At 47.6% G+C, this 144,179-nt stretch overlaps 1 protein-coding gene across 1 annotated transcript; it reads right to left on the minus strand.

The window, feature by feature from the left end:
* Positions 1-26,426: 26,426 nt before the first annotated feature.
* On the minus strand, positions 26,427-104,706 carry SIAH3 (siah E3 ubiquitin protein ligase family member 3). Its single transcript, XM_002712954.6, has 2 exons — positions 104,378-104,706; positions 26,427-32,599 (listed from the first exon to the last, which is right to left on the minus strand). Exons 1-2 carry the CDS (start codon positions 104,510-104,512, stop codon positions 31,934-31,936), a joined length of 801 nt encoding a protein of 266 aa, XP_002713000.4. The 5' UTR covers positions 104,513-104,706; the 3' UTR covers positions 26,427-31,933.
* Positions 104,707-144,179: the final 39,473 nt, after the last annotated feature.

Consider the following 144,179-nt stretch of genomic DNA (forward strand, 5'->3'; position numbering starts at 1 on the left):
GCTGGCAGAAGTAACACAATGCTCAGAGGAAGTCTTTTTTTTTTTGACAGATAGAGATAGATGGTAAGAGAGACAGAGAGAAAGAGAGAGAAAGGTCTTCCTTCCATTGGTTCATGCTACGGCCGGTGTGTTGCATCGATCTGAAGCCAGGAGCCAGGTGCTTTTCCTGGTCTCCCACATGGGTGCAGGCACCCATGCACTTGGGCCATCCTCCACTGCCTTTCTGGGCCTCAGCAGAGGGCTGGCCTGGAAGAGGAGCAACCAGGACTAGAACCCGGTGCCCATATGGGATGCCGGTGCCACAGGTGGAGGATTAACCAAGTGAGCCACGGCGCCGGCCCCCAGAGGAAGTCTTGTTAGCATCTAGTCCTCAGACCTATTGACTGAAAACCACTTAATGCAGCCTGGGAGAAGTGGTCCAGGAGTCCAGATGCTTACAAGTTCCTGAAACACCCATGTTTGGAAATCCATCAATTTACTGTCCGTGACTTACATTATTTCTAAGGTCCTTCACTACTGAAGAGAAGCATCACATCTGGGAAGGTTGAGGAAACTCAGAGGTGGATTGTTCTAGAGCTAGACTGTAGGTGCAGAGCCTCCTGAAAGCCAAGCAGGTAGCTAATTCTTGAATTTTATGCACAAATCCTCAATAAGCATTCTGAGCAAGAAGTCGAATGCTGGGGATTTTCTTCCTTTAATTTACATTAGGTCATTGATTTTTCATGGATTTTTGCTTAAATTTTCACAGGGTTCCATCTTTCCTCTCTAAGTCTAGCTACCTCTTGGCTATGTCTATGAATTCACTGATTAAGAGTGCAGCTCGATTTCAGTTCAGCTGGGGATTTAAAGATCCCCTGGAGGGGGGCCAGCACTGTGGCTCAGCCAGTTAAAGCCGCAGCCTGAAGCGCTGGCATCCCATATGGGCGCCAGTTAATGTCCCTGAGAAAGCAGTGGAGGACAGCCCAAGTGTTTGGACTCTTGCACCCAAGTGGGAGACCTGGAAGAAGCTCCCGGCTCCTGCCTCTGGCCTGGCACAGCCCCAGCCATTGTGGTCATTTGGGGAGTGGAAGATTCTCTCTGTCTCTGTCTCTTTCTCCTTTTCTCTCTCTGTAACTCTGCCTTTCAAATAAATAAGTGAATATTCTTTTCAAGGGGCCAGTGTTGTGATATAGTAGGTTAAGCCTCCGTCTGCAGTGCTGGCACCCCATATGGGTGTCTGTTTGAGCCCTGGCTGCTCCACTTCTGATCCAGCTCTCTGCTATGGTCTTGGAAAGCAGTAGAAGATGGCCCAAGTCCTTGGGCCCCTGCACCTTCGTGGGAGACCCAGAGGAGACTCCTGGCTCCTGGCTTCAAATCAGCTTGGCTCTGGCTGTTGTAGCCATTTGGGGAGTGAACCAGTGGATTGAAGATCTCTCTCTGTCTCTCCCTCTCCCTCTAGCTCTCTGTAACTCTGCCTCTCAAATAAATCTTTAAAAAATAAAATAAAATAAAATAAATAAAATAAAAAGATACCCTGGAGGAGATCTCTGTGACTGAGTCTCCTGCTCCAGCCTCCTTGTGCCTGTGGTTGTGCTGTCAGAAGGCAGGTGCCCAGAAAACACACTCAGATCGGCGTGTTGATCCTTGCCTCACTAGCTTGTCTTGATGAGTGCCTTTTTCGGGAAAGCTACCCAGTCACTCGTGACGCCAACACCATCTCTCTGCCTGCTTGGCATTGCCACTTGAGTGCCTCGCCGACCTCTACAAGTGAACACGATGCAAACAGAACTCCTCACCTTCTACCCCACCTGCAGCCTTCTCCATCTGGGGCGATGACAACTACAAGTCAACACTGGGGTGTAGCCACTGATGCCACTGTTCCTCCACTATCTCATATCTCGTCTGCAATGCATTCTGTTCACTCTGTCTTCAAAATCTATCGAGAATCAGACTGCGTCTCTGCAACTGGCCCTGGTATTGCCCGGTCTTGGGCACCTTCACCTCACCCCTGCATCTCTGTAATGACCTTCACCCTTGTCTCACTATCATTTTTCTCTATGCTAGGACAATCCTCTAAAACCCGTCAGTTTATGTCTCCATGCTGCTAAAATGCCTTCTAATTCATTCTCCTCCTTATTTCTCCCAAAGTAAAAGCCAAAATACACCACTGGGCCCTCCCATAATCCTGTGGCCTTATTTTCAAGAGTTCTTTTTAGTCAATCTGCCCTGGTGACATTGGCCTCTTTGCTTTGCCCAGGCACCCTCTCCCTGGGAGGGGCTGTTCTCTGTGCCTGAAAGCATCTTTCTTTCTTTCTTCCTCTCTTTCTTTCTTTATAAAGATCTATTTATTTATTTGAAAAATCAAAGTTACACAGAAGGAGAGGCAGAGAGAGAGAGAGAGGTCTTCCATCTACTGGTTCACTCCCCAGTAGGCTGCAATGGCCAGAGATGCACTGATTCGAAACCAGGAGCCAGGAGCTTCTTCTGGGTCTTCCATGCAGGTGCAGGGGCCGAAGGAATTGGGCCATCTTCTAATGCTTTCCCAGGATCAGAAGTGGAGCAGCCAGGACTTGAACCAGTGTGCATGTGGGATGCCGGCACTGCAGGCAGCGGCTTTACCCACTATGCCACAGTGCCGGCCCCTGAAAGCATCTTTCTTAAAGAACTCCATGAACCACTCTCTTGCTCCCCTCACACCTTTGCTCAGATGCCATCTTCACAGTGATTCCCTTCCTTACCACTCAGTTTTAAACTTTGCAACCCCCTCCCCCCAGCACTTATAATCTTCTTACCCAGTCCCAATTTTCCCAAGCATGGGTACACTTGCATATACTGTGTACATTATTTGTTTATTATACTTATTGGCCTTACCTTTTCCTAACCAGAAGAAAAGCTGGGCAGGGACTGTTTCTTGTCTGTTTTGTTCACTGATGTTCCCTTAGTGCCTACCAGGGTAGGGGACATCTGTCCCATGGGCCATGTAAGACCCACAAAATCACTTGGTTTGACCCTGCCAAGGCAACCGCAGGCAGAACTTGAAATTCAAGAAATCTGTGGCAGGCTATTTTTTAAGCTGGTAATTTTGGATGGCCTATGAATGATATGATGAATGCCCAAAATGACCCTTACAGAAAACAGGTTCCCTACCTCTGGCCCTGGACTGTCATGTATATATTAGGGAAAAGCAAGGAAAGAATAAAGGGAGGGAGAGAGGAAAGGAAAGAAGGAAGTCAGACTTCCATTTGTTGGAAGCCCTAAATATTAGAGCAGAGGTTGTTAAACCAAAATCAACATAAATGCACACTGAGTGTAGGGAAGAGCGCCTCATTTGGGGGAACTAGTGCAGGAGGCATTGCTCATACGCTGATCACTTCTGATTGAACTGTCTATGAGTGGTCAGCTGTGCCTGCTCACATTGATTAAGTGGCCTCCTGCCTAATCAATTCTCCACCAGTGATTATCCCTGTTCTCACTTGTCAGCCACACTGAATGGTGAAGGGCTTCCTCTGTCCCCTAGTCACGCTTTTAGAATTACAAGGTTTGCAAGACGCGGTTCAAAGAAGGGTGGAAGGAGATGCCAACCTAAGTGCCGACTGAGAGGGCCTCCTTCCTGGACACCAAGTGTCCCCACTGAAGGAGTCCTGCGGAACCAAGGCCTTCTTGGAGGTACTGTCTTATGTGAGTCGGAGGTGGAAGCTCCATGCCTCATTTCATGATCTGCAGGTTCCCTGAAGCAAGGAGATAAATCCAAGGATGATGCGGATGGTTTAAAAGTGATTTCTGTCCTTCAACAATATCCTCTGCATCAGCATTCAACCGCAGTGCTGGGTGTTAATGGGGGGGGGGGGGTCTGGGGTCAGTGGTGGTTTCATGATTTTGCTGTGAACATGGCCCTCCTACAGGGTGGATTAGAGTTGAGCTCATCCAGCCACTCAGTAGCTCACGATCTTGGATGGGGTCCTAGGAGACCTGTGTTGTACTATTTGATGTCCTCATTTCCATGGGCTGAATTATTCAAGGGCTCCTGTGTGGTTCCAGGAGGCAAGGGCTCCCTGTGAGATTGGTTCTTCAAGGTGGAAGTGACGGTGGTGGTTTTAAAATGTGGTCACAATTTCTTGGGCACATCTCTCTCCAAAAGATAGGGTGTATGCCCCATCCTTGTAGCTGGGAGTGCTCTGTGACCACTGCTGTACCAATAGACAAGGTGAAGTGACACAATGTGACTTCTAGGATAGGACATTAAGTACCCCAAGTCTTCTGTCTTATTCTTGGGAAAACTCACTCTTGGATCTCCTGAGTTTGCATGTGAAGTGTGACTTTCTGGGAGCTCCACACTGGGCAGGTATTCCCAGTTGAACCCAGTTGAACGCAGTTGAACAGACTCATTCTAAAGCTTTTCCAACCCAGGCACCAGCCTGCTGAGAGAAGACGCCCCCTTGGAAGCAGATGCACCAGCCTCAACTGTCAGAGCTCAGCCCTCTTAGTGCCATCCCAGCCAAGGTCCCAGACCTCGTGCAGCAGAGAACCTTCCCCACTGTGGCTTTTCCGAATTCCTGAACAATAGAATCCCTGAGCATAATAAAATGGGTGTGGCTGTATGGTGCTAAGTTTTGACATAGTTTTTCAGCAATAGACTGTTGGGTCAGTGCTGTATGGTGAAAATACCAGTTTTGTGATCAGTTAGAGACATCAACTCCCTGGTGAGCTCTGGGACCTTGGACAGGGTCTGATAAAGCCTTAAAGTGGAGGTAATAATATAGTCACATTACTTGATGTGAGGATTAAATGAGATAATGCAGGTACAAGGTCTATCAAGTCGTAGGAGTTTGCAGAACACACTCCTTTGTTTCCATTTTCCTTTTTTTCTTTTCCAACTAAGGGAGAATGGAACAAGCACCCAGCTATGCATGTGTTGGAAATGCAAGCAAGCATTTCTGATGCGTGTGGTGATCTCAGGGTGGGCCACACCATTTGAGAGTTGTGGGTTCAGCTGACCTCTGCCCTGCTCATGGTTCTACACCTGTGAGCACTGCCCAGCAAGGCCTGCTTAGAGCTCAGTCCAGGCTAGCTCGGAGAAGTTACTTGATAAATGCTGTCAAAGACACAAGTTCAAGAACTGTCTACAAGCAGAGAGCTGGAGCTCCACATAAGACTTCATGGTAGGATAGGGGAATATGAAGGATTGTATCCATAGGAATTAAACCTGGTGTTCTAAAGTCAACTTTTTAAAAAAATATTTATTTATTTATTTTGAGAGACAGAGTTACAGACAGAGAGAAGGAGACACAGAGAGAGAGGTCTTCCATCTGCTGGCTCACTCCCCAATTGACTAAAATGGCCAGAGCTACACTGATCTGAAGCCAGGAGCCAGGAGCTTCTTCCAGGTCTCCCATGTGGGTGCAGGGCCCTAAAGACTTGGGCCATCTTCTATTGCTTTCCCAGGCCACAGCAGAGAGCTGGATCAGAAGTGGAGCGGCTGGGACTTGAACTGGCGCCCATATGGGATGCCAGCACTGCAGGTGGCAGCCTTATCCACTACACCACAGCGCCAGCTCCTAAAGTCAACTATTAAAGGCGTCCAGACTCTGGTACCTGAATTCCTGTAGTCAAATTCTGGCTTTATTTTTTACCCATAGGCAAATTGCTAACCTCTCTGTGTCTACCTTTCTCTATCTGCAAGAGATGAGAGAAGTTAAGGTCCCTAACTAGGAGGTTTGTTGTGATGAGCAATCACTATGCATGCAAATGCTGCACCTGGTAACACTATACAACATTGCACCTCCAAATAGGGTTCATGAGCCAGAAGCATCTGCATCATCCATGAAGCAAGCACAGGTCCTGACCCACGTGGGCCAACTCAGAGCCTGCATTTTACAAGATCTCCAGGATATTCAGACACCTATTAGAACTGGAGAAAGATTTTTCTAGAAAGTCTTAGCTGTTATTTTGATGTGGAAGAGAATTGTCATTCACTTGGCAAAACATCTTCCTAAAAAAAATATGTGGGACCCCACGATGCAGGGTTTCACACAGCGGCATGGCCTTGGGTATTAGGCCAAATAGAAGACAACGCCAAAGGCTACAACCAGTCCATGGGATCCCCTTCTTCCCCCCTTCCTATTGTATACCATCCATCAGCCTTCCCTCTCTTGGGGCTTACAGGCTAGCATACATCTTCCCAGGGTTATTCCTGGACCTGCACACTCTGCAGGTTCCAGTATTCATTGCCCAGGGCTTATTCCAGATAAAAGAAAATGACATCTCTCTGTGCGGTGCCATGGAAAACGGCTTTGCACTTGTCAGAGGTGTCCCCTTTGCTACACCTGCAAGTGAACTCCTGATTTTATCCCAAACCAGAAACACATTAAGAAAAGAAAAATTCTTTCCTTTGTGTAAAGTCTCAGACAACTTTGCTACTTCATGCCTCTGCCACTCTTATGCAAAAACAACCATGCGGGTCTAGTTGTGGACTGATTTTCTTATTAATACCCACAAATACTGCATGCATCACTCTGGTGACTATTACTTGGATGACTGTGGAATGAAGATAATCATTACTTGTAAAATTACTGCAAGTTGACTTCTCATTTAAATTTCATTAATCCCTTTCCTGAGTGTGTTAAATCTGATACTTTTGTAGCATATCGCTTTTATATTTCCACTAATCTTGTCCACTATTTTAATAGCCTTGGAACATTGTGACACCTTTGCACCATTATTGCAAGCAAAAGCAATGCAGAACCACTGAACTGGAATACACATCCCGACACGAGTAGTATTTTGCACATCCCCGTCCCATTCTCACACGTCACTAACTATTGAAATCAGCACTGAAAGCAGGAGAGACTTAGAGAAAACTGTGTGACACCATCAGTTAGGAAATCAATAGATTCTGCAAAGGACTCTTTGTGTCCCTGTGTTGTCGTGGGACAGGTAAGAACCACTCAGGGCTGGGAGTGCACAGCCTCGCTTTCCCTTCCTGCACTTCCCTTTGGTGGCAGAGAGGTGGTGGGTGGCAGCAGACGGCCACACGGCCTCGGAACATTGTGACGGGCTGGGATGCCTGGACAGCACCAGACTTGGGCTGTACAGCATCTATTCTGCCTGGAGACGAGCCCACCCCTCCCACCTCGGTGGCCTCCGCCTGCCCTGCTCTGCCTCACACGGCGATAGCCTCTTAAGACAGTGCAGATGCCAGACGTGAAATGGTTTGGAACAAAAGGGAAGAAGAAGCGACAGGCTCCCCAAAGCACTGTGCTCCTGCTGCCTCTTCCGCCCGCTGTGGTTTAATGATTTCAGTTGTGGGCAAAGAACGCTTCATGTCCTTATGTCCCCAAAGGGAGTCGTTCCAATTTGCAATTCCTCTCTCGGAGCCCACAGGAGTCCAGAGGTTTTCTGGACCAAATGATCTCCCTCCATGCAGATGTTATTGTTTTAATATAATGAAAAATGCAGAGACATCACCGGCTACAATAGCCCTCATCATTCATCCCTGCCAGCCAGGCGAGTCTATTTAGTAAACGAACAGAGCGATCAGGGAGCAGACGGCTCTATTATTCAGCTTATTATGGAATTGGCCATGTTTACTTTCTTATTATAGTTTTCCAATTAGCGGGAGAGCAATGGCAGTAGCCCAGCGTGGGGTCCCTAGGGAGATGCCTGAAATTTTACAAGCAACTTAAAGAGCTAGAAGGAGTTGTCAGGGCAGGGCGGCTTCTCGTGCTAAGCTTCCCTTTGCACCCAGGGATTAGGCGAGGAGCAGTGGCTTTGCAGTTTTAATCAGAGCTGTGGCTGGAACTTTCATCACAGCCTTTGAATTCCCTCCGAGACTCCTTCCACCCAGTGACGGAGCAGGCCACCGGATCCTTCTTAGAGGATTTGGAATCCCTGTGGCTTTCTGGAATTGGCAAGCCATGTGGTCAGCCACTTAGAGCCCATTGAGCACTTTGCTGGGTTCCTGTGCCTGTCTGGCCCTCGGCTCCAGCCAGCCTGGCCACCCCTGTCTTCCTGACAAGCTCTCCCCTCCTCCCTCTAGAGCTGCAGTACTTGGCCAGCTCTTCCACTTCCAAGGACCGTATCCTGCACGCGTCTCCTTCCACTCAGGGTTAGAGTGCGTGAGTAGTTTATAAAGGGGCCCTTCCCTTGCTTCTTAAAATGTACGGTATGTTAAAGTCTGATCACAGGCATGATTTGTTTTAGAAACTGTTGACTAAACTATTTTGCTTTTTTACATCTTTTATATTTTTTAAAGATTTATTTTATTTATTTGAAAGGCAGAATTACAGAGGGAGAAAGGAAAACACAGAGATTGGAAGTCTTCCATCTGCTGGTTCACTTCCCAAATGGCTGTGACAGCCAGAGCTGGGCTGATCAGAAATCAAGAGCCAGGAGCTTCTTACAGGTTCCCATTGTGGGTGCAAGGTCCCAAGTACCTTGTCCATCTCCTACTGCTTTCCCAGGTGCATTAGCAGGGAGCTGTATTGGAAGTGGAGCGGCCAGCATTCAAATTAGCACCCATATAGGATGCCAGCACTGTGGGCGGTGGCTTCACCAGCTACACCACAGTGCCAACCCCAACAGGGTACATATTTTGCAAGGTTTTGATCAAATCTGCAGCTTCCTTTGGCCCAGTAAGCAATTGCATTCTCGTGACCCAGGCTTGGTTCGCTCAGGCTAAATCTCCAAGTGTCTGAATGATGGGAACCACATTTCCTCTTTTTGCCCCTGCACTGTACATCAAGGGCCAAGTCTCTTGTCCGTACCTGGCTAATCAAGGGAGCGAGGGACTCTCAGCATTGTGTGACATGCAGGTTCAGATTGGCTTGTCATTTAAATTTCATTTACTTTTTTAAATCACAAATTTTGGGGGCATCAATTTGGATTGTTAAATTTGGATTGTTAAAGCTATTGTGTCTTAGTCCATTCAGACTACTGTAATAAAATAGCTTAGACTGAGAGGTTTATAAACAACAGTAATTTATTTCTCAGAGTTCTGAGGCTGCAACCTCAAGAAGAAAGCTCTGTGTGTTTAGGGTCTGGCGAAGTTGCTTCCTTGTGGACTGCCATCTCATCACAGCACCCTCACAGGCAGCAGGGCACAAAGGAGCTCTCTTGGTCTCTTTCATAAGGCCCCTAGTCCCTCCATGAGGGTTCTGCCCTCATGGTCTAATCACCTCCAAAGGTCTCACCTTCTGATGCCATCACCTGTGGAGGTTAGGGTTATATGAATGTGGAAGAGACAACGTGAGTCCATTGCATTTGGCATTAAAGTCTTACTTATCTTGATGACTGAGTTTTTTGGATTCCCGTTGAATTTTGCACCTGAAGCAAATGTCTCACACCCTCCCAATGTATTCCTGGGGTCCATGTTGCAGAGGGCCTTTCTAGTTCTCGGCCAGTGATCCAGGGTCTTGTCTGCATTTTCCTGCACGAGCTGACCACGCACCAAGCAGTCAGTCCATGTCTCTCTGGCCCTTTCCGCAGCAGGAAGTGCATCCCAATCCCCACAGCTGCATGTGTGATGACGACTTGGAAGTCTCAGCTTCTGCCCCACACCTTGCTTCCTGTGGGTGTCGGATGCTTTGGGCAGTGGAACCACTACTTCAGGGCAAGGGACTGGGGTTGGTGCTTCCCGATCTGGGGCTTTGCAGGGGCAGAGGTCACATTCTGGCCAGGAGGTTGAGTCACATCCCAACAATCTTCCCTTCTTCCTGCTGCTTCTTTCTAAATCTCGCAGGCATCGGCATGCGTCAGTAACTTGAAATTCTCATTTAATGATAACAATAATAGACACTGTTCCTGAACACTTCCTGTATGCTCCAAGAGAACACAGTTAGGAAGTCATGGGGTTTCTCATTTCAACTCCAGTCTCCTGGCCATGGCAGAGGGGTTACAACCCATAGTCGCTGGTGTTGCCTACTGTATTTAAATTCTGATTTGGCATTTTCCTTTTTTTTTTTTTTTCTGGGCATGTGGCTGTACCAACTAAAGACTGCCTTGGCCAGCACACCTGAGTCAGTGGGGTCACTCCAGTTCCAATCCTTCAGTGAGTCAAAGCTTTGATTCTAGAGCAGAAGTGCCTGAGGCCAAGCAGCGCGGGTATCACCTGGGGGCTGTCAGAGTGCAGAATCTGAGATTCTACCCAAACACGGCATCACAATCTTCCTTTTAATCGAATCCCCAGATGATTGCAGGTGCTCTGAGGCTTGAGGAGCACTGACCCGGCCTCATTTTCCCCTCTTCCTCTCCCAACTTCACTCCCTCCCATCTCTCCCATTGCACCCGATCTCCTCCGAGTGCTGCCAGCTGGCATTTCTTCTCCTTTGTTTTTTTTTTTTTTTTCTCTCTGACACTACCATGGGGCAGAAAAATGAGACAAATTTATTCCACAATTTTGAAAAGTTGCTCAACCTTTAATTAGGTTCTCAGGATGTTCCTGGTGTGCCTCACATTCTGGATAACCGCAGCCCATCAGGTTCGGCTCTGATGTGGAGGATAGGAATAGTGACAGTTCATAGGGAACCATACCTGTCGGCTTCTGAGGTGGCTGCAACACTCCCAGGCTGCATGGGTAGAGATGTGTTCCCAGTGAGCTTTGGAGAATGCCGTTATCAACATTGGTTATGGGTGTGGGTTAGGCGTGGAGAGGAGACCTGGTGAACCAAAAAGCTCGGATGGCAGAATGGACCTGAGACCCATGTCATACCAGCCAAACATCAAATCTGATGGGGATCAAGTAGAGGTCTTTTCTGATAAAAGATCAAGAAGCAAATCATGTGGAATTATGTTTTCAGAGCTTGCAAAACTCAATTTTCTCTTTGCTCTATTTTTTTTCTGTGCTTGACCTTAAAATTCAGCCTTATCAAAAGTAGCAAATGTTTATTGGGTTCCTACTATACGCTAGGCTGTGCAGAGTTGAAGAAGTGATGGCCCCTGCCTTCCGATGCATAAGTGGAGATGGAGACATTTGTAAATAACTGGAACCCAGAAAGACCCAAGATGGAGCTGTGAAATTGACCAGAGGTGATGGGAGGAGAGATGGATCCAGCATGGGGGAAAGGTAGCGGACACCCTCGCTGTCAACCCAAAGGCCATTCGTCAGGCTTCTTCATCCTAATTCTGCTCCAGCATCAGGTGATCGTGGAATTTGGATCTTGTATCACTCTGGCAATCGGATCTGATTAGTGAAGAAACAGTGGATTTTAACTTTTTCAAAAGCATCATTATTGGAAGTAATTGTATTCCTTTCTTCATCTGTTTATGTCTTTTTAAAATCTGCCTCCTCTCTTTGGAATGTAAAACCATTGACAGCAGGGATGATGTCTGGTGTACAATAAACTGTCACATGAAAATTTCAGACCAACCAAGTCAGGCAACTCATTTCAAGTCAGGCAACTCATTTCAATTCAGAAAACGGTTATTGTTTTTCTATTTTGTGCTGGAGCCTGTGCTGGACACCAGGGATACTACGGTGAACAGACACAGATTCAGGAAGGCAAACAAAGCAGTTTGCTATGGCAGCTTCTGGGTAGATGAACACACTGAGGTGCTGGGAGGGGGTGTGTCCAGATGGCACTCCCATCCCCAAATCTTGCCCCATGCATCTTCAACTCAGCTATGGTGAGTACTGAGGAAGAAAACCTCATCACGCTTGTTACCTGTATGTTCATTTTAATCAGTTCTACGTAGGTAATTTTTTTTCCAGCTACTATTTCTTTTCTGGGATTTTACTATTCCTAAGTAAATGTCTTCATTTATATTTTATTTGAAAAGTTTTAAAGCTATGCATAACCTCAAGAGTATTAAAATGACCTTAAAGGTTGATGGAGACACCAGTAGATAGAAAATTTGCAATGAGACCACTGTATTTTCTTTTTTCTTTCTTTCTTTCCTTCTTTCTTTCTTTCTTTCTTTCTTTGACAGGTAGAGTGGACAGTGAGAGAGAGAGACAGAGAGAAAGGTCTTCCTTTTACCATTGGTTCACCCTCCAATGGCCGCCACGGCTGGTGCACCGTGCTGATCCGATGGCAGGAGCCAGGTACTTATCTTGGTCTCCCATGGGGTGCAGGGCCCAAGCACTTGGGCCATCCTCCACTGCACTCCCTGGCCACAGCAGAGAGCTGGCCTGGAAGAGAGGCAACCGGGACAGAATCCGGTGCCCCGACCGGGACTAGAACCCAGTGTGCCAGTGCCGCAAGGCGGAGGATTAGCCTAGTGGCCGCGGCGCTGGCCTGTATTTTCACTACCAGAGCAAATAATCTTTCAAAACTAACTTGTAAATATGTTTTAATTGTTGTGGTTTTTTTTCAGGCCCATTTTTATTTGGACAACAATCAATGATGATTTAAATTTTATAGGGGCACTCAGAATTCACTGAAGCAGCAGATTACATAGCAAAAATGCAAAATAGAAGAGAATGTACAATGTCTAGCTTTTCTACTGTAAAGAGAATAAAGAATGACTCAAATCAAGTCACATGCAAAACTGGATTGACAGTGAACCATTTATTATCATGTGGTGCGACATTTTTTCAAAAAAGATTTATTTATTTATTTGAAAGTCAGAGTTACAGAGAAAGAGGAAGAGAGAGAGAGAGGGAGAGAGAGATTGTCCATCTGACGATTTACTCCCCAGGCCAAAGCCAGCAGCCAGGAGTTCCATCTGAGTCTCCCACATAGGTGCAGGGGCCCAAAGACTTGGGCCATCTTCTATTGCTTTTCTCAGGCCATTATCAGGGAACTGGGGCATGAGCCAGCACTCATATTGGATGCCAGTGTCACATAGAGTGGCTTTGCCTGCTACACCACAATTCCTGCCCCATTGGGCAACTGTTTTTAAGGAATATGATGTATTTCATTCATAAGGCAAAAGCTGCAGGAATTTGCCATCTGCATCTTATGCATCACAATTATCTTGAGTCATTTTTTGTGTAATAATTGCCGTCAAGTGTCTTAGTCCTTTTTTTTGTTGCTATAAAAACATACCTGAGGCTGGGTACTTTATCAAGGAAAGAGGTTTATTCGTCTTGTGATTCTGGTGGCTGGAGGGTCTGGCATCCTGGTGAGGGCCCCTGACTGCATCAAAACATAATTGAGGAATGGAAAAGGAAATGGGTGGCATTCAGAAGGGGCCAAGCTCATGGGCTGGACTTGCTTTATCACAAACCTTTCTCAGGGGAACTCACTCACTCCGAGAGACCAACATTAATCTCTTCTGCGGGCAGTGCCCTCATGACCTTGCCACCTCCCCTTGGGCCTCACCCCTGAACGCTTCTGCCACCCCAACACTACCACACTGGGGACCAAGTTCCAGCATGTGAGGCTTCGTGGGCACACTCAAACCAAGTCCAGGTGTGAGCACCAAGTAAATCTCCAGTGAAGTTAGGCCATGCCCAAACAAATAACCAAAAACCCTGCAGGAAGCAAGACAGGGTACCACGTGCTGAGAACCATGTGGTGACGGGATGCTGGGAGCTTCCAGCAGAGGGATTTGACTTCACCTGAGCTTTGGATTTGGAGGTGTCAGGAAAGGCCTCCCAAGGCAGGAAGAAGATGGTAGTTAACCATCTGGGTGGGCAGAAGGAAGAGCCTTGCAAATGGAGGAAACAGCATGGAGCCCCTGAAGAGAGGATGCTGGGAAAGTCTCAGGGCCTGGAAGATGATCAGAGTTGCAGGAGGCCAGGGAGTAGGAGGAAGTTGGGGAAAATGAGGATAAAGAGAAAGCAACATCTAAGAGCGCCAGGTGGAGAGAGCCAACAGAGAGGGGCAAGAGGAGACATGGACTAGGAATGCGCACTTTGAGACCACGTGGAGTCAGACCACTGTGGAGGCCCACAGTGGCTTCAAGGGCAGGGATGAGTTCTGGGCACTGCGGATCTCCATGTATCATTACTGGTCACACCTGCCTGCAGGGAGTGTTCCCCTGACGAGCATCCTGCCCCAAGCCCACCACTGAGTGAGTGGTGTGAGCTCCACTCTTAGCTGGAAGAACACTTGCAGCAGAATCATTGTGACTCCGATGGTACCACTGAGAGGAGCTTCTAAGATAGAAATGTGGTGGTGGACAGAGGAGGGGAGCTTTGGAGCAGAGTTCTGCAAGTTGAGTTGGCATTTGCAGTCCTGTCTTTTTAGAAAGGGATGCATTTATTTCTCATGATTTTATGGATGTGTGCTTTTAATTTCAATTAAAATAACAGCACCGAAATGTCTGAGACATTTCCTGGGGGAGCTCTAAGTCCTGAATTTAGCTCAGCTAATAGGGCAATGGAGACAGCAGCTCTGAGTTCCCTCCCCTCAATCTCACCAACGGATCTTTCTCCAGAAACTATTTTAAAAGCTATTTATTTATTTACTTATTTGAGAAACAGGGAGACAGGAAGAAAGACAGAAATATCTTATCAGCTGATTCACTTCCCCAGTTCCCACAACAACCCAGGATAGGTCAGCCCAACACACCAGAAACACAGAACTCAATCCAGGTCTCCTATATGGGTAGCCAGAAACCAACTACTGGGGCTGGTGCCATGGTGCAGTAGGTTAATTCTCCGCCTGCAGTGCCAGCATCCCATATGCACGCTGGTTCTAGTCTCAGCTGCTCCTCTTCTGATTCAGTTCTCTGCTGTGGCCTGGGAAAGCAGTAGAAGATGGCCCAAATCCCTGGGCCCCTGCACCCACGTGGGAGACCAGGAAGAAGCTCCTGGCTTCATATTGGTGCAACTCTGGCCATTGCGGCCATCTGGGGAGTGAACCAATAGAAGGAAGACCTTTCTCTCTACCTCTCCCTCTCACTGTCTGTAGCTCTACTTCTCAAATAAATAAATAAAATCTTAAAAAAAAAAAAAAGAAACCAACTACTTAAACTATCATTGATGCCTCCGAGTGTCCACAATGGCAGGGAGATGGAATTAGGATCCAGAGCCAGGGATTGAGCCCAGATACTCTGAGGTGGGCGGAATGTATCCTAACAAGTAAGAAGTCAGTAGGCAAAAACACCAACTCCTCCAGAATCCCTTTGAGCTCAGTTCAACTGGCATTTCTTGAGCATTCAATCGTGTTTCAAGGGAAGAGCGGGCCAGTAGAGAAAGTTTGTGGGCCCCTGCAGGGATAGCAAAGGGAAGTTTATGAAAGCATGTTCCAAGGCAGGAACAAATGATTCTATAGAGCATGTGGCCCCTTCAGAACTGGGCCCCTTGTAGGGAGAGGCTCCAAGGGAGGAGTGGGCTAGTTGAGTGAGCACATGGTCACTCTTTCTTCCTGGTTTGGGGTTTCTTCCCTAACATATGAGGGGCATTGACGGGTGATCCAGCTGTGACACTCATGATTGGCATTTGTGATTGACATCAGGGATTGTATACCTTTGAGTTTGCTGCACATGCAGCTACAGATTAGGCCTTCCTAGTTTGTCTAAGCTCCCATTTTATCAAGATACTTTAACTGTAGGTCAAATTGCAGAGGTGGGTGGTCTTGGGTGGGTCCCAGCTGAGAGCAGCCACCTTGGATTCACCCCTGGAGGAGGTCTTGTGGTCCCTTCCTAGTCATTGGTGTTTAATTATCTGCCTGACAACAAGACAGAGGTAAAGGACCTTTAGTCTCAACAGGCAGCACATTGTGGGAAGGCAGTGACTGGCAGATAAAGGCTAGTTAGTCAAGCCAGTTAAGGTGGATTCCTCCCATATCATGCTCAGGTCCCTGAGGCTCCAGAGTTGTCTTCCATGGCTGACCTTTGTTCTTCCTGGTAGAAATGGGTGGGTGGGTAGGAACGATCATTTTTGTCTTTGTTAATCTGTCTGGTGTCAGCCCAACAGAGGGGGCACAGAAGACTATCCTGAATCCGCTGCTTCTCCGTAGCCTTCAGTGTGACAATCCTCTGTACTTGGGGGTGGCAGATTCTGTTCTCCCATGGGTGTTGGTGCACGCTGGAGAGATGTTCCATGAGAGTCAGTAGGACCCTACTGTGATGACTTGGGTGCCACATCTAGAAGTTAGAATTGCACCATGAGGCAGTGGGGTGCCATTGAAGAGTTTGTAGGAGAGGAGCAATGTGCTCTGTGTTGTATAACAATAATTTTTCTGGCAGTACAAAGGGAAGGTTTGGAGAGCAAGAAATTCAAAATACAAGGATAAGGATGGAGGTGCTGAAGATAGCTTTAGTGCCCTGGCAAGAATTCGGGAAGCAGCAGTGGACTTGGAAAGAAAAAGTAAGCACAAGCTATAAGATGGAGCAGGTTTTATCAACCCCAGCTGAAATGAGCTTTGTAAGGAAGCTAGCCAACCTATTCTCACAACATTAGAAATTACGATGTACTAAGTATGATACAAAGGAGAAAGACATGCATTACAATATGCATTTTAATATGAAGTAGTCAGATATTTTCACCCATACTCAAATCACTGTGGCGGTGGCAGTTGTAAATACAACCTGATACCATGTAGGGTATTTTATATAGCAATCTCAAGTCCTTGAGTGATACTGCAATTAGCGATGTGATTTTTCTGAAAGGGAGGATGTGTTTTGGAGAAGGTGAGCCATAGAGGAAGAACAGAGGGGTGCCAGGTGCCCTGGAGAAACACGATGAGGAGAAGGGAGGGTTTAAGATGCCCTCGGGGTTTCCAGTCCATCACTGAGAGTGGAGTGAGCCGAAGGTTGGGTTGGGGAGCTCCGAAGCAGGTGAGAGGATGCAGGTGTTGATTTGGGGTGTGTTCATTTTGAGAGGTCTCCTGGGTCACTCTGTGGGGTGCTCTGGGATTTCCTGGAAATCCATGGCATCAAAGAGATGGGGCAGGGGGTTGGGGTAAAACAAAGACTGAGTAGAGGCCATTGAATTTAGCAGTAAGGCAACTGTGACTTTGAAAGAGATTTGATAGAGCCCAGTTCTATACTGAGGTCTCTTTTCTCCTGGAGGCAATGGTTTCAGAGTAAAATCTATTTTTACCAGTTTAACTGCTGTTGGGTTCTGGTTTTCTTTAATAGTTGTAGGGATGGGAAGTGGAAAATGAGTGTGGACACAGTGTGTGTGTTTGTGTGTGTGAAGAGGTCAGTTAGGAAATGGGTAGGGTAGCTTAGGATGAACTATGATCCATTTGCCATGAGTTCTATTTACAAAATCTCTTGAATGGAGAAAAAGCACTATCAAGATTTGGTTTTTCTTAACAACTTAAAAGGCACCTAGCCCAGCCTTCCTGGAACACATCCTGGGCCCGTCATTACTGCTGATGGAATGAGATGCTGGTTGGCCTCCCAGTAAGATGGGCAGTAACTTTGATAGAGAATGCTGTTTTCCAATGACCAGGCCAGATCACCCGCGGTCCTTTGGAGGTTTCTGTTGGGCTGCGATTCCCTGAGATGCAATGGGCAGATCACAAGACATGTCTCCACCGGGGTGTGGGCAAAGGAAAAGATGGTTTCTGTGAGTCACCTGCTCAGCACCGGGGTGGAAACCTATGTAGGTGCAGTGGTGGGGTTGAAGTAGGCAGGCATACAGGTTAAAATTGGTCAGATTTGTGAACTGGAAGACCACGCCCCTGTGTGGCCTCATTCCCCTACCTGGTCACACCAGGGTGCCCACCAGTCAATCAGGTAAATTAACCATGCCCCTTTGGAGTGGGTTAAAAGCCTAGGGCACAGTGTTCCCTGGGCCTGCTCTTCTTCCCTGGCTTCTTGCCAGGACAGGGCTTGCTGTAGCCCTGCGCCTCCAGGGCGCATGGCCTTTGGGCCATGTGCTCTAGGCTTCCTGGCCTAGATGCTCATCCACGTGGCTGGTTCCTGGTGCTTGGTATGAACCCCTATTCACCTCTCTCCCCTAAATAAAGTTCTCACTCTTATGCACCTTTCTTATGAAATAAAAGCTTAAAACGTACCATGCTGCCTTGTTTATCTGTGCCGGTATTTAGAATTCTTCTCTAAATACTAGGCAAGAACCCTCTCGGGCTTATTAATATTGGGGATTTGGTAATAAGCCTGTGGTGAAATCGTAAGGCACCCCAAATTCTGGTAGCGCAGGTGGCACCCCGATAGCATTTCTAGGGAACTTTAAGGGGCCACATTTCAGGGTAAATTTTAGGGGGTCTTTTCCGATTTCAGGGTGAGGATGCCGAACATACTAGGCTTGTCTGCCAAGCCCACTCTGAGGCGCCTGAGCACCTGCTCCTAGCGTGCGACAGACAAATCCACCTGATTCCATCTTACCTCGCTAACCTGTCGCTTATTGCCTTCACTTCCTCCCAATCACGCAGTTGTTGAGTACAACCAAATCAAGTGAGGTTCTTGTAACAAACTCCAGGGTTTTCAAAAGTGGAATCTCTGTCTCCCTGAGGCTGTTTTCGCTGACACTTAGAGTGGCTGGGGCTCTTTCATATCCCCTGCGTGGGGCGGAGACTCAGAGGTGCTTCTGAGCCCGACCTTGTGCAAGAGAGTATCCCATTGTATGCTCTTTCAGGCCCTCTCCTGCCACAGCTCAGGAAGCTTAAAGGGGGGTGGGGGATGGGGCGTGTGTCCAATGGAAACGTTTTGTTGTTTCAAAGCAACCAAACAAAACAGATGTTACAAAAGGGTTTCATTTTCTGTGGCCACAGAATTTTGCTAGCAACATCTCCTCCTCTTCTGTAGCCTTTCACATCACTTTGTCTGTAGCTGAAAATAGGATTTCTCACCTGCAGACGGTGAGAAGAGCTAGTCTCAATGTTAGGTAGAAATTACTTGTCAAGTTTGATCAAGTCAGAGAAAACCCAAATCCCATTTGAAAATGCACAGTTGATACTTGGAGATTAGCAGGGATATCCTCACGGATCCATTGTTTGGCTAAATTGTCTGCATATGCAGCGCATTTACTAAATGAATGATACATTTGCATCTAAATGGTCCATACATAATTTGATTCTGCTCCAGACAGTGCAATAAACAAGCCTCCTCCTCCTGGTGGACTTGGGAGATGGGTGAGTGTGGACTCCTCTGTTGTTGCTTTGTGCTGTTATTTGACAAGGCGCTGGGGAAGGAGTACATGAATCCATTAATGAAGACCAATCTCCATTAGATGCTGAGATTTGAGTGAGCAGGCAGAGAAATCTTTCATAATGTGCAGCCTTCGGCCTGCAGCTCTCTGGGAAAAATGAAAAAATAAAATGAAAGAGACATAAGAAATAAGAGGGAGAGCTTGGATGGGAAGCCCAACCCCTCTCTCCAAACTGCTGTTGCTTTGCATATTGCATACTGCGGGCAGAAGGTGTGAAGTGTTAATTACCATCTGCGTGCTGCTTTTTATGACAGTATTGATGACCTCTCCCTCCCATCCAGCGCCAGGGCCAGTATTTACAGCGCACAGGTGGACTCGAGGAGGGCCTGAGATCCACGGTCAAGTTGATACTCCAAGGGCGTTAGGTACTAAGCGGCATGCCCAGGTCCTAGGAGCCCACAGCTCTCTCCTTCCATGTCCAAACTGATGAGTTCCGGCTCTTCACTGGGGAGGCAGGAAGTTGAACAACGGCTCTGACAGCTACCAGTTTCCATTTGCGGTTCTGTTAAGCCTGTTACGTCACAGCAGTGACTTTTTCTGGCCTCTGTGAGATTTCTGACGTTCCGTTCTTTTGAAAGGCTCCAGTGGGGTGATATACCTTGATTTAAGAGAGTTCAATATATTAAATCCAGTTTCACATGAAAAAAATGGAGAGGGATGGTGACTCACTTTGGGAAAGGATTCACACTGGGATTCTTGAGGCGGTAAATATTATACGCGGCACTTAGCATGTGATTTACTTCATGGTTTCAGGATTGTGTCTGCCGGTTAAGTGCTGTCTCCTTAAAGGGCTTTGGTGCCTCTTACCCAGCCTGTGCTCTCCATCCCACACTGGCACTCGAACATTCTAGAAACCCAGGGATTATTCCACTGGCAGTGACTTCTCTTCAGTCATGTCCTTGGAACTCCAAGTCTCTCATTCTTCACTAGGGCAGAGAGAGTCAACTGGCTCACTTAATCCAGATGCCAAACCCTTTTTAGTTTACTTGTTAAAGTCTTAACAAAAAGATTCTAACAGGAGTCTCATTCCATGCTTATGGTTGGGAAAAAACTCAGACTGCCTATAGAATTAATAGTTACCCTATCAAATCCCTGGGTACTTCTGGAATTTGAGAGGGCCCTCGTACTGACCTGATGAAGTATTTTCTCTATTGCTTCCTGTGACAAAGCCTGTGAGGCCTGGTTAAGTCTCTACCCCACCCTAACATTGTTTCTTTCTCTTTTTCAAAAAAATTATTTATTTATTTGAAATGCAGAGTGACAGAGAAAAAGGGAGAGACAGAGAGGGAGAATGAGAGAGAGAGAGTGAGAGAGATCTTCCATCTGCTGGTTTACTTCTCAAATGCCTACAATAGCAGGGGCAGGGCCAAGTTGTTTCAACCTAGAATAAGGAGTCAGAAATTCCATCTGGGTTTCCCACATGTGTGTCAGGAACGCAATTACTTGGGCCATCATCTGCTGCCTTCCTAGGCATGTTTGCAGGAAGCTAACAGGCTGCCTTGTAGTCAGACGTTCCCCCTGGCTAACCAGCCAGGACCAGCAGGACCAAATATGGCTGCCTGAGTAACTTTCAAAGAACTCAAACATCATTACAACCTAATTTCCATGCAACAAAACAAAACAAAACCTACTCCCACCAGTGCCAGGACAGTTGACAATTGCCATGGAAGAGACCACAAAAAGACAAAAAGAAGGTAGCTCCTTGATTCTGAGAATGATACCACCCCTTTTCCAGAAAAACCATGAATATTCTTCCCACTGATTAGCATATCCCGCCCCCTCATTTCTGTTGCCTCCTGTCTGTGACTCCTCGGTCCCAACAGGTGGAGAAGTTCATTTGCAAACTGTGCTCATGCCTCTCTGGTCTTTGGCACCTGAAGAAAACTTGTGCTATTGATGATCAGCTTTGGTTTCATTATTGGCTTCATGACACCAATCAAAGGACTCCCTTTCTGGGGCCCCAGAGAGGACAATAACTATTATTCTCTTCATCATTCAGTGCTTTTCCATGTAACCCTTTTTCCTTTTAAATTCTTTCTGTTGTTTCCAACAATTGATCATCCTGCTGGATCTGTTTGGATGTGAGTTTTTGTGTGTTCTAGGACAGCAATTGACAAACTATAGCCCATGGGACAAATCCAGTCTACCACCTATTTTTGTAGATAAAGTTTTATTAGAACCCATTCATTTACATATTGCTTAAGGCTGCTTTCAAACTACAGTGGTAAAACTGAAGAGTTGTAATACACATAGAGGCTATGAAGTCTGCACAACCTAAAATATTTATTATCTGGCCCATTATAGGAAAAAATTTGCTGACTCTTTTTCTTATAAAGAAAGTGGGCTGTTAATCATGGCCATCATTTACAAGTTTGTGTAGGAGAAGCTCATATTCTTCTTTGATAAAGCATTCTTTAACAATAATTCTACCATCAAGCTCCTCCTCAACCACACCAGTTAAAATCCCAATCACTCTATTAACTTTTTGTTACACAAGGTTGTATATTGCTGTTGGGGGACAGTTGTCCATGAATCTCTCATATCTCTACATGTCTTGGCAAGAACACTCCAGAGCCATCTTTTCAGGAATGTTTGCGTTAAGTACAGAAAGAGCGATTCCCTCTGGAGTAAAGGTATTTGTGTTCCTAGATAGTAAATGCACAAGTGCTTCCTCTAGAGATTCTCTTATGTTCCAGGGTAATAAAAATTTCTCTCTCCGGAAGTGGGGATGGAGGAGGGTGGGAAATGGGCAGGTTTGCTTGTAGCCCCGTGTAAGATCAGAGTTCCTCTGCTAACTTCAGGGCTTTTCTCCTACCATGCATATCCACTGTGCGTACAGGCAACACCTGGCCCTTGTTATGGTGTCCTACTGGAACTGGGATTCAGGAAACCTGCACCAGGGTATCCCCATTGCTGCAGATAATAAGCCATCTAACTACATCTGGGTTCATTATCTTGTTGTTGGCCAGATCCACCCCAACAGCTGCTATTTAGGGATTGCTACTCCACGCACTAGTTCCTTGATGCAGGTGTAAGAGCATTTGTTTTCTGTGCTGCGAAGTTCTTTGAGGGCACAGACTAGATATTCCCTTCCTATTGGACTCTCCAGCATGCCAAACACACAGTAGTGCTATCTTGAATGGTGCACAAAGGCTTGGGTATGTTCTATTTGCCATGGCTTCGCTTTGCTCAAGTGTGCATATTTAATAAGACTTTGGGAACTAAAGCCATCCTGGTGACAAATTCCATGCCACCAATGTCCATTCAGAAAATAGGCCTATGTCTTCACAGCCTTGTGGCCAAAGGTATCTGGCTACACACTTGGCTCCCCAAATTATGGGCAAATTTAGCAAGGGGTGGTGGTGGTGGAATTCTCCTTCTTTTTTTTTTAAGATTTATTTATACATTTGAAAGTCAGAGTTACACAGGGAGAGGAGAGGCAGAAAGAGAGAGAGAGAGAGGTCTTCCATCCAATGGTTCACTCCCCAGTTGGCTGCAATGGCCAGAACTGCGCTGATCCAAAGCCAGGAGCCAGGTGCTTCTTCCAGGTCTCTCACATGGGTGCAGAGGCCCAAGGACTTGGACCATCTTCTACTGCTATTCCAGGCCACAGCAGAGAGCTGGATCGGAAGAGGAACAGCCGGGACTAGAACCTGCGCCCATATGGGATGCCAGCGCTTCAGGCCAGGGTGTTAACCCACTGAGCCACAGTGCCAGCCCCCAGAATTCTCCTTCTTGAATGCTTGCTTTGGACAGCAACCCTCAATGAATTCATTTTGTGGACTTTTCCCTCTTAGGTTTGTCAGATTCAACAAATAAAATACAGGACACCCAGTGAAGTTTGAATTTCAGGCAGACATTAATACTTTTTCAGTGTAAATGTGTCCTTAATATTGCGTGGTATCAGAGCTGGTGCTGTGGTACAGTGGGTTAAAGCCCCGACCTGCAGTGCCAGCAACCCATATGGGCACCAGTTTGAATCCCGGCTGCACCATTTCATATTCAGCTCCCTGCTAATGCACCAAGGAAAGCAGCAGAGGATGGCCAAATCCTTGGGACCCCGCACCCATGTGGGAGACCCATAAGAAGCTCTTGGCTCCTGGCTTCGGATGGGCTCAGTTCCGGCCATTGTGGCCATTTGAGGAGTAAACCAGTGGGTGGAAGACCTCTCTCTCTTTCTCTCTACCTCTCTCTGTAACTCTGCCTTTCAAATAAATAGAATAAATCTTTAAAAAAAATTATATGGTCTCTGGGAATAGTTACACTAAATGTTGTTGTTATTTATCTAAAATTCAAATTTAATTGGGTGAATTCTATTTTATGAGGTAGGCTTATTCTCTGCCCTCCCCGCTCTAAAGCCTATTCAGCTGAACCTTATTCTTGGACTATGGCCACTTCTCTAAGCTATCTTCAGTAGCTTGCTTGCTTTTAAAGTATTCTTTTCTATAGAGCACACTTCTGGGATTGGGAGAGATGCAGAGGGGTGTTTGGGGAATGCACACAGCCATTTTCCTGGTGGGCCCAGATTGTGTCAATGTTTTCAGGAAGCAGAATGATGAGGTGGTTGATGGGCTTGCCTTTGAGTGACCTGGAAGCAGTTAAATGCTTTGGGGCATTTGATTTCTTATTGTGCTTTGTTTTCACTGAAATTAATTAGATATTTATTTTATTTGAAAGGCAGTGGGGGTTAGGGAAATCTCCCATCTACTTGTTCACTCCCTCAAATGCCTGCAACATCCAGGACTTGGCCAGGCCAAAGCTAGAAGCCAGAAACTCAAACTGGGTCTCCCATATGGGTGGCAGGGACCCAAATACTTGAGCTTGCTGCTTCCCAGGGTGCACATTAGCAGGAAGCTAGAATGCAGAGCAGAGCCAGAATTGGAGCCCAGGCACTCCAATATGGGATGTGGGTATCCCAAGTGACATTGATAGTCCAGATGCCCACCCATGTTTTATTTTTAAAATCTATAGCTCCCAGAATTGCCCCGAATGGAAGAAAATGAAGTGGCTAAGGTTTCCTACGGTGGAGTTGGAGATTACGAGAAGATTGCCCTCACGCCTGCTCAAGTTCAAGCCACAGAATGTGCAATAGACTTGTCTAAAGAACTGAAGTCAGTAGCGCTGACCTTCAACATCTCTCAGCTGGGAGTATCCTAATTAACCAACAAGTCAGAACAGGTTTGTGATTTAGGATTTCTGCCCAGCCAATGAACTGCCTCTGACAGCAGCTTGTGTGGAAATTTCCTACCAAAAAAAAAAAATCTCTCTTGTGTTTGCTTTGCACGACACTGTTCAGGGCTGTCCTGATTCAATTATTTGTTTCCCAAATAAAAGCTGCTTCCTTTTACCTCCATGTCAATCTTATTTTAAGTCAACACTGTAAAGTCAGATCTAAAAATCAAGAAATATCCACCTGCTGTGTATTACTGAAAGCTGAATTGGCATCCAGAAGGAGGGTAGAGAATGGAAGATCCAATTACCTCTTAGATAGGCGGCTGTCAAAGCCCCTGGTTTTAATCCGTAATGGATGCTTTTCCCATTGACCCCTTGTGTGCAGGGACTATCTTGTCTACCTCTGTGCTGAAAAGGAGCTGATACAGGGATTCCTTGACACTCAACCTGGAGGCAAGGTTTACATGAGGCTTAGCTCTGAGCTGCAGGGAAAGAAGTCTAATTCCCATTCCCCATGGAAGACCAGGAAATGGTGACCTCTGCTCAGGCAGCTGGGTAGCTTTGCAGGATGAATAAACACTTTTCTAGGGATTTGCCAGGTCTGTTCAGGCTGGGGGCAGAGATTTAAATATGAATTCCCTTCCCACTGAGGTAGGGACTTACAGGATGAGCCCCTCCGTAGGTCGCTTCAGGCTGTGGGGTTGACCTGTCCACACTGGCCTCCTCTGCTGGCTCCAGTTCAACAGGTGCAGCCAACAAGCTTCTTCACCTGGCTCCACCCACACAACCTCTTTCTGTGGCTCCTCTGTCCCTCCGCTTTCCACTCTGATCCTCAGACGCCAGGGAACGGGGCTCCTCTCACACTGGGTTTCAGGGAACTCTGGGATCCTTTATGGGCTCCAACGAAACTTCTCTGGCTTTTCCACTGGAAGGTAAGCATGGCCATTTCCGGTCACCCCTTCTCTGCCTTCCTCCCTCTTACAGACACACTGCTTCTCCTCTTCAGATGGCTATTGGCTTCCCTGTTTTCTGTAACCCCTTTTCTCACTAGGCTCTTGCCTCTGGCATTGAGAACCTTGTGCTGAGCCTCATAACTCCAGCAGAATCGTGTTGGAGGGAAGGCTAAGCATTAGAACCCAGGGCTCCATGCTGGATCCCCTGAGCCACAAGCTCTGGTTCTGAGGCTCAGAAATTGAGTGTTTCAGCTAATTCCTAAGCACAGTAAAGTTTGGGAACTAAAACCTGGATTCTGGGATGGAGTTGGAGCTGTGCTTCCCTCCCTTTGCTGGGTTTTAAGAGACTCATTTTGTCCCCTCTTTCAGGGAAGTCCCTATCATCCCTTTCTCTACTTCTATCATCTCTTTCTCTACCTCTATCATCTCTCTCTCTCTCTCTCTCCCTATGTCCACGTCCACGTCCATGTCTATCTCTATCTCTATCTCTATCTCTGTCTCTCCAGTACTGAACAACCTTAGTGCAAGTCTGAGAGGATATTTTGAGAGAAATTTTGAGAGACATTGTAGAGGCAGAATGATCCCAAAAAAGAACCTGGCCTGGAAAATCCCCTGACTCATGAATATTCATGCTGGCCACGGTCAGTTTTGATCACTCAGATCAATTCAAGACACTTTCTATATGCCTTTGTGAGAGCAGCAAACAGGTTCTGGGAATAAGGAGGTAGGGAAGAAGATTGAGGTTAAAATGAATTGACAGGCAATAGGATTAGAACGCTTGCCCAATCCTGATCTTGCGCGTAACTAACAGTGGCCTGAAATTAAAGAATTAAACCATGAAGCCTTCCTTGACAACTGATCTGATAGGCCCAGAAGTAAATTTCAGGGACAGTGCTGTCAGGCAGAGGTGGGAGCCGCTCACTTAAGGGGCCTGGGGAGGCTGGGGAAGGGCAGGGCAGCTTGGTCCCCTTGCTATTCAGGGAGAGAGGCATTGGTCCCTCTTGGTACCAGAGGCTAAAATGGTTCTGGGGCAAGTTAGTTGTCAGGGTTTCTGTTCACCTCTGGTAGCATTTTCTTCCTCAGATCCAATTATGACTTTAATACGAAGGCAAAAATGAACAGGGGAGAAAGATAATGAAACATAAGTCAAACGCGGCAGCTGGCAAATTTCTGATCATTTCCCTTGTAGTATTTCATTTCTAGTCTCTCATGTTGCAGAGTAGCCTCTCTGTGTGCGTGTGTGTGTGTTTGTGTGTGTGTAGAGGCAGAATTTACCACCAACACCAAGAAACAACTCCAGATGCTTCAAGGAAACAATATCAAATGCAATTTAATGACATTTTCCATGGGAGACAGGGTAGAAATAAAGGTAAAGTAGCATTCTAAATTGCTTCTTCTTACTGTCTTTAACATCATAAGAAAGCCTAAAAAAATTCTATATACATCAATTCAGGCTAAATACAATGCCTCTCAATTTCCTTTCTCTTCCATATCTCCAAACCCTACAAAGAAAAGATCAAAAAAGCATGGGGGCTTAATTATAGTATAATACTGAAGGTGAAATATTTTCATACAATATAGGAAAAGACAAACCCATGTAGGTAACTCATGTGATGACCTGGTCTGAGGGAAGAATCAATGCTTATTTACAAAAGATCTCTTGGATCACTCTTCAGTAACATTTTTCTCCACCCGAGTTTTCTCCAGGTGAACACCAGATCTTGAAGGTAATTTTCAGAATAACAACAACAACAACAACAAAAAATCTAAAATTTGAGACTCTGACTAGGAGACTCCTCTCTGGATGCCTTTTGTAGCTAAACTTTAAACAAAGCCTAACTCTTTAAGATCCAACCTTCCCACCATACGTTGGATCCAAGTAGAATTTCCCACAAGTCTCAGGGCTGCCATCCTTAGGTTGAAACCACCGGGATTAGAGTAACTGCTTTGCTGTTGACCTTGGAGGTTCTGCCTGCTTCGATGGACTTGGCCTGGGATTTCCTGTGACTTTCATCCTGGTGGGAACCACACCCGTGATTTAGGAGGAATGTTGGCGTGGGTGGGCCACAGGTTGTGAACAGGGTGCTTGCTGGGTTGCCGTGAGTGAAATAGGAAGACTGCATGCCTCATGGGACATTCCTCAGCTCGTTGCCTTTTCTGCCTTTCAACTTCATGTTCCATGAGGGTTCCACTTTCATGGTAACAACTCCACATGAGGTTTGAGCCCACTGTTTACTGTGTCTTTTCAACTGTTGGATATTTCCAATTTCTAGTTTCAAAGTAAAGCATTTCTGTAGATTAGGTTTTGGCCAAAAATTTTAGAGTAGGTTTTGGTGAGAAAGAAATAGCAGGGGGACCGAGTAATGGAAGAGTCCAATTTGTCCAATTTGTTTTTGTTTTTGGGATTGACAACAGGGTAGGTTGTGTGGAGCCATGCTTTTTCCACGAGAACCATCAAATAGAATGTCCTCACACTTACAGCTTGGGTTTTCCCAATAAGTTGTTGTTTGGCCATCCTGGCTGTTATCTGTGGCCCTGCAAGTGTGGCCATCAGGGTCTTGCTTCTTGCAATGCCCCCCTGCCTCCTGTTATGTGCATCAGCAATGTCTAAGCAGTGGCACGTGAGAAAATGTGTAACAACTGGCTTTCAAGGAGGAAAAGTCCTGGCATGAGGCATTTTCTAATTTCTGTGGTATAAATACTCCCAGCATCATGGCTAATTTCAAGCTGTCACCATGACATCACTGAATGTGGCATTGGAAGATTGTATATCGGCACCTCATTATATAACATGTTTCTCATAGACATGATAGAAAATAAAACGAATAGTGAAATCCCCTTTGCAAGGGATGAGTTTTGAGTATTTATTTTTGCTTCAAATATGATTGGCTTAATTATAAGTTTATATAATGTAATTTTAAATAATGATTGTAGTTAATAATCTGTTTGCAAAAACCCTAACAATCAAGCTTCCATATTATAAGCCATTTCTGCTACACCACTGGATTTTGGGCTAAAGAAAGAGGGAGAAAAGGAGGAGAAAAGGGCACAGGTAATACTCAAGTACTAGAAGGTCTTGATGCCATTCAGACTTGATGATGGATCCTTCTGAGCTGTGGGTCCACAGTTTCATGGAAATGACATGTTGGTCAGACACCTGGACTTTGGAACCAGACCTGCTGGGTTCCAGGCCCAGCTGTGCCATTTGTTAGCTGTGTGAACTTAAGCAAGTTATCTAACCTCTCTAAGCTTAAGGTTCTCATCTATAACATGGTGCAATACATAGTACCTGCTTCCTAAGCTTTTTAGAGGGATTCCATGAGATTATATTCAAATGGCAGCCATGAGCACTACTAGGGTTACCATTCCGATCCATGTCTAAGAGGGTCATTGTAGCCACAGCAGTGATGGTGTCCAGCCCAGGTGCAGACTCACGTGGATACTGATTGTTGAACAACATCTTCTCTGTATACAGCTTGCAGCACCAGACGTTCACGTAGGCACAGACTCAAGTGGTGGAAGCTGCCTGTCTCCATGCCTCCTAATAATGTTCTCGCTTCTCACGGATGCTGATGTTCAAGTACAGGAAACTCAGTTCTCACTACTAAGTGCTTCTGTCTCTTTAGATATCCTTTTAATTTTTATTTATTTATTTCCATTTATTTGAAGGCAGAGAGACAGAAAATGACAGAGACAGAGAGATCTTCCATCTGCTGGATCACTCCCCAAGTTCTTACAAGAGCTAGGTCTGGACTAGTCAGAAACCAGGAGCCTGGCACTCAGTCTTGGTCTCTGATGTAGATGGCAGAGACCCAAGTACTGAACCATCAGGTGCTGCCTCCTAGCGAGCACATGAGCAGAAAATTGGAATCCGAAGTAGAGCTGGGATTAGAACCCAGGTGCTCCATATGAAATCCCAAACAAGTAGTAGCTTAGCTTAACTGCTGTGCCTAACACCTGGCCCTAGACATCTTTTTAAACTATAAATACTCCTTAGTATAAAATGTAAATACTCCTTGGAAGGTGAGTTGTTAAATCCACACCTTGGTGTGAATGAGGCAGCCAGATCCCAGCCTGTGAGTGGCAAAGGGACCTGCTTCCAGGTTGACCAGACACCTTTAAAAGCAAATCCAGCAAATCCAGAAAGACTCCAGTCTTTCTCTCTCTGTTCCTCCAGTGACCCCAGAACCAAGACCCAGCTGAATCTCACATCCAGATTTCACTGAAGAGGTGGGAGTACCATTGGGAACTCATACTGCGTTCTTGATGTATGACCTTGAGAATGTCATTTCATGTCTCTGAACTTTTTTTTAGGTTATTGAAGATACGAATGATGATTACCCTGAGACTCAAGTAGGAGAACCCTTTGGGAACTAATGAGCCCCAATACACACTCTGTGATGATCATTGTCTATTCTCCATTGTTGTTGGTTCCTCTTTTTTCTTCAATTCTTCACATGTGGCTATGAAGAGAAAGGCTTTCTTGGGAGCACCATAGGGATAAGAAAATAACACATTTTCCAACCCTTAATCCTAAGAGTTTCTAATAACCAACACACAGGTTCATACCTGGGATCCTTTATTCCTAATACAGTCTTGGGTGCAATACTAATAAGTGGAATTCAGTCCCAGTTTGGCTCAGGTCATTTGGCACCATGAAAGGCAAAGGTGATGCCTGCAGGAATGTTAAGGCCCTGTGGATGCTGATTGTGAGGTCTTGTTTGCTTCTCTGGGGGCCCCTGCGATGTCACACAAATGGTTTCCAAACTACAGAGTGCTGGAATCCAGGAGAGGTTGCAGCTTCCAGGAGGATCAGACTCATGGCCAACGAGGGCTTGGGTTTTGGACAAGGCCCGGGGAGAAAGTGGGAAGCCATGAGGGCCAGTGTCTCCCAGTGCTGAACAACCAGCCCAAGTATTCCAGAGCATCCACGGGGTTCAAGGGCAGCAGCTGGAGCCCTGGGCCACGTCTGAGCGCTCTCAGAACAAGCAGGCTTCAACTGTTCCTGGGACCTGCAAAGCTGGCTTTGCTTCAACCTGTGCCACAATGCCTATTGCCCCCTCTGGACTCTCGCAGAATGAAGTCTCAGGGTCCCAACAATCATGTGTGACGAGAGGGTCTGTGTTATTAAATCCTTTATTGCCTGGCACCTTCTTTCTGGTGCTTGGGGGTATCCTTGGCAGCAGAAGCGGCTGGAGGATTACTCAGTTATTGGGGGAAGGGGGCCGTGTTTCAGGATCTGATATGTCTGGCGGAGAAAAGATGGCTGAGGGCCGGCCAGGCCATTTGCCTGAAACTAAGTGCTCCCTAGAAGGCCTGCTGGGATCCAGCCGAGGTGACTGGTGAGGCAGGGGCCACAGAGAGTAACATCTGGTTGGCAGAAGGCCCACTGGATTCCAGTGAGCACGGCACGGCCCTTGGGTGACACACTTTCATGGTGTCTGGAGAATGACCGGAGCGGAGGAACAGACACACCCAAAAGGAGGGAGGACAGGTCCTCCTGGGGAGGCTTAAAGGCACCCAACTTAGAAAGGAAAAGACACAGTTGACTCAAAGATGCGAATTCGCTTCAAATGCACGAGACATTCCTGTAAGACGCTGACGAATTGTTTGATGAACAAATGAGAGACGACGTGGGCGCAATGTAGACTTCCCTGGCCTTGTCGTGCAACGTGCAACAGGGTGCTGCTTGCACACCCGGACCACTGGGGAAGGTGAGGTGCTGAATGGGGTGCTCCAAGCCTTTTAGAAAGCAGAGATAGCAAAGCGGAGCTCCCGGTGGGTGGAGGTCAGGGCCAGCCGTGCAGGTCTGAGGCCCTGGGGGCAGCCCTCTGTCTTCCTCGTGTGGGAGGCGGCGTCATGGCTCTGATTTAGGAAGTATCCAGAACAAAGTGGGTCTTTGATACATAAGGACTTCCCCTAGTAAGGGGCTTGGGCGATTCTAGAAACTGATGGTAAAATTCTCAGCAGGGAATGCCCTCCGGGAGGTGAGAGAATTTTTAGGTTTTCTTTTTTTCTGCCTTCTCTCTTCCCCTGCATGTTCACCATCCTTGTCTACTTCTTGCTTAGCAGAGGGCAAAGGCCTTTTCAGGAAAGCACCAAACACTTGAGGGCTTTGCTTCCAGAAAGGGGAAAGATGGTACAGCCTGAGTACAAGGCCATGGGAGCCCAAGTAAAGAGGTTCAACGTCAGACCAGTTTCCGCACCCCAGGGATCAGCCCGGAGGACTTATTGTGCCTCGCCCCCTGCTGTCTGGGGAGGAGATGGTCTCCTCAAGTCAGTGAGGCTGGGCTTCGTCCAGAGGTTCCTGGGAGGGTGTCAGAGTTGGATCCAGTTGGTCTGAAGCACGATCTGTCTCTGAGCTGGCCAGGTCCCTCTCCCCACCCCACAGCCCTCACCTATTGCAGATGGAGCTCTCTCTGAAACAGAGCAAACCAAGAAGGAAGAAATGGCTCAGACACCAGGTCTCCCTCCAACCCCAGCATTCTGCTTCATGGTCTGGGTAGCTTTTGCCCATTTTGGAAAGCAATTGGTGGTGGCAGGAAACAACTACTCTGACTGAGCCTTACAGACATTCTATAAAATTATAACAACAGAACAGGACAAACGTCACACCAAGATCTTAAATCACACAATGTTTACAGAATATAATGCCCCATGGCAGACAAATACTAAATACCACAAAGTACCTGAGACAAGAACAGAAAGAAGCAAAGAAGGAGGAGAAGACTAAAAAGGAGTGTGGCATCCTGGCCTCCGGCGGTCCCAGGAGCACAGGCAAAGTTCACCGGGGGCTGGGTGTGGGCTTCCCGGGGCTCCAGCCTCACATCTCGGTTTCCGTCGCGTGGACCTCGGTCGCCGTGATAGCGATCCCGATGGCAAGGCTGCCATTGTCAGAGAAGAGCTGGGCCAGCGACGTGTTGAGGACAAGGCAGTCCCCGTCGGTGATCACGGAGTCCACGCACTCAAGGACAGACCGGGGGGTGGCCTCCCACTTGAGACGCCGGTGGTTCCTGTTGAGCTCCAGGCGGTAGGTGAAGCAGTCGGCCTGGGTGGGGGTCCCGATCAGCATCATGGTGGCGAAGAACTGGGGGTGCCCCTCGTGCCTCTCCTGTTTCCTTAGCACCAGCAGGAAGTGGTGGCCGAGGCAGGAGTGCAGGATGATCCAGTCGGCTGGCGCCGGCAGGTGCATGTCCGTAGCCAGGAAGACAATCTCCGCTCCCTGCAGGATGTCGACCCTGTGGATCTGCCGCAGGTGCGGCACCACCACCTCCAGGTGGCCTTCCCACTGGCAGGAGAACAAGGGGCACATGCAGGGGGTCACCTGGGCAGTGTGCAGCCCTGCCTCCTGGTGGTGGAGGAGGTGGGGGTGGGCGTGGTGGCGCAGGTGGCGGTGGCGGTGATGGCGGTGATGGTGGGTGAGATGGTGAGAGTGGAAGCTGCCTTGCTCTGCGGTGCTCTGAGCGACGGCGCGTCGGCTGGACACATACTAGAAGGAAAGAGAAGCAGGTTAGTGGACTGAGGTTGTCTTCCCCTCGCTGGGACTCCCCTGGTGTTCCAGGTAGTAAAAGCAGGCTCTCCAGGTGGAAGAGAAAGTTCCACTTCCTTACAACAACCAGAGCCCTGGTGGGTGCTTCGGGGGAAGCTGAGATTCAGAACACTTAGTTCAAGAAAATGCAATATTTATATGCCTATCTGATTCTTTAATAAAATATCCAAGCAAATAGGCAATTTTGCCCTTCAAAGAACACATGGTGATGGTCATCAATCATAAAGGACAAGAAAATCCATTCTTTTGTTTCTGCTTTTTTGATACTGTTTTTTTTTTTAATGAAGGAATATGGGTCAATGGATTTTTTTCCTCCTACTTTGTCATTATTATTATTTTGTGAAAGAGATTTCCACCCTCTCTGTGTATCCTTCTAGAGCTCCTAGGGTTGTGCCATCTTGGGCTCTGGGTCCTAAGACACCTGGTGGGATGCAGAGCCCATTGGGTGTAGTTGTACTGCAGTGGCCGGGGAGGAAGCCCCACCAGAGACTCTGCCTCCACCCCCACCCTGCGCCACCCAAGGCCCACTCCCACCGCTCCGGGCTCATCTTTTCCAGGGGCTCACCATCCTCCAGCCTCTACCCTGCGACTCTCTTAACTTTTTGTTCTTCAAGGCAACATGACCACAAATGCCCTTAAAAACACCAGGGGCTCTGATGGCACCTTCTGACCAGCCCCCTGTTGAATCTGTTGAACACCTGTCATGGCCAGACCCTGCAGGCGTTAGGGATACAGCCGCAAGCCCGGTAGATACTGAGTCTCTTGGTGTGGGTGGTAGTGGATAATTCATTAAGTTTTTGACTAGGGTCCTCCTAAGATATGAGGCTATCATGTTTTTCAGTTGAAAGCAGGCTTGGGTAGTAACAAGCCTGAGGTTCCAAAGCTGGTAAGTGAAAGATTGGGATTCTTATTTGTACCTTTTGACTCTGAACACAGGAGCGCTTGCGGCTCCCCCTGCCCCCGCCCAGCTCTGCCTTTCTTTAATTAGCCTGCAGGATCTGGGCCATGCAGCGGGGCTGGTAGCTGTGTAGTGCACGGCAGGCACGCGGCCCCCACCTGATCCCCAGGCTGCCCTCAGGTAGGCAGTGTCCCTTCCGCCCTAGCTCTCCAAACCCCCTCCGGACTTCAGGTACCCCGGGCCCTTGCCTTCTCACTTGGCTGCAGTTCATTCTCGAAGTGGAAAGGATGGGAGGGGGCCTTGAATGCTCCATGCTCACTACCACTGCTGCCAGTTTCTGCCTCCCCTGACTCACTGTGGCTAATAGCAAAGGCCTGGCTGCCTTTCTTTTCTTCAGAGCATGAAGGATAGATACACATATATGCACACACAGCCATGCACGCAAAACACATGCACATGCATGCATGCCCAAACACAGTACACACTCCTGACATGCAGGATGTACACACACACACACACACACACATTCCCACACAGCCCTCTACATGGCACATCGAGATGGTCACTCTGGTAGTGGAGAGACCTGGAGGCAGGTGGGTGCCAGGTCAGCTCGGCTCTGGCGCTGTTAGCTCCAACAGCCAGGGTCTGCCTCCTGCCCCAGGAATGTGAGCTACAGGGGTCCCAGCACTGCCCCTCAATGGCAGCAACTGGGCAGCCTGCTGTCACTCATTCTGCACCCTCACCAGGGCCCTGCCTCAAAGGAGACTGTGCATCTTCAGTGCTACAGGAACAGGCTGTGTTCCAGCGTGCTGCTAGTGAGCCCTCTGAGTCGCTTCAGTGTTAAATATGGGGAACGGAACTGACTTCCATGCAGTAGTACTGAATGTTAGGCATTGTGGAGGGGAGCTATCATTTGAATAATCTTTTTTTTTTTTCACAGAAAAGATAAATTTCCATATTTTTTGACAGGCAGAGTTAGACAATGAGAGAGAGAGAGACAGAGAGAAAGGTCTTCCTTTTGCCATTGGTTCACCCTCCAATGGTCACCGCGGCCGGCGCACTGCGGCCGGCGCATCTGCTGATCCGAAGCCAGGAGCCAGGTGCTTCTCCTGGTCTCCCATGTGGGTGCAGGACCCAAGCACTTGGGCCATCCTGCACTGCACTCCTGGGCCACAGCAGAGAGCTGGACTGTAAGAGGGGCAACCAGGACAGAATCCAGCGCCCCAAAATAATTTCCATCTGGCTTAATCCCCATGCACCTACTGCGGGTACCATTTAAATTTTTATTTATTTATTTTCATTTTATTTGAGACAGATATTTGTGTGTGTGTGTATGTGTGTGTATTTTAGGGGGGGGGAGGGAGATCTCACATCTGCTAGCATATCCCCAATGCCTGCAGCAGCCATGGTTGGCCAGACCAAAGACAGGAGCCTGGAACTCCATCCAGTTCTCCTAGGTGGTGGCAGGAACCCAAGCACTTGAGCCACCATCGCTGCCTCCGAGGGTGTCCATTAGCAGGAAGCGAGATGCAGAAGCAGAGATGAAACTGAAACCCAGGCACCCCAAAATGGGACGCTGCCCCCCCGCAGGGCATCTTAACTGCTGTGCCGAAAGCGCACCCCGGAGAGTACCACTTAACCATTGAGTGGGGGTGATTCCTCCCATCCTCTGGGATGGAGCTGTCAAGGGCTCACAACTTCCATGAGTCAGGCTCCAGAGTCCCCCCTTGCTCCGTCCAGAGCCCGTGGGCCTGGCAGGTGGTCTCCCTTTGCTGCTGTGCTCGGAGGACTTGGTGTTAGGCTGTCACAAAAAACCCCAACCACTATCCATCCCCAGTCTCTGTCATAGTCTTTACAACAGCATGAAAGGAACAGAGAGATGGGGTCGCTTTCCCAAGGTCACACAGCTCATAAGGCTGTGGCTGGGATCGGAGCCCAGATCAGTTAAAGGTGGCAGGGGTTGCAGACTTGGAAAACCACAGGCTGGGTGTCAAAAGATTCTGATCTGTTTCCCTGTTTGCTAGTCCAGCAGCCTTGATTAAGTCAGTGTTCTCCTTGGCAAAACATTTATCTAAAGGGTTGCTAGAGGCTCAGATGTAAAAAGGCATTAAAAACACTATCCAGAGTTCTATCAGGTTGGCATTGTCATTGTGATGTGGCTTGGGGTGAAGACTTTTGGCAGCTTTGCTCGGTCCATGGCTGCCTGTCTCCGATTTTCGCATGTGAGCAGCAATTTGGGCTGAGCACAGAGCACACCATAAGTGCCTGGAGAACCTGACCTTGCCTTTGGCCTGGGGCTTCTTATGCCAGAGCTGACCCACGATAAGAGGACACTTCCAAATTCCCATCCAGAAATGGCTTCTGGGTGAGTGATTTCCCGACTTGTCCATTCCCAGATCCAATTTCCATCTTTGTCCTGATCTATGCAGCTAATATCAGGGGTGAGAAGTCCCAGTAGGAGGAAGCAGGGAAGAAATACCTTGACCTCCCCTTCCTCTCTCTTTCTCTCCCTCTTCTCTCTCTGCCCTTTCCCTCCAATCTCCTGCCAGTGCCTTTTCTTGGCTAAAACCAACCGGAGGCCGGGCAGCCCAGGAGACGACGCTCAGGCAGGGTTGGTGTCCTTAGGAAATGGTGCTGGGGGAGGCAGACGGGTGCAGAAGGAAGATCCTCCTGTGTGCAGATGTCCTGGCTGCCTCTTACTTGAGGCTGCTGATCTGAACAGGTTGGGCCTTCTACACCGAGCTCTGATGGGGCTTAAGGTTGGGGTTGGGGGCAGGGGGACGCATGCTCATAACTCATTAAGCCATCCCACAAGACACATATACACTGTCCAACAGACAAGAGGCTAAAATACAGAGCAGAACAGAATGCTAACTAGAAAATGCACAAAACAATGCCAAAATGCAGTGTGTTCTAGAGACCTTGCAAGTGCAGAGGTAGCTATTCACGCCAGTAAGGGTGAAGCGTGGAGGGTGGGTTCTCTAACAAAACAGGCAAAGTGCTTGTTGACTGGGACAGCAGCCGATTTGAAGGAGCTGAGTATGAAAGGACATGGGATGTCTAAGAATGACAAGAGCTGGTTGATGGAGAAGGAGAGGAGGTGTTGGACCACGTTGTCAGGGCCTCCTAAGGTAAGGCTCTGGGATAGCACCCAGGGCAGACCCAGACTCAGCTGTAGGCACCGGGAGCTGTGCTGGCACACTGGACTGGCCAACCCCAAGTCTCCCCCTTGTTCAACCCCTGGACCCAGGCAACGGTCATTCCACCCGGACTGACTCTCTTTGCTTCCTTTGGATTTCATCTTCAGCTAACCTTGTTTTTTAATGCTACTGCACTATAAAGCTGCCAGGGATGTAATCCAGAGACTGGAGTGAATGACTATGCAGATAAAGTGGGACATTATAAACTCATCGAGACCTGTGCAATTGCTGTGCCCCAGAAGGCGCTAAGAATAAACGCAGCCTTAATTCTTCATTTCTTTCTGCTCTATCTTCGGATGCAAAATACGTTTCATTTAAACGATCCTTGGGTGAGGGAGGTCACAGGGCTGCTGGCAGGGAGAAGGGATTCTTTTAATTGGTAAAATGCTAATCGTTTTGGAAAATGAATTCTAATCATCCCATCTAATACAGTGGATGTGTGAGTAATTACTTTCCTTCACTAAACTGTTAATGCAACATTAGTGATTACACTAATTAAAACTAATGAACTCTTACAGACTGATAAACCCCCCAGTCAGTCAGCGATGCCTTCCTTCCATTGGCTGTATTTAACTTCCCGTTTGGAAGAGAGATCTTGAATTAACCTTTAGAATAATGTGCAAAATTGGGTTTAGAAATGTTAGACTTTATAGACTGGGTATAATTCTTTCCCCAAGCATTAGTGAGGCCATTTCTACTGCGGGTGTAATTGAATTTAAAAACTCATTCCTTAATTTGATCAGCCACACTCTCATGGTTAGTAATGGCTATCTGAATCCTGACCTCCGAAGAGGAACCCTACCCCTGGAAACCTCACACGACATTCCACCTGCGCTGGCTCTCTGTGGTCGGCAAGCTCACTTAAAGGACTGCTTTTCCCTCCCACCTGCTTCAAGGAGCAGTGCCATGCTGATGCATTTCAGCTGGAAGAGGATTTGTCCCCAAGTTAGAATGACAGGCTCTTGCTTCGAGCGTCCTCGGGTCTCTATTTGGGACCGCTAATTATCTGAGGTTTTTAGTCCTGGGTGAAGGAGAGGAAGGAAACCAAGTTATTAAGGCATTTCACACAAAGGGAGGAAGAGCCGGCTGACAGCAGGAGGTAATTTTTCAGGGCAGCTCTCGGAGGATGGGGATAAAGTCAATGCCTGATCCAAGCAGGGAGTCAGCTGCTGTGGAGGGAGAATAAGTGGGACTGCTCTGGATTAAACAGGAATTGGTTCCCCAGACCCAAAATGGATGAACTCTGAAGTCTTATGTTAATGGGGGCGGGGGGGTGTTGGAGACTTCCTCTAATTATGGCACCTGAGAGGTGGGCCTGGTGGGTGGTCTTTGGGTCAGTATCCTTAAAAATTAGTTCTTGGTGTAGGATCTCTGTCCTTAATGTGTTGTCCAATGTGAAGTAATGCTATAACTAGTACTGAAACAGTATTTTACACTTTTTATGTTCTGTGTGGATGCAAACTGATGAAATCTTTACTTAATATGTACTAAATCGATCTTCTGTATATAAAGATAATTGAAAATGAATCTTGATGTGAATGGAATGGGAGAAGGAGTGGGAGATGGGAGGGGTGCGGGTAGGAGGGAAGTTATAGGGGGGAAAAAGCCATTGTAATCCATAAACTGTACTTTGGAAATTTATATTTACTAAATAAAAGTTTAAAAAAAAATAGTTCTAGGCCGGCGCCGCGGCTCACTAGGCTAATCCTCCGCCTAGCGGCGCCGGCACACCGGGTTCTAGTCCCGGTCGGGGCGCCGGATTCTGTCCCGGTTGCCCCTCTTCCAGGCCAGCCCTCTGCTGTGGCCCGGGAGTGCAGTGGAGGATGGCCCAGGTGCTTGGGCCCTGCACCCCATGGGAGACCAGGAAAAGCACCTGGCTCCTGGCTCCTGCCATCTGATCAGCGCAGTGCGCCGGCCACATCGCGCTGGCCGCGGCGGCCATTGGAGGGTGAACCAATGGCAAAGGAAGACCTTTCTCTCTGTCTCTCTCTCTCTCACTGTCCACTCTGCCTGTCAAAAAATAAAAATAAAAAAAAAAATAGTTCTTGGGAGAGGTTCGGTTATTTAAGACAAGTTGAGCCTAGCTTCTCTCTCTGCTTCCTGGCTTAACACGTGATGGGACCTCTGCACCTGCTCTGCCTTTGTCAGCCACCACCAGACTCATGGGGCCACCCAGTCTTGAGCTGTAACTCCAAGCTGGAAGCCAAGGTAAATCTTCTCCTTCCCACCCAGTTCTCCCCAGGTGTGTTAGCTAACGTAATGGAAAGCTGACTACTGCGAGGTCCTGCATTCCCAGAAACCTCCTGTTTCTGGGAAGGATGGTCCGGGCTGAAGGTGGGCTGTTGCACATCCTTTTTTTCCTGGGGTGTCCTGGCTTCTTGTGTTTCCTCCTGGAAATCTAGAGCAATACCAAACCCAGGAGAACTCTGGACCCAACAGTGAAGACATAAGCTCAGCTGGGACGGGAAACAATGATGAGGCTTTTATCACCTGGGAGAGACATTGGAATTAGAAATATACAGCCAGCTCCTTTCTCCACACCAGATTCAGTTCTTAGTTATAGCTGGTGCTAGATGGAGGAGTGTCTCATGTAGACAGCGTGATCATGTCTGCAATTGTCTCTAAAGTACTTTGGCTTGGAGAGTGGGATATAAATGTCTGTGTTTTAAAGCTACACCCTAGGGGGCTGCCAATTCCTGGAACAGGAACTCTGACTTTCAGGTGATCATCTGCCATTTTATTGAAAAAGGCCACACCCTGAAGCTAACAGCCACAATCGCTTCAAGTAATAGCCATATTTTGATTCACACCTGAGGCTACTAATTAGCACTTCCACCTAGGTTTTCAGTGGTGAAATCAGTAGTGTGTTAATCAACATAAGGTGCTAGGAATTAGCTAAGATTGGTTAAAATAAGTCAGAGAGATTCCTTGATTTATGTTCTGAGAGCTTGTTCCCTAACATTCCTGGCTCTGCCACTGGGACCATCCAATCTTGAATTCTAATGCCAAACTGTAGGCCATTGGCATCTTACCTCTGGGATAGCACTGTATATAAAGTTTCTTAATTGGTGTTCAGAAATTATGTGAATTGATTGTGGAAACAATGGTTGATGCACACAGGAACCTTAAGTCTTGAGCTATCCGTGCCACTGATTACTTAGAAGACAGGGAAATGACAACTCTGGTGGACAAAATTGTTTAATATCAAGACCTGCGGGTGTGGGGCCTGCATCATGGTATAGAAGATAAAGCCAGCTGGTACGCTGGCACCCGATATGGGCACTGGTTTGTGTCCTGGCCGCTCCATTTCCGATCCAGCTCCCTGATCATGGCCTGGGAAAAGCAGCAGACAATGGCCCAAATACTTGGGCCCCTGCTACCCAAGTGGAAGACCTGGAAGAAGCTCCTGGCTCCTGGATTCAGATCAGCCAAGCTCTGGCCATTGGGGCCATTTGGGGAGTGAACCAGCGGATGGATCTTCTCTCTGTCTCTCCCTGTCTCTCTCTCTGTAACTCTGACTTTCAAATAAATAAATGTCTTTTTTTTTAAGACCCATGGGCGAAGGATAACGAAAGGGGCCCAATACAGATGTTTTCACAGACACCAGTGCTGCAGTCTCAGACACTCCCTGAGCTAAGCCTCTTATAAATGCAGTCCCTGATTGTGGGGAGGGCTGGAAGGAGTGGATCTTTGAGTCCATGGGTTGGAGATCCACCGCCCTTCTTTCATTTCTAGATCCTATGCCTTGGCCGAGCAGTATTAGGTAACTTGTACACTAATGTTTTCTTGCCTGAGTGCCTTCAGGTCAGAGACTCATAATTCATGTGTCCTCACTGCTCGTACGGTACAGATGTGCAGAGACTAGACACATATTTGCACCATGAACTGGTGTGTTAGCAACCGCTGCCTGTATGAGGATCACACTGGTTCTGTCCTTGACGCTATTCAGGTATACCAGGCATCGCCCCAGCTGCGCTCAGACCATCAGCTGCCAGGGGAGGGCAATGCTGCCTCCCTCTCTGACCCGGGCATCCACCTGTGGCAGTTCAGATCTGCTCAGAAAACTTATTCAGCTTGCATTGAAAATCACCAATTGATGGCCTTCTCTCCTCACTTGTGCTGGAAGTCATTGAGGGCAGGGGTTGTATTTGCCCGGTGTCCAGTCCAGTGGTGGGCAAGCCCAGCACCTTACGTGGAAAGGAACAGAAAGGCTGTTTGTCTGCAGTTGGGGGTGCTGACATCTTCCTTCTCAGTGGCAGGAGAAATACATGTGGTAGAATTATATAGTGTGTGTGTGTGTGTATATATACATATACATATACATATACATATACATATACATATACATATACATATACAAAAGTCCCACACCCGTGTCCCAATTATATATATTTATACATACATATATATATGCATATACATATCCCCACCGTTGTGAGCTCATCATGAAGGTGTCCTGCAGATAGCACACAGAAGCTGCATTTGACACTGACCAAGAGGCGGGCACAGACACACCCCCAGCTGCCAGCGTGGGAAGTAAAATAAAAGCTTTGTAAAAGAAACTTCTCATCCCAGACAGGTACTTTCTTTCCTTTTGTTTTGTACAGGGTTACTCGTAGCCTCAGGTATTTCCCTCTTTTGATAACACTGTGCTTCCAGGGTGGGGCCAGGAGCTCTCTCTGCCTCCTGGGTTGGTGTTTTTTTTTTTTTTTTAAATGAGACAAAAGAATATCCTCCATTTAATCCATTAAAAGAAAATAAGTCCTTGAGAACAATTTTATCATTAATTAAGGAAGCACCTAAGGAAACAAGCAATGGGGTTGGACATTTAGGCATAACTAAAACTTATGAGATGTATCTTCCACCTAATACACTAAAATGAAATAAATCTTTAGGAACAACTTTTACTGTTGGCTCTCATAATACAACTCTTTGAGGACAGAGGTCCTGCATGGGAAGTTGGTGCACAGTGACTCCTGTTGTTAATTTAACAATTAACACCCTTAGGTATGACGTCAGTGATCACCAGAGGCTCTTGACGAGAGCTGCCTAGGCTATGGAAGCCTTTTGAATCCACAAACTCCATCAGTATTTAGACAGGGCTTCAAGCAAAGTGGAAGTTCTCGCCTCCCTTCAGAGAAAAGTACATCCTTCTCGGACGGCCCCTTCTTTCCGCTGAGGTCTCACTCACTGTGACACTGGTGTTCCCTCCCCTGCAGTTGTGAGTCTGCTTCCTGCAGCCTGTGCTATTTTGGGGATTTCTCTTCCAGAAGGTAGACCATGGGATGCAGAGTGTGGCCAATGGGTGGATATTTAGGGGTGCGAGCAGAGCTTGCTTGTGTGGTCGGGCTGGGGTGGGGGGGGGGCGGCGGGGGTGTCTGCCTTGGTAAGAGACCTGTCACCCTGCAGGATGTGGTTGGGTTAGGAAGACTGCCAGACCGGTTGCTGGCTGGGAGCTGTGGCCACACAGCTCATTCTAATAGTGTAATGATTAAGATAGGAGGATAGAACATATTTTGAGAGTCCAGTACCTTGATTTTTACTTTTAAGTATTTAGAAGCACAGTGTGTGGGCCTCCACGTGTACTTTTGCCTTGAGCCCTGCACATGTTAGGGGGCGGCCTGGCAGTCAAACTACATAGTCAAATGTTCCATTTATTCTTTGGCTCAGCTTTTCATCTGCAAGGTTTTGAGCATGGTAATGAGCCTTGTAGATCAAAGACTTTCTTAAAAGCAACTTTTTATGAGACTTTTCTAATTGCAAATGGCAAGTGAATCCCAGGGCCTGTGTGATTTAAAGGCTAACATTTAATCGCTGGAAGCCCTATTAACCAGGAGCATCTGTCTCTGTAGGATAACTTCGGGAAGGTGGGGGTTGAGGGGACTGGAGGGAGGCATATGAATTTGCAGGAAGCACAACCTCAGTGGATCCTGACAGCCCCAGGTTGTAGACAACAGTGTTGCTAGAGTCAGCAGCAGATCCCTAGACAGGAGGTGGGTTTCTAGAAACTGTTTCGTATGCAAAGTGAGCTTCAGAAGCAGATGTGTGGGCAGGTTAAGGTGGGCAGAGAGGTGTCCTGGATGGTCTGAGCCAGTCTGACGACCACGCTGTCCCAAGGCCACATGCCATTCCTGGTTTCTTTCAGTTCTCCAATGATCTCATGACCAGGAACTGCACAAATTCAGCTCTCTTCTGGAACGCTCCATCCTCCTCACCTGTTACTCCTAGAGTAACATTGGTGGAGTTCTACCCATCCTCCAGGGGTTCCTTTCTCTGACTGGGCCAGGTCTGTGTGCTGCACATGCCCTTATAACACACAACACACTTGCTGACTATCCACTCACTCTGCTGGACTGGACATGAGCTCCCGATGGGTGAACACTGTATTCCCCTCCCAGCCCAGTTTGTAGAATATGGAAGGTACCCAATAAATATCTGTGGAGAGGATGAATGAACCCTTCTCCCAACCCCAGTACAAGGGGTCTTCGAAACGTTTGTGGAAAATACATGGTATGAAAATGATACGTGGATTTAAAAAATGTTTTGCACCAAAATAAACTTGTCTTTTAATTTCACTTTTTCATGAACTCACACCATCCAGCCATGTTTTCCTGCCTGGCTGCTTCTTCATTGCCTCTCCAGGTTACTGCAGTAGGCATCAACCTTCTTGTACTGGGTTGAGATAGGCCTACCTGCTGACCCCTGGGTCATGTGAATGTAATCTTATTTGAAGAAAATGGTCTTTGTAAAAGTGATTCGAGGTGAGATCTTCCTGGATTTACCCAAGAGGACCCTGAATCCAATGACAGGTGTTCTTAGAAGGGACAAAAATAGAGAAGATGCAGGCCAAGAGAAAAAGGCCCTAGAAAGACAGTCAGAGACTGGAGTGATGTGGCCACAAGCCAAGGAATGCCTGGAGCCACCGGAACTGGAAGAAGCAAGGAAGCATTGTCCTTAGGGCTTGCAGGGTGGTGTGGCCCTGTTTCAGACTTCCATCCTTCAGAACTGTGAGAATATATATCTGCTGCTTTAAGCCTCCAAGCTTATGGTAGTTTGTTTTGACAATCCTAGAAGACTTGAGTCTTCCTGTGTCCATTCTTGCCCTCATCAAGACTGTAGCTTTTCTCACTAACATTCTAATGATTTCCTACCAGAATTGGAATGAAACCCAAACTGCCCATCACGACCATCAAGAAGCATTATATGTTGCCCCTCACCTAACTTGTTCCCACCCTTGCCTTGCTTGTTGTGCTGTAAAGCACAGTGACTGCTTGCTGGTTTTTGAACATACTGACTACTAACCTGCCACAGGGCCTTTGCACTGTATTCTCTCTGCCTGGAACACTAGCAAACACCCACAAGACTCACTTCCTGACTTCATTCTCATCTTCGCTCTATAATTCCACTCTGAGGCTGTTCTTTACTTACCTATTAAAAAAGCTACCTAATCCCCATACCTAACTGTGTTTCATTTCATAGCCATTATCAATATTATATAATTATAATGTTTATTATGGTATATACAGAGAATGTAGGTCATGTATTGACCTGTATGCTTTCTGTCTTTCCTTCTGCAGTGTAAGTTTCTTGGGATTTTGAATATGGTTGTGTTCACTGCTGTATGTCTAGAACATTATCAGGTGCCAAAAAAACTCAATAGTTATTTTAATGAATGAATAAACCCCTTTAGATCTTAAACTTCCCCATCCTAGAAGAGCCAGCAAAGTGCACATGTCACTAGAATGTTGGTGTATCCCCACCCTCCTGCTCCCATTCTCCTCTCCTTCCCCTCTCTCCAGTCTCCCCATTAGGGACAACAAACCTCAGCTCTGGCCTACCTCACCTGGTGGATTTTGCACAGCTGGTGGCTATGGAGGACGTGGACTTCGGGTGTCTACATGGAACAGGGAAGGCACTGGAAACTAGCATTCATGGCCATGTTTTCATGCTCCCTGGTGTACCTTTGAAATGCTGGTTTGCAGAGTCAGAGTAAGATGAAGCTAACACAATCCTAACTGGCTCTGGCCAGGCTGTAAAACTGGACGAGAGCTTGGGGGAGGTCACATTCCTGGCTGTCATATTAGGCTTGTCTTCCAGGATTTTTCAGGGAGCCCCTTTCTGGCTTCCAATCTGTCCCCAAATCTCTCACCACGGATGAATTCATGCCCATGTAGTCATACTCCTCCAACTCTTCTAGGTCCCAGACAGCAAGGCTGTAGGAGAAGCAGATCTGCTCTCCTGCATGCCTGGGACCTCTCTCAGAATCCTCACTACCCCCATGAGGACTTGCCTCTTCCCTGGGTAACTGAGACTGGGAGTGGTCTCACTGTCGGGAGATGCTTGGTGCAGCACAGTCATGGGTGGAGCCCACAGGTCCTTCTCGGGATGGTTGTCAGCTCTACACTCATGTGCACAAATCTAAGTACAACTGGCTGTCTTCCAAGGGCAGGCTTAATTCCCAAGTGGTCAGTATTAGCAAGTTAGTTCTTCTTGTAAGTCTGTCATTAAAATAGGATGTGTACTGTTTGAGCAAAGGTAGATGGAAAGACAGAGCTGTGGAGTCGAAAGAACACAGACGTTTGAAGTCAAATCTACTTGGGTATCAATACTAGTTTTGCTACTAAAAGCTATGAGGCCATGGAATCACTAATTATAACCTCTATTCAGCAGTTTTTTCATCTATAAAATAGGAATTATAGCAGTGCGTAGGGCTGAATGAGATACAAACATTGCATGATACTTAGAGGGCAATAAGTGAAAAAATTTTATCATTACTGCTGCTATTGTTGAACAGTTAGCTGATTGGGATGTAAGCTAAGGAAATTCACCCTACCTGATTTCTAGAAGCGTATCTCATAAAAACACTAACACCTTTCAAAATCCCACTTAGAGCTCCCTGATAGCTCTCACCTACGATCAGTGTTTTCATTAGCAAAAAGCATTCCATTGAATATTTCCACCTAATCACTGGCCAATGGATGATGGCTGTAACATATAAAGGGCTTGGCTTAGCCCCAGGAACATAGGTGCTATTGCCATTATTGTTGTTGTCACTGTCGTCATCATTATCATCATCATCAACACTTGCCAGCATTTGGTCAGTGCAGCGTGGCTGGTGAAGTTTGGGCAATCCTAGGAGCAGGTCTGGCACCGACCTCCCTACTCTCCCCACCAATGACCCCTCCTCTTTCACTGCATATCTCTTCTTCAAGGCTCTCAAGAGCAGTAACAGGTAATGAATGGCATTGCACAGGAAGCTACATTCCTTTATGTTCAGCAATCCCTGTTTGGGACTCACCTCCTGCCTTGTATAAATATGTTTCTATGTGTCTATAATGTTTATAAATGTTTCCCAGAATATCATTCATACATGGCCCATATCTCATTTGATACATGGCTGTTATTATGAGTATACTTCAAAATGTTCATGGAAAAATGGAATGAGATGTTATTTTGGTATAAGCATTTTTTAATTCTTTTTGAAAAATTTTTTGAAATCCATGAAATCATGGAAAATGTATATTATGAAAAAAGTATAAAGGGATTTCTCATTTTTACACCAAAATAAACATCTTTGAATTCTATTTGCCCATGAATTTTTTTGAAGTACCCCTCATATATAGTTAACAAATGAAAACTTGGTAATGACAATGATACTCATGTTGCTTTGAACCCAAACTATACATAATATCTAAGTAGCCCTATTATGTGGAAGAGTCCTTGGGGTAGTAGAGAGAAAAGGCATACCAGAATGGCTAAAACAAAATAGACAATATAAGTGTTAGAAAGAATGTGGAGCAACTGAAACTTTTTTTTTTTTTTTTTGGACAGACAGTGAGAGAGAGAGACTTCTTGTCTTCCTTCTGTTGGTTCACCTCCACCCCCCCCCCCCCAAATGGCTGCTACAGCCGGAGCTATGCTGATCTGAAGCCAGGAGCCAGGTGCTTCCTCCTGGCCTCCCAAGGACCTGAGCCATCCTCCACTGCCTTCCCAGACCACAGCAGAGAGCTGGACTGGAAGAGGAGCAACCGGGACTAGAACCTGGCGCCCACATGGGATGCTGGCATCACAGGTGGAGGATTAATCAAGTGAGCCACGGTGCCGGCCCCGCAACTGAAACTTTTATACATTGCTGATGCTGGTAAAAATAGATATAATCACTCTGGAAAAGTGTTTGGCCGGATTTACTAAAGCCAGACCCTTTGATCCTGCAGTTCCATTCCTGGTGTCCTTCTCCAGCTGTTGGGAGACTTTTCTACAACACCTATTTGTGTTTTTATATATCTTTAACCCGAACTACCATTTCAAAGATGTTTATATAGTGAGCAACCTTGAAATATAAAGATAGTGTATCTTTCTGGAACAAAGGGCAGGTTTTCTTATGGTCTTGGGCCACAGAGATTGTATCTGTCCTAGGAGGTAAGAAAGCATGCTTGCGGGCCGGCGCCGTGGCTCACTAGGCTAATCCTCCGCCTGTGGCACTGGCACCCTGGGTTCTAGTCCTGGTTGGGGTGCTGGATTCTGTCCTGGTTGCTCCTCTTCCAGTCCAGCTCTCTGCTATGGCCTAGGAGTGCAATGGAGGATGGCCCAGGTCCTTGGGCCCTGCACCGGCATGGGAGACCAGGAGGAAGCAGCTGGCTCTTGGCTTCAGATCAGCGTAGCTCCGGCCGTAGCAGCCATTTGGGGGGTGACCCAATGGAAAAGGAAGACCTTTCTCTCTGTCTCTCTCTCACTGTATAACTCTGCCTGTCAAAAAAAAAAAAAAAAAAAAAAAAAAAAAAAAAAAAAAAAAAAAAAAAAGCATGCTTGCTACACATTATTAAAGGTTCAGGTCTTCTAAACTATTGTAAAACAGCTTACTTTAAGTGTAGCACCATTTGGCTCTATTTGTATTACCTGTGGGAACTGGATCTTAAGAGAAATAGGGCAATAATATGAATACACTGGCTACCCCATTGCTGAAGACAAAACGCAACCTCCTTCCCTGGCTCAAGAGTCCCGTATCTTCTACTAGCATCCATGAAACTTGTGAGATTAAAAGTAGGGTTGGAGGGCCCAAGTACTGCTGATTGAGCCCCCCCAAAAGAAAGTAGGGTAAAACCTGAGACCTTTCACAGTTCTAATCAACACCTGGTAAATATGGATGTTATGTGAACAAAAATCATTCACATGAAGGTGTATAGCAGCATTCATTCATAATAGCCAAAATCTGAAAACCACCTAAATGTGCTTCAAAGGAGTAAATTATGATATGTTCACACATTGAAATACTACAACTATAACAAAGGAATGCATTGCTAACACAAAAACCTGGATAAATCTCAAAACCACATTGCATTTCAAAAGGTAGATACTGAAGAGAACATTTTTAAAATTTCTGTTTGTATGAAGTCCAGTAGCATGCAAAACTGATCTACAGTGATAGAGTCTTGAAGAGTGGTTATTTGTGTGTGGGGGGCATCTGAACTATTTTAACTAGATCTGGATGGTGACTCTGTAAAGACATAAATGTAAAACCCATTAGATATACACTTAAGATTTGGGTACTTAATTGTTTGTGATACATCAAACAATGAGAAAGAGAGGAAAGAGGGGATGACGGTGTGTGGCCCTTGTCTCTGGGTCACTGTTGAATGAGCATATTTCATGGGCTTAGGAAAAAACCCTAGGACTTCTTTTCTTTCCTTTTTCTGTTTGTTCATGTGGCCCTTATACTGGTCTGGTTGCATCTGGTTGCCTGTGATGCTGATAGCTAGAGGCACTGGAAGATAAGGACAGTGGAAGTGCAAGGACAGGCCCAAGAAGAGTAATCCTCCCACGGACTTACTTAGAAAGGCAGAGCCATGGTTGATCCTCCCAGGCCAAAAAGCCCTGAAAAGGCTCAAAGCCATACCTGCAGTGGCACAAGCCCTGCCCTTTTGTCCTGGTGGCAAGAAGGGCTATGCTCTGAGCCTCTACTAAGGAGCAGAGGACTGGAACTACTGCCACAACAAAACTGTAGGGTTACTCTAACTTTGGATGAATGCCTTTGAAACTGAGCCCCTATACCTAATGCTTTTGATGTAGACCTTATCAGACCCCTGTTTCTCTCTCTTAGGTTGCAGTTCCCTTGGCTCCAATTTTATGATTGAAAATTAGCCACTTACTGAAGATTCACTCACTTAGATTAAAGGAGTGATGCATGGGTTAGGTTGACCATGATTCAGACCACAGGATTCAGAATTCAATGGTCACCTGCAGAGCTGACATACTATTGCTAAGCTGCCTTTTGAGATACTTCACAGGAACCCCAGGCCCTGGTCAAACAAAGTAATAACCATTTACCCCTGGACCACAGACAGATGGGAGTTTACTTCGCCATCACAGCATTCTCAAATGAACATGCCATCCTCCTGTCTGACCGAAGAAAGACCATGAGCAGCTGCAGAATAACCAAAGATCCCCACACAAGCTGCTCATTCGCACTTGACCCCAACTTTAATACGTCAGGGTCATCCCTTTAATCCCTTGAGGAGTCTGGGAGCTAGTCACCCCTACTCCTCACTCTGCTCTTTGAATAACAAACACCTACTTCCTTCCACCATCCCAACGGCAGAGAAGGCTTGCTGTGCGTCAGGTGAGCAAACTCAGCTTTTATTTTGAGTTCCACAGCACACTGGCGACCGCAAAGGGACCCTAGCCCAAAGCGGATGTTTCCCGCATGGCATATAGGCCCCTGGTTGACACGCTCTTAGGAGCTGTCCTGCAGCTACCTGAGCACTTGCTAACCTCAGTGATGCTCCCCAGTGGCTGCCTGCTGACCAACCACTGTTGGCTTAAGTGCTCTTCAGGTGAAAGAAACTAGGCTTGACTTGAGGGAGGCATCCTTGGTGAGTAGTGAGCTCACACAGGACGGTGCCAAGGTAATCTGTGCTAATTTGATTCAGTCAAGGCTAGACATCAGGTTTAGAAGTAATGGTGCCGTGACTCGGATAGGAAACTTAGGAGGGAAGAAATGACTCGGATAGGAAACTTAGGACGGATAGGAAACTTAGGAGGGAAGAAACGGGAAGAAGCAGGAAAATACCGGAGAGAGAGACTAGCGAAGAGCCTAGGGGAAAGCCGGATGAGAAAGGTGCCGGAAGAAGCTATTGAAAGCCTAGGCATAGACTCAGATGCGGACTATGGCGGGGAAGCTAGGAGATTGAAAGCGAAAGTGAAACCTGGAGGAGGCTTGGACTCGGATATGGACTGTGGGAAAGAAGTTAGGATTTAAAGTGAAAGCAAGAAGAAACTTAGACTCAGATACGGACTGCAGGTTGAAAGTGAAAGTGAAACCTATAATAAACTTAGACTTGGATACGGACTGTGGGGAGAGGCCAGGAGAAATGAGGGAGGAATATTGTTGGAAGAAAACTTAGGGAAACACACCGGGTAGAGAAAAATGTTAGGGAGGATGAAGCCGCGAGTGCAGGCCAAGCCATCTTGGAATTCTTCAAGTCACCCTGGGGAGCAAGAGGCGAAGATCTGGAACCAGAGGCAGAGACGTGGGCCGCCAGGATTCGCCAGGTTAGTCCGGGGAACTTGGACTGAATGCCGGTGGTGGCGGAAACATTCGCGGAAGCCGCTGCGTGCAGAGAGCACGGGGCGTGAATAGATGAGAGAAGCGCGGGCTGAAGCGGCGCAAAGCCGGGAAGCCGCCGCGGGGCGGGCACCGGCGGGGCGAGGCGCCGGGAAGCCGCGCAGAGCTGTGAAGCCGCCGCGGGGCAGGCGCCGGCGGGGCGAGGCGCCGGGAAGCCGCGCAGAGCCGTGAAGCCTGCCGGCAGGGCGAGGCGCTGGGAAGCTGCGGGGATAAGAGAAACAGAAGTTTTAGAAGTAAAGTGAGAGAAATAGGAATGCTGGAAGATAGAAGTAAAATGGGAGAAATAGGAATGCCCGGAGGTAGAGAAATAGAGAAATACAAAGGCCTCCCTACAACACTGCAATGTGAGAGCTTGGATTCGGTCTGCCCGATTAAGTGAGGCGATGAGCACGATGAGCACCTGCGGCGGCTAGCAGCTTATGCGCCGCAGGTCACCGAAGACAGGCACGAATTAACATCAGTAAGGCTTCCCCACAATACAACAATGAGAAAGCTTGGATTCGGTCTGCCTAATTAAGGCGGTAAGCGCCAGCAAGCAGCTCGACCAAAGCATGAGCTGCAGGTCACCGAAGATAGGCACAAACCAACACTAATAAGTCTCCCCCACAATACGGCAATGAGAAGGCTTGGATTCGGTTTGCCTGATAGAGCTTGTAAGCCCCTGCGGGCAGAGCAGAGCATGCGCTGCAGGGCACCGAACACAGGCACGCATCAGCGCCTAAAAACCTCCTCACAACATGGCGAAGAGAGGACCCGGATTCGGTTTGCCTGATTGATAGGACTTGTAAGAGCCTGTGGCAACTCTAGCAAGTAGAGCAGAGTGTGTGCCGCGGGACACCGAAGACAGGCGTGTATCAACGCCAAAAAAAAAAAAAAAAATAAAAAGAAAGGGGGATCTGTGGGGAGCAGCTCGGACTAGACTAAGTTACTGGAATTAAGACTTATTCTATGCATCTGCTCTCCTACAATATGGCGCTGGGAGAGGAGAAAACAGCTTCTACCCAGCTGCCTCCAGTTCAACCAATAAACTGTAGGACTTGCTCCTGATTGGAGAGCAGCGTACTCGGCGTGTGGGCAGCCGAGTTGGGATTGGCGGAGGAGGACTATAAAGGAGGAGAGAGACGGCACGCACCAGGAACATCTATGAGGAACATCTATGGGGAACATCTAGCTGAGGGAACACCTGTGCAGCCCCCGAGAAGAGCCGGCCGGCGGTGTGCCGCTCCCCTGCGGAAGTGGGGAATGCGGCCAGGGGGAACTGCCCTTCCACGGAGGTGGAAGGGATAGTAGCCAACCCGGGAAGAACCAGCAGCAAACCCGGGGAGGGCCGAGCAGACGAAAGAACAGCGCAGGGTCCTGTGTTGCTCCTCCACGAAGAGGGGGAGCGACATAATGGTGCCGTGACTCGGATATGAAGCCTAGGCAGGGCTTAGTGTCGTTCCTCCACGAAGACGGGGAGCGACATAATGGTGCCGTGACTCGGATAGGAAACCTGACTCGGATAGGAAACTTAGAACGGATAGGAAACTTAGGAGGAAAGAAATGGGAATATACCGGAGAGAGAGACTAGCAAACAGCCTAGGGAAAAGCTGGACGGAAAAGGTGCCGGAAGAAGCTATTGAAAGCCTAGGCATAGACTCGGATATGGACTGTGGGAAAGAAGTTAGGATTTAAAGCGAAAGTGAAAGCTTTCATAGACTCGGATGCGGACTATGGCGGGGAAGCTAGGAGATTGAAAGCGAAAGTGAAACCTGGAGGAGGCTTGGACTCGGATACGGACTGTGGGAAAGAAGTTAGGATTTAAAGTGAAAGCAAGAAGAAACTTAGACTCAGATACGGACTGCAGTTTGAAAGTGAAAGTGAAACCTATAAAAAACTTAGACTTGGATACGGACTGTGGGGAGAGGCCAGGAGAAATGAGGGAGGAATATTGTTGGAAGAAAACTTAGGGAAACACACCGGGTAGAGAAAAATGTTAGGGAGGATGAAGCCGCGAGTGCAGGCCAAGCCATCTTGGAATTCTTCAAGTCACCCTGGGGAGCAAGAGGCGAAGATCTGGAACCAGAGGCAGAGACGTGGGCCGCCAGAATTCGCCAGGTTAGTCCGGGGAACTTGGACTGAATGCCGGTGGTGGCGGAAACATTCGCGGAAGCCGCCGCGTGCAGAGAGAGCACGGGGCGTTGGCGCGAGGCCGTGGTGCGGGCGCGAAGTGCGTGGAGACCGCGGAGCGTGCGCGCAGAGCCGGGAACCCGCCGGCGGGGCGAGGCGCCAGGAAGCCGCGCAGAGCTGTGAAGCCGCCGCGGGGCGGGCGCCGGCGGGGCGAGGAGCCGGGAAGCTGCGCAGATGAGAGAGGCGCGGGCTGAAGCGGCTCAGCCGGAAAGCTGCCGAGAAGCAGCCTCGGGGCGGGCGCAGCCGGGAAGCCGCGGGGATAAGAGAAACAGAAGTTTTAGAAGTAAAGTGAGAGAAATAGGAATGCTGGAAGATAGAAGTAAAATGGGAGAAATAGGAATGCCCGGAGATAGAGAAATAGAGAAATAGAAAGGCCTCCCCTCAACATGCCAATGAGAAAGCTTGGATTCGGTCTGCCCGATTAGTGAGGCGATGAGCACCTGGGCGGCTAGCCGCAGGTCACCGAAGACAGGCACGAATTAACATCAGTAAAGCTTCCCCACAATGCAACAATTAGGAGGCTTGGATTCGGTCTGCCTAATTAAGGCGGTAAGCACCAAGCAAGCAGCTCGACCAGAGTATGAGCTGCAGGTCACCGAAGATAGGCACGAACCAACACTAATAAGTCTCCCCCACAAAAAGGCAATGAGAAGGCTTGGATTCGGTTTGCCTGATTGTTAGGGCTTGTAAGCCCCTGCAGGCTCGACCAGAGCATGCGCTGCAGGGCACCGAACACAGGCACGCATCAGCGCCTAAAAACCTCCTCACAACATGGCGAAGAGAGGACCCGGATTCGGTTTTCCTGATTGATAGGACTTGTAAGAGCCTGTGGCAACTCTAGCAAGTAGAGCAGAGTGTGTGCCGCGGGACACCGAAGACAGGCGCGTATCAACGCCAAAAATAAAAAGAAAGGGGGATCTGTGGGGAGCAAACCGGACTAGACTGAGTTACTGGAATTAAGACTTATTCTATGCATCTGCTCTCCCACAATATGGCGCTGGGAGAGGAGGCAACAGCTTCTACCCAGCTGCCTCTCACCAACTTGACAAGCTGCAGGACCTGCTCCTGATTGAAGGAGAGCGGCGTGCTCGGCGTGTGGGCAGCCGAGTTAGGATTGGCGGAGGAGGACTATAAAGGAGGAGAGAGACAGCATGCACCAGGTACATCTATGGGGAACATCTAGCTGAAGGAACACCCGTGCAGCCCCCAGAGAGCCGGCCGGCGGTGTGCCGCTCCCCTGCGGAAGTGGGGAATGCGGCCAGGGGGAACTGCCCTTCCATGGAGGTGGAAGGGATAGTAGCCAACCCGGGAAGAACCAGCAGCAAACCCGGGGAGGGCCGAGCAGACGAAAGAACAGCGCAGGGTCCTGTGTCGTTCCTCCGCGAAGAGGGGGAGCGACATAATGGTGCCGTGACTCGGATATGAAGCCTAGGCAGGGCTTAGTGTCGTTCCTCCATGAAGAGGGGGAGCGACATAATGGTGCCGTGACTCGGATATGAAGCCTAGGCAGGGCTTAGTGTCGTTCCCCCACGAAGACGGGGAGCGACAAGAAGGACTTTCCTTTCTCAGAGTTGAAAGAAATTCTGCCTTGAGAAGTCACTTTGGAACCTGATAAACCTGTTTTATAACTTGATTTCTTTCAAGTAGGTCCAGTGGGCTCAGACAAATGGGTAATCAGAGCTCTAGTCCACATTGCAGACTTTTCAGCTGTATTCTACAGAATTGGGAAATGTTTATTTATGAACCTACAAGAAAGACATGGTGATTTTCTGTAACACAATCTGGCCTGATTATTCTCTGAGATCTGGGGGATAGTGGTCAGTGGCCGGTTAGTGGATCCTCACATTATGTTACTACTTTTTAGCTGAAATTTTTCTATGAGAAAGAGGGAAAATGGGAGGAAATTCCATATTTGTAGTCTTTTCTACCATAGATGAACTGATGCAAAGAAAGTACAATATACCTGGAATAATGGTAAAGAAATTCCTCCAAAGAAAAAGGAGAAGATATTATCTGATTCTCAGGCACTGGAAGACAAACTTACTGAACAGATAATGCTCCTGCTGCTCCCAACCACCATATGGGGCCAGGGAGAAGAACAGCCTGAGGCACCTGGCCCAGCCAACCCAGAAATTATAGCAGGCCTGCTTCCAGTCATCCCAGCAGAAGCAAAGAGCACCCCCAACCCCAGAGAGGGAATGAGGTACTGAAGGGGGAATGGTCCTTCTCCCCACCCTCAGATACCTGGCAGGGCACTCAATTAGGTCAGGGAGCCACTCTGGTCAGATAGGGCAATTTCCATCACACGAGTTTCCAATTAGAGGAAAAAATGACCCAGGTCAGATGATGGGGTTTGTCTGAGTATGTCCTGTTTCCAGCCTCTCATTTGTGCAATTGGGAGAGTAACACACTCTTATATTGGAATGACCCAAAATGGATGAAAGGGTTATTCTTCTACATTTTCACCACTCATAATCCTGACAGGGCAGCTGTCCCAAAGCTGTTAATGCCTCTGTGCTCTGCCAAGGAGAGGTGGTGGCCACTGAAAAGCCTGAGCAGAAGCTGATTGTAGACATGAGCAAAACCCATGCAGGAAAGTTAGGATGGGAGGCAACACTGTGGTGCTGTCCCAGCCCAACTCCTGTGAGTGGGATGCGAATGACCCAACCGGGAAGCCCTACACTGAGAATTACAGAAATTGTATTTTGGTAGACTTGAGAAATGGGGTACTGAAACAGTGAAGTTTTAGCCAAGTACAGGTAGTCTAGCAAAAGTCACAAGAGAACCCTTAGTTTCTGGAAAGAATTTACAAAGCATATTGACAATAGGCAGATGTGGATCCAGGTAACCCTGGAGACTTAACCAGACCTTTGTTGCTCAGAGACCTGCTGATACCCAAAGACAGTGACAGAAAACAGAAGGGGTCTTTGACCTCCCCATATAACAACTGATGGAAATTGCTTTTAAGGTTTTCAGTGCCAGGAAAGAGACTTTGGAACATCTCCAGGTACCACCCTACTGATACTAGTACTAATCAGACAAACTGGAAGGCAGGTGGTAAGGGCCCAGGGACCCCAGAGAACAAAGGGAAGACTCCCAGAGAGGAACCTTCTACAAAGGAGAAGCAAAAGTAGGCTCCTGGCAATGCACCTGTTGCAAGCTGGGGGGCCACTGGACAAGGGAACATCCGTGTTTGAAGTAGAGGCTGGACAAGAAAGTGGTGGAAGGAAAGGTGCTGATCAGGCTAGAAGTGGCTGCAAGTGATGGAAAACGAAGGGGCTGGAGATCCTGTGAGGAGAAAGGGCTCCATCCCTATCTGGTTCCAGGAGCCTCAGCAGGAAACAAGCCCATTGATTTTTCTGACTGACATTGGAGCTACTTTCTCAGTTTTGAGTACTGCACTGACTAAATTGAACAAAGAAAGCGTGAAAGTCACGAGAGTTCCGGGAGAGTCGTTACAGAAGCCCCCCCCCCCCCCTTTCAGCATTGTCTAGATGTCAACTGGGAGCTACCAACTTGAAGCCCAGCTCTCTGCATATGCCAGAATATGCCACCCCCTTGTTGGAGTGTGACGTGTTAGCCAAATTAAATGCCAAGGTCATCTTTGCTCTACGACAATGGGATTGTGAGGTGTCACACGAGCAAATCTGTGTCCTCCAAGCTGCTCCTTTAAACCAGCACACAAAATAACTCATCATGGATGGGAGCCTGGGCTGACAGGAGACCAGAAAAAGCAAGGACTGCTGTCCCAGCAAAGGTGAGGCTGATGCATGTGGCCTGAGAATTCCAAGCCTCAAGCAACATCCCTTGAGAGAACAAGTGAGAAGGGGGAATACAAGCTCTTATTGTCGTTTTTCTGGAACACAGGCTCATCTGCCCCTGCAAGTCACCTTACACCACTCCTCTCCTGTCTGTTGAAAAGTTAGGCACAGTCGAGTAGCATTTTGTTCAAGATCTGAGGGGACCATAAATCAAACAGTCAAGGACATTCGCTCATGCTCGCAAACCCATACACTCTGTTACTGACCTTGTCTGGGGACTTTGGTTGGTTTACTGTGTTTAAAGGACTCATTCTTTTGTGTGCCTCTAAACCAAGAGTCACTAGAGATATTTGTCTTTGAATAGAAGACTAAAAGCAAACAGCAGTATTGTTTGGATGAACTTGACACAGGGATTCAAAAAGCTTGCACCCTATTCAGGCTAAGTACTTGCTAAGGACTTCAGAGAACTCCAGCTCCAGGAGAGGGCATTGCTTCCATATGTTGATGACATCTTGAGGGCTAGCACCCCCAAAGACTCCTGGGACAAAAACATCATGACCGTTTTGAATTTCTTAACAGAATGAAGATATAGTGTCACACACACACACAGCTCAAATTTCCCAGCCCTCAGTAAAGTACTTGAGCTTTGAATTAACCCAAAGGCAGAGAAATCTGCTTCCTGACAGCCAGAACTGTCCCCACCACCAAGAGACAGCCATGGGGTTTCTGGGATGACTGGCTTTTGTCGCATCTGGATATCCAGTTCGGGGTTGATGGCCACACCTTTGTATGAAAGCTTTCAAGGGGCTGATAGTGAACCTGCGGTGTGGGATGCAGAATGTCCAGGGGACTTTCAAAGTAGTAAAGGTTGTCAACAGCACCCACGGCACCCATACTGCGGCTTCCAGACCTGGGGCAGCCCAACAGCACCCACGGCACCCATACTGCAGCTTCCAGACCTGGGGCAGCCCTTTGACCTCTTTGTTGTATGAGAGGCAGGAATTAGGAGGTGGGAGTATTGACTCAAAATTTGGGAAAAACAGAACACCCAGTGGCGGCTCCAGCGAATGATCCCAGGTTTTATTTAGGGTTCTGCACCACCTTGCAGGATGAATGACTCCTCTCTGTCCGCAGCATGCAGTGAGAGCCAGCACAGCCACGAAGAGCCACTGACAGCTCCAAGTAAATCCCCAGAAGCGAGGTGGGGGCAGGTGTTTTATTGACTGTAAATCTTTGCCAGTAGCTGGGTACACACTTAATAAAAGTCTTAGGCTTGAGGCATGGAAAAGCAAAAGAGAGAATTGCTGCCCCTTGGGCTTGGGAGGTTAGCAGTTGGGTTGGTCCCTAATAATTCATTCATCCAATATTCATCTCTGAGTTATTACAGTCAGCGTGTGTCTCTAAGGAACATGCTTATTAGTGTTGCTAAGATAATTAACTTAACCTACTTCAAGACAATTCTAACGGTCCCGCTATATGTCTTTCTTTCCAGAATTTACCATGGCTACATTTCAACAATGGGACATTAGTCCTATTTTCTTCACACTTCCCCCGCCCTTGAAGGCTGCTCACATTCTACAAGAGTTCTAAACTCTCTAATTGGCCCAAGAGGAAGGAGACCAAGTCTTTAAAAATCAGTCTTTACTTGGTTTTCTTCCAGGCTAGGGTTGTTCCAACCTGTACAATGCCTACAGCTTAGGACACCTTTAGAATCACCCCGAAGGCTTGGCCTGCTTCCTCTCTGCCAGTCCCTGTACCTAGGGAGTGTGATAGAAGGGCAAACACGTACAAAGCTTCAACCGATCCAAAGCACCTGCTTTTATGCCCTGCACTTGTATAAATCTCTAACTTCCCTTGCAGTTTCAAGGCAAAAACTCCTTTCACTGCTCCGCTGAGAGTGGGTTCGACTAAGGATCCTCAAACACATTGCCGGGGCACCCATTTCTCTTGGCATCTTGCTAAAATATAGACCTTGAACCAGCAGGTCTGGGCCAGGGTAGGCATCCTGCGATTCTCTCTACCTCTTAGGTTTGTGAAGCAGCTGGGTCACAGGCCATGCTCTGCAGAGTGGTGAGGCCCACGCTTCCTTTAGCTCTGACATCATGCCTCACCAACATCCTTGCATTTCTTTAGGGATCAAACAGAAGGTGCTTAGTGGCCTCAGACATTCTTCTCTGAGTTTTTAACAACCTGCAGGTTCCATTGTTACCTTCATAATGGAGGTAACAGGCAGCCCTGTTCCAGGAGATAACTACTTGATTTGTGAGTCACACAGAGTCCCTAAGCAGAGAGCTTGATCATACAGGATGTCATGGGGGTGGAGGAGAAGCGAGGAATTCTCAAGCTGCGAATGGGAAGGTGGGTTATCATCTTTCTTTTACAGTATTAAAATCCATTTTTTAGGAGGGAGATTGGCTTTACTTAATGAATTCTCTGTTTGTTACGGCTGCTAGTAATTTCTCAGTATTTAGTTTAATTAGGGTTCCCTGTCCCAGCTTTAAAAGCAGCTCCCTCCTCTTGGTTTCAAATAGGCCTTTCGGCAGGGCCTGTTGACAGCCATCCATTCTGCTCTTAGGTAGTGAATTCATTCACTCACCAAGTATGCATTGAGCATTTCCTCTGTGTTGTGGGAGGTGTTGGGTGTGTAACAGTGAACAAAGCAAATGTGGTCCTAATCCTCAGGGACTTATTTTTCTATTTGGGGGAGAAAATGCTTTTGGGGGTCAAGATGGATTTGTTGGAGAATGGTGAGCGTGCTGTCCTGTCCAGTTTGTTGTAGAAGTGTGTTAAAGTATCTCAATGGGAAGCCATTTAGACTGGGGCATTCTGAGGCCCTGGGTTCCAACATAAGCAAAATGAAACTGAAGCTCCACCAGTCACAAGCGGCCAGCTGGACATTACCTCACCTTGCAGTTTCCACCAAGATAGTCCAAATAAGGCAGCTGCTCACAGCTGAACCGAACAGTGGTTCTGCTCCGCTTCCGCATGTACAAAAGCTTTTCCTTCGCTACATTCTAACAAAGTCCTGAACCACTTCCCATTTGGAGCTGTTTAGTTCATGAATCACTGCTCAAATAGAAGTCAAAGTTTTAACGTGACAACGTGGATCTTTCTAAACTGGACTGAATGCAAATTGTTCCATCTTGTCTAATTTCTATGCTCTAAAGACTGAAGCCATTGAGAGGGGAGAAGACAATAAGAGTGACAAGAAGGTCATCCTGGCTCAATTCTATTGAGTGTCAGGAGAAGAAGGAAACAGAATTCACTATAAGTAGTTTTAAAAGCAACTGATTAATGCATAAATCACTTGTAAAGGAATGGGAGTTTGAGAAGACTTTATCCTCCTCCTGTCCCACCTTTGCAAAAAAAATTCTTCCATGATTCTAACATTGGCAAATATTTCAGTTGGAGGACAAGTTGATAATGGCACTAAAGCCATCCTCCACAAGACATAGAAATGATAAGTCTTCCATCCCAGCTCTGCTGTTGAACCAGCCTCATGACAAGGAGTCTGTGTTTCCACAGCACTTGATCTTGATCAAGCCCTTAACAGTAATTCCTTGGCTGAGCATCACGGGTTTATGGGTAGATCTCATGATGCAACTTAATGAAATCTGTCGACTCAGAAAGGCAACTGAGGCACAGAGCAGGATTCGGTGATGGGGTGGGGAGTAGGGGTCCTGTGGAGAAGGTGTGGGCTCCTTACATGACCAAGGGCAGCTTCTTTCATGAATTCTTTCTTCTTCTCATGACTGTAAAATGAGAATTATTACACCTGCTTCTTGCTGGATAGTACGAAGAATGTGCTAAAACGTGTTGTAAATGGAGAAGTCCATTTGGAGAAAAGTATTATAAAGCCTGAAACACACCGTTGTCCTGGCTGACACCTGCTGAGTGTCTAGTCTGAGCCCATCACATCATCATCCCACTGAATCCTCATGTCACCCTTGGAGGTGGGAACCATTATATACAATGTGCACACAAAGGTATGAAGCCCAGAACGGAGCAGGGTCCTTCCCAAGGCCTGGGGCTGGTAGGCGTGTCTGGCTGCAGGGCCCCAGGACTTTCGCGCCCTCTGTGCAACAGCCAACTCTCAGGTATCCCCATATGCATTCCCTGCAGCTCGTATTTCATTTCCTTCCAAACTGGCTTCTCCCTGTCATCCAGCTTAGCTCATTAGTTGGCAGGGGAGCTCAAGGACTTAGAACTAATCCTAATATTAAGTAAAGAGCAAAGCATAATTAGGAAGATAAATCTTCTGGGGAAAAAATGTGCGTAACATATTCCAAAGTCAAGCACGGGTGATTTCCCCCATCTTCTGGATGATCTACATGCACGTTCTCTTTTTCTAGCACAGGTAACTGAGGGCTGATAATGCATTGCTTTGAAACTTAAAGTTTTCTTCTGATTAGGAGATGAGGTATTCTTGTCACAAGAATTTTAGAAATTTCTGCATAGCATAAAAAAGAGAATAGAAAACTTGCAGAATGCCATCATCCTGACAGTACCTCCACTAACATTTTGGCGCGTGCTTTTCTTTCAGTGTGAGTGCTTAGATATTACAGGTGTAATCTGGTAAGCTGTTTCTTCCCTGCTCGATTGCTGGTGGAACAACGTATATCAGAAAATGTAGATGAGTACTATCCTTTGAATGGCTCTTGTGGCTTCAGAGAACTTATGGAGAACTCATTCAGATGTGACATAATTGGTTTTACTCAGATGACTAAGAGAGACACAATTGCTATGTGCATCCAATCCTGTAGTGGTTCATTCATTCCCCAGACCTGCCACATATCAGGGATAAAAAGGAAGAGCAAGCTCTAGTGTAGATGGCCAAAGAAGCCACTTTCCAGCCTCGGAGGCTCTGTGTCGATTTCTTTTCAGCCCAATATGCCTGAACTCTGTACCCTCATATCCCATATCCCTTGTCCACACGGCCCACGGCATAGCTGGTGGCTTTGCTGCTGGAAGGAGCCAGTGACCCTCCCCCACTTCCAATCCCTTCCGTTTTTCGCCTCTGGGTTTAACAGTGGTATAAAACTAATTTATGGCTCTTGCCAGGAAGAGGACAAATTTTCATCTGAGCCCGTCATGCGAGAAGCACTAGTACAAATGAATAATTGTTGACCCATGCTACCTATTAGAGATTGTGCTGGGATCATCTCGTTTGTTGTTTTAACACAAGAAATTAAGGGCCTTGGTAAGGGCTTCCATGGGAACTGAATTGGTAATGAGATAGAAATCGTCTTTGTGGGTGACCTCTCCTGGAGCTATGTCCGTGGGAGAGGAAGATAGGCGTTGCTTCCGTAACTCTCTGATGAGAAGGGTAGACTCGGCCTGTGCCAATTTTTGGTTTTGGGTCTTTATCAATCAGCATATGTCTGTGGAGTGATTAGAGTGTGCTATGTGAAGTGTTGAGGTGGGGGGACATGGAGGCATTGCTGTTTTAGCCACCAGGAGCTCGGGAGCACCTGTCATATGTGAAGTCATAGGATTCTACAAGGTCAGAGGGCACGAGGCGACACAGACTGCACTCCCTTCAGTATCAGATGGTTTGACTTAGAGCAGAAGCTTGTGTTGAGGGTGACCCTTCACTCGGATCAGAAACAGTGCAAGGGAAGTGGGGTGAGAATAGAGCTCTTCTGAGGAGTGGGAGCTCCTTCGCACAGACAGGACTGGTCCAGTCAAGGACTGGTGGGGTGCTCCGCAGAATAAGGAGAAGTCAGGCGGATCACAGGTGCTCTCTGACTCATGATGTGGTAGCTTGTTATAAATCAAAACTATCACAAGTGGAAAGGACATTTAATACACCGAACCTACTGAACATCGTAGCTTAGCAACACAGGATGTAGTGAATTATCTGTTATTGCTCTCATGACAAGTGGACTGGCTAGAAGTTGTGGTGGCTGCTGTTCAGGTCATAAGAGAGGCCACAGTGCATAACACTAGCCCAGGGAAGGACCCAAATTCCAAAGTCAAAGTACAGTTTCTACTGAATATGCTTTTGCACCGTTATCTAGTTGGAAAGATATTGCAAGTTGAGATCATTTATACAGAGAGCTTTGAAAGCAAGACGAGGGTGGAAAGGTAGACGTGGGCTCTACAACGCTTTTGACTGGCCCCATATCCTGGATATATGATCATGACATAAGGCTGTAGTGAATATAATATGCCTCATAATATTAGTGGTTAAAGCATACACTGGAAATGTGTGTGCCTAGAGCCTTTCACATTTATTTAACAACCTCAGCATTTATTTAACAACCTTATTGGGCTCAGCATTTATTTAACAACCTTATTCATTTTTATGCCATCTCTGTATTCAAGAAGTCTTTTGGGGCATTGTAGCATAGTGGGTTTAGCCACCCTCTGTAGTGCTGGCATCTCATATGGGTACCGATTCAAGTCCCAGCTGCTCCACTTCTGATCCAGCTTCCTGCTAATGTGCCTGGGAAAGCAGTGGAAGATGGCCCAAATACTTGGGCCCTTGTGCCCATGTGAGAGACCTGGAAGAAACTCCTGTCTTCTTGTTTGGATCAGTCCAGCTCTGGCCATTGTGGCCATTTAGAGAGTGAACCAGCAGATGGAAGACTCTCTTTCTCTCTCTCTGTCTCTCTCTCTCTTTTTGTCTCCCTCTCTATTTCTGTAACTCTGCATTCCAAATAAATAAATAAACCTACAAAGAAAAGCCTCTTTCCTTGAGCCACCATCTTAGCAATGTTAAAAGTGTTTTCACTTCCAGTGTCTTACGTAATCTTGGGTATGGGCAAGGTCAAGTGTATTGGTTACCCAAGTAAGAATCTGCTACCACCTGATATTCCTTGTGTTCTAGGCACTGGTGTAGGCCAGCAGATGAAGACCCTAAGGGGCAGCAAGGTGGATAGAGATTCTGCTCGTCCCTGCTGACTCACTGGAAGAGGCAGCTAACAGGAGGGGAAATTGCCCTTCACAGGACCCTCACAAGAGAATCAACCAGAAAATCATAGGAGAGGAAGAAATTCCAACAAAGTGGCAGGGTGGCATGAGTTCGGTTTGCTCCAGCAATGAGCCCTAACCTAATGATGCGGGTGGTGAGTTATAGGGCGAGATGGAATATGGCACGGAATGAACTGTTGAGTTTGTTCTTCTTTTGGATTTGAGGGTGTGGTCCCTGGACAGAAAGGAGAGTGATTAGCAGTAGTGTTCATCCACTAAACCAGGGAGCTACATTTGCTGTCTCTAGTAGTCAGGTGTTTTAAATCCTAAATACCCTGGACTGGGCAAATTTTAAAGAAAAGAGTTTTTTATTTAGCTGGCAGTTTTGGAGACTGCAAGTCCAGAGATAACAATGCCAGTTTTGGCAAGGGACCCTTGGCTTACCTCTTCTTCATGGGGGCTGGCATATTTTTATTTTAGAAAAAGATTTATTTATTTGAAAAGCAGAGCAATGGGGTAGGGGTGGGAGAGAGAGAGAGAGAGATCTTCCATCCACTGGTTCACTCCTCAAATACTTGCAACATCCAGGTCTGGGCCAGGAAGCTAGGAGCCAGGAACCCCATATGGGTCTCCCATGTGGGTGGCAGGGACCCAAATACTTGAGCCATCATCTACTGTCCACCAGGTGCATTAGCAGGGAGCTGGATCAGAAGCATGGAGTAGCCTGGACTCAAACCAGGCACTCCAATAGGTGCTCTAGGCATCCCAAACACGGGCTTAACCCATTGTACCCCAAGACCCACCCCAAGGGATGGCATATTAATGGCAGGATGATCCATAAGAGGGTGAGACTACCCAGGGAGACAGGAAGCTACAGTGAGAGGCTGTGCCAAGAATGAACTCCCATTCAGCTCCATTTCCCAAAGGCCCCACCACCTCTTAACCTCACCACACTGGGGAGTATATTTCCAACACATGAACACTTGAGGGTCACAATGAAACCACATCCAAACCATAGCATCATCACTAAGAGCCATAGCTCGTGTCTTGAGATAGGCAGAGTGGCTATGCTGGGATGATGCAATTTTCTAAAGTAGAGATCAGAGTCCTTGGTGAGACTCTGCAAGCCAGATCACTCAGCATGTTGCCATGCCAAATTAATATGCATTAGGCAAGCTAAAGAAGGCAGAACAAGAAGTCTGAACTGAAGCAGACATGGACCATAAAGCCTGCTTGGTAGGGAATGTGCAGAAGTGGCTTAATCTTCTAAGTAATTTGAAAATGAAGGCTGCATTTTGTACAACTCTTTCTTGTTCAGATCACTGGTGGGTACACAGCAAGTGATCAGGTAATATCTACTGATATGCCTAAAGGGTTTAGCCTTACTTATTTGTTCATTTATACAGCATTACCAATAAGACCCAATGCCTATCCCCAAAGAATGTATTGTCTACTGGGGGCATAGGCTAACAAATAGGCAAATATAAGACATGTGTGTGCGTGATCAGTGCTATGATGGAAATAAGCCCGGAGTGCTGTGGGGGCACAGAGGAGAGACCACGAGAGAGATCAGGCCAGCGAAAGTCTTACAGAGGAGGTAACAGCTTAGCTGGGCCTTGGGGGATGAGTGGGGATTATCATGACAAAGGGCAGGTTAAATGGAGAAAGAAAAGACATTCAGGTAGACAAAAAGCAAGGACTTGTGCAATTCCCCAGTGATGAAAGCTACAAAAATGAGTGGGTAGTGCAGCAGTCCTGGGAGGCTATGTGGTCAAGGTCAAGGTGGGTGGGGATGTTTAAGAGGTCATGCAGCCATGTGCACTCTGTAAAGGGTTTGGGTTTTGTCTTCAAGGCCCTGATGGGCCACTCAAGGATTTTTAAGAAGGGTGGGAAGGAGACTGACAAAATGCATTTCTTATACAAAACTGCCAGGACAAGAAGAGGTGTATTGGATTAGCAGCAGTTACAAGATGCTTAATTGTTAGTCTAATTATCAACAACTCCTTTGTAGAGATGCATGTAGTTTTATACTACACAGAAAAGAGATTGATTCCTTAAAAGAATGCTTGGAACTTCTACACATAGAATGATTTTATGTATTACATCTTAAAAACAGAATCATTTTATATTTTGTGTAGGTAAGTTTATTATTAATACCATTCATATGTTCTTATTATTACAGGCTCCAGCATGAGTAAGCCATGCTAAGGGAAGGAAGCTGGTCCCAAAGAGTGCATGTTGTATGGTTCCTTTTCCATGAAATGTCCAGAATAGGTAAATCCACACAGACAGAAGGTAGATTGGGTGCCAGGGACCAGGGGGAGAGGTAACGCAGAGAAATGTTCTAAAATGATATAGTGGTGATGGCTGTGCAACTTTGAGAAAATGTTGAAACCAACTGAATTATATGCTTTAAGAGGTGTGTGAATTACAGCTCAGGAAAACTTTTGAAAAACAGGACTAAAGGGCTGGTGTTGCGGTATAGTGGATTAAGCTTTTGCTTATTATGCCAGAATCCCATATCAGAATCCCATATCGAGTCCCATCTGTTGTTCCACTTCTGATCCTGTTCCAAACTAATGCACCTGGGAAAAAAGCAGAAGATGGCTCGAGTGCTTGGGTCCCTGTATCCATGCGGGAGACCAGGATGGAGTTCTTGGCTTCTGGCTTTGGCCTGGCACAGACCTGGCTACTGTAGCCATTTGGGGCATAAAACAGAGGAGAGAAGATCTCTTTCACTCTGTGTGGCCCTCTGTTGTTCTGCCTTTCAAATCAATCAACCAATATATTAATCAATCATTAAAAAATAGGACTAGATAGAAATTTTCTTATCAACTACACTGGCATTATTTTTAATGAGCAAACTCTGGAAGCATTACTAAAATCTTACACAAACTCAAGAATGTTTTCTAAACTACTACTGTTGAACAATCCACAGAGAGTAGACAATGCAGTTTGATAGGGAAAGAAAGAATTAGTATCAACATTTAGAAAGGAGAGAATCAGTTGGAAAGATTATAATAAAAGTTGAAGAATTCAGTAAAGAATACACAATAAATATGTCGATAACTTTCATGTACTCAAATAAGACCTTGTGGCATCAATAAAAATAATATGTAGGCTGGCGCTGCAGCTCTAATAGGCTAATCCTCCACCTGCGGCACCGGCACACCGGGTTCTAGTCCCGGTTGGGGTGCCGGATTCTGTCCCGGTTGCCTCTCTTCCAGGCCAGCTCTCTGCTGTGGCCCGGGAAGGCAGTGGAGGATGGCCGCATGGGAGACCAGGAGAAGCACCTGGCTCCTGCCATCGGATCAGCGCAGTGTGCCGGCCACAGTGGCCACTGGAGAGTGAACCAACGGTAAAGGAAGACCTTTCTCTCTATTTCTCTCTCTCACTGTCCACTCTGCCTGCCAAAAAAATAAATAGATAAAAATAAAAATATGTAGGAAATATTCACAAGCTATAAGAAAAAAGTTATATGAGAAATGAAAAACTTAAATAAATAAAAGTACAAACTTATTCAATAGGATGGCCCTCTATTATAAATGTGTTGACATGTCCCAGATTTAGCAAGATGATAAAAAATAAGCTATATTCTAAAACACAGTTGAACAAGTTGATTTTAAAAGCTTATGGGAAAAATATAAGTACAGTCAAGATATTATTGAAAAATAAATAATAATAGTAGTAAAGAAGACCAGCCAATCAAAATGGAAAGTGTGTAATCAAGCTACAGAATCTAAAATAGTTTGAGTCTGGTGCCTGAAAAGACAGGCAATCAGTGGGCCAGCACAGAGAGTACAAAAATAGATCCGAATTCACATGAATCTGTTTAATAGATTTAGTAGAGCAGAAAGTAGAGCACTATACATTATTAGAAAAAGAATCTCCCAGACCTCCTGCTGATTTTCAGATCTGCATCCCCATTCATAAAGGGGCAGAGAAGGGAGTGAGCCAGAACGTCAGGACCTAGAGCGGACACCCAGTGCCTGAAGAAGGCAGGGCAGGGCAGCCACCTGTAGGGACTACAGACCAGAGCTCGGTCAGCGGCCAGGACTCTCAGTGGGTGTCAGTATGGCTTCCTGGCAAGAGCTAGACAGGATGCCCAGCAGCTCCAACTACTGACAATGCCTCTGCCCAGGAGGGTATCAGCTCACAAGAGCGAATTGTTCTAGTTTCAGGAACTGATTGTTATGAGCGGACTGATACACACAAGCACCATTAAAATGAAATGATACACATTCACAAATAAATCATTCCAAAAACACTGGTGATAAATCTTCAAAACTTGTCTGCTCAGAATTATTTTACATTTTGGTATTATATATGCTTTGAAGTTATTTACATATCTATAAATTTATGTATAAAAATCTATGGTGGAAATATGAAATAATATTAAACAACTCTTTAACTTTATGTACAATGATGTCACATTGATAGCTTGAAATTAGCCCTGAGGGAGTATTTACAAAATGGAAACTGACAAGTGCTACAAATCAGGACTTCATTTCCTATTTTGATTATCTAAAGTAGATTGAAGAAAGCGATGAGAAAATGTTAATAGGCAAATTGGACTTAAAAGTGTGCTGGGATACAGCTATTACTTTGTGTTAAATAACACACAAAAAATTGAAGATACATTACTTCATTTTCCTATCATTAAGCTATCCTATTAAACTATCATCCAATTTGGCAAAGTTGTTCAAGTCATTGAGTGAGTGATAATCTGGCATTTGTCTTTGTTGTTTCATTTTGTCTTGTTAACATAAAAAAATCAGCCAATATTCATATTGGAATCATTGATGATGTGGTAATTTTGCTGACTGGGATAGTTATCAATCTGATTTTGGCAAAGAATGGTTGAATTGCAAATGTAGGTTGGCTCCAGATATAAGAGTTCGGCGAAACCAGTGAAGATATTCTGGGTGGCTGTACAGAATTAAAAATAAAGAACATCTTAAATTGTGCTTATATTGTGCTTATAATCCTTATATCAATAAAATTTATCATAAACTCACGTGTACATACCCATGCATTCTTTTCTGTAATAGTTAAACATCTAGGAGGTCACCACCTCATAGGCCATTCAAAACTGAAACTCAATTCTGGGGATCTCCAACTTGGCTAAGATTGATTTTCTCCCCTTGATGGTATGGGAGCTCAAAAATGTATATTCAATTCAGCTGGTGAGAAAATAAGGTTGCATTTATCACACGTCTCAAAGTATGACTCTGTTTAGGGTTTGTACCCATTCTGCACTTGACAGTGCTGAGAGCCAGGAGGCCGTGAGTCCTCTGGTTTGTGCCTTCACAGGATGTCTCACATGGGGAATGGACGGGCTTCCAACCCTGTTGTGACAATATTGATGGTCCCTGCCTGGTTCTGACTCATAAAAGAAATGGACGCGGGTCAATGAGTCCTGAAACAGACATAAATCCTGAGGCTGCCCTGGGTCACCTCTGACCTCTCAGCAGCTCCTGCCTTAAGGTAATTGGTCGGGCTGCTGGGCGTTAGGGTGGGGGAAATGGGGATACTGGGGGCTCATAGAGTGGAGACCTTTAAATGGACACCATAATTTTTCTTCCATGCTTAAGGCTACATTGGAAATTTATAGACTATGCTGGAAATCATTCCGAATATGAGACATGTTTTCTGTGTCCACAGATCTGCAGAATCAAAATCTCTGGTTATTGGAACAGATGCCCAGATAAGTGGTACAGTATCATACATGCCCACTAGAGATGGCACGGCTCTGCCTCATGGAGAGATGCCCAGGCGTGGCCCCTGATGATGGGCAGCATCACCTGCTCCACTACAAGGAGGAAAAGTTCAGTTGAGAGGCCCTTGTGCTCCAGCCTGGGCAAGTCAGAGGATGCTGAGGTTGAGGGCCCCTCAAGCTGCTTACACAGAAGACCCTGCCTTCACACTGAAGCTGGGAGATGCTCACATAGATACTGCTTTTCAAAGAGTTCAAGGTTCAACTGCATGTGCAGAACGCATTTAATGATTTTATAAAAATATAAACACATCACAATTACCAAAGGCACAAACACTACACAAAGGTGGATATTTCTGTGATAATTATAGGCATGATTTAAAAAATTTTTGTATTAATGTAAAGAATATAGGGTTTTTTTTAAACCTTAGTGGTTTTCTATATTTTACAAATGTCTGTTCAGAGTGTAAAATAATTATTTTAAAAGTCATGTAGGTGAGGGGAGGACATAAAAAAAAAGTAAAGACTAAATCAAACCAAGCCAATCTACTTCTACTAGAACTTCTTCTTTTTATTTTTATTTGACAGATAGAGTTAGACAGTGAGAGAGAGACAGAGAAAAAGGTCTTCCTTCCGTTGGTTCACCCCCCAAATGGCTGCCATGACTGGCATGCTGCGCCAGTCCGAAGCCAGGAGCCAGGTGCTTCCTCCTGGTCTCCTACATGGGTGCAGGGGCCCAAGCACTTGGGCCATCCTCCACTGCCCTCCTGGGCCATAGCAGAGAGCTGGACTGGAAGAGGAGCAATCAGGACTAGAACCCGGTGCCCATATGGGATGCTGGCGCCGCAGGCGGAGGATTAACCAAGTAAGCCACGGCGCTGGCCCCTACTTCTACTACAACTTCTATCAGCAGCCCAGGCTGAGGACTGTTGCTTTGTTACAGGCTCCTGGTTTGAGCCAGTCCTGATTTTCAGGTCCCTGCGTTCCTAAGCCAGCCCAAAGTCCTGGGACAGCAAACTCAAGGTGCAGCTCAGCCAGGGTGGCCAAGCTTAGACAACAGCCCACAGCTAACATCGTGGACCATGAACTCTCCATCCTCACCCAAAAAACACGAAGATCCTCAGAATGTCCAGCCCTACTTGATCTGCTGAAGAAGGGGTGAGACAAGTACCCTAGCCCCATCCCTCACGTACTGGAAGTGTTCCATAATAGCCACGCGGCTGAACGGATGGATGAACTTCTGTTGAGCCCTGGTGCCTGGGTGAGGGATGGGTAGCACCAGGAGCCCACATCCATCTTGCCTCTTGCGTGCATTGTCGGGCTGATATAGTGCTGCTGCAAACCACTCTGGATACTTAAAATCCAGGAGGCATTTTTCAAACTCTGCCACCGGCAGCTGGTGTTTGCTGGCTTAAGATACGTAGGTATTGATGTGTCCTGGAAACGGAGCAAATCACCCTCTGGAAATAGAAAAATGCCATGACAGGGATTAAAGTTGGGACTGGAGTTTTGACCCAGTGCACTTGCCTGGGACTTGTTGGTTTCTCCACTCCTAGGCTGGGAGTCAGGGACAAAGTGAAGTAACACCTTGACAGTAGGGACTCCATTTCGGAGTACCTGAGACTCCATTCTGGGAAGGCACCCCGCCCACTATGAGACTCTGGTCTGAAACTATGATCTAAAACAGTCGGACAATAGCAGTCCACTACATCACACTTGGCAGAGCATAGAAACCCCCTGGCCTGATCGCTTGAGCTTGGAAGTGGATAGGCTGTACCTGGGTTAATGATAAAAATGTAATTTGTCTATGGTCCTACAATGATTAAAACCAATACCTGGATTAATGTCAAGATTATACTTGAAATTGTTAAGATTGTAACTAGTATTGTCAAGAATATAATCGATATTAGTTTTGCATAGATTTTAGATTAGCTTGACCCGGGTAACCATGTATTCCCCCTGATCCTAGCAACCATGAATTCCCCTCCCAATTTTGTGTTTTTTGCCATTACAAACCCTGTAGCTTTGGACTTTGGGAAGGAGAGTTCTTTAGGGCATGAGCCCACTCTCCACCCGCCGGCAATAAAGGACCATCAAATTTTATCCATGTGTGGTGCTCCTCTGTTTGCACTCGCTCAAGTACAACAAAAGTCTCAAAGGATTTTGACTGATGGGAATCTAGAATTGATCTTCTAGAAGAACGATTCATTTGAATAGATTCTGCTGACATCTGGTTCTGCAATATCACTGCTGATCATCGGTTACAGACAGCTCTGGAGATAGGAAGAGGTGGACTTCCCCTGGCCGCCTGGGTCATAATCTACACGGCCCTTTCAGTTAGAGTGAGGCTCTGCACACACAGTGCCAGAAGAGCCTGGGGTGGGCTTTCTGGAAATCAGGCTCAGGATGAGAAAGAAAGAAAAGATACAGTGTGGGGCCGGCGCTGTGGCGTAGCAGGTAAAGCCGCCACCTGCAGTGCCAGCATCCCATATAGGCGCTGGTTCGAGTCCCAGCTGCTCCACTTCCAATCCAGCTCTCTGCTATGGCCTGGGAAAGCAGTAGAAGATGGCCCAAGTCCTTGAGCCCCTGTACCCACGTGGGAGACCCAGAAGAAGCTTCTGGCTCCTGGCTTCAGATCGGCACAGCTCTGGCCATTGTGTGTAACTGTGGAGTGAACCAGCAGATGGAAGACCTCTCTCTCTCTGCCTCTCCTTCTCTCTTTGTTAAACTGTCTTTCAAATATTTTAATATTTTATCTTTTCAAATATTTTAAAAGAAAATCTTTTTCTTTTAAAGAAAAGATACAGTGTGGATATCCGTGTCTTTTGGTTGGCTTCCGTGGAAATATCTCGAAAGTACAGTCCTGGTACACCTGAGAGAGGCAAAATTTGGACGAAGTTAAGAACCTGAACTCTGGAAGCCTGAATTTGAGTCCTGGTTCAGCCCCTCATTTGCTATGCAATCCAGAGGAAGTTCCTTAACCTCTGTGAGCTTCATCTGTAAAATTAGAATAACAGTAGAACTTCCGTTATAGCGAGAGTTAAAGAATTACAAGTTGCCTCCAAAACCTTAGCTCACTGCTTGAGTCAGAGCAGCTGGTAAACCTTGGGGGGGAGGGGTGCTGGTGACAGAGATGCCTCTGCTCTGAACTGGGTGAGGCAGGATGAGGCGGAGGACACGAAGAGTGGGAGGAACTGGTGCTCTGGCCAGAGCGGGGGCAATGAGCATTTCCCATGAAAGAGGAGCATTTTCAGCCAATCTAAACTTTGAAAACGTTGCTTTGGGCTTTGTTGCTAGGTCATGGAATATTCTGGAAAAGTACCTTTAATGACTACAATAGAAACTCCTGGGGTGACATTTTCTTGGCATCTTGGGAAACCATTTCAGGATTCTAAAGCCATCGCTCAGGACGAGAGAGACCGGCTGTCATCGTCAAGCCCTCCAGGGCTTCTTGCCAAGGGGCCCCCAGCCAGTCTTCTAGAGTTTATTGCCCTTGGGTGTTACTTCTGCTCCTCAGGTACATCCCCTTCTTCTTTATTTTTGGTTTTTGAGTAATGTTTTTATTTTCAATTTAAAAACAGAAACGACTGCTTGTGAATTATACCTCTCGTGAATTCAAGTGTATGATTTCATCATTTCTCTCTCCCAACCCTACCCCTGATTGCCTGTTAAAATACCATGTGCTGTTTGTCATGCCCAAGTCAAACTCCAAGAGGTCATCTTCAACCTTTTCAAATGACGTTCATTTCTCACGTGGGTTCCCCAAAGCCTTTGGGACTTCACGCAGCATTTATGCGCATTCCCCTATGCTGATGGCAGGGTGGGAGGCCACTTTGGAGAAAGGGTCTTCCAAAGGGCAGGCAACTCTGGATTCTGAGAAGCCAGAGAACCTTGAGCCTGGCCCAGTAACAAGGAGGATTCAGGCCTATGCGTGGCCCTGCGCTGCAATCCTGGGCTGCATCTGAACTTTTGGAGATCCCAGCTACTCTCCCCAGCGTGCTCGTTCAGTCCAACACCATCCATTGAAAGGGCTTCCCCCTGCACTGGTGAAGGTGCAGAAGAAACAAGCAAGCCCTGTTTGCAGTGGAGTTCTGAGAGCTTCCAGCGGGTCTCCGAGCTGTTTGATGCCAAAACTTGGCCCGAGGGTTGACAAGGCAGGACCAGGCTTGGTAACAGATTCCAAGCTTTCTGGTTTTCCAGATGTTCACATAGATTATCTGACTTTGTCCTTACCCAGACCTCAGGAGAGGGGACAAACATGAGCCCATCTTATGGTTGAGGAAAAAGGAGGGCACATGACTGGCCCAAGGTCCTAGGGGTAAGGTAGGACTTGGAAGGCGGTGGCCAGACGTGGCCAGATGTGGTCTGAATCCTAGTAAATTGCTTTTTTTCCACCTGAAAGAGGTTAAAAATAGTGCCTGCTGAAGAGCTTTCTCCCAAGGACTCAAGGCATTTTATTAACAGTGTCCCATTAAGCCTCATGGTCACGCAGGAGCAGCAGGTGGCTAACATTATAATGATTACAAAGATCATTATTATGACAGAGAATCTCTAAGGGCCTGGGGTACAGATTCCCCCTAATGCCATGCTTTCCTGCAACACATATGGGTTTATACACACACACACACACACCAACTAGCAACCAAGCGAGGGAGCTTTCTCTGAGTGTTGAGATATAGCAGCGACACACAAAAACCTTTGCAGATGGCAATGGGGTAGCGGGAGGGGGAGTTAACACATTTTGAGAAACTCTGGGTGTTCTTAACAGGTTCAAGTGTTGGCAGGTGCAGAACCCTTCCTTGGGTGGCAACGTGACACTACGTCTCTTCCCTGGACTGGGAAGGAAGCCAGCATATTGAAGCCCACCCAGACCTTCCAGGCTCTCCTTGGATGGCAGGGAAGTGAGGGGGGGGCTGCACTCTCCATACCTGGTGCCCGCCTCCGGACTGGTCCCGCCATCCACCCACACTCAGCTTTGTTACCTATAATATTCCCCCACAACAGAGAAGAGGAGCCGGCGAGTGTGGGAAAGAGGCAGGTCACTGCCTCAGCTTGAAGAGGACTTGCTGTCCGGTGCCTTCTTGCTGCATCCTCACATGGTGGAAAGCAAGGCACCGTCTTGCAAGCCCTCCTGGAAGGGCGTGACTCCCATCCATGAGGACTCCCGGCACTCAACTCGAGCTCGCAAAGCTAGAACGCTGGTGGCTGACTTTCAGGATAGGAATGTGGAGGGCACCGATGTTCAAATCCTGCTCTCTCTGTGTGTGAGGGCTGCGCGTAAGGACGTATGCATGTGTGCATACAGTCGGCTCTTGATAGCTACAAGTTCTGCCTCTGCAGGTTCAACTAACCACAGGCTGAAACTGTCCTTGGGCTTACAATGCTGTGTCTATGCTGAACACGTACAGGCTTTTTCCTTCACTATTCCCTAAACAACCTCGGATGACTCTGTACCTAGCGTTTACCTGGTGTGAGGTATGAGGAGTCCTCTAGAGCCGATTTAAAGTCTCCAGGAGGATGTGCACGTGTTCCACACAAATATGACACCATTTTATATAGCATCCATGCATCTGGGTATCTGAGGGGATCCTGGAACCAGTGCCCCAGATACTAAGGGACGATTGCCCACGAGCCTAATCCAGCAGGAAAGCCCATGCTACCTGGCTTTTCCTGGCGATTCTAGGTCTCCCAGCCAGGAACTGAGAAGCATGGCAGGAAAAGCAATCAAACAGACCCTAATTCCATTCTTTTGCCCCAGCTTGCAATGTGACTCCAGCGTCTAGATGAGGTGCAGAACTTCCGGCACCTGGTTTCTTCACCTGGCGCACAGCTGATGGGGAGCCGTATCATCAATAATGACGATAGCTACTACTTGTGCCATGTTTTCCAGATACCAAACCCTCATTAAGCACACCGTACGCACCATCTCATTTCATTCTCACCACAAAGCTGAAAGTTAGGGACCACCATCAGCACTGCCCTAGACGCGAGAAAACAGAGGCCCAGAGAAACTTAGCTACCTTGCCCAGGTTCGCACAAGGTCGTTGGAGGCAGCATGGAAGGCCGGGCAGCTGGCCTGCGCCCTTTGGCTTCCCTGCTCTGCTAGGCCTTGATTGACATGAGAAAGAGCTAAACTCAAGTATGGTCCAGTTGATGTTTCTATTTGGGGCAAGGCCCTGCACAAGGGCCCCAGCCTCTACTCACAGACCACAGGCAGGCAAGCTGGCGGCCCTGGGTCTGCCTGCCTTTTCCCCTTAGGATCCTCAGGGCTGGGCTGCCATCAAGACCAGGCAGTGAGATGCCCTCCAGCGAAACACGGCCACCTCCCGGCCAGAAACACAGAGTACTGATAGCCACGTCCTTCCACTAGCACGTGGACTAGAAAACGGCGTGCACCTATTTTTAAAATTCTTGTTATAACTGTGAACAGCTGAGTTGTAAAATGCTTGAGGTAGGGCATTCATCCGGATACAAATGTCAACAGAACCCGCGCAAGAGCAGCCCTTCAGAGCCTCACCCTGTCATTACGCTTCCTCTGGGTGCGAGTGCTCGCAGTGCCGGGCCCACCTCGCCTGTGTCGCCTCAGCAAGCAGGAGGGCGCTCCCTGGGGTGGTGGGCAAGGGCCTCTTTTGGCTGTGGGCAGCGTCTCACTTGCTTCTCCCCTGCTCTGGAATGGCCAGCTCCACGCGATGGTTCAGAGGACCTCCGCCATGGGGAGGGAAACTCCACGTGCTGCAGGTAGCAGCCCTGAACAGCAATGACACCAGTACCAATCAGGCATTGGAGGCTTATTACCAACCCGGTAATTCTCTCAGTGAATTGGGTAATAATGCGCCATTGAAGAGAGCAGTACTGCTTAACGGTTAGGAATTTCCATTAAGCAACCAAATCTCATTTCTGCTACCCACCAGCCACTGCCTTATTTTCCTCCTGGGTAAAATAGGAACAATACTTCCACCAGCCTTTTAGTATTATTCTGAGGATTAAATGAATTAATGTATTAAAATCACTTAGCGTGTGGATCATTTTGAGCATGTGTGTACACATACAGATATAGGGGTACCTCCAAAAGTTTGTAGCAAATGGAATGGAAAGATAAGTTTATTTTTTTAAGACTTATTTATTTGAAAGGCAGGGTGAGATGGTGGGAGAGAGAGAGGGAATCTTCCATCTACTTGCTCACTCCCCAAATGGCTACAGTGGCTCAGCCTTGGCCAGGATGGATCCAGGAACCAATAACTCCATCTGGGTCTCCCATGCGGGTGGCACAGACCCAAGTACTTGGGCCATCTTCTGCCACTTTCCCAGGCACATCAAGTAGGGAGCTGGATCATTAGTGCAGCAGCGGGGACTTGAACCAGTGCACCAACATAGGATACTGGCATTGCATACAGTAGCTTAACTCCCTGAGCCACAACACCAGCCCTGATAAGTTTATTTTGCTGCAGAAAAAATTTGAAATCCAGGCATAAGCTTAGTGACATAAAATAACAGCATTCTGTACTGTCTCAGCTGTGGTGCTCCAGAGTCTGAAATAATTATCACTGGGCCAAAATCAAGGACAGCAGAGCTCTGCGCCCCCTGCAGGTTCCAGCAAGAATCCGTTCCCTGTCTCTCAGCTTCTGGTGGCTGCCCACATTCCTTGGCCTGTGGCTGCATCACTCTGATCTTTAAGGCCAGTATCTTCAAATCTCTCTCTGCTCTGTCCTCACATTGCCTTCTCTCCTGTGTGTTTGTGTCAACTATTCCTCACTCCCCTCTTATAAGGACATCTGTGATGGCATCTAGTGTCTGCCCCTCCTCCATAGAACCTGGGGTGCTGTCCCCAGCTCAGGACCCTTAACTTAATCACATAGGCAATGACACTGCCATACAAGGCAGCACTCACCAGATCCAGGGATTGGAACACAGACAGTTTGTTGTTATCAGCCCACCACGATGCGATGGCAATTCGTGCAAACCATTTTTACCTTTAAACCCTGTCATGTGACAAGGCATTAGGGAGACAGAGAGGCATACAGCACAGTCCTTGTTCCCCAGCTGCTTCTATTCTACTGGAGAAATGGACAAGCAAACCAGGTGCTGGCTAAATGTGGAACAACAGCCATGACAGGTTCCTGAGAACAGATCATGTCACCACTGTGCACCCTCTTAAGCCAAGAGGTAGTCGGGCATCTGTGTTGCATGGCGACGGATGCTGCTTCTGTGTATAGGCTGGGGTGCCTGCACCTGTGGAGGTATGGGGTGGAGTTGGGAACAGGATAAGGAGAGGCTGGGTGGGCTGTGGGTCAGGGCTGGTTCCCCCACATGGCTGAGGAGCCCCTTGGGAACCTAAGAAATAGGATTCGCCATTGGAACTCCAGGCTATTATGAGGCTGTGTTTGCAAAGGTGGGAGGAGAGAACATATTTTGTTGAAGAGTGTGTTAGCTTGATTGATAACTTGGAAGCGTGTAGACATCTGGTGTGGGCTGGGTGCTGGTGCCAGAAATTCCAGTGTACAACGGAACAGCGGCATCCTCTCCCCTCCCCCCTTCTCCACCAGCATCCTCAATCCCCTCCTGGAGCAAACAGACTCGGCTGCCTCTGCAAGAACCTATGGGTTACCCGCGGCTTCTCTTGCCCTTCCTCCCTCTGTTCTGGGGCCCTCTGAGCTCATCAGCCTTACCAGGGAACTCAGCCTTTTCAGGCGCTCCTGTCTGAATGCAGCATGTTCGCTCCAAAAATTTAATTCCCATTATGAGATATGAAGATATGGGATCAGACGGTATCACATTAAAATGTGATTAGAGCTCTGCCCTAGTGAATGGATTAATCCATCCATGCAATGAATGGATTGATGGGTTAACAGGTTATCTCAAGAGCAGGTCTACTGTAAAAGCCAGCTTGGCTAGGTCTCTGCTCTCCCTGTCTTGGCACGTGACACCCTGCCCTGCTTCAGGTCTCTACTAGTAAGAAAGCCATCAGCAGATGTGGCCTCATGACTCTTGATGATTTGCACATACATGTGGACCCTTTATGAGTTGAGTTGTGCATTCCCAAAAGATGTCGAAGTCTTAAACTTCTGTAGACATGAATGTGACTTTATTTGGAAATAACGTCCTCACTGATGATCGAGTTAAGAAGTCATTAGCCTGGTTCCTGCTCCAATATGACCACTGTCCTTCTACAAAGGGGAGATTTGAACTCAGAGAGCGACACAGAGAGGAGGTGACGTGAGGACACAGGGAGAGTATACCATCCACAAGCCCAGGAAGCCCTGCTGCTGGCAGAAACTGGTGGAGAAGCATGGAACGGATTTTCCCTCCTGGCCCTTTGAAGGAGCCAAGTCTGCTAATGGCTCCACACTGCCAGCCTCCAGAACCGGGAGACAATACATCTCTTTTGTTTAAGAGAAATGGTTTGTGGCAGCTGGATAGGGCAGCTGTAGGATTATTAGCATAGGGACAGTCATGCTCATCCTAATGGCATTTTGGTCAACAACTGACTGCGTATACAATGGTTCCCAGATATCTCCTGGTACCTAGCGAGGTGGCAGCTACTGCAATGTCACAGCACAACACACTCCTTGAGTGTCCTCCTCCTACTTTTATAAAAAACAGTTTACTGTAGAATGGTGTGCTCAGTTACACCGGCAGCAGAATCGTACATCCAGTGTTTACCAAGTCTTTTGATTGCATTGTTGAAAGGTTGGACTATACCATCACCCTCTGTGATGTTTGCCTATTAAGATAGCCTAAAGAATCCCTTAGACTGTATCTTCATTCTTGACTAAGCATGTCTATATTAACAGCCCAACTTGAGTGTGTTATATTGATCTGACTTCTCATCTCTTTAACTGAGCCACCAGCTTTGAAGGTCTGTGCCATTTTGCCTGAGAGCCTAGGACAGTGCCTGACACCCAGTAGACAGTAGACGGCCAAGAAATACTGGTACTTTAAGAAAACCAGACTTGAAAGTGGAAAATCCCTGTAGAAAAAAAATTCTAACCATCGTCCTAATTAACTATCACAAAGATGTTAATTCCGGGCAAGTGTTATGTAAATGGACCCCTCAATTATATTATCACCTAGACAGGACCCTTCAGGGGGTTGCTGTTCTCGGTTACTGGGTTGGTGGTCAGGAGGGTGGGGTAGAAAGGCAGTCAAGAGAGCACTGGTTGCTCGGCAGGTTGGGGGGAGAGAGAGAGAGAGAAAGAGAGAGAACAAGAGCAAACTGTTCCCTGTGGAATAGCTGGAGGCTCTTTTGCACGTGCCAAATTGATGTCTGGTTCTTATCTTTCAGCACCACCCTCCAGAGTAGGGATGAAGCCCTGGGCACTGGCCAGGAGTGATTTATGAAGGCCATTGGCAGCTGGTCCAGGAAATGCTTCCCACCTGCACGCTCCCAGCTGGGCGAACACACCATTGCTCTTGTGTCACATATCCCCTGCTGCAAGTGGCACGCAGACCCCAGGGGGCTCCTGGAGCTACTGATCCCAGCTCCCTGACGCCAGCCCTGACACCTGCTTAGCTGCTGTGACATGACATATTTCTCAAAACATTGGGGTCTGGACTCAGACCTATATAATTTCCCGCTGTCATAAATCAGAAACAATGAGCAGAAAAATTGCTTTCTTTCTGGGATGTAATTTGGGGACTTGTTCTTCAACTCTGATATAATTTTCTTAGAGGTGAACATATTTTCCCAGTAGTCATTTATTTTTTCCAAGTGTAGCAGGCAGCATATTGGACCATTTGAAAACAGACTGAAGTAAGAGGACTTATTTTTGTAGCTGAATAGACTGCATTGGAATTAGAGTCTTTTCCGAACTAAGCTTCAGCTATGCATTATTACTTGAAGGAACTAATGCTGTGAAAAAGTGAAGCAAAGTTTTCATTATAAAATATGCACATATAAAAATATATGAGGGTGGTTCAAAAAGTCCGTGGAAAACACATGCTATGAAAAAACTGATGCAGAGATTTTAAAAATGCTGTTGTGTGGAGCTAGGGGTTCAACCAACTGGGGAGACACAAACTCATCCAAATCTCAGAACGGGAGTTGGTTTTGAAGCTGCTACCCAGCAGCCCCTCCCGCCTCCTGCCCCATGCTCTCTATAGCCTCAACCTTAAGCCTGACCTCCGTGAGATTCTACTTAATTTCCTAGATCAAGAGCAAATGAAGACGGGAAGCCACAGAGTTGGGCCGCTCTAGAGAGAGGCAAACATTCCAGAACTCTTTTTAAACTGTCCCAGACAGAAAGCGCCTCCTTTGATTTATCCCATCCCTTCTGGGATCAAAGCTATTAACTCTCACTGGAGCCTCAGCCAAGGGCGGATGCCCTATTCCACAGTAGTCAGCGTGAACTACTTGAATAATAAACTGATTACAACTTGAGGTGGGCATTTAGTCTAGTGTTTAACACCCTGGTTAGCATGCCCATGTCCCACATAGGAATAACTGGGTCCTATTCTCAGCTCTGGCTTTAGAGATTAATTCTGAATTAATTCTGAATCCCTGGGAGGCTGTAGTGATGGCTCAAGTGATTGGGTTCCTACCACCCACGTGGGAGACCTGAATTGAGTTCCTGGATCCTGGCTGCAGCCTTGGCCCAGCTCCAGCTGCTGTGGGCATGTAGGGAGTAAACCAAGAGATGAGAGCTCTCGGGGCCAGCACTGTGGCATAGTGTGTAAAGCTGCTGGTTCGAGTCCTGGCTGCTCTACTTCTGATCCAGCCCTCTGCTATGGCCTGGGAAGCAGTAGAAGATGGCCCAAGTCCTTGGGCCCCTCTACCCACATGGGAATCCCGGAAGAAACTCCTGGCTCCTGGCTTCGGGTGAGCTCAGCTCCAGCGGTTGTGGCCATCTGGGGACTGAACCATCGGATGGAAGACCTCTCTCTCTCTCTTTCTGCTTCTCCTTCTCTCTCTCTGTAATTTTCAAATAAATAAATTAATCTCTAAAAAACGAAAAACAGATGAGAACTCTCTGTATTGGTCTCTGCCACTGAAATACATTTAAAAAAAATTACAAGGAAGTAATTACAACTCAGGTTTGCGTGATGCCTGGGAGTCGTGGTCTCTCAGCTCTACCTACAGCATCCAGCTGACTGGCGAGCTCTGAGCTAAGACCACAGCGCGCACCTCCACCTCCACCCCTGGTGCTGACTCAGTCTGTCGGGCTTTGGCCCCTGCAGCTGAGTTCTGCAGATCTCCCAGGCGCTTCACGCAGCTCAGCCCATGCTGAGAACTGCCGCTTCTTGAGTTTTTAGAGCACTTGTCCACTCTTTCAGCTGAATCCTCAGAACAGCTCCAGGCAAGGTGCGTCTGCCCTATTTTCCCAGGCAGGTCTTTTTATAGCTACTACTTTAGAAACCTTAAGTCTCTTTCTACTCTTGGAGTTTTTCCAATTTTCTTTTCTTACGTGAAATGTGCAATTGATATGCCTTCCAGCTCTAAAATCCCCCAGTTATCTGAATGGAAACTCTTGGCTCTAGAGAGCTTAGTCTGTGCTGCGCTTCCCTAAGTATCTGAGGCATTTTAGTCTCCAACCCTCTGCTATCCAGACACACCTGGAAGCCACTCCTGTCTCTCCCCATCCAGCATCATCCTGCCTGCTCTTGGAGGCTGGAACAAAAGCCACGACTGCTGCTAGGGCCAGGCAGGCACTGGGAAAGCATCCTGTAGGTCCTACAGTACCGGGCGTGGTGTTGATGGGGTCTGTCCAAAGCCGGGTATGTTCTTTACCAGCTCTGAGCCTCAGCTCCCTGCCCTGTCATTATCAGTGGGACCATGCGACACAGCAGGCCCTAAAAGGCCAACTATGTATCGTCTTCTGCTGCAGTCTTCACAACACTATAATTTAGGGGCAATCTGTGCAATGCATTTTATGCACTAGGCAAATTTGACTTTAAGAGGTTTCAGTGAATGTAAGTACAAAAGTCACACAAATAGAAACTGGCTGAACTTAAAGTCACTTCCTTTTTGTTCCCAACCAGGTGTGTGTTCCATTATGCCATACCCTGTTCTCTGTGTGTATCAAGGGTGCTCCCTGCCTTGAGCGGTTATTAGCAGGACTGAATGAGATGAGGTCCTGCCCATTGCTGCTGTCAATAAAACGTTGCTACTGATAACACTAGGAGGGAAGAAGAACTGGAGTTGTGGGGGACAGCCTCCATGCTGTCACTTGTCACTCACCCCAGTCTTCGCTCTCCCCTACTCCCTAAGCTCAGAGTCGGAGCCTGGCCTCATCCAACTCAGGTGGGATCTCAGGGGGTGGGGCCCGGTGCCAGCCAGGTGTCCCGGTTTAGAAGTTTCTTCGGTGATGTGACACACAGGGCCTTGGGTTGGTGCACTAACAAAACTGCAGATCAGAATGGGAACACCCAGGTTAAAATCCGGCTCTGCCACTTCTTAGAGAAAGGGAATTCTTCTCTCTGACCCTTCGATTCCTCATTTCTCCCCAAACAAACCAATCAAAATATAGTCCATCCCCTCTTGTCACCAGGCTTATGCTCACTGCTGAGCACCGTGCGAGGGGAAGGAGGCATGACCGTGTTGCAGGTGCTTAATAAATATCTATTGATCTTCCCGCGGTCTTCCCCACCCATCTTTTCTGCACCCTTAAGTATGAAGCCAGGAGAAATAAATACGAAATGTAATTGCGCCTCACACTTCAGAACTCTCCAGGCGTCTCGCATTAATAGGTCTCTTCAGCTTTCCTCTAAGTGCTAATAATTCCTGGGCGTTTTGATGGTAGCGCTTTCTCCCAAAGATGAATTGACCCCAGCTAAGAGCCAGGCTCCTTCCCAAATCTCATTACGATCAGCCTTGCTGGCAGCCAGGCTCCAGAATGTAACAAAATTAGAGCTTTCAAATCATTATCTGCACTCCGGGAGCATCACGTTAATAAATGGAAATGTAGATGACAGAGACAAGGCAGGGAAGGGCTTGCCGGGGATACCAGAGCTCTGCAAAACACAGGAAGGGAAATTGATTTCGCCCCCAGCGGAGAGCGCAGCTCCCAGCCCTTCCTGAACTGGCCTTTTCACACCTTTGTTGAGTGGTCCTCCGAGAGGACCCGTGTCTCCCAGCTCACCTTCCTGCTACAGGTCAAGGTGCCGGAAATAAAGCCAGCGGCCTCTAGGAAACATCGCGCTGAGCAGGAAGTGACTTAGGAGGCGGCACCCTGTGTGGCTGCCACTCTTTCCCCCTCTCGCGGTTTCCTGAGCTGCTGGCAGGTGCCTCATCTGTTCATTCCACAGCAGCGGCACACCTGTAACGGGGAAGGCACCAGGATACCTGGCAGAGCGCCAGCGAGCAAAGTCCCGCATTTTCTACCTCCTGCTGTCTCTATGATCAGCTCTGTGATTGCTGCCTCCCAGCCACCTTCGTGGGTGTGGGTCCTTGTCATTTCGTTCCTGGATGGCGGGAGGGCCTCTAACAGGTCTCTGGCCTTCTCTTGCCCTCCTGTTCTGACTGGCAACATACTGATGGCCCCTCGGCCTGCTTACTCTCCTGCTAGGAGCTCCCAGGGTTCTAGGGCAGGTTCTCTTCTCACAGATCCTTGCCCCTCCCCGACTCCACACCTGCCCTGTCCACCTGTTCCTGACTTCCTCCCGCTCCCTGACTCAAAGTTTTCTTCTTCGCTGATGGACACCAACACCCAGGTCCTGCAGCACCCAGAGGGTGCTGGGACCCCAGGGTCCCAGGCTACATCTTCATTTGTTGCGGGAAGCTGTTTCCCCCAAACCTTACGTGGCTGGTTCTGGGATGTTCTTTTCATTCGACTTTGTGCTCACACTGCACTTTAGAAAAGCCTTTCCTAGATGACCTAATTCCAAGTCACTTGTTATTTTGTTTTAGTTTATTTGCCTTGCAGAGAGCGCTCCCACATGCTGGTGCACTCCTCCAAATCCTGGCAACAGCCAGGACTGGGCCTGGGCCAAAGCTGAGGGCCAGGAACACAATCCAGGTCTCCTGTGTGGGGTCAGGAATCCAATCACTTGAGCCCTCACCAGAGCCTCCAAGGGTCTGGAGCCAGCAGCTGGAGCTGGGGCTCAAACTCCACACTCAGATGCAGCAAGTAGGTGTCTTAACCACCAAGCCAATGGCCTCCTCCTTATGGTTACTTCTTTTAATTTCTGTGAAGCAGTTAACATTGCCTGATATACTCATTTACTTATCAGAAGCTTTTTCTTCCTCACTGGGTTAGATGACAAGGGACCCGATCTCAGCCACTAACACAGCCCCAAAGCCTAGGATGGCTCAGGGCGCACGGTAGGTGTGAATGCACACTCGTGGTCTGGTGGGCCAGGTAGCAGCCTCCTCTGCAAGGCCTCCTCGACTCCCCAAGCCGTGTTCTTGTGCACTTGTCGCTCGCCTCATCCCCTGTAACGGGCTGTAGCACAACCCCAGCACCTAGCATGGGGGGGGGGCGTCGTTAGACACATTTCTTCAAATTAAACACGGATTTGCCCTCTAGGAGTTCATAGCCTTGCAGGAAAGGTGGGGCACTTTTAGGAAGACCCAAGTGCTCTGTGTGGGTGGCAGAGGAAAGAGAAGTGACAGGGGCCAGCAGGCTATGGGCTGCAGAGGCTGCAGTGCGCCGCCCCCTCCGCCCTGCCCCCGCCCAGGCCACCAGACCTCTCGAGATTGACGCTCACACCAACTTCAACCTCGGGGCCCTCCAGGACTGTCCCTGGGAGATGGACACGTGGACTGGGCTGAACGCAGGGGACTAGATTCCTCCCTCTCTTCTCTTGACTGTCATTGACTGCCTTCCACTCTGCTTGGGTTGGGCGCAATCCACCTCCCCTGCTAAAGTTCCAGTCTTGGGGCTGGCGTTGTGGCACAACAGGTAAAGCCACCATTTGTGATGCCAGTATCCCATACAGGTGAAGCTCCTGGCTCCTGGCTTTGGCCTGGCCCAGGGCTGGCTCTTGCGACCATCCAGGGAGTGAACCAGTAGATGGAAGATCTCTCTCTCTCTCCCTCACTCTCTCTCTCCCTCTCTCTCTGAGGATCTGGCTTTCAAGTAAATAAATAAATCTTAAAAATAAATAAATACAGGGCCCAGAGCTGTGGCATAGCAGATAAAACCACTGCCTGCAGTGCCAGCATCCCATATGGGTGCCAGTTCAAGTCCCAGTTGCTCCACTTCTGATCCAGCTCTCTGCTATGCCCTGGGAAAGCAGTAGAAGATGGCCCAAGTCCTTGGGCCCCTGCACCCATGTGGGAGACCTGGAAGAAGTTCCTGGCTCCTGGTTTCAGATCAGCCCAGTCCTGGCCATTGCGACCATTTGGGGAGTGAACCAGCGGATGAAAGATCTCTTTCTCTCTCTCTCTGCCTCTCCTCTTTGTAACTCTGAATTTCAAATAAATAAATAAATCTTTAAATTTTCAACTGTTTTATAAAATAAATATAATAAATAAATAAATACAGTTCCCAGTCCCCACATCTCATCTAGTGGAGAGTCATTTAAGGTCTTTATTTCTTCCCACATGCTGGGATGGTCCCTTGTCCTTAGCAGACACCAGGTAAGGGCTTGATGAGAGAATGGATGCTGCTCTGAAAGCCTCTTGGAGTCTATGCTGAAGCCCACCTCTCCCTTTGAAACTGATGGTGGAAACAACATAATTTAACAGCACTGTAATATTAAAGGCATATTTGATATTTTCTGGGACTTAAAACTACTATCCCAGCTGTTGTGGTTTGGATACCAATTTGGATATCCCCAAAGGGCCTGTATGTTGGGGGCTTGGTCCCCAAAGTCTTGCATTGACAGAATTGAATAAGGATGGGGATTTGATCCAGTTAGAGTTTAGGAGCTGGGCCAAGTGGGAAGTCCTTAGGTCTCTGGGAGTTTGACCTGAAGAAAGTAGTTCTGTGAGAAGGGTGGTTTATCGGCTCAGTTAGACTAACTTTTCCCTGTGATCCCTGGCCTGCCACGTGATCCTGCCTGTGCCTGTGTCCTGCCGTTAACCACATGCAGCAGACACTACACTAACAAGGCCTTTGGATCTTGGACTGTGAACCTCCAAAAGCAAACCTGAATAAACTGAGGGCAAGCTTCTTCCTTCCTCAGTAGCTCCCTTCTGGTATTTCTGACATTGATGAAAAGCTGGCTAACACCCAGCTTACCTAACAGAACAGTCAAAATCTCCCTGCATCCAGGCTGAGCTTCCACGTGGAGTATTTTTATAGCCAGTGCATTACCATAAAGAATCAAATGCAGCCAGGACCAAGCCTCTTTCAGGGGGCCCAAGGTAGAGCCCACGACAAGAGCACTAGAGGTCATTTCAATGAACCATTTCCAATAACATGCTCTAGTTTCCTTTAGGATTAAATTCAGCCACAGAGTCTCTGACGGTGAAGGGGAAACCTGCTTACCATGCAGAAAAGCCAGCATCTAGACTCAAGTGCAGTTTAAACAAAACGAGTCAGTGAAAATCAGTGGTATTGACAGCATAGTTAGAAGGGAGGAGAGTTTTGGCTGGAATGAACTCATTTTGTGTGTGTGTGCATTTAAAATAAACCCTCACATCTCCAAGTTTCAAGGCATCAACATGTGATATTTAAGTAGATATCACATACTTAATAGTCCTAAATGTAGAACTACTACCGATGGAGCGCTCACTTCTTTCACTGCTTCCCCAGTGCTGGGAGGTGCACGTGCTGATCTCACCCACATTGCAATGGGGTAAAGTGAGGCTTCTGAGCAAGGCCTGGCAGCGTGCTCCAGGGCAGACGGCTGGCAGGCCCGAGAGCACTGGCTCCAAAAACCGCCTTGAGTAAACTGCATGAATCTCAAGTGTGCAGCCTGCTGGATTTGAACATGCACATGACCCAGTAACCTGCTCTCAGATCACAATGTGGAGCACTTGCTGTGTCCTAGGTGGGCCTCCCGGGCTGCTCCCCAGCCAGACCCACTGCAAGAGCTAACCCTTCTTCTGACATCTCCCCCACCAACTAGTTTGGGGTGAAACAGTACTGCTTGTTTCTCTTTCTGCACTTCTTCCCCTTAGGGAAAAACTAAGGGGTGTTTTTCTCTCAGGCCTGTTGAAAAATTCCATTCCATCACACACACACACACACACACACACACACATATGGAGGATCTTCAAAATGGTCATGGAGAATGTACATTATAAAAAAAAAGCTATACATGATTTCAACATCCTTTGCACCAAAATAAGCTTGTTTTAATTCCATTTTCTACAAATTTTTGAAGTGCTTTTGTACAGTCTATGTAGTGTGTGTGTGTGTGTGTGTGTGTGTGTAATCTCTACTTAGTATAGCAGTATCTTGTAGTTTGAAAAGCTCTGGGGCTCAAGGACATGAGAACCACACCCTATAAGGCTTCTGTCCCAGGACACAACTTTGCTGTGTAGCTGAAGTGTAGGCCAGCCCCTAACACTTGCAAGATCCATGGCAAGGCTCACAGGTAGCTCCATAGGCCATTTGTCTGAATGGTTCAGAGTCTCAAACTAGGCCACAGACTGTGAGAACATCTTTACGCTATGCTAGAAGGCTAAGTGTGAGAGACTCCACCACACATCTGATGCACGTGGCCTGTGCCTCTGTACCTCTGAGCTCTGCCCACAGCCATAACACAAACACTTGGTCACCTGTCATGACTGCTGATGGCTTGGTGCAGTCTAGGAGGACAGACCTGCAGAATACAAGCTCCAAGTACCCAGAAGCAGCTCTCTAGAAAGGGGGAGGGAGAGCTCCAGAAAGCAGCAGTTGCTTGGGGTTACAGATTCCCCAAGGGTGAGGCACAGCCCAAGGTGGGTCAGGCAGGACCGTGGAGCTCTGGGCTTACAGTGGCTTCTCGTGTGGTCCCCAGGTGGTTCTACAGAGTGGGGAACATCATTTATGTCGATCAAGAGACAATTCTCTTTATTCCCAAATTTACTCTGAAGAGTTTGGCTTGGTTAAACCCTTCTTCACTGAACATTTGCTCTGTGCTAGGCAATGCACCATTAACATAAGACCTTAAGGGTAGCAGGACCCTAACACAGGGGCCTATGCAGGACACCCAAACTGACATCTAAACTCTAGCAACAGGTTTGTACCACAGGAACAATGGGCAATATTCCATATGGCATAGAGGTGTAGTAGACCATACCATGAAGCCTTGTGTAAGTACACACCATGATGTTCACACAATGACAAAATAGCCCAGGGATGTACTTCTCACAACATATCCCCATCATTAAGCAACGCATGATGGCATCCCACCACTAACGTGCGTCCTTTGAGAAAAGGAGTGACTGCCTTCGAGAGCAGATGGCCAAGGAGGCTGATCTGGACTGTCCTCAATGGGGCCACTTTGGGAGCATGGAAGAGGAATCCAAGCCCAGTGGTGGGAGGAGACGGGGGAACAGGAGGACTAACCAGCCCCAGGCGGCTCAGAGAGAGGGGAAAGAAGCATGGATGAAAGAGTCCAGCAAGCAAGGGCCCTACCATGCCCAGCTTTGTTTGGGGACCTGGTCTTATTGTTGTTGCTGCTTTGAGCGCAATCTATATTTTTTATTGTGGTAAAATATATCAAAGATAAATTTCACTATTTCAACTATTTTTAAGTGTACAATTCAGTAGCACTAATGACAATCATGATTTTATACAATCATCACTACTCTCTACTTCCCCAAACTTTTGCACTGCTGCAAGGAGAAATTATGACTGTTAAGACAGAACTCCACCTTTTTTTTCCCTTCCCTTATGCGTGGCAACATCTAATCTATATTCTGCCCTGTGGATTTGCTATTTGAGATAGTTCATATAAATGGACCTATATGATGTTTGTCCTTTTGTGTCTAGCTTATTCCAATTAGCATAATATTTTCAAGGTTTATTCAGGATATAGAATGCAGCAGAATTTCATTTCTTTTTATGGCTTAATAATATTCCATTAGATGTTTATATCATATTTTGTTTAGAGATTCATTTGTTGAAGGAAATTTGGGTTGTTTCTCCCTTTGGGCTATTATGAATAATGCTACAATGCCCATGAGTATGTAAATATCTGCTTGAGTCTGCTTTTAATATTTTGGGTATATACCCACAAGTGGAATTTAAGTCATAAGGTAATTCTATGTTACTCTTAAAAAGATTTATTTTATTTATTTGAAAGGCAGAGTTATGGAGAGAGAGAGGGAGAGGTATCTTTCATCTGCTGGCTCACTCCCCAAATGGCCTCAATAGCTGGTGCTGGGCCAGGCTGCTGCCAGCAGCGAGCCTGGAACTCCATCTGGGTCTCCCATGTGGTGACAAGGGCCTGAGAACTTTGGTCATCCTCCCCCTGCTTTCCCAGGTGCTTTAGCAGGGAACTAGACTGGAAGTGGAGCAGCAGGGACTCGAACCAGCGCATCGGTATTGGATGGCAGCGTCACAAGCAGCAGCTTAATCTGCTGTGCCACAATGCGAGTCCCTAGACTAGTTTTTTCCAGCAACTCCATACCATTTTTTTTTTATATCAGATGCACTATTTTGTATTCCTACCAGCAATGCACAAGGGTTCTAAGTTCTGCCATTCTTGGCAATGCCTGTTATTTTTCATTGACTTTGCCTTTGTCCTCGGAGCAGCAGGTCTAAACCCTCTGAGCACCTACTCTGAACGTGGAAGCACGACTGCGGAGCCCTTGCTTCCCGGTGGGACTCGGGTGAGTCTGCTTGCCAGTGAGTGGAGACAGTCCAGGGGGGTTCTGGTCAGCATCCCCTGTACCAATGGCAGCTCAGAAGGCAGAGCAGGTGGGAGGAAACTGGAAATGAATTGGGAAACCGGTGAAGGATCTGGGACTTCTCCCATGAGGGGCCCGCTAAGCAGGCAACCCCCAAGCACCCTGTCCATCTCTCCATTCTGGCACCACTGCCCTTGGCAGGTGCCCAGTAAATAAACACTTGAACACATGAATCACTTCTTCATCTCTTGCTCATCTTTCCTCCATCATTTAGCTCTCTGAAGACCTGGCAAGGGCAGAGATCAAGGTCATTCCTCCCAAGGACCCTTAGAGTAGCTCAGCTCCTTCCTGGGGCCCTCAGGCCACTGTCCAGCTGGACTCAACAAACCATCTTGGGTCTTTTCCTGTACTGCACCTGCTCTTGTCCTGACAGTTTTTCCACATGGCGCTCACAGCTTTGCAAGAACTTACAGAAAATAAGCAGGTTGCTTGAGTTCTTTTTAGGACAAAGCAGGCTTACAAAAGCCAATAAAAGAACCAGAAAGGGGGTAATTTCTCCAAATAATCCTCTCTACCCACATGGCGATTCAACGGTTGTTGAGTATTTGGCCTGATATTTTCTCATTTGCTCTTTGCTATAGGCCCTTGAGGTTGGCAGAATCAGTGCCGTTATCCATCCTGGTTTAGCGAGACGGGGACAGACTCGGAAAGGGAAAGTGACCTGCTCAAGGTCGGAGCTGGGAAGTGGCAGGGCTGCTCTGGTTCCACGCCTGGAGCCGGCTCCCTCTCCCCAGCATGCAGATGACTCACCCTGGCCTTGCAGTCCCCCAACCTGCCCAGGACCTCCGGGAAGAGCTCAGCCAAGGCTTTTAACAATCAATCAAGAGTTTTTCCCGAGGCGTCCGGCACAGACTTTTGGCTAGTTTCTTAGAAGCTGTTCTTGCAAAATGCTTTCTTATTTTTACCCAAACAAGGCTTGTGTAAAAAAAAAAAAAAAAAGGCCAGTCTGTCCATTCTATACCAGTCAGCCTATTTCCTTCCTGAAATTCAAATTGGAAACTGCCGTCTGCTCTCATTAGTTTGGGTCACGGCAGTCATTACATTCTAAACAATTAATCCCCACTTGCCCATTTCTCCCTAGAATTATCCTGGCCTCCACAACTGGTTTTCTTAGCAGCCAGGCTGAAGCAATTATTCCTAGCTTTTGTAACTAAACATGCTGTGCTTGACACTTCACAATGTTTTCATCATCATTGAGTTATCAACATTTATCTCTATCAGGGGACAGAAAAGGCTGTCCAATCGTGAAGGCCCCGCCATCCCACAGACCTGTTTCCTGACTTTCCTGGGTTCCCTGGGGCTGCTTCTGCTTACTTGAGAAGAGGGAGAGAATCTTCTGGGCCTCAAACCCCACGGAGAATGAGAAGTTAGGGGCCAGCGCTGTGGAGCAGCGGGTGAAGCTGCCGCCTGCAACACTAGCATGCCATATCGGAGTCCTGGCTGCTCCACTTCCCCGCTAGCTCCCTGTGAATGGGCCTGGAGAAGCAATGGAAGATGGTCCAGGTACCTCCCACCCACGTGGGAGGCCCACACTGTGTTCCAGGCTCCTGGCTCCTGACCTGGCCCAGCCCTGGCTGTTGTAGCCATTTGGGGTTCTCAAAAATTGAACTGAAAGCATTTCTCAACGGCAGGTGGAGAACTAGATGAGCAGCTTATGACCAAATAAAACAGTTACAGTCCAGTAGATGGAAGCCAGCAGATTCTTCTCGCCCCTTTCACTGCCATTGCCATCAGGACCTCTGGACAGGACACCCTCCTCACCTCTGGTAATGATGAGTCCCAAGACAGCTGCTATAATAGCTAACACTGGTATAGCATTGACTTCCTATCTTAACTCATTTAGTCCTCAGAGCAATCCCAGGAGATAGGGGCTATTATTATTCCCATGTCATAGATGGGAAAACTGAGGTGCCAAAAAAGCTAAATCGCCAAGTCCAACGTCACAGGGCTGAATCCAAGCATCCAGCACTTGGTATCACACCACGTTCCCTTGTGTCACTTGCCTTACCCATGAGCCAGACATAGCCCAGGTTCAGAAGCCCAGTATTCTCCTCACAAGGGGGGCACCTGGGGAGGAGGTGGGGCCAAGTGTCACTGACCGGCTGCCCCCAGTGCCAGGTGTCCACGCTAGAGTGCGTTTTGGGAAGTACGCACCTGCGTCCTGTGTTCTGGAGCGTCTGGCTCGATAACCTGCTTAGTTCCCCGACTCTCCTGCCGATCCTTGCAGTCCTGAGCCTTCAGTTTATGAATTACGCTGATGCTTACCAAGCACTGAGGGTGTGCTGGTCCTGTATGCTCTGCCCGGAGATACAGAGCCGGGGAGACACCCTTGGAGAAGGATGCAGACCCAGGAGAGAACGTGGTGGGAGGGGGGGCCAGTCTGAACCCTGGGCTTCACATGGATCCAGGGGTCACTGCAATGGTCGGGGGTGGGGTTTGATACTCCCTGGAGACAGGGCCTGGCAAGAAATGGTCCACAACCGTGCGGCCGTGGTCCTGCTTCCCACTGCTGGATATTCCGGGCTGCCCCCAGTTGCCTGGACAACTTGGTGGCTGCCACATTGCTACCTTGCCTGCTTGGACATAGCCACACACCCCCAAGGAGTAAAGGAGACCTGCATTTGACTGTGACTTATTTTTGTAGCTGGGCGGTAAGTGTGCAGGTAGCTGCCATCCCAGTACCTGGCACTGTGTTCCCTTTTCTGTTCCCAGTTCTCCCAAAGAGGAGAACTAGGCTTATTAATTCCGTGTCTAGATAACAAGACGAGACTCTCTCAGCATCATCTGGTGCCTTTGGAGTAGTTAATTGAGTTGTTCCCCCTCTCGAGCGTTTGTCGCTTCCCCATGCGACAAGGCTCCGTTCCTTTCACAATTTCAAATGCTTTCCGGTTCCCAGGGATCTTCTCTAAGCCACTCATCAAATAATGTGAGAATTTCCTGGAGATTCCCTTAATGATGAAAAGAAGAAAGGCAGGGAGGAAGGGAGGGAGAGCAGGAAGGAGGGAGAGAGGGAGGAAGAGAGAGAGAGAGAGAGAGAAGAAGAAGAAGAAGAAAGGAAGGGAGGGAGGGAGGGAGGGAGGGAGGGTGGGAAGAAAACAAAAAGCCGGTGTTTACGAAGGCAAGAGGGTGCTGCTCTTCACAGGCCTCTCACATTAATTCTTCATTAACTTCACACCACATTCTTATTTCAGTCCAGGCAAATGGAGCCTGGGGCAGTTAAGTCACCTGCCAAGGGCCACACAGCTGTGAACATCGCAACTAAATTTGAATCCACCTCTGAGGCTGAAGTCCTTGATGGAGAGTTACTGAAAATATATCCGGAACTTTCACTTTTCTACTAAATTTCTGTTTTCTCCCCCAACCTCCCCGCAAATAAGTTAAGCTGGGAAATTAGCCCACTGAATTCCCCAGTTTATTTCCATTTTATTCACCGTTTGCTCCACCACTTGGTGAAAATGGCTGCAAACTCATTTGAGCCCAAGATAGCGCGTCAATAGGTTCAACGTGAAGACCCATTCCTGTACATCAAAGATGACCTGGGAGGAAGGCCAAGGGCAAGATCACCCTGGCCTTGGACACACCGGGAAGCCAAGGTTGAATGACATGCTCATGGGCCCGCAGGGAAGAAGCCAGAATGGCCAGTGCCAGCTCGGCCCCAGGTTCTGCGCAAGCTTCGTTGGCCAAGTATTTTCCAGGAGAGGGTGGTGAGTGCCTGGGAGCTCGCCTTCCTGCTTCTATTCCTCTCTGATTCTTGGAGGGTGTTGTGTTTCTGCCACTTGCTTCCGTCAGCACGCTGAGAAGAGTCCAGCTGGCATTTATTTAATTACCGCAAACAGATGCATCACTTTGGCTTCAAGGCAGCGACTTCTTGATATGCTCATCAACCCTCCTGCTCGCGAGGCGGCCTGGGCAGGGCTCTGCGTGGCACAGGCTGGTCTGGATCCTCTGGTCCCCATGCCACCACGCTGAGCTGTGCGGGGGGCGAGCAGACCCCGAGGGCAGACCCTCCTGCAGCCTCTCCTGCGAGCAGTCGCGGCCCTTGGGGACCTGTCGCAGGTGTCCGTCAGGGCGAGCTGATGAGAGGGCTGGGGCTTGCTGCGAAGCTTTTGTGTCCTATCTCCCACACTGCCCCTCAGCGCCCCTGGCTCCAGCCATCTGCCACTCGGCTCTGAGCCTGCGTATCTCACCTGCGTGCCTCCTTTCCCCAGTGTGGAAAAAGAAAATGCTTGGAGGGGGTGAAGGAAAGGGATTTCCAGAAACCAAGGTAGACGCTGAGTTAAATTGGGTAGAAAATGGTCATTAAAATTTCATTCCTGTTTGATTTTAGAAAAAAAAATCAGCAAGAGAGCATAGTTGCTAACGAGAAGGCAGATTTCAAAGGCCTCTGGATCTCCGAGAACACGTGCTGCAGGACAAGCGCCACCTTCTCTTAAATCACCCTTTTCCTTCTGCATGAAGAGATGTTTCGTCTTCTGGTCAGGGGGAGGGTTGCCTGCTGAATGCTCCTCCGGTGCCTGAGAGCACCTGCGTTTCCAGTGTGGGCAGCGCCCGGGGGCATTGGAGAGAGAGGCAGAGATGGACAAGACCAGCTCACTTCCCAGGCCTGGCCACCAGTGTGAGTTGCCAACTTCCCATCCACCTGTCAAACCAGGTGACCCATTTTAAAAAAAATGGCCCTGGTAAACTAACTTCCTTTTTCTTTTTCTAGTTTTTTTTTTTTTTTTTTTTTTTTTTTTTTTTTTTTTTAACAGGTAGAGCTATAGAAGTGAGAGAGAGACAGAGAGAAAGGTCTTCCTTCCATTGGTTCACCCCCCAAAATGGCTGCCACGGCCGGCGCTGCACCGATCCGAAGCCAGGAGCCTCCTCCTGGTCTTGCATGTGTGTGCAGGGGCCCAAGCACTTGGGCCATCCTCCACTGCCTTCCCGGGCCACAGCAGAGAGCTGGACTGGAAGAGGAGCAACCGGCACTAGAACCTGGCACCCATATGGGATGCTGGCGCCACAAGGCGGAGGATTAACCAAGTGAGCCGTGGCGGCAGTCCACAAATTTCCTTTTCTATAGGACACCTAAAGGTCCTAAAGTCAGGGGTGTTTAGGTAAAGTCATGGCAGAGTTCCCTGAAGTATTTTTTGAGGCTGCACTGTGGTGTAGTGGGTAAAGCTGCCACCTGCAGTGCCGCCATCTCTCATGGGCAGCAGTTCAAGTCCTGGCTGTTCCACTTCAGATCCAGCTCCCTGCTTATGCACCTGGAAAGGCAGAGGAAGATGGCCCGAGTGCTTGGGCCCCTGCACCCATGAGGAGACCTGGAAGAAACTCCTGTCTCCTGGCTTTGGATCAGCCCAGCTCTGGCTGTTGCGGCCATTTGGGGAGTGAAGACCTCCCTCTGTCTCTCCCTCTCTGTCTGTAACTCTGCCTTTCAAATAAGTAAGTAAATCTTGAAAGAAAGAAAGAAAGAAAAAGGAGGCAGGTGGTAGGACTTGCTGGTCATTCCGTTGTGAAACCTGCATTCCTGATCTGGCTTTGTTTCCATCTTGGTGGGGCTTTTGTAGTGCCGAGCTAACCCAACCAAGTCATCTTCCTGCTTCAAAGACAACAGCCTTCCCTTCTGCTTTGTCCTGGGCGGGGGGGGGGGGGGGGGGGGCAGGTCCAGCCACTCCCTGCCTCTAGCTACTCTCTCCTTGCTGGGGTTTTGATGCCAAGGTTTGGAGACAGCCCTGTAGCACGTGGCTCCCTCATCACAGATTCGTGATTAAAAATACATTAAAGGATCAAGAAATTATTAAGAGATACAGCATCTTGTGAGTATAGCCGACATTTCTAGTTAGACCACAATTGTGAATTATCCACCTGTTCTTCTGCTACAGATCTTGGGCTGGCATCTGAAGGCATTTCATCCTGGTTCCATGGTCAAGATACAAATGGAACCTCAGGTGGCAGAACTTGATCTAGCCTGCTATTTGAAAGTCTGGGTTATGGCTGTGTGGCCTTGGTGACCTCTTGTGGCTGCTCACCCCTGTCCCTCACTATACGTGTGTGCTAGCACTCGAGACACTAGAAAGACATTTGCCTTAATGCTCACTGTTGCCCAACTGGTGAGGCCCAGAGGACACAGGCCCCTGAGAAGCTGTCCGGCACTGCTGTGGGGACATATTGGAGAGGCGGTGTCCTCCATGGCTCTGCCTGTCTCCCAGCAGTGTGGTGGCACAGACAGGGAGCAGTCTGAATGCAGAATGTTAGGGTTAGACCCAACCTCAGTCTCATCAACTGTAACCTGGTGCAACTCCCTTCATCTCTTTGAGCCGCCTTGGTTACACAGAACCTTGAACTAGAACATCGTATGGCTCTCCTCGCTTGAACATGCTTTGCTTCAATCTTGATCACTCAACAGAAAGGTCTTTTCACTCTCCCTTCCTACTCGCCTCCAACATCCAATATGAACAGAAGTTTGGTCACTCTCCCAAGAGCCTGGGTCACATCTGAGCTGTGTATGTTGTCACATTATTTAATCTTCACAATGACCACAAGGAAATGCAGGGTTGCTGAAGTCAAAGATATTACTCATGGATAGGGAGGCAGTTAGCCCAGCAGTAAAGACACTGGTTATGAATCCCGTGTCCCATATCGGAGTACTATGGTTCAATATCTGATTCCGTCTCCTGACTCCAGCTTCCTGCTGATGCAAACCCGAGGAGGCAGTGGGGATGACTCAAGCAGTTGGGCCCTTGCCACCCACATGAAAAACATAGATTTGGTTTCTGACTCCCAGCGTTGGCCCCAGCTATTGTAGGCATTTGAGGAATGAGCCAGTGAATGGGAACTCATTGTGTGTGTGTGTGTGTGTGTGTGTGTGTGTGAGAGAGAGAGAGAGAGACAGAGAGACAGAGAGACAAAGAGAGAGAGGAAGGGAGCCTCTCAAAAAGAGACATATTGCTTAAGAAAGGCAACACTGAATTCAAAACTAGATCTGACTCCAAAACCCATGGACTCTGCTCGGATTTCCCCACTTGTGTTCTCGCCTTACCTCTTTCCTGAGAACGGAATGGTCAGTCACAGACAGGTGAACAGGAAGAATCTTGTTCATCTCCACTTTTTCTTACACTGTGCTAGGACCAGGTTTCCCTGGCCACTGGGCTTGGCAACCTGTGATCTCATACTGCTATTCAGGGCCCACCCAGGTGGGCAACTTGAAACCACCATCGTGTGTGTGTGTGTATGTGGGTAGGTAGGTAGAAACTCAGGTTGCAGTGTAGAGAAACAAGGCCCAAAGCCAAGGTTGATGATTTTTAATTCTCTGATGTCAGTGGGATCCAGGAATCATTTCTAGCCTGGGGAGGGCCAGAACCTCTCTCTCTCTCTCGCTCTCTCACTCTCTCTCACTCTTCATCCCATGGCTGTGTCCTCAAATCCCTGTCCTCATCCCTGCAGCCCTCAGAGAGAAGCTCTTTCTGCCTGATGCGCGGGACTGAGGGGCAGAGAGAAAATGTGCGCATGTGCAGGGAGCATGCTGCTTTCACCTCCGGATCTCTGCCCACCCTCCCGAATCTCTGAGTGGCATCAGTGAGCGCGCAGACTGAGACCCTCCAAATCGCAGAGCCACCTACCCGTGTGCAGACTCGAGCTGCTGCTAATGACATCATGCATAAGTCATGAGGGGCAGGTTTTCAGGATGGCTGGAGCAGGTGATTTGTCTGCATGGCTCCTGGCTCCGTGACTGACAGCACCCCCCACTGTGCCAGAAGCTGTCCCACTGGACTTGGGGGCTCAGCAGCCAACAGGGTGCAGGACTTTCTCAGAAGCCAAACATTAAAGAGGTATCTGACTTTTACGTAAGGCAAGGCATTGTGCTATTCAAAATTCCCTTCAAGGAGAAATGAGTTCGCAAATACAGACAACTGGTGAGTGCGGAGAATCGCAGCAAGGGTGGGAGGGCTGGGGCCGATGGCTGGTAGGGAGTGTGGGTGGAAGCCAGCTGCAAAGAGCCACCTCTGTCACAGTGACCACTGCTGTTCACCCCGCTCTCTATGGCAAACATCTCCGTAGTTCCAGGGGTGAACATTTTCTCTGCCAAGGGTCATTTATTTGGGCATCTCTAACATCATTCTTAGGACATACAAAATCATTCACTTGAAAATTAGCCTGCTATGGATGTATTCAAATTTTTTTAAAAGATTTATTTCTTTATTTGAAAGTCAGAGTTACACAGAGAGAGAAGGAAAGGCGGCTGGGGCGGGTGTGTGTGTGTGTGTGTGTGTGTGTGTCTTGCATCCACTGATTTACTCCCATATGGCCACATCAGCTGGAGCTGTGTTGATCTGAAGCCAGGAGCCAGGAGCTTCTTCCTGGTCTCCCACGTGGGTGCAGGGGCCCAAGGACTTGGGCTATCTTCTATTGCTTTCCCAGGCCATAGCAGAGAGCTGGATCGGAAGTGGAGCAGCTGGGACTTGAACCGGCGCCCATATGGGATGCCAGCACTACGGGTGGTGGCTTTACCTGCTACACCACAGCGCCATCCCCATGGATGTGTTGAATTTTGAGTCCCACCTGCAGTTGGCTTGACAGGGCCGGATCAAATGATTTGGCGGTCCGCGGGCCAGATATTCCCCACCCCTGCTACATAAACTCACAGCCACCAAGGAAGGGGGCACTGCTTTCTGCTTTGTACAAAGGAGGACATAAAAGGAGGAACCCCTAAGAGCATGAGTCATTTGTCCAAAGCTGCACATCAGCTAGTGGTGTAGGCAGGATTTGAACTCAGGCCTATGTCCCACATGCTGGACGCTTGTCCCCAACACCCACTGCTCCTCCCCACCTTGATGTCTTGCACTTATAAAGTATGCACCCCAGGCGAACTATAAAGCTCTAGCTTTTGGACCGTGTTCCTCGTCACCATTTAGTCTTTAAGATGTGACATGCACACATTTGTGGTCCCTATATTATTTGAAAAAGGAAAGAAACCTATGGAGGGTGTAGGAGAACAAGGTGGGAGGAAGAGGAGGAGGAGGAGGATCTAGAGGCTCTGATTTGCTGAGCAACTGTGTGTCCGGTGATGAGGTGGCTCAGCCCCTGGGGTCACACTGATGGCCCAGGGTAGGATGCTGGGGTAGCCTAGGCTCGTGCAGGGTTGTAGGTCTGGCATTGGGAAACCTAACTCTCAGTCCCAGTTCTGTCACTATAAACAGGTGGACTTTGCAAAGTCATAGAATGAGTTGACCCCCCCCCCCACACACACACACAAAGAAATGTCCACTCCCAGTGCCGGGCACTATAGCATATTACCTTACATGGCCGAACAGTGACTATTCCATGACAAAGGACATGATGAAATGAAGGTCCTTGAGAGGGGCAGCTTATCCTGGGTATCCAGGTGGGCCCCCAACTCAATCAAGCCAGACAGCAAGGAGGAGACACGCGGGGAAGAAGAGTAGGCAGCATGACCAATGTAGCAGAAACTGGATGGACGCAGCCACAAGCCAAGGAACACACAGAACTGTCAGAAGTTGGGAGAGGTGAGATTCTTTCCTGGAGCCTTTGGAGGGGGCATGGCCAGGTTGATTTTGAATCTCTGCTTCCCAGCTGGGCTAGCACAGGTTTCCATGGTCTGATGCCTTGAGTTGGTGGTGATCCATCACATCAGCCACCGGAAGCTAAAACACAAGGTAGTTCCCCTCTTGGCCTCAGAGTAAGGAAGGTTAGTCTCCTGGCTTTGACATTCTCCCGTCATTCCCTGAGCTGCAGACCCCGTGGGAGTGTAGCTCTGCATCGTCCAGGTCGACCCCTTCCATGGGACACCTGTGTCTCAACAGATCACCGTCACTTCAATATGGGGCACAGAACGGATTGGGCCAAGAGGACTTCTCAGGGTAAAATAACTTCACCGACAGTTGCTTTTTTTCCCTATTGCTAATTGCCAAAAAAAAAAAAAAAAAATGCTGTCTTACCCCCGGGCAGCTATCCAAATAACCCTGACCTCTCTGTGGATTTCAGAGAAAGCGTTCAGGATCGGTTTTCTAATTTCCCCCCAAACAGTCCCTGCAGGCTGATGGATCATGGTGAAGGGAACTCCACAAGATTGGCTTTGGCACTGCTGGATTAATGCAGTAGGGAGGTAATCGGCTCACCTCCTCCCCGCCACCGGCTTCAGCCTGCTCTGCAGCTCCGCCACCGGCACGCAGCTAACCAAATCACTGCTCGGGGCTCTGGGGCTCTCTGTTATGGGACTCGGGAGCCTCATTTGCAATCACCATTAACCAGAGAAGCCGCGCGACCGCTCGGTGCCCGTACGGTGGAGTGTCATAGAATATTTACAGAAACCCAAGGGCGAGAGGGGGCTGCGGAGCTTTTTTAGAATAAAGCTGGCAGAATGAAAGCCCCAGCTGCAGGTCTCCCCCTCACCCTCTCCCCGGCCCCTCCGAGCCAGCTGCTAGTGAGCCAGTGAGTCGGGAAGTGGCTCCAGACGGGGCAGAGAAAGGGAATGGACCCTCGGAGGGGGCAGAGCGGAGAAGAACTGAGTCACCCACGTCCTGGCTATTAAGAAACCTTCAACTACTTTAAAGTAGGTATTCACGCTGCGCACTCTGAAGGCCACCAGCCACCGGCTAAATCTCTGGAAACAATGGTCAGGTCTTTAGCTCTCATTCAGCCACCTGCTGTGCTGTGTCAAGCAGGGTTAGCAAGCACACCCGCCACCAGGGCGGGGGTAGGGGGATTTCCAAAGATGAGCCCCTGGAACCGGGAACCACAGAGGCTTACAGCTCTCTCCCTGTCTCTTCTCTATCTCCTCCTCCCCAAGGCTCCCCACCCTACATCCCATCTGCAACTCAGCACACATTCATTGAAACTGGTCTGAGGAGGTCCGGGGCATGATGCTTCGAGGACTAGCCCAGAAATGCTCCAGTTTTCAATCTGTATCTAGCAGCCACTTGAGTTAAAGCCATCATTGCCCCATCTGCCCCTCCCATCCAGTGTGTCCACACACGTGTGTGCATGCATGTGCGTGTGTGTGTGTGTGTGTGCGTGCGGGCATGCTCCTGTCTGCAAACCCAAGGTTAATGGCTTACAACACGGAGGAGCTGCAGGGACCAGCTGAGGGAGGCAGGAACAGCCTCCCTTCCCTGGAGAGGTAAGAACACTTCAGTTCCTAGGCCCAGGAGGGCGTGGGGGTCTCAGCGCTGGCGCAGGGTAGAAGGATCAAGGAGGGCCTTTGGGAAGTTTGCCAGAGAATCTTTTGCTAGTCTCCCAGAAACGTGTTTAGCAAAGGCTGTGGTTAACAGGAGGAAGTCACTCAGCCAGCCTCCATTTAGCTGCTTGGGAAAACTGAGGCCCGACCCCAGAGGGGCCCCAGCCTGCACTACTGGAGCAGCTTTGGTGCAGGGCCTGGCTGTCCCACCCTTCAGAAGGCAGGGCATTGCAGAAGCAAAGAGTGTGGATGGGACAGGAGCCAGGAGACAAAGGCTTTCTTGGTTTGGAACCAAGCAAAGGGCGATGGGGAGACAGGGATGCTGAATCAGGACCAGGAGCAAGGGCCCTCACCAGCGCCCCCTGCAGCCTGTGGGCCATGCTGCCACCACCTCTGGGAATGAAGGGGTGCCGGCGGCTGCCAAGCAAATGGGTTCCTTGCTGGTCACTTGTCATGGGGTAAGGAAAGCTCGGGGTGTGTGTGTGTGTGTGTGTGTGTGTGTGTGTTCCTTTTGAACCCTAAACTGTGCAAGGAGCCATCCCTACAGACAAGACACACACATACCAGGAAACTCAGAGTCGCATCTGCATCCCACAGCTTGGTACTCACTTGATGCTGGTCTTGTGTTCAAGGCTAGTTATTCCAAATGTCCCTTTTAATTCAAGAGCACTTTAAGGGGTGTGCTGGCCTTAACCAGATTATCTGCAGTCCCTAGCAAGTTTCTGCTGTCCATTTAGAAGGAAAGGCAGCAGCTTGCTTGAAGGGATCCCAGGTTACTGAGTAATCACCGTAATAAGATTGAGATTGAAGGTGACCTACAGAAGTGCGGTAAACACACACGAGTTTGTCTGCTTGGTTATAACTCAGCCCTTGCCTCAGCCCCTGAAATGCTGGCGGAATTCCTGGGACAAGCCTGGGAGGATAATGTGCAAAACAGGAGCACACAGACCCTCCTGGGCCTTTGGGACTTGGAAGATGGAAAGCCAGGTTGCAGTCTCTCTAGCCTCAGTCCCTTCTCAGCGTGCTCAGCTGCCACACAGTGTAGGGGAGTAGCACAGATCAATAGCTACTCTGGGTGGACATTGCCACAGGATTTTTTTTTTTTTTAAGGATATTTTTCTCCTAGATAAATCAGATGCTTATTATATCCAAGGCATATTTTGGTCTATTTATGGAAATGAATGTTTAGAAAGAGAACTTGCTTTTGAACTTTGATGCTCTTCTTCATATAAGCTTGCTCAACGGGCCACCTGGACCTGGGCCCTTGTGAAGACCCCCACAGGGGCACCCTGGGGTGCAGGGGTCTCTTCTTGGTTGGAGCAGTCCTCTGAATAGCGTGCCTAGTTCCATGCCCTAGCAGTCCTTCCCTTGCTGTGTTTACCTGTAGTGAGCAAAGCCTCCAAGTGGTTATGTTACTTATTTATTTTTTGGTAACGGGAAATGAAAAACCGAGTGAGATGGTATGTGAAAGGGTGAGCCACAGAAAATAGCCTCTCAAAGCACATGCCACCAATTTTGATGTTACTGCCTATATTATTTCGAAGTTGCCTGCAGGCTTGCAGTGACAACTTTTGGAGTTCCTATTGGAACCCCATAAATCATCTGGAAAAGCACACATTATTTTTAGAGGAGAGTAAGCTACAGCACACCCACTTCTAGTATCCCTTGTCAGCCTCACAAAGGTATGGAGGAGTCGGGACCGGCCTTTTTAAGTCCACGGTGCAGGCGGAGAAGAGAGGGGGAGACTCGGCGACGGTGTATGGCTAGATAGAGGTCACACAGCCAGCCGGAGCTGACTCGGGGCCTCCACCCGTGACTCCCAGCGGCAGGACCACTTGTCCGTATCCAGGCAGACAACACAGATGGCTCTCTCCACAGCATCTCTTCCCACCATCAGCCGCGGTCAGTGAACCAGAGAAATCCAAACTTTGGAGAGGCTAAGTCTCGCGAACAATCTTAGAAGGTATTAAAATGCAAAACAGGAGTAAACAAAAATTCTTGCCGCAGGGAACTTAACTAATGTAAAGTGACAAAATAATGGGAGTTTGAATGCAGTCCCAAAAGTGGCTCTAAAATGGAATTCAGAATTCTATTTTAATATGCATACTATGCACTTGCTTTGCCAAGAATGGCTGAGAGTGAATTATCATTTATAAAACTAAGCCACAAAGGGGAAAAAAAAAGAAATAGGGGAACAAGAGGAAAAAGTGAGCAAGCCAGGGCAAGCACAAATGCATGTGTCAGATGGTATTGGTCCCAGCCTGGGAGCCACAGTTCCTAGGTCAGGTGCACCAGGGCTGCCCCAGAACAGTCCACTGGCGGCTCCACTCAGGAATCGCCCTGGTTTATGGCCCCCAGGGCTCCAGGTGGCTGTCCTTCCAGGGGGATTTCCAGGGATGGCCAGGGGGCACCAGTCTGACTGTTGGGAGTTTATAAAGTGATAAGCAACAAGCCGCACTTTTTCTACCCAAGGGCAATTCTCAGAATGACAGATCTGACCTCTTAAGAAACTCCCAAGTCCGCCTTTGATCCCAGGACCCAGCAAGATAGCCCCGAGTTTCACCGCTGGGGAGTGCAGCTGCTGCGGGCGCCCCCGCCACCCCTCCCCCAGTGGCTTTTCATTCATTTCCCCATAGTCTTGGCGGTTATAGGAGGAGGAGCGATCCTTCCGGCACCTCATTTTCGGGCTGCTCTCCTAAAGGGCAGTGCACAGATGCACAAATGCAGAGGCGACGACTCCAGCGGGGCAGTCAGGCAGCCGCACGGGCAGCTCAGCACCCAGCTGCTCACCGGGCTCCTGGGAGCCGCTTCCCCTTAGTCGAAGGAAGCCGAGCCTTCCTCCCCCAGGCGTCCTCAGTGCAAGGCGCTCAGCTAGCTAGCAGGAAGGAAGCCAGCCAAGCTCCTCCCGACAACACACACAGCCAGGCTGGGGACAAGGACACACACACTTTGCAGAAGGCGCCAGCCCCCGGATCCCTATCTCCGTGTGTAACCCTGCAGGTGCCTCCAGGGGTAGCCAGAAGGGGCTTCCAAAATCCTCGTGCTTCCCTGCCTTTCCAGATACACGGGACGGGCACCAATGTGGGTTAACTTTTAAAATCCCGTCTCCTGAGCGCTTGCACACAAATACTTGGGCGAGAGATAGGGACACCTCCCCACATACCGCCACCACCCTCGCTTCTGCCCCCCACCCGACTCAGGCTGACCAGCGTGGGGGAAGAAACATGAACCACGACTCCAGTTTCGCTTGCAAGTCAGGACAACAACGCGCTGTCGCTACCAGCACAGAGCCACCTAGGGAGCAAGAACCAGCAGAGGCAAACCGGGTCCTAGCACCAGGAAAGAGGGCTTTTTTTTTTTTTTTTTTTTTTTTTTGCAAAGAGCTCCCGGCACGTGCAGGAGGGAGGAACTCGGACGCCCCCCACCTCCGCGCCCACCCACAAGAAAAGACGCGACCCTGAGCCGAGCAGAGCCGGGCGGGCGGGGGGTGGGGGTGGGGAGGGGGCGACGTGCACCGGCAGAGAGCGCGAGACTCACCTTTAGGTTGTGCGTGGGGTTGACAACGCAGACAAGTTGCCCGGCGGCGGAGAAAACCCGCTTAGCCTTGTAGTGCTGAAACCGGAGGTGAATGAGATCTAACACAGCCCCAAAGCACTGGGTGAAGAAAAGCATCACAACTTTTTTTGGGGGGGGTTGTTGGCCCGGGAGAGCAGAGCAGGCAGCTGCAAGTCCTCGGGCTGTGGAAAGAGCGCAGCCTCACAGACACTCCGCTCCAGCCCGGCTTAGCGTGCCTTCATATTCATCATCAAAATAAGACGGTTGGAATCTTGCAGCAGTGAGGCAGCCAATCAAAAGGACAGGAATGTTATCCTTGAGGTGCAGAGACAGCCAATAACGAATGCCTCTCCTACCGAAACTCCCTGATGAATTGAGCCTGGCGGAGAATGTATTATTGAACATTACCATAGATCAGCACATTGCATTTATCTTGTGATTACAGCCAACCATACATAATGCCGGGGAGATAGGCTGACAAAATTGATTGCTTAATGTGTCTCCATTTATTAATTGACTTAATTTAACATGAGAGCTTTCCTTAATACCTTGGCAAAAAAAAAAAAAAAAAAAAAAAAAAAGTAAAGCCAAATAGTAAAACACTCTGCTCCAAAGTAGGCAGATGGATAACGCAGACCGTGGCTCGGCTCACCAGAGCTGCTTGGGAGAAAATCAAATATTACAAGACTCCGATTCCAGATAAGGGTTTGGCAGCAGCAGAAATGTGTATCTTTCAATCTTGCGCTGACTCTCTGCAGTTTGGATTACAGCCCCTTGATAAATCTTACTCCCCGCTCTTTTAGCAAAGAAAAGAACCCCTGACAAATGCATTTGGAGTTGAGGGGAAAATGCATATCTATGTATATAGATGTAATTTTCAAAATACTGTAATTACTGAAGTCTGGAAGTATTAGAGCATAAAGATGCAGCGAATGCGTCTAAAAATAATGCAATCCCTGATGCATGAGTGCACACACAGAGAAAAACCTACACAGAGAAGACAGTGGCTTGTAAATCAGCAAAATAATTACCGATGCGGAGAACCTGTGCTTGTCATTTGTTTGCATATTGGTGAGCAGCAAATTGCTAATTAACCACGAGATTGTCAGAGACATTAAAATAGAGATTAAAAACGCCCAGAGCACATCATTTTCTTGTTTCTCCAAGTTCTGGGAGCACATTTCTGCGCTGGAGCAGGCAGAGGGCAGTTCCGTCCTCCTGGAAGCCCCATCCCAGAACTGGGTTGCAGGGACGCGAAGGCCACCCACTGATCTTGAAGACTCCTAAGCAGGAGGTAGCAGGCTGTGTCCGAGGTGAGCTCACCGGGGTTGAAGCAGGAGTCTTCAGTGAATCAATTTTTCTCTTTGTCAATACCACCTGGGGCAGAATCTGCCTCCCGAGAGCAAGGCACTCACTGAGCCCATTACTCCTTCCTAAATGGCTCTCGCTCTGCTCTGGCTGCCCTGTGTGGGTTGTGACAGAGGCACAGTACACACACACCTGTGTCTGTGAGCCGGTCAGGTCATGAAACTAACAATACATTAGAATACAGGAGGAAAAGAACCCACAAGTTTACTGAAACCGGGACATAGTCTGGAGTGTTCACGTTAACGAATTAGAAGCAAACCCAGTGTTTTAGGTGAACGCCGATTAAAATGGAAAATTTGCACTTTCCAGGACAATTGCACTGGCACAAAACTAGATGACACTGTTGGAACTGATTAAAGTCCCACCAGTGTGATATTTTTATAGAAGAGGAGTCCCTATACCCACTCATTACCTGATTTGTAAGTAAGGGTGGCTACATCACAATGCTGGAATCCACTTTGTAAAGCTTGCATTGTCTGGAGTAAACTTTCAGCAGTTTAGCAGAGAAACATTTGGTGCCTTTTGATTGTCTTAGTTGTTATACAGAGAAAATTGATGATATACTTTCGTGGATTCCTTAAAGACACACTTCACAATTCAGAGACGTCCAGACTTCCACCTGTACATCCTTGGTCGGAAGGGAGCAATTGTGTTCGTTTCTATTTCCTTACTTTTTTTCTTCATCTGTTTTTCTCACTCTAGCAGAAGTCTCACAAGGATAAAGAGTTTTGCTGTTGTGTTTTATTTATTTTTTAAAACTATTTATTTGAAAGGCAGAGTTACAGAGAGGCAGGGGGAGGGTCTTCCATCTGCTAGTTGACTCCCCAAATGGCAACAATGGCAGAGCTGCACTGATCTGAAGCCAGCAGCCAGGAGCTTCTTCTGGGTCTCCCACGTGGGTGCAAGGGCCCAAGGACTTGGGCCATCTTCTACTGCTTCCCCAGGCCACAGCAGAGAACTAGGTCGGAAGTGGAACATCTGGGATTCGAGCCGTTGCCCATATGGGATGCCAGCACAGCAGGTGGCGGCTTTACCTGCTACACCACAGCGCCAGCCCTGGCAAAGTGAGGATGCCATCAACTAGGACCAAGGCCTATGCCTCTGTCTTGGTAATCTCAGAGAGATCAGTACTCCTTTATTTTTACGTTTTATTGAAGACTGCTTCTTAGAGTGCTTCAGCTTTGTAACAAATTTGAGAAGATACAGGAAGTTCTTCCGTACTCCTGGCCCCCACACGCGCACAGCCTCCCTGTTGTCCACATCTCCCTCTCTGTCCAGAGTAGCACATTTGTTGAAAGTGATGAGCCTGAGTGGAGGATGGCCCAAGTGCTTGGGCCCTGCACCCGCATGGGAGACCAGGAGGAAGCACCTGGCTCCTGGTTTTGGATCGGCGCCGAGCCGGCCGTAGAGGCCATTTGGGGAGTGAACCAACAGAAGGAAGATCTTTCTCTCTCTCTCTCTCTCTCTCATTGTCTAACTCTATCTGTCAAATAAAAATAAATAAATAGAAAGTGATAAGTCTGTATTGACACATCATTATAATCAGAGTCCATAATTGCATTTGGGTTCATTTTTTATTTTAATTTATTACTCATTAGAGAGAGAAGAGAAAGGAGAGAGCCCTTTCATCCACTGGTTGACTTCTCAAATACCAACAACAGATGGAGCTGGACCAGGTTGAAGGCAGAAGCCCAGAACTCAGTCTGGGTCTCTCACATGAGCGTCAGGGGCCCACGAACGGGAGCCATCACCTCTGCTCGCCAGGGTGTGCCTTAGCAGGGAACTGAATTCAGAAGCAGAGCTGAGACTGAACCCAGGCACTCCAATGTGGAAGATGGGCATTCCAAGCAGCATCTTAGAAACTACAAAACCTGCCCATTTCACTCTTGCTATTGTGCATTCCTATGGATTTGGACAATCGTAAAGTAACGTGTAGAATCTTACAGAAGAGTTTCACGGCCCTAAAAATTCTCTGCACTCAGATTATTCATCACTTGCTCCCCACCAACCTGTGGCAGCCCCTTGTTTCTGTCTCCATGATTTTGCCTCTTCCAGAATGTCCTCTAATTGGAACCATATAGCATGTAGCCTTTTTAGAATGGCTTTTTTTCGCTTAGCAATATGCATTAAGCGTCTTCTTTTTTTTTTTTTTTTTGGCAGGCAGAGTGGACAGTGAGAGAGAGAGACAGAGAGAAAGGTCTTCCTTTTGCCATTGGTTCACCCTCCAATGGCCGCTGCGGCTGGCGCACTGCGGCCGGTGCATCGCATTGATCCGAAGCCAGGAACCAGGTGCTTCTCCTGGTCTCTCATGGGGTGCAGGGCCCAAGCACTTGGGCCATCCTCCACTGCACTCCCGGGCCACAGCAGAGAGCTGGCCTGGAAGAGGGGCAACCGGGACAGAATCAGGCGCCCCGACCGGGATTAGAACCCAGTGTGCAAGGTGGAGGATTAGCCTATTGAGCCGCGGCGCCGGCCACATTAAGCTTCTTTTCATGGCTTGATACCAGGTGTGTGTGTGTGTGTGTGTGTGTGTGTTGTGTGTGTGTGTGTGTGTGAGAGAGAGAGAGAGAGAGAGAAAGAGAGAGAGAGAGAGAGGCTGTGTGTCTCTCTGTGTGCTGAACAATAATCCATTGTCTGGCTATAGCACAATTATCCACTCGCCAACTGAAGGACATCTTGATTGTCTTCAAGGTTTGACAGTTAAGAATAAAGCTGCTGTGAGTGTCTGTGTGCAGACTTTTGTGTGGACATGTTTTCATTCGGTGTGAATAAATGCCAAGGAGTGGATGGTCAAGGTATGTTTAGTTTTATAAAACATGGCCCATTGTCTTCCAAAGTGGCTGTGCCATTCTGCGTGTGAGTGAGGATTCCTGTTGCTCCACACACTTGCCAGCCTTTCATGTCTTCATTACTCTCAGTTTGGGCAGAGCAGTCTGCAGTCGTACCTCCTTGTGGCCTTCATTTGCATTTCTCTGATGATACATGTTGTGGGACATCTTTTTATATCCTTTATTGCCAGCTGTGTACCTTCTTTGATGAGGTATCTGTTCAGGTCTTTAGCCCTTTTTAAAATCTTTTCTTGTTGTTGAGTTTAAGAGTTCTTTGTATGTTTTGGATAATAGTGCTATATCAAATGTGTCTTTTGAAAACATTTTCTCCTATAGTTTGTCTTCTCATTCTCTTGACATTGTTTTTCACAGGGCAGAAGTTTTAAGTTTTAATGAAGTCCAGGTTATCACATATTTCTTTCATGGACTGTGACTTTGTTGTATCTAAAAAATTATCACCATACTCAAGGTCATCTAGACTTTCTCTTATGTTAGCTTCTAGGAAGCTAGTTACTTTTTACATAGTTACCTTTTACATTTATGTCTGTGATTCATTTGAATTCATTTTTGTGTAGGATGTAAGGTCTATGTCTAAAAACATTCTTTGCATGTGTATGCCTATATATTCCAATATCATTTATTGAAAAGGATCTTTGCTCCATTGTGTTGTTTTGTCAAAGATCCATTGATAAAATTATGTGGGTCTATTTCTGGGCCCTATTTTGTTCCATTGATTTATTTGTCAGCTGCTTCACCAATACCACCCTGTCCTAATTACTGGGTCTTTATAGTCAATCTTGAAGTCAGCTAATGTCAGACCTCTGACTTTGTTCTTTTCTTTCAGTATTATTTCAGTGGTTCTGGGTTTTTTGCCTCTATATATAAACTTTAGAGTCAGCTTGCCAATATTCAAAAATAACCTGCCAGGATTTTCATTGAGATTACATCACATTTACACATCAAGAAGCTCAAGCAAAGAAGAACCTCAACTTGAACAGTATTGTATCTTCCTATCCAGGAATATGGAATATCTCTCCACTTATTTAGTTCTGTTTTTGATTTCTTTCATCAGATTATTGGGATTTTTATCATATATATTCTATATTTTTTGTTTATATGTAAGTATTTCTTTTTGAATGGGGTGCTAATGTAAGTGGTATTGTGTTTTTCATTTGAAATTCTTCTTGGTTATTGCTGGTATGTTAGAAAATAATTGGAGTTTTGTATATTAACTTTGTATTCTGCAACTTTGCTATAATCATTCATTAATTTCAGAAGTTTTTTTGGTTAATAGTTGTTAATTATCCTGGACTTTTGACCTAGACAATCACATTGTCTGTAAATAGAGTTTCTTTCTTCTTTCCCCATCAGTATACTTCCTATTCTTGTCTTATTGTACTAATTAGGACTTCCAATACTATGTTGAAGAGTAATAACAGTGCTTTGTTCCCAGTCTTAGTAGGAAAGCTTCTAGTTTCTCACCATTAGATATGACACTAGCTGCAGGTTTTTTGGTAGACGTTGTTTATCAAATTAAGGGAGTTTCCCTCTCTTCCTAGTTCATCAAGAGTTATTATGAATGGGTATTACATTTTGTTAAATGTTTTTTCTGTACCTATTGATAGGATCATATGATTTTCCTTCCTTAGTTTGTTTCTGGGGTAGGTTACATTAATTGACTTTCAAATTTTGCATTCCTACCATAAACACCACTGTGATTTTTGCTTTTCTCCGCTTGTGTAACCTCAACCAGGTTTCTTAACCTTGCTGGGACTCAGTTCCCACAGCTGTCACATGGAGAGAAAAGAGGTGTATGTTCGCTCTCAAGTCACTGTGGTGACCAACATGCCATACCAGGAAGTCCCCAGCACAGCAGCTAAGTAAAGCAGCCCCTCAACACTTGGTTCTACTGAGTAGAGGGTTGTCATTTGGCGGCGTGTTTGTCCTTCCTACCCCATGGAGTATTTTCCTCGTTAATGACCACTCTGCCAGCCAAGGCCATGCAAACAGGGGCCATGATAAGAGTGGACTTGATTCTCGGGTATGCTCTTAGTCAGGTAGGCAGCTCTGATATGACCTAGAGAGCAGGCCGGGGGGAGGTCAGGGCAGAAGAGCCAGAAATGCAGATCCAGCAACTGGAAGAATGAGAGCACGGACTGCAACTGTGGCTGCTCCAGACCTGACCCCTTGCTCTAACGCTCTCCCCCCAATCTGGCTTATGTCACTCTATTTTAGAATGTAAAGCATATCCACCTGTTCTTAGAGTCAGCCCTCAACATAATTATTCATTGACTAATATTTGGAGCTGACCAGAAAAAAACTTGTTCATGTTTAGTGTCCTAAAAAGAGTGGTACAAAGTAGCCTTCAGTCAGAGATGTAGATCTGTCCCTGCCTCTTACCACTACCTGAGCCCCTTTGCAGTAGTCACACCAGCTCCCTCACGCTACACCTGATGCCCGAGGTACTCCCCATCTCCTCCATTGCAGCTAGGTCTACATTTGCTGTACTGAAAGTCAGGCCTAGCAATCAGACAAATCTAGATTCAAATTCTACCAAGTTCCTATTATGTAGGCTAAATCTTACTGATAGTTTTGTTTTCTGTGACATACAGCTAATAATGTCATTAAAATAAAGATTAAACAAGATAATAGAGGTACAATGACAAGATCAGCGCTTGGATTTTATGCTGTCATCATCTCATCAAAACTGTTTGTATAAGTAAACACAAAGGAGCACTGGGGACACAAAACACCCCAAACTCATACACTGCTGAAAATCACTTTGCGAAACTGTTTGCTATCACTTACTAAAGCTAACCAAATTCTACTCCATATACCTAAAAGTCCTGTGAGCCTGAGCCCACCCAAAGATGTGTACAGGGTTTCAGAGCAATGCGTTTATAATAGTCAAAAACTAGAAACAATGTAAGAAGCCATCAACAATAAACAGGATAGTTACGTCACTCTTCCTGCCTTGCTAAATGCTATTTACAAATGAAAACGAATGAATGAATGCTTCATTAAACAATGTAATAGCATAGAAGGATCTCAAAGACATAGTTTTGAGGTAGAAAAGTGAAACACAAAAGAATACATAGTGTGCAATTCCATCTATATGAAGTTCAAGAACATAGAAAAGGTAATTTATGAAGTGAGAAATCAGAAGAGTGGCATTCTGGCTAAGGGTTATGACTGAAAAGGGTGCGAGATTCTTCTAGCTATCTGGTAATACGCTGTTTCTTGATCTGTGTTCTAGATGCAGGAATGTTACAAGTAGAATTGTTTTCCCTTCCAAAATAGGAGGAGGCCTCAGCAATTCCATGAAAAAAATGGAGTTAGACATGGGCCTAAGCGTGGGTATTGTTGCAGAGGGGTTAAGCCATTGTCTGCATTCCAGTATCAGTGCCTGATTTGAGTCCTGGCCACTCTGCACTTCCATCCTGCTTCCTGCTAATGCATCTGGGAGGCAGCACATGATGGCTCAAGCACTCAGATTCCTGCCACCCATGTGGCATACTTGACGGAATTGCTGGCTCCTGGTTTTGGCCTGAGCTAACCCTGGCTATAGCAGGCATTTAGGGGGTGAGCCAGCAGGTGGAAGATTGATTTCTCTCCCTCTCCCACCCTCTGTCATTCTGCTTTTCAAATAAATAAACATACCTTTTTAAAATGATGAGTTTATTTGGGTGCAAAAAGTTTGAAATTCATAATACTCATTTTGCAACCTGTTTGAAGACCGTTCATTTACGCTAAGCCCTAACTCTCAGTACCTAGACTGTGTTCTTTGGAAATAGGGTCTTTACAAAGATAATCAAGTGAAAATGAGGTGATTAAGGTGAAGCCTAATCTAATGTGATGGATGTCCATAGAAAAAGGGTAAATTTGGGGATGACCTGCACACAATGGGAGAATTCCACATGCCCCAAAAGGCAGTTTGGGGTGCTACACTGCCTAGCCAAGGAATGCCAGAGATGAGCAGTACAGCACTGGCAGCTAGGAGAACAGCTTGGAGCAGATCCTCCCTCACAGCCCTAGCAGGAACAAGTCCTGCGACACCTTGATCTTGGACTTGAAGCCTCCAGAGCAGTGACAACAAATTTCTGTTGTCTAAGCTGCCCAGGCCGTGGGATTCGTGACAGCAGCTCTAGCAAACTGATACAGTCAGTGTGCCTGTTTCACGAAGCTTCATCAGGCTGCGAACTTACAGCCGATGCACTTTTCTCCACGTGAAACATATTCCCCCAATCATTCTAAAATAACATGAGTGGACACATAATTGAGTTCTGAAGTAGTGAAGCACTGCATAAAGATTTTTAAAAAAAATCTATTAAGGTAATCACAATGCTTGATTACATAAAATATTAATCTTTGTATGCCAAAATAATCTCTAATAAATGAAATGGAAAAGAAAATGAAATATTGAGGATATATTTGCATCAATGATGACCAAAGACTTACATTTCTAATAAAGAACCCTTCTGTGTACATTTTAAAGAACTACAGTTATACAGAAAAAAAGACTGCACGTAGAATATACAAAAAAGAAATGAGAAGATGAATAAGTAGAGTGATGCCAGCAAGACAGCAGAATAGGAAGCTCCAGTCGCTCTCTGCCTACCACAAAACATCAATTTAAAAAGCATCCACACATGAAAATGCCATCGCGAGGCCAGGCCCTGGAATCCAGTTTACATGTTAAATATGTACAGCTTTTTGTATCTCCGCCACACCTCAATAAAGTGGTTTTAAAATAAAGATTAATAAATAAATGAAACTGTTCTGTAGAACTAGAAACCTAAGAAACGCTATCTTTATCTGCTAAACTGGCACTTTATTTTTAAGCAATCTACAACATGGAATAAATTATAGCTGTAAAAATACATTTTTGGAAAAGTGTAGAAAGACAGTGCAATGGTTTAAGCAAGCTTTTAAGCCCAAGGGTTTGGTAGTGCCAGGAAGGTGGAGACTTGATCCAGTGAAACAGGAGTAGGGAATCTGTTTTCTGTCAAGGAACCTTTAGTTACTTATAATGCCATTCTCAGGAGACACAAAATTATCAATTTAAAAATTAGTCTGCTATAGATTTATTGAATTTTGAGTCCCACCTGTGGTTACACTTGCAGGGCCAGACCTAATGATTTTGCAGCCCTTATACAGCCTGCAGGCCAGATGTTCTGGCCTCTGTAGGAGGTGGGCTGAGAGCTGGACCCTGTTACCCTCTGTTTCCTGTGCCACCGCCACCCTCCAGCTGCACCCTATGGCCATATCAGTGAGGTCTGCCTGATCTTGGACTGGGAACCCACAAAACCATGAGGCAAAATAAATCTTTTTCCTCCATAAGTAGTTTCTCTAGGGTTTTTGTCACACTGATGAAGAACTGACTGATATACACGTGCATGATACAGTTCATTGCCTCACAATTTGTAATAGTAAAAGACTTTAAATAAATTCATAGTGTAAAATAAATAAAAGACTACAAAGTTCCAGGTCACCCCTACATGAGGGACTGGTTGAATAAACTATATCCACTACACAACGATGACTATTTGCGATAGAACTGACAATTAGCGTCAAATGCTGCCACAGAACGAGTTCAGGTTATACTAGTAGATGAAGAAAGAAGTGTGAAGTATCGTGTGCATCACACGCACATTGTATCATACATGGGGAGGTACGTGTTTGTCTAAGAAGTTATTTATGTTTTAAGAAGGGGGAATAAATAAAGAGCTAAAACGTAGTTAATACAGAGGAGAGAGTCAAAGCAGGTAGAGGGTTCAGAAACAAAGCTAGACATCTCTGACTATAACACTTGTTCTGTATTTGACTTCAAAATCTTGAAATTATTTTATAAAGTGATAAAACAAAACAGAGAAGAAAGCCCCAAAATTCAAAGGGAAACTAAACCAAACCAACTGTATTTTACTTTGCATTTGCACACACAGAGAACAATTATAAGTGAATTTGGAATACAGTAATTTAACTATAAATCCTTAGTAAGACATCCTTAAAAGACAAAAATAAAAAATTAGCCACTTTCAGTAATTATACTGTTGGTGGTAGTCTTTCTGGGGGTCTTAAAATGTATGTCTACTGTTAAAACGTAGAGCTAATTCCCCTTCCATTCAACGTGAGCCAGACTCCATGTCTTACTTCTAACACACAGTGTAAAACTTAGGATGTGCAACTTCTGAGTCTAGATCATCCAAGGGATGCATTTTCCCTGTTGTCCTGGAAGGCTTGCTCTGAGACCAGCTTTCACGCCAGAGAGGCCTCTATAGGAAAGCACCAGGGTCTCCCTGCCAACAGTTGGCAACAACTCACCACCCCCCCCATATCATTGAGCTACTTTGGAAACAGACCCCTCAGTCTTGGTCATGCTGTGGTCAGGCCTTCAGATAATAGCAGCACTGGCCAGGTTCTGCAAGGAGACTTCAAGACACACTCCCCCTACCCCCCAGAACTGCCCTCCGATTTCCAGCCTATGGAAACTGTCACAGAATAAATGCTTAGTGTTGCTTTAAGCCACTAAGCTTCTGGGTAATTTAAGACACAGCAACAGATAAAACAAGAGTTAGAAGTATCTTTGGAATTAGGCGATATGTAGAAAGTATGAATGAAATCCTAAAGGGCCATAGGAAGACTGTAGAGAGGTTTGTGGGTGTGTTTTTTTCTGAATGGGCTAGAATAAGAATCATAGGAGATCCATGAAGATTTTTTTTTTAGATTTATTTATTTATTTGAAAGAGTTACAGAGAGGGAGGGAGGGAGGGAGGAGGGGAGGGAGAGAGAGAGAGAGAGAGAGAGCGCGCGCTTCTATCTGCTGGTTCACTTCCAAATGGCCACAGATCCGAAGCCAGGAGTTTCTTCTGGGTCTCCCACGTGGGTGCAGGGGCCCCAGGACTTGGGCCATCTTCCACTGCTTTCCCAGGCCATAGCAGGGAGCTGAATGGGAAGTGGAGCAGCCAGGACAGGAACCAGCCCCATATGGGATGCCGGCAGCGGCTTTACCAGCTACGCCACGTCGCCGGCCCAGATCTATGAAGTTTTTAAGAGAGTAGATGGGCAGAAATATCACAGGCTTGGAATGAAAAGGGACAGAGCCCACGGAAAATGAAGGGATCTTTGGACCCTCAGGCCTCTACAAACAAGAAAGCTCAGAAAACTACCCCGGAGGAAACAAGGCTGCCTTTCAGGAAAAAAAAAAAAAAAAAAAGACTAACCTAGAGGGGACCTACGAGCCCAGGTACTGGAGCTGGGGCAGTGGAGACTCATCCTAAGGTCTCGAGTCCTAAGGAGATTCAACATTCGCCCTGATGGATTTCAGAATCACGATGGGTCAGAGACTCCCGTGTGTCTCCCATTTTTCCATGTTTTGAATGGTGGCGGTGGGGTCTGTATTGATCAGCCCCTGCTTGTCCCACCATCAGATGTTAAGTCTGTGGGGAGAAGGGTGGGGAACCACGTCTCCCTTTAGATCACTGGTTTTCAGATTGTGAGGCGCTGTACTCCATGAACCACACCTGCAGCTCCAGGCCTGAGTGAGGTAACAGAATTCTGGGCTTTGAGCTCCCCTCTAAGGGATTGAGATTCTGGGGAGTCTTTGGAAGAGGAGAATGTAATTCACGTGTAGGAATGTAAGTTGCATCTAGAGGGTAAAAAGAGATACACCAACAAATCCTTTGGCATTCTTTTTCTTTCCTTTTCTTTTTTTTATACAAGTAGTACTGTATTTCTACATGCTAGCAATGGATCCAAAAATGAAATTAAGAACAATCTCATTTACTGTAGCATCAAAGGTAAATATTTAGGTATAAGTTTAACAAAATAATATAAGATCTATGCATCAAAAAGTATAAATCTTCATGAAAATAAAATTTAAAAGATCTAAATGAATGTAAGAGACCTGTTGTTCATGGATTGGAATACTCAATGCTATGATATTGATACTCCCCAAATTGATCTACAGATTCAAAGCATTTTTTTTCCAAAACATTGGATTTTTGCTTTCTTTTCAACAAGTAGGAACTAATTTTCCTCCCTTTGAATGAGAACCAGACATAGTGACTCACAACAACAGACTTTGCTAGCACAAAAATGTGGGGTTTCTAAGCTGGATCGTAAAAGCCATTGCTGCTTATCCCTGACTTTCTGGAGTCATTCAGTTTGGGGAAGGCAGAAATCATGCCCTAAGTTCTCTCCAGCCCATGTGAAGAGCAGCCAAGGGCTTCCATCAAGAGCCAGCATCAGCTGGTCAGCTACAGCAATAGGACCTCCCAGCCCAAGCCAAGCCTTAGATGACTGGAACACTAGCTGACACTTTTTCAGCGATCTCATGAGAGACCTTGACCTGGAGCCTTAAGCTAAGCTGCTTATGCTGTGCCGACTATAGAAACTGTGCTATAGTGAGTGTTTACTGTTGCTTGGGGAGCACTAAGTTTGGGGGTAACTTAACGTGGGTGCATTGTGGATGAATCAAGTGAGTCATTTTGCTGGTGTCACTGGCGTGAGCCAGGGGAGCTACAGGCATAAGAAGGACAATCCTCTAGTTCTGGTTTGACTTGTAGTGACTGAAGTGGTGTATTTCTTGTGACGGAGGCAGAGGTAAAGCAGGTGGCAGAGAAGGAGAAAGCAGAGGAGAACGATAAGGGGCAATGGGAAGAGTAGCGGAAGAGGCCAAGGGATGGTGCTTAGTTCTGTCCACTGGACAGACCTTTAAAAATGAGTACATTTATTTGGATGCTCCAGTCCTGGAGCAGAAAATGTTTAAGATGAGCTGGAACATCTCCTCATAGCCCAAAGTAAAAAGGTCATTAAAAAAAAAAAAAAAAAAAAAAAAGAGGTCCTGTTAAAGATTCAAAAGCTAGCATGAAGAGGCTCTCCCCCACTGAAGACGGGCGCTTGGAGCTGCAGTGGATTAAAACACGTCGAATACGTTTAAATCCATGCATTCACAATGACACTAAAAGCTAGTTAGTTGCCCTTGAATTGTGTTTGGCACTTAATTCATTATTTTGATAACTGGCGAGTTATAAGCAATAAATTGGGCATTTATCCTGCTTTTCTTGTATGTGCTGTATTCACTATCATCACATAGTGAAAGAGGAGAAGCTTCTCTTTGGAGAAGTATTGCAGCTAATGAATGGAGACGTGATTGCAAGCTCAGGATAAGACATTCTGAAATTCTTGATGAAATAATGGATCTGCAATGAGCGTCAGTGCTGCTGACCTCACAGAATGAGAGACAAGGAGATGTTGTGCAGCTCCTGGAAAGCAGACAACAACACTGACAAGTATTCCAGCCAAAGGAACACATGGGACCCTGCTCACACCTCTAGATTTAGTTATCAGTCTGTAGGAAGTATCAGGGACAGAAGAACATAGTCAATGACAACATGGGAATCCAACCATCAAAATTCAGATGGTCGAAAACCCTAGAGGAAAAGTGTTCTGTTTCTTTAACACAGAACAAATACATCATAAAGAGAAGGAGTGGGAGAGGGGAGATGGAGAGAGAAAAAACCATGTTTCAAATAATGCTTCTAACCGGCAAGAAGGGCCAACAGGGAAGGGTGTTTGTGGTCCAGCAGGTTAAGCAGCGACTTGGGATGCCCACATCCTCCCACATTGGCGTGCCTAAGATCAAGTCCCAACTCTGCCTCCTGTCTAGTTTCCTGCTAATGTCCACCCTGGGAGGCAACAGGCAGGTAAACACTCAAGGGCTTGAGTCCCTGCCACCCATATAGGAGAACCAGATAAATTCTTGGATTCTGGGTTTGTTTTGGCCCATCCCTGGTTGTTGTGGGCATTTAGGAAGTGAACCAGAAGACTGAAGATCTCTTTCTCTCTCTTTCCCCCTTCCTCCCTTTCAAATAAATAAATAAATAAGCTAAAAAAAAAAAAACCTAGCCCTGGGGCAGGCATTGTAGTGCAATGAGTTACGGGTTAAGCCACTCTGAGATGCCTGCATCCCATGTCTGAGTGCCAGGGTTGTAATCCCTGCTACTCTGCTTCTGACCCAGCTTCCTGTTAATGCACCTGGAAGGCAGTGAATGATGGTCCAAGTACTTTGATTCCTGCCACCATGGGAGAGACTCCATTGGAGTTCTGAGCTCCGGGCTTTGGCCTGGCCCAGCACCAGCTATGCAGTTGTGGGCACCTAGGAAATGAATAAGCAGATAGATATATCCCTCTCTCTTTGTTATTCTGCTTTTCAAATATGTAAATAAATCTCTTTTTTTAAAAAGCTCCACCTATAGATATAAAGTTATGCTTATAGGGGCCGGCTCCGTGGCTCACTTGGTTAATCCTCCGCCTGTGGCGCCAGCATCCCATATGGGTGCTAGGTTCTAGTGCCGGTTGCTCCTCTTCCAGTCCAGCTCTCTGCTGTGGCCCAGGAGGGCAGTGGAGGATGGCCCAAGTGCTTGGGCGCCAGCATCCACATGGGAGACCAGGAGGAAGCACCTGGCTCCTGGCTTCAGATCGGCATAGTTCCAGCCGTGGCGGCCATTTGGGGAGTGAACCAACAGAAAAGGAAGACCTTTCTCTCTCTCTCTCTCTCTCTCTCTCTCTCTCACTGTCTGTAACTCTATCTGTCAAATAAATAAATCTTAAAAAAAGTTATGCTTATAAAGCAGATCTACATTATTTTAAAAAGGAATAGACAATACAAAAATAATAACTAACAAAACAGGGTAATAGCAATTGTCTATGTAGCGGAATTGTGAATAATTTTTAAAAACCTTTTTGTGTTTTCCAAATCTGTTTTAAGAGGCAAATACAGTGCTATTTTTATAATCACTGAATTGTATCCCTTTTGGGATAAAGAGAAATAACTCAGCTTGAAAAAAAATCAGTAAAAATCCTACAATTTTCTAACACAGCTGTCTTTTCATTCATGTGATGGCCCTGTGATTCTGTCCATTGAGATTCTGTTTTCTGCAAGAAAACGGACTAACCCCACGGGGTTGTCATGTGCTCTTGGGTCCTGTCTCCCCAGCAACAGACGTGCGTTTCGGCAGGGGTCTTACGGGAAAGACCTGAATCCAAATGAATGAGTCACGGCTCACTCCGGGCTTTGAGACAGGAACGGGCTCTGTCAGCCCTCGTAGACCCGCTCCCGAAGGTCAAAAGCTGAACCACAACGCTGACTTTCGCAGACGGCACACAGGAAAAGGAGGCAAACAGCCTCCACATAGCCCAGGTTGGGTGCAGATGGTGCAAGAGCAACAAGTGGATGCTGTCGCGTTGCCAAGGCAACAGCAGCTGCTTCTGGCATCGCTGAGGATGGGGGGAGGGGAGACGGTGGAAATAAAGAGGCCGGATGATTCTGTAAATCTTTTCCCGGGAAATCGGCACAAGAATTATAAAATGGTGACGTTTTCTTGGGCAGCCTGCCTCCATAGCGCGTGAAGTGTCCGCGATGAGCCACGAATGGTGTTTTTTCACATTATAATCTGCCTGGAACCAAAGGGAGCCCGTGCCTCTTGTGTTGTCATTTTCCCTTGTGTGTCTCCCAACAGCCGAGGACAGGCTTTCTCATGGCTTCATCCCCTTGCGTGTTACAACATATTGATGCTTTCCGGTGGCAGTTGCGGAAGCATCTATTCACATGGCGGAAGTATGTGTTTACTCCGCCTGGACTTGAGAAGAAAGAACAGAGGAGAGGAAGCGCCTTGGTCCTGCTCCTCTTCTCCTCCCCTTGCCTCCCACTTCCAAGCCTTTTTACCTGCAGAGGAAGAAGATGAAAGGAGGAAAGTGTGGCAGAGGAAGGAGAGAACAGCAGGTTGGAGTGGTTTGCTGAAGCCATTTCACCCAAGGGAGTGAGCAGCTGGCAGAGGCAGCCCTGAGAGACTTCTGGAAACCCAGGAAGAACTGAGTGTGGGCGCTCTGAGCAGAGCAGCTCTGTGGGTAACAGGCCTTAGAGAGAGATCGGGAGAAAAAGGAGACAGCCCGCGTGGGAAGGTGGAGCTGCTAAGTTGTTCTGGGACGGAAGGACTGAGAGAGTGGATGCTTGGTGCTGTGGTTTGAATGTGTTCAAACCAGAGTTCATGGTTTGGGATCTTATCGCCCAGGGCAAGTGTTGAGAGGTGGCCCCTTTAAGAGGCAATTAGATCACAGGGCTCTGCCTTTATGTGTGAATGAATGCTGTTATCTTGGGAGTGGGTTCCTTAAAAAAAAGGATGAGCTCAAGGGGTGCGCTATGGGGTAGCAGGTAAAGCCACAGCCATATGCTCCACTTCTGATCCAGTTCCCTGCTAGTGTGCCTGGGAAAGCAGGAGATGGATGGTGCCACCCATGTGGGAGACTTCAACGAAGCACCTGGCTCATCTGGGGAGTGAACCAGTAGATGGAAGACCTCTCTCTTTCTTTCTCTCTCTCTCTCTCCCCCCCCCCCACCTCTCTGTAACTCTGCCTTTCAAAAATAAATAAATAAATAAACAAACAAACAAAAAAGGATGAGCTCACCTCTCTCTCTCTCTCTCCCTCCATCTCTCTCCTCTCACTCAGTCTGATACATGCCCACAAATGCTCTCTCTTGCCTTTCTGCCTTTCGCCATTGGATAATGCAGCAAGAAGGCCCTCACCAGTTGCAGGTCCCCTGATATTGGACTTCCCAGCTTTTAGCCCTGTGAGAAATAGATCTGTGTCGCTCCCCCTCTTCGTGGAGGAACGACACTAAGCCCTGCCTAGGCTTCATATCCGAGTCACGGCACCATTATGTCGCTCCCCCTCTTCGTGGAGGAACGACACAGGACCCTGCGCTGTTCTATCGTCTGCTCGGCCCTCCCCGGGTTTAACGCTGGTTCTTCCCGGGTTGGCTACTATCCCTTCCACCTCCGTGGAAGGGCAGTTCCCCCTGGCCGCTTTCCCCACTTCCGCAGGGGAGCGGCACACCACCGGCCGGCTCTTCTCGGGGGCTGCACAGGTGTTCCTTCAGCTAGATGTTCCCCTTAGATGTTCCCCATAGATGTTCCTGGTGCATGCCGTCTCTCTCCTCCTTTATAGTCCTCCTCCGCCAATCCCAACTCAGCTGCCCACACGCCGAGTACGCTGCTCTCCTCCAATCAGGAGCAAGTCCTACAGTTTATTGGTTGAACTGGAGGCAGCTGTGCGGAAGCTGTTTACTCCTCTCCCAGCGCCATATTGTGGGAGAGCAGATGCATAGAATAAGTCTTAATTCCAGTAACTCAGTCCAGTCCGGATTGCTCCCCACAATCTGTATTCCTTATAAACTTGCCCAGTCTCATGTACACTAAGAACACTGGCTCAGGGGGCAGGCATTTGGCCTAACAGTTAAGACACCACTTGGAATGCCTGCATCCCGTATCACAGTGTGCATGTTTGAGTCCTGACCCTGCTCTTGACTCCAGCTTCCTGCTAGTGCAGACCCAGGAAAGCAGTGGTGATGGCCAAAGTAGTTGGGCTCCTGCCATCCCCTGGGAGACTTGGATTGAGTTCCAGGCTCCTAGGCATTTGGGGGGTGAGTCAGTGAATGGGAACTCCGTCCATCTCTGTCTGTGCCTCTCCTCATCACAAAAGAATGAATAAACAACACTTTTTTAAATTCAAAAAATAAAGTTCATAGTTAGAAAAAAATGTGGGCTCAGGTGAAGATTTTCTTCCATAGTTAGTATGTTCAGAACCTGAACGGGTCCTTAGGTGGTTTCCACCTACTCAGAAGAAAGAAATTAGAGGGGCCAGCACTGTGGTGTAGCAGGTAAAGCCACCACCTGCAGTGCCGGTATCCCATATGGACACTGGTTTGAATCCTGGCTGCTCCACTTCTGATCCAGCTCTCTGCTATGGTCTGGGAAAGCAGTGGAAGATGGTCCAAGTCCTTGGGCTCCTGCACTCGTGTGGGAAATCCAGAAGAGGCTCCTGGCTCCAGCCATTGTGACCATGTGGGGAGTGAACCAGTGGATGGAGGACCTTTCTCTCTCTCTGTAACTCTGCTTCTCAAATAAATAAATAAATCTTAAAAAAAAAGGAATTAGAGTTCTGCTCTTGCCCAGTTCTTTTTAAGTGACAACATTTGTGCAAGGCAGAGGAACACGGAGGTCAAAAGCCTGAAGTTGGGGTTTAGGCAAGCTGGCAGGACCTGCATGTGAGCCGTGGGCTTGCTGCTCAGAGCTGCTCATCTTGTTCAATTGGAGACACACTTATGAGACCAGATGCAAGGAGCCCAGGCTTCTAGCTCATAGCTTGCTTTCGGGTGGCCAGGGACACTGGTGTCAGGGTGTAGATTTGGCTCACTCTCCCTTGAGCATGCCTCTGAAAGCCAGGAATAAAGGGAGCTCACATGAACTGGCTTCTTGGAGTTCATACTGAGACCAGATAAAGTAGAAGCCCTGTCTACAAAGTGGTGATGAGATTTTCTATTTTATAAAATTGTATTTAAAAATGTTACAGAGAGAGAGAGAGAGAGAGAGAGGCAGAGACAGAGAGAGATCTTCCATCTGCTAGTTCACTTTCCAAATGGCCACAACAGCCAGGGCTGGGCCAGGCTGAATCCAGGAGCCAGGAGTCAGGAACCTCATCTGGTGTCCCAAGTGTGTGGCCAGGGGCCAAGCACTTGGACCATCTTCCACTCTTTTCCCAGGCACACTAACAGGGAGCTAGATTGGAAGCAGAGCAGCTGGGACTCGAACTGGTGCCCACATAAGATGCCAGCATTTCAGGAAGAAGCTTAACCCATTTTATCACAATGCTGGCCCCAGCAATGGGATTTTCTTAGGGTTCTCCAGAGCAAAAAACCCTGCATGATACATATATATTCAAGGATATATATATATTTTTCTCTCTCTCTCTGTGTATGTGTATTTCAGGCTCTGAACACAATAAATGAGATTAGCAGGGGGGAAGAAAATCTTTCACTGAGCCCATGTTCTTTTTTTAAATTATGAAATTTACTTATAAACTTAAAATTTTATTACACACACACACGGAGGTCCTTGAAAAGTTAAAAGAAAATGCACATTATGAAAAAAGTATGTGTGGGTTTCAAAAATGTTTGCACTAAAATAAAAGTACTTTTTAATTCAATTTTTCCATAAACATTTTTCAGTCCCCCATGCATGAAAAAATAGGATTAAAAGATAAAAATATAAATATAAATCTTATTTATCAACATAAACTCCCTCAGGTTCAAGGCCCTTTTGTGGACAATTATAACAGACATTTCAATATGAGATGTGGGCATCCCAAGCGTCAAATACCTGCCACCCCGCCCTTTACATTCTTAACAGGAGAAAAATGGGGATCCCTAAAGATTTTTTTAAGATTAGGAAGTCAAGGGGCTGGCATTGTGGCACAGCGGGTAAAGCCGTCACATACGACACTGGCATTCCAAGTGGGTGCCTGTTTGAGTCCTTCCCATCCAGCTGCCTGCTCATGGCCTGGGGAAAGCAGTGAAGGAGGGCCCACGTGCTTGGGCTCCTGCCACCCACTTGGGTCACCCAGATGGAGCTACTGACTCCTGGCCTTGGTTTGGCCCAAGGCAGATGGTTGCAGCCATCTGGGGAGTGAACCAATGGATAGGACAGCTCTCTCTCTCTCTCTCTCTCTCAACTCTAACTTTCAAAATAAATAAATAAAACTTTTTTTAAAAAAGTTTTGGAAATCAGAATAAGTCAGCAGGAACCCAATTAGCACTGTGTGGTGAATACCGAGTGATCTCCCAAAAGCATCCTTATAGACGAGAGGGATGAACAGCAGCCCTGTTGGGGACTGTCTGGTGGTGCTTGCCTGTTAAGCTTTGGCTCACTCTCTCAAAACACTCTCATAGCAGGCAGATATTATCATCCTTTGGCCCTCCCGAAAGTCAGCAAGAAAAATGCCTTGAGCAACCCCAAAACCTTGCCCTGACCTATGCTCTTGACTGGCATGCTTTTGCACCACTTCTACCACTTAGTAGCCGTTGCTTTGATTGCACTTTGTCTTCAGGATTTTACTGGTAAAGCTGTTTCTTCTCCTGTGACAATTATTCAACAATCAAGATCTTGATCCCACTTTAAAAAATTCTCTTTGAAAACGCTACTCTCCTCTGCAGCTGACCTGGGCACCACAATTTCGATGCCCATTAAGCAGGAAGTTTGCTCAATTTTCAGTTTTCCATCAGAATTGCATAAGCGCAACCAGTTTAACTCTTGTAGCATGATTCATGGGACTCTGACAGGAACACTTTTCAAATTGATCTTCACCTTCTTAGTGCCCCAAACTAGATCCTGATCAGACACACTAGAGTGTTGCTGTGGATTCGTTCTAAGAGGAGGAGTGTGGTGGGGGCAAAAGGCGTGGAGTCACCACACAGACACAAGGAGTCGGGTGAAAGCAAGCTAGAAGCAAGCAGCTCGAAGACTCGTTTATTTCAGTTGGTACAGCAGCATATATAGCCAAGGCAGCCAATCTGCTCAAGGGGCAGTTTATGCCCTAACCAATCACTGTCTGTTGCCAGGCAGGCTCCTTTGCCAGGTGGGTTCTGAAGCCATTCCTGAGTAACTGACGTTCACTTGCCAGCGACCATCTTGGCATGGCCTTCTCATTCCACCACACTAGAGCAAATTAGTAAGAGTTTATTTTGGTGCCCCCAAATTTTTGAGCCCATGCAGTGTTTTCATAAGCTGCATTTTCCGTGGCTCCTTTGAAGACCTCTCTCATGCATGCATGCATGTGTGTGTGTGTGTGTGTGTGTGTAAAGAGGGAGAAGAGATTTAAATTAATTGACTCATGCGATCTTGGAAGCTGGCAAGTCCAGGGTGGACTGGCAGGCTGGTGACCTAGGAAAGAATCGATACCGCACTTCAAGCTGAATGCCACCTGCAGGCAGAAATCCCTCTTCTCAGAAGGAGAGCACTCTTTTTCCATCAAGGCCTTCAGCTGATTGGATGGGGCCCAACCACGTTATGAACTGTAATCTGCTGTCCTCCACAATTGAAATGCTAATCTCATGGAAAAAAACTCACAGAAACATCTAGACTAGTGTTTGACCGAATATCCAGATACGCTGAGTTAACCAAATTGACACATAACAACATCACAGGGCCCTCAGAGCTCTGTGCAAAAGCTGGGGATTCCTACCCTGCGAACTTTGTGGCATGTCTGTAGTCATGACCTCAAAGAGTTGCTGGCACATGAAGAGGGTTCTTCTAACACAGGGCGTGGCATGGGTTCTGTAGAGTAGCTGGGGCCAGCTCTTAGTTTTCCTTTATTTGATATGCAAAGGACAACAAAGCGTGACACCAAGAATCACGTGAAAAGGCAATTCCACCATAGATTCTGGGGTTGATAAATTCTTATTCAAATCTTGTACATGTTAAGTGAAAGAGAAGCATATTTTAAGGGAGCACAGGAGTGGGGCCAGGGTCTCAACATTCTACCTTGCCCTACAGGCTGCCACCATGAAACCAATCTTCAAACCCATACCGACTGTAACGACAGGGAAGGTGTGCTACATTACCCCAGGTCAAAGTGCACCAGGGTCAACTGCTCTTGAACCTGGAACAGCACTGAGAACTGAAATCTTGCTGGAGTCTCTTAACTTTCTCAGAAGAGTGGTGCTATGTACATACAAGGTGTGGCTGCTTTAAGACAGAAAAGAAGGAGTGAGATCAGAGCCGCACATCTCTGAGGATGACACCTCGCTCTTTTCGATCTTTCTTTCTCTTGAGCAAAATCTCACCAGGTCCTGACAGCACATCTTAGTTATTCCTCTAGTGTGTGGCTGCCTGCCCATCTTCCTTTGTCTGGTGCACAGGAGTGGTGCGGGGCTCTTTCCATAACTTGCTGTCAGAGAAGGAGGAAACCCTGGCAGAGATGGTAGGTAGCCAGGACTTTAGACGTTGCCTCTCATAGGTCTGGGGAAAGAGGAGCTCTTCGATTCTAATGGTAAAAGTGTAACTCAGTGCAATATTCCTAGAATACAGTTCAGAAATATATAGTAAATGCTTCAAAAATATGTATGGGCCAAGTAATTCCATTTTTAACAACTTAGCCCGAGAAAATTGTGAATAAGTCTGCAAATGTGTGTACAGGGTGCTCATTAGGTTTTTTTTTATAATAAATTTCTAAAGATTTATTTATTTTGAAGGCAGATTTACAGAGAAGCAGAGGCAGAGAGAGAGAGAGAAAGAGAGAGAGAGAGAGAGAGAGAGAGAGAGAGAGGTCTTCCATCCGCTTGTTCACTCCCCAAATGGCCACAGTGGCTGGAGCTGCGCCGACCCAAAGCCAGGAGCCAGGAGCTTCTTTCAGGTCTCCCACATGGGTGCAGGGATCCAAGGACTTGAACCATCTTCCACTGCCTTCCCAGGCCATAGCAGAGAGCTGGAGCAATAGGTGGAATTACAGTCCATCTGCAGAACAGAGTATTATCTAACTATTAAAAATAATCAAAGGATGATGTGCAATTGTGTGTGTATATAATGAACATATGTATATGTATGGCTATGTATGCATGGATATTCATGATATATTACAGGGGCAATTGGTCACAAAATATTGTATTGAGGTTTAATTCCATTTAAAAATACACACGCGTGCGCACACACAGTTTTGATGGATGAGTACAGTCATCTTCCCCAGGTAGTAACAGCTTGGTTGGTGGTTTTACGTCTTTTTATTCATCTGTATCTTCTCTTTTGCTGCATTGAGTATATGATTACTTGCATGTTAAACAAAACAAAGGGGAAGTGCATTTCATAGACATTAATGATATGCTACCCTCTGATCGTGAACCTCTGGTTAGAAGCGGATGCTGGGCATGCTGGGGCCCACGTGGCGTCTGGGGAGGAAAATTGTTCTCAGTCTCTTGTCTCTGTTATTCTTCACCCTCCACCGGCATTTTAACATCGACGTTGATGGTAACCTCTCAGACTGATTTTCTCCTGTAAGCAAAGAAAACAGAACCAACAATAGCTCTTTGTAAAGGCTGAGTGGTGTCTTCTAGTGAGGCAAAGCAGCCAGTTAATTCCTAAGAGACCCTGCCGCCCATACCACCACAGAGACGATATGTCTTTGAGGTGTACTAACCCAGACTCATCCAGAAGTTTCTGGAGTTCATGGTGAAATGGAAAGTCAGAAATGTAAACACAGGTAGCAGAGAGAAACCTTAGGGGTGTGTGTGTGTGTGTGTGTGCACAGGGTTGATGATTTTCCTTGACAGAAGCTGAGATCTGATATTTTCAGCGTGTGTAATGGCAGGGCAGGCAACGATGCTGCTTCCTGATAATGCTGGGAGAGTTCACCCTGAGTGCTCTCGGTGTAGATAACCCTGAAAACAGGCAGCACTGTTTCAGGTGGGGAGTGCGGAATCCGCGACACATAGTCCCCTTCCCTAGTCCTTCTCTTGGGCTGTGGATTTGGAATCAGGGATTCAGCTTCTGGACTGCACAACTGTTAAGGGTGCTCGATGTGGTCTCAGTGTTTAAGACCCTGAAACACAACACAGAAAGCCAAAGGTCACTCTGTTTCTTTCTTTTTTTTTAAGATTTATTTTAGTTATTTGAAAGACAGAAAGAGGGAGAGATGAAAGAGAAAGAGAGAGAGAGATGTCTTCCATCTACTGGTTCACTCCCACAAATGGCCACAGTGGCCAGGGTTGGGCCAGGCTGAAATCAGGAGCCTGGGACTCCCTCTGGGTCTCCTGTGCAGGGGCCCAGGCACTTGGGTTATCCTCTGATGTGTTCCCAGACATGTCAGTAGGGAGCTGGATTGGAAGTGGAACAGACAGGACTCCAATTGGCATCCATATAGGATTCCAGCATTGCACGAGTAGGCTTAACATACTGTGCCACAATGCCAGCCCTCACTCTGTTTCTTGAAGAGTGGGAAGTAAAAAGTCCAGGAGGTGACTGGGGGCAGGAAAGCCCACCCCCTGCCCATGCACCTGCAGTGTAATGGTTTCAAGAGCCAGGAAGTCAACCTTCCCTTTCTCCATTTTCAGGCAACAATGGAGGTGGCACGTGCTTCTCTGGCAGCATCTCTACCACTTTGTAGCTAGCCTTTGTGGGCATTCTTTCGGGGTGTTCACCATATCCCACCATGTGTTGTAGTAATAGGTGAGTGTGTATTAGACTTACTAGATTGCCAGCTCCCTGGACCACTGGTACTTTGCATACTGGCTTGACATAGACCAGGCACAGTACCTAGCGGAAGTTCAGTTAAAGAAAATCTTTGGATGAATGAACGGACGGTAGGGACCAAGAGTTTGCTCACTCTCACAGACAGCGAGAACAAGAAGTTGGAGCTCTTGAAGAAAAAACCAGGGTTGATTTTTCAAGTTCCTAGTGGCTCTGTATGATTCCCCCTCTTCAAGAAAGGTGTTGCTGCAATATCACAGCTTCGATGCTTTCTTACTGTTCCCGTCCCAGCAGAAAAGGTGGGCTTAGCAATGACATTGAAAATGTTCATTATTCAAGCACCTGTTCTTCCCTCTGCGACTCTGCCTAGTCCATTTCTCTTTACACGATAATGCTAACAAGCTGTCTCGTGGTGGAACACACTTAGTCTTTCCACTTCCAATCTATTAAATGGACTCATAAAATCAGTCAATAGGTATTTATTACCCAACTCTTATGTGCTCAACACTGAGAGATAAAATGCTCATCTTTATGGAATTTTTGGACAGAATGGGAAAATAAAGTAGTTTTTCATAGATTAGAAGGAATAGTATAGATCACTTAATCCATTTTTTTTTTTTTCAGAAAATACTGTGCCAAATTATTCCAGGAGGTCACCATCATTAGTACCTCCTTCTCTTCCTCCTCTCTTCGTTGTCTCCCCTCCCTCCTTCTCAGACATCAGCCACAACCTTTATCAACAGCCCTGTGTACCGGGTTCTATACTAAGTGTATAAAATGAATACAGAGAAGTTAGATTAATTTGTGTGTGGCTTTGGCACTGTTTGACACTTGAGGACTGAAATAGAGACAGTATCTGTCATTTCTAAATGACACCCGGTTCATTGCTGCTACTCTGCATGGCATGCTAATAACATTAATAGGATGCACCACGATTTACTGGTGCCACTCCCCCTTCCCTCCCTCAGGGCCCCAAGGAGCATGGCCAGAGGCAAGCTCTGGGTGTTTCCGTTAATGGTGGCCCTGGCGTTCCAGACAGAAGCTGTTGGGAGGGAGAGGCCGCCCTTCTAATTAGGTAGTACCCCTCCTTGAGCTCTCCAAGAAGCCTGAGCTATGCATTCACAAAATTTATTTCTTTGAGAGGCTGAAGAAAGAGTGAGCAAGAGCTCACAGGTGCTGGTTCGGTTCCCAAATACCATGATGGCCAGCTGAGCTGATGCCAGAACCAGTAGCTGAGAACAGGAGGCAGGGACCCAAGCGCTGCAGCCGTGGTCGCTGCCTCCCAGGGTCTGCATTAGTAGGAAGCTGGAGCCCGGAGGTGGCCGTGAGCCTGAGATCTTAGCGCTCCGACCTGGGCTGCACGCATCTTAACCAGGGTCTCAGCGGCGAGGCCAAATGCCCACCCTGAGCTGTGGATTTTAACACAGACAGCAGCCGTCCCTTCCTGCCTCACAGCTGCCCATGGTCCTTGCTTTCACGAATGGGCTCCACTTTCTCCCACGCCAGGCTTGGATGGAGCCTCACGCATTGCCCAAACCACTGGGCCCAACTTGCTGGGAACTGTTAAAGATGTAGGAAAAGCTTCACAGATTGAGTTATACAGGGCACTGAATTTATATGCTCTTGGAGCTCTTAAATCCCTTCCGTGATGTTAATTTTCCAACTCAGGAACCTTGTTCCCCTTCCCCCACCACACACGGTTTTCCCTTTGCTGGTGAAGAACCTGATTGATGCTGAAGTCAGAATCCATCCAATTTCGTGATGGTCTAAGTACTCAAGGCAATTGGCCTGTAGCTGCCAGTGCCGGTCTGAGCCCACACTGAGACAACCCCACCTTTTCATTTCAGGCTGCTGGTGGTGTGTGTGAGGTGTGCATTCTGGAGTTTGTTCGCTTGTGGCTGTGTCTCCTGGACAAATGCCAAGGTCAGGAAATCCATGGAGCTTTATCCTTGTATTTCCTCTTTGATCTGTCTCCACCTGGGGAGGGGCTGGTCCAGCCTGTTGGCATCACTCTCTCACACAGTCTCTCCTGACATGATGCTTATTTATTATTCAATTATGAGAGTTATTGGATGTGCTCATGTCTTATTACCCTCTGGGTGCATTTACAAGTAGGACAGGAAAAAAAGCCAGGCAGCTTAATTTCCATTTTTACCAAGAAGTGGGCACCTCCTGGGAAGCATTGTCTTTGTTTAATAAAGCTTTTCTGGTGGACTTATCAAACCCCGATCTTCCTTGGAGGGGCTCCCTCAAATGTACTTCAACCCTTACAAAGGGTGGAAGCTGGCCTTTCTGATCAAGAGACTGGGCTAATAAACAGTTGAGTTCTGGGGGGAAGAGGACCCTGTGCGATGAACGCCCAGTCTGACCGTGCCAGTATTTGCCTCACAGACTACGTCTCCTTTCCAGTCTGATCTTTCTGTCTGGGGCTTGCTCCTGCCATTAGTTTATGTATGCACACACATGGAGGCACGCAACACACGCAGCTGTAAAACTGCAAGCTGCTATCCACGGCCTGTTTTGGGGGGACGAAGGTTATGCATTTTGTTTCCTTCTGGCATTGCACCTCCTGTATTGTCACTTTTAGGGGACAAAAGCCCCTGATCTTCCGCACTGTGAAGTGTGCAGGGCCCAGATGCACAGGGCGACAGCTTTCCCTCCCACACACGAGGCAACAGAGGATTTGTGAAGCCCCAGTGATGGAGCAGAACATTTCTCCTCCCTGCTCAGGGAGAGGAAGGCTGCAAAACTTTTAGTTTTGCGGCTGGAAATTCTCAGTGATTGTGCAGAACCCAGGGGCATGTGAGAGCTCTGCTACTGCTTTTCCCCCACCCTGCTGCAGCCCACCCCATGACCGGGCTGGACTCCGGCGGCCTTGCCATCACTCAGAGCCCCCAGAGAGCCCAGACTGTGTCTTTGCTCCCTGGCAGCTCCTGCCAGAGGTTCTGGTTCTATCTCCCCGCCAGGCATGTATCGTATTTATCAGAGCAATGCTTGTGCTCCACCTTCTTGTGGTTCAATGCAAGAACTGGGCAGTAGTTAAGTTTGGCCCCAGCCACAGGGTAACACCTGGCCGTTCCATGCAGAATAGAGTGTTTCCCAAAGAACATAGGAACAACCAGAGCCTGCCTTCCTCAGGTCTTCTCCCTGGGGAAGGGTCTGAGGCCAGCCCAGGGAAGAATCATCTCAAATGACCCACTGGCATTTTGCTGGATGGCTCTGGGGCCCTGGAAGTATCCCCCCAACCATCTCCCATTCTGACCCACCTGGGTTCTGGAGCCTGTGTGGGACCCAGCTTTGCTGGGCTTGGGAGTCTGTGGGAAAGGCAGAGGTCCTGAAAGGCATGGGTCCGTCCAAGCAGGTGCATGGTGTCCTTTGCGCAAAGCATGATGGTTGTGGCTTTGAGCCATGGGAGTGCTAACATGGAGGCACCGGCAAGGACTGTTCTGAGTAATTTAGCACTAACAGAGTGTCCAGAGGTTTGTCTATTGATCATTGCTGCTGCTCTGTTATCTGGCCGGTGAGGAGCTCTCTCATCGACAAGCTGCTCCCTTCACATAATTTGCCAACCGCAACAGGACGGTCCTGCTCGAAGCGCCCTTCCGTGGGATGCTCCATTATGGCTCCATTTTCATCTCAGCATCCCTCGTTCTTCAGGTGTGCCTGCTGCAATTCTCACCCCCGGCTACATTTGTAAATCGTTTCCATTGCTTATTTCCTGGTGCTACACTTTGGTTTGCCTTTTGGAAATGCTGTCACTCCACCCTAGAAACAGCTCCCAAACTGTTGCATCTTCTTTTTTTTTTTTTTTCATTTTTGAGCTGTTTGAATCAGATGATAAAGATGCCTGATTATGTACAATAACCAGCAGTCTGTTACTAGAAGCGTTTTCCAGGGAAAAGGTTCTACTGTTGAGTTGCAAATGGATGAAGAAGAGGTAAATTCCTCACGAGCATTAGGGCGCCTTTGCCACTTCCGCCTTGACCAAATATTTCCGATAGCCTTTCTGCCCTAGGCAAGGTGCAATGTTGGTATTTGTCACTCACCTTGAGCAGTGTCCTTCTGTATAGGTCAAAGCCCATTGGTGGCTTCTGAAATCAGTTTAGCAGTTCAAGCTGGCACAAAAACTAGGGTTGAACCATATCGGATAGAATACAAGTAGAAGTGCACTTCATTTCATAAAGGTCTATTTCTTTGTGATGTTTTTGTTTTAGTGTGTAAATAAACTCATGGAAATCTAAATGTTTCTATATGTTTTAGGTTTATTTGCTTATTAGAAAGGCAGAGAGAGAGAGAAAGAGAGATCTTACATACGCTGGTTCACTCCCCAAATGGCTGCAACAGTAGGGCTGCACCAGGCTGAAACCAGGAGCTGGGAACTGTATCCAGATCTCCCATGTGGGTGACAGGGATCCAAGTACATGACCCATCATCTTCAGTCTTCTCAGGTGTACCAGCAAGAAGTTAGATCAAAAATGGGGAAGACAAGGCCGACACTGTGGTGTCGCGGGTAAAGCCTGCAGTGCTGGCATCCCATATGGGTGCCAGTTTGAGTCCTGGCTGCTCCACGTCCAATCCAGCTCTCTGCTGTGGCCTGAGAAAGCAGTGGAAGATGGCCCAAGTCCTTGGACCCCTGCACCCGTGTTGGAGACCTGGAGGAAGCTCCAGGCTCCTGGCTTCAGATCGGAGCAGCTCCAGCTATTGAGGCCAACTGGGGAGTGAACCAGTGGATGGAAGACCTCTCTCTCTCTCTCTCTTTCTCTCTGTGTAACTCTGACTTTCAAATAAATAAATAAATCTTTAAAAAAAACGGAGAAGCCAGGACTTGAGCCAATACTCTTGGGATATCAATGGGATACTCACCCTGCTGTGCTATACTGCGTGTCCCCTAGTGAGACATAAAATGTATTTTTGTTTATTTTTAGCCTTTGTTTTTTATTGTGAGCCATATTAAACTCACAGGAACATAAAAACAATATGTGTGTTTTGAAGATGAATGAATGAAGCTGAAGCCTGGCTTCGCATTGCTGAGAACTAGCACAGGGCTGGTGTCTCAGAAGCCAACTGTGTTGTCCTCGTCTCCTCGTTTCCCTGCCTCTCCCATAGCAACCAGCATTCCGACTCCTACCCTCCTAACACCACTGATTTTCTTTATAACTGTACCATCATGTAAGAGGGCACTTCCAAAAGCTCACAGAAAATGAAATTAAAAGTTAATTTTGATAAAAAAAAATGTGAAATCCAAGTGCAGTTTTTCATAGCATGCATTTTGCATGAACTTATTGAAGATCCACACACACATTGGGAGAATAGAGTTAAGTTTGGCCTGTCGGTGAGCTCTGTGCAACCCATCGCCCTCAGATTTGCATCCTGCACTCCTCAGAATGTTTGTGAGATGCAGCCCTGTGCTGCGAGCCGCTGCAGGCCATGGTCACCGCCATGTAGCATCCCTGCCTTTCACTGGACTGCGATTTACGGAGCAGCACCAAAGCTGTCTTTGTCCCAGACAGGTGTTTACCAACAGTGCTGCGCGCACCTTCCCCCTTACTGCCTCAGCACCCGTTTGCAGGTGTTTCTCTGAGTACACAGGAGAGAGAGGTTGGGTTTGCGGTGCTTGTATTCAGCGCGATGAGGAGGCATCTAGTGTTTGCACCCACGACCCCCAGATGGTTTTGTTAACCTGTGCAGCTGACTGTGGGCTGTGGTCAAGAAAGTTGAGAGAACATGGGTCCGATGGCTCCTAAGGAAGGGCAGGTGGTACATTGAAACATTTTCTCAGTGCCTGTGTGCGCTTCTGAGGGGTTGGGTTGGAAAGGAGTTGGAGCAAGAGAAAGGAAAAATGGACGCTCACATTCTTTGAGGATGGCCATGAAGTGGGCAGCGAGGGACTTCCTTTCAGGATGGCGATACGCCATGCAGCTTCGGTGTGCGGATGGCTATGCTGTAAAGGTTTGCCCAAGCACTCTCTGGTGCTCATACAATAAAATCACCCGTCCCTGTTGTCAAACCTTGTCGGCACCTGCCACTCTCCGAGCTCAGTGCTCAGCATATACCATCCCCTAAATCTTCACACTGACCTTACAAGATGTGGTTAATCCTGCTTGGCTAAAGAGGAGACGGAGGCTCAAAGGAAATAAAGAATACACCCAAAGGCACCAAGCTGGGAACTCGCTGGAGGTGGCGTTTGAACCAGCCCTACGTGTCTCCAAAGTCTGAGCTCTGTCCTACTTTAGGTGCTCTCCCTGGGGCCCTCACACCTCCTGCTGTGCACCTCTGCCTTCTGGGCCCATGGCCTTGGCCACAGCTGCCCTTGACATCATGGAGAGGGAGGCACTCCAGCCTGGCGTCCCTTTGCTGGCCACCCGGCCACCAGCCCACATATGCGCTCCAGGTGCTTAGCCCTGCACAGCCTGCCCGGTCACAGAGCAGCTCGGACATCTCTTCCCACTCGCCGGATGCTGTCTCATGCAAAGGGTTTACTCAGCCTTTCTTCCTCTTTGAGAGTAACATGTTGATCACACACAGGGAGTTTCATATTAAAAGGGGTCATTCCTTAGCCGCCCCCACCCCACCCCCAACTGTTGTCTAGGGGTGAAGTCTCAGCCACTTGAACTGGCTGACCCGACACATACCCCTGCACACAGGAGGCCTGATCTGACCAGGACCACACAGTGGTCTGAGATATTCAGGTGGCCAAATCCCGCCCACCCTGAGTGACCACCAACCTGCAGTTTCTTATTTATAACCCAGCAGTGGTTCTTCCTGACTCCGTCCTAAAGAGCTCATCAGACTTCTCCAACAAGATCAGGGTGGCTGCTTGTAGCCGAGGAGCTATCTCCCTTCATTTAAAACAAAGTCCATGGGCCGGCGCCGCCGGCTCACTAGGCTAATCCTCCACCTAGCAGCTCGGGCACACCAGGTTCTAGTCCCGGTCGGGGCGCCTGATTCTGTCCCAGTTGCCCCTCTTCCAGGCCAGCTCTCTGCTGTGGCCAGGGAGTGCAGTGGAGGATGGCCCAAGTGCTTGGGCCCTGCACCCCATGGGAGACCAGGACAAGTACCTGGCTCCTGCCATCGGATCAGCGTGGTGCGCCGGCCGCAGTGGGCCGGCCGCGGCAGCCACTGGAGGGTGAACCAACGGCAAAGGAAGACCGTTCTCTCTGTCTCTCACTGTCCACTCTGCCTGTCAAAAAAAAAAAAAAAAAAAAAAAAAAAAAAAAAAAAAAAAGTCCATGATGGAGAAACCCGGGGAAAGGACACTTGTTCACTAAACACGCTCAGGAACTCTGAAGATGGCTAGGTCTCGGGTTACAGAGGGCATAATACATAGCCAGTGCCTGGGAAGCTTGTCAAGTCACAGATAAAATAGTTCCTCCTCGGTCCGGCTTTGTAGCATAGTGGGCAAAGCTAGCGCCTGGGATTCCAGCATCCCACATGGACTCCTGTTTAAATCCCAGTCGCTCCACTTCTAATCTAGCTCCCTGCTAAGGCCTGGAAAAAGCAGCACAAGATGGCCAATGTGAGATACACGAATGCAGCTCCTGGCTCCTGGCTTTGGCCTGGCCCAGCCATCTAGAGAGTAAGCAAGTAGATGGAAAACCTCTTTCTCTGTCTCCACCTCTCTCTCTGTAATTCTCACTTTCAAATAAATAAATAAATCTTTAAAAAAGGATAGTTCCCCTTCATTCACAGGAGACACATTCAAGGCTCTCAGTGGATGCCGGAGACCACAGTTCGTCCTGAACCCTACGTATGCTGTGTTTTCTCCTCTACCTCCTGCAGCATTGCTACGTAGTACCTGGGTTCATCTGTCCTTGATGTTTTCTGCCTGGGTGCCTCCTTCCATCACTGCTCTCATGAGCTGGGACTGTACTGAGTAAAATACTGACAACTTGAGTACAAGCACTGCAATATCATAGCAATTGATCTGAGAACTGTAGCAGTGACTAGGCAACTGACAGGCAGGGGATATGCGTGTACACGGCAGATCCACGGGACAAGGGATGGTGCAGGTCCCAGGTGGGACAGAGCAGGATGGCCTGAGGTTTCATCATGCTACTCGGATCATGTGTAATTTAAAACTTATGAATTTTTTATTTCTGAAATTTCTTCTTTAATATTGTCAGACTATAGTTAACCACAAGTAATTGAAACTATGGAAATCAAAAGCATAGATAGGGCTGGTGCTGTGGCTCAGCGGGTTAATGCCCTGGCCTGAAGCACCGGCATCCCAAATGGGCACTGGTTCGAGACCCAGCTGCTCCACTTCCAATCCCGCTCTCTGCTGTGGCCTGGGAAAGCAGTAGAAGATGGCCCAAGTCCTTGGGCCCCTGCACCCACGTGGGAGACCCAGAAGAAGCTCCTGGATCCTGACTTCGGATCAGTGCAGCTGCAGTCATTGTGGCCAATTGGGGAGTGAATGCGGATGGAAGATCTCTCTCTACCTCTCCTCTCTGTGTAACTCTGACTTTCAAATAAATAAATAAATAAATCTAAAAAATAAAGCACAGATAAGGGGAGACTCCTATGAGTAGATTACTATGCATAATAGTGTTGTGGTAGTTATGCATGCTACCCACAGCTCTCTGCTTCCTGGGTGCATGCATTATTTCCTGGCCCCTGTGATGGGGTGGGGCCATGTGACCAATTTTAGCCAAGGAGCTGTGAGAGCAAGAGCTGAACAACACTGTGGGTCTGAGCTTTGCACCACCCAAGGGAGTGCCCTCAGCGTGCTCTTCCTCCTCTGGCACAGCAGTAAGAAATATATGCCCAGAAACAGCTGGGAGCCTGGGTCCTGGTGGGAGAAGACCCCAGAACGGAGCCCGTGGCCTGGAAGGACAAGCAAGAGAGGAGTGTTGGTTGTTGTTAAGTGGCCACGTGCGGGGAGCTGCTTGTTCCTGCAGTCTAGCCTCACCAGTCCTCACTGTTACAACCCCGTGAGCGCTTGCATTCATTCTCGTTCCGTGAGGACTTATTTTGACAGCTCTGACACAGAAGGAAGTTTTCTTTAGTGTGAGCCATGAAGAGGCCAATCACAGGGAAAATATTTCATTATCAAGGTCATCTTAGAATGTTTTCAAAGCCCTGACTGTTCACACAATAATGAATATGTTCAGACAGATTAGTCACTTATCAGCAAAACCCTTGATTTCTGTGGCCCTGCTGGAGGCAGGGGACCCGGGGAGTGCTCGAAGACTTAATTGGTAGCTCCGCATTACAATTGAGGACATTCATAAGACCAACGGAGGAGATGAAGTGGCTGGAAACCTGGACCGCCAAAGACAGAGAAAGTGTGTTCTCTACGGAAATAAAAGAGTTTTCATTTCATCTAATGGGGCTCGCTGCCGAAGGCCAGTCTCTCTTGAACAGGACTCGGATGGAGTGAGCTGCCCTGGAGAAGCAAGGTTCCTCGTATTCTTTATTCAACCCAACACCACTCCGGGAGAGCGCCCTGACATCTCAGACCCTGGGGCCCTGCAGAGCCCGGTTCACGGTGGCAGAAGACAGATGTGCACACACACACACACACACACCCCCGCCGCCAGCTTTAGAACCCTGAGAGTCACAGAGTCACTGCCATGTGCTGAATCCACTTCACAACTGAAGCAGGGAGGGGCCAGCAACTTCCCCCTCTTCCCTTACAGAGTTCTTTAGAAGGACACTGAGATGGTTGCTAACACACAGGATATCAGTCTGGGTTCTCCAGACAAAATGTCCAGCTATATAGTCAATGTGATAGGCAGTATATAAAAACTCTATTACATGTCACTGATCCATATCTAAAGACGTGATTTAAGGAATGGGTTCATGTGAGAGTGGAGAACGGCAAGTATGACATTTGCAGGGCAGGCTGGGAACTCAAGCAGGGTTTCTGTGATGGCGTCTTGAGGATGGCGTCAAGAGACTGGACACCAAAGCTAAGGACTGAACTGTGTTGTTCAAACTCGTGTCTTGAAGCCCTCACCCTCAGTGTGACAGACGTGGACGCAGGCTCTGGAAAGAGGTCGTTAAGGCCCAGTGAGGCCTGAGGGTTGGGCACTAATCCCACAGGACTGGTGTCCTTAGGAGTGACAGGGAAACCCAAGAAACGGCCATGCGAGCACAAGGGGTAGAAGGCAGCCAGGCACAAGGCAACCGAGAAGAAATCAGCCCTGCCGCCATCCTGATCCGACCTCCAGGAGGGGAAGGAATGCATTTCTGTTGTTGAAGGCCCCAGCCGGGGGTGGTTTGTCTTGCTTTAAAGATTTTACTTATTTATTTGAGAAGCAGAGTTACAGAGAGAGGGAGAGACAGAGAGAGAGAGGTCTTCTGTCTGCTGGTTCACTCCGCAAATGGCTGAGGCTGAGCCCATCTGGAGCCAGGAGCTTCCTTTGGGTCTCCCATCTTCCACTGCTTGCCCAGACGACCATAGCTGATTCATAGCTGGATTTGTTAGGTAGGAAGTCAGTTATGAGCTTATGTGTGTGTGACAAAGGCCTAAAGAAAAGACATCTATGTCCAGCATATGCATCTGCATCTCAAAGTCATCCTGATGGTGTTTCAGGGACAGCCCGGTATTCACATCCTGCCCTGCCCTGCCCCCTTCTACCTGATAACCTGCCAGGTGTGTGTGTGGGGGGGGTCCCCACCCCTTCTGCCTGACAAACCTTCCACAATCTCCCAGATGAAGCCCAGTATCTGCATTTCAAACACTCTGCTCCGGATCCCAATTCTCTAGGGGGTCCTGCTCACCCTTCCTCCTGTCTGATAACATTTGCATCCATAGAGTCCTTTGTTTCAGGAGGAAATATACCTTCAAGGGAAAACTCAGAAGTTTTTCTATTTACATCCAAGAAGCCCTCTGTTCCAAGAGGAGCAGAGGTGGGGAAACAAGACCCATCTTCTTAAAAACCCCTGTCCTCAACCGGACTGGGCGCTCAGCCCTCTGCCTCTCTGCTGAGCCGCCCGCCTGGCCTGCCCAGGTGTATTTTCTCCACTCAACCATGTAACCTCACTCCCCCGCCCCCACACACACACAGTCCGAGCGACTGGGCACTCTCTCTCAGGTCCTGTCCGGAGAGGTGCCCATCCGTTCTTATGGATGTCCCTACCCTAATAAACGTTGCTATTTTACTTTCCACTACTCTGTCTCACACCTGAATTCTTTCTTGCGCTAAGACAAGAACCCTGCCATTCACCAGTAACAGATTCAGAAGAGGAGTGGCCAGGACAAGAACCGGCATCCATATGGATGCCCGCACCACAGGCAGAGGCTTAGCCTACTACGCCACAATGCTGGCCCCCAGAGGTGCCTTTTTTTTTTTTATGGCAAAACCCACATGGAGACCCCCTAGTGAAGGGAATGGTGCTTTACCTCAAGTCGACTGCTTGCAGATGGTAATCCCACCTTGAACATGTCTTCACAACTTAGCTAGTGTTTGACCAAGCAACTGGGCACCGTGGTCTAACCGCCCACCCACAAACACGGGAACAATGCAGCACAGAATGTGCGAGTCTGCACACAAAGTGGGCCCAAGTCTGTCGTGGGCCTGCCTTGAATCCGGCTCCAGGTTTGCCACCAAATGAGTTACCAAAGCTTGGATTTTGGAGCCTGGGAAGAGGGACTTGAGATGGAAGGAGAATAAAGGTTACTTGCACTTACCCATGGTTTGGGTTCCAGCCAGATCTGTTCGCCAATTATATTGAAGGAGCGCGGTGCTCTTATTCCTTCCCGACCGTGATAACACTGGCAGGCAGTCATGTCTTGATCTGCAACAGCCGTCCAAGTGTAAAAATAACATTTCCCTCACGTATCTTTCACAACCACCCTCTGAAATGCATATTCCTGTGCCCGTTTTGAAGAAGAGGAAACTAAACACAGAGAGGGAAGTAGTTCACCCTAAATCACACAGCTATGAAGAGGCAGAGCTTGAGAGAGTTTGGATCTGACGTTGATGCTGCCATCCTGATAGGACCCTCAGTGGCTCCCCATCGATCCGTCAACACAGGCAGTTAGCCCCTCCCAGCACTCACAGCCCTCCTGGTGGGCTGTGCTGGGCAGCACTGTAGTCGTACTTCACGGCTGTCTTCCCGCTTCTCTTTGTCCCAGTGGGACTGGACACCTGCCTTTCGGTGTGCAGCCGGGGTCCCTCCCCCAGGCGGCCGAATGCAGTGTCGCTGCTGGGATGGAAGCTGGCGGAACTCTGAAGGCCTCCTCGATCCCTGGCTCTGAGGCGTCTTCCACTTGGCAGGAGGCAGGCAGAGCTGTTCTGATGGCGGGGTTGGTGCAAGGACTCCCAGGGGTAAGCCCCGCACCTCACCTGTCATGGGAAAACACGATTCCTTCCCTTTAAAAGCACCCCATGAGCCCAATGGCAGGAACAGACTGGTTCATGCCCTGTGGGGTCCCTGTCCAGTGCCCCATGAGTGTCCTCACATCTCTGATACCTGGAGCCCTGGCCCCATTCACTCCAGAACAGCCGGAACCACTTGGTGACTGCTGCACCTGTCCTGGCGCCTTGGGCCCGGGCTGCCCTGGAAAGTCTTTCTCCTTCCGGCTTCTCTCAGTTGCATAAGTGACTTGTGGTTTTTCTGGGGACAGAGCCTGGAACAAAACTGCACAGGTTTGCAAGTGATCCACTGCAAAGGTTTTTGTTATAAAAGCCCGAGGCCAGCAGCCGAAGATTCTTCAGTTAACTTCTGGCACTTGTTATTTTAAGTGGTAACTTAATCTAATAACGTTTGAAGCCACCACTATTTTCCTAGCATCCAACTGAAGCCTGTCCCACAGATGAGAAGCAGCCTTCTGGGTGGAGGCTGTGTTCCTTGGAAGTGGGTGTCTAACTAGGAGAAGTCAGAGGCCCTGAAATACTTTCCAGCCTGTACCAAAAGCAACCAAGTCAGAGATGTGCAATCTAAGGACTTTGCAATTCCACGGAGATCAATTTACCTTTGGGGTAAAAGACACAGGCATTTAAGAGAGAAGAATCAGATGTTTTAAAGGTAGCCTGAAGCCTTACTAGTGTTGTGTGTACATAACATCCTAGTTCAAAAGGATTGGAAAAGAGCTTTGTGATGTGTGGGATTTAATGACTTTTCCTTCTCTTACTGGCTTTCAAAATTTCCAGAGCCTGTTTACTTTGCAGAGCTTGGGTTAAGTATACCACTGTTGCTATTAATGAGAAGCTCAAATGGATTTAACTGTCAGCTGGATGCATTCATTGTATTATACTTTGTTGTTCTATAGGGGCTCAACTCCCCAGGGAGCTACTTGACACTCCTTTTAAACATTGTGCTGAGGGGCTGGTGTAGCGGTGCCGTGGGTCAAGCTGACTCTTGTGTCACGGACATCACATATGGGTGCCCATTCAAGTCCTAGCTGCTCCACTTCCGATCCACCTCCCTGGTAATTCACATGGGAAGGCTTTGGAAGATGGTCCAAGCGCTTGGCTCCTGCCACCTCCGTGGGAGCCCCAATGGAATTCCAAGGCCAAGGCCAGACTGTTGCAACTGTGGAATGAACCAGCAGATGGAAGATTGATCTCTCTCTCTCTCTCTCTTTCTCTACCTCTCTGTAACTTTGCCTTTCCAATAAATAAATAAAATCTTTCTTAAAAAGTTATGCTAAAAATACATATAACATGAAATTGAACATCTAGTCCATTTTCAAGCATACAGTCCTGTGGCATCAAGTACATTCGCATCACTGTGCTGTCTGGACACTTTTGCACTTCCTTCTCCCCAGCCATCCCAGGAGTCTGGACTCACACAGGTGGTCATGTCAAGATTTTGTTGCTTGATTGGCATTTTTGCTCATCCCATTCCAACTCTGTTGGGATATTGTGCCTTTTCCCCATGAGAGTCTCTCCTTGTAACTATGATCAAACTCTCATTTTAGTCAAACACCCACAGGACGATAGGAATGGCGTATTTATCTCTAGTACTCATGTGGAGTCACTCTTCCTAACACTAAGACCACATAGGAAACGTTGCAAGCAGGGAAGGGGCCAGTGTCTCCCGGATGGCACCGTGCTCCATCTGCACTAAGCGATTGACAGATGTCATTTATGGACTGCATAAGCATCCTCCACCAAAAACGGTGTTATCTCCATTCAACACCCACTGTGGCCCAGGGAGGCTAAGGGACAAGGTCACCAGCTGGGATTGAACTTCCCGTTCAAATGAATCCAGCGTGGAACTGCTTCAAAGGAAAAGAACTTGGAGAGACAGGAAGATTCTGGGAGGGGAATAGGAGGGGGAGTGAGTGAATAAGTGAGGGAGCACTGATCTCTCTTTCTGGGGGGAATCGGCAGCGTGGACGCTGCTCTGAACAGCACTTACAGGGCTTTAGCTGGCTGGGCTGCTTTCTCAAGGGGCGACCTCCCCCAAGGGCCTCGGGCCCTGCTCTGCCCCGTTGGCAGCATGATTACAGACATTACGGATTACTTTGATCACTAGCCTTCTGCTGCTCCAAGGGTCACTCAGAGCTGCAGGCAGAGTTTCCGACTCGGCTTCAAATTAAAACGCCAACTACTTGTCAAGATGGATCTTCGTAGCCAACCCTCTCCAAGTACTGGAATGTTTCTGTCTTGTTGAAGATGCCCCCCAACCCCGGGAGTTACCATGGCAACCCCTGTCTGCAGAACAGTACAGGATCAAATTCTTAAAAGAGACTTCCAAATCGGTGGGGCCACTTTCAGCCATTGGCCCATGCTGGATTCCGCTCTGGGCGCCTTGCTGATGACTCTGGCCTAAGGCAGGAAAATTCAGGGGAAAAACTCAAAGCTACTACCAAGGACCTATGAGCTTCTCCCCCTTTCCCTGCCACCCCCTACCCCCCAGCCTCAGGAGTAGGTTTGCAGTGTCTTTATCAAGCTGTGCTGATCTTCCTCCATCTTCCAGGCTCAAGGTCAGACACATAAACGCAGATTTACTCTTAGAGACCTGGCATGCAAGCTTGTGAAGAGGTAACTGATTCCATAACAGATGATAGAAACATTGAAGGTTTGGAGACTAAGATTCAGTTTTGATAATGGATTAAGGTAATTTTCAAGAGAGCTCAAATGATTGTGTTTCCCCGCCTCCCCCCATCATCCCCACTCCCAAGAATGAAACAGAGATATAAACAGCCAAGAAGTTTAGAACGTATAGTTTGACAGAAGAAAGTTCTAGAGTTATACACTCCCATAATTCAATGCTCTTCCAGTGTCTATTGGTATCATGATCTATCTAAAGATGGCAAGCACCATACCTCAGCATTTAAAAGGCATACAAGCTCAGCTCCATGTTCTGCAGGTTGTTATGGATGTAGATGGAAAAGATCTGTAAATGTCACGGCCACATCAGGCTCTTCCAGTCCTGCCAGGTCACATGGCTTCTTTCATTGGCTGGAACCACCCAGGAGCATTCCAGAAGGGTCCAGTGGTGTCCTTCGCCCATCCCTTCTGCCTGATCTCTCCAGCCATTGCTGTTGGACAACAGATCATGAACCACTAGGAAGCACATGGGCAAGGAGCCCCAGGCTTGGGGAATTTCAAAAGA

The sequence above is a fragment of the Oryctolagus cuniculus genome, chromosome 9, assembly GCF_051225735.1.
Source record: "Oryctolagus cuniculus isolate XC-2025 breed Fujian yellow rabbit chromosome 9, ASM5122573v1, whole genome shotgun sequence".
Classification (NCBI taxonomy): domain Eukaryota; kingdom Metazoa; phylum Chordata; class Mammalia; order Lagomorpha; family Leporidae; genus Oryctolagus; species Oryctolagus cuniculus.

Coding starts and splice junctions, on each gene's coding strand:
- SIAH3 (XM_002712954.6), bottom strand. CDS start 104,512: ATGCTTTTCTTCACCCAGTGCTTTGGGGCTGTGTTAGATCTCATTCAC. Junction 32,600..104,377: donor ACCCCACGCACAACCTAAAG/GTGAGTCTCGCG, acceptor CTTTCCTTCTAG/TATGTGTCCAGCCGACGCGC.